Here is a 136,000-nt window from a genome sequence, read left to right as displayed (position 1 = left end):
TGCTCACTTAGATGTGTGTACTGACAGATAACAGAAGGGGAATTTTTTTTTCTCTCCAGAAGGCATCCCATATGGATATTCAGAAAATGGCGCTTTTCCCCTTGCAGTAAGAGAGTGCACATGCACACATGCTTTGTTAAACTTTTCCAAGCCAGCTTTAGAGAGAACATCTTTTCTCCATTTACCCTCGTTAGAACAGACATTTGGTACCCAGCACATCCTAAAAATAATCTTCTATTTATTAAGAAAAGTCATCGGATGCAGTAGCAGGAGTACTTGTCAGGGCTCAGAAACAAAAACTACGCCACTGTTTTGATGAATTTGCTCTGTGCTTCTAAACACAATGTGAAGAAAGTTAATGAATGAGGCCCAGGTAAGCCTGGGGGGTTTCTCTAAATCAGTGCATCAAAAGTCACAGCACATTCCCAGCAGTTTTAAGAGAGGTTGTTGATGGGCATATTTCAAAGCAAACAACACTGCCGCTCTGACAAGCCAATTATATTACCTTACAGTGCCTACAGGCACATAAATTATACACTAACGTATTTTAGACTACTCCTAAGAAAGCGGTGATTCTCTGGCAGTCTTGACAGCATGCCTGCCCCCTGGTGGGCTCTCAGGGAAATACTGTATCCTAGCTGCACCATTCGCAGGGAGCATGGGAAACCCAAACACATGAATTCAGAGCAGCAAAGGAGTGTTTTGAACTCAGAGATGGTCTCCTCACCCTGGAGACCTGGGTTCACCCTACCAACCTCAGAGTCTGTGTGTGTGTGTGTGGTTGTAGGCACCTTTTAAAATTATTTTATTGTTTTATGTCTACAAGTGTTTTGCCTACCTACATGTATATGCACCACAGACCAGCCTAGTGCTCTCAGAGGTCAGAAAAGGATGTTGGATTCTCTGGAACTGGAGTTATGAATGGTTGTGAGCCATTGTGTGGGTGCTAGGAACAAAACCTCCATGCTCTGGGAGAGCAATAAGTGTTCTTAATTGCGGAGCCAACTCTCCAGGCCAAAACAACCAGAATCTCAGGCTTTTACTCCAACTGACGTTAGCCAGAAGTCAGGAAGAGATAGTGAAGTCCCTCATGGCCCTCATTGTGGGTTCTACCAGACCACCTCCAAAAGTGGTAGGCAATTTCAAATCTTATAAAGTGGCCCAAACAAATCCATTGAAGGCTGTCCTCTTTCTATACCCAGCCCCTACTCGCTTGTCAGTTATTAGAAAGAAGCTCTCCAAACAACCCAGCAACTTGGGCCATGAAAGGCCATGAAACATTTGAAACATTGTTAGAGGCTGGGAAGGCAGTTCAACTGGCAAAGTGTTTTCTATGTAAATAAAGGACTTCAGATCAGTGTCCAGAAGCCACATTAAAAAAAGCCAAATGTCTGGGCTGGAGAGATGGCTCAGTGGCTAAGAACATTAGCTGCTCTTTCAGAAGTCTTGAGTTCAATTCCCAGCAACCACATGGTGGCTCGCTAGCATCTATATTGGGATCTCATGCTCTCTTCTGGCATAAGCTCTGTACATGTAGATAGAGCACTCATATACATAAATAAATATAACAAGCAAAACACCAAATATTAACACAAATTACTTTGTTTTTCTTCTTCTTTTGGGGGGAGGGAGGTCACAAGGGGGGGTCAACCTGAAAGGAGGAAGTGAGTGTGATCAGGGTGCATAATGTGAAATTCCCAAATAACCAATAAAAATATTATGTTGGGGGAAAAAAGTCAAATGTAATGGAACACCCTTAGAATCCTAGTGTTGGAGAGGCAGACAGATCCCTGGGGCTCACTGGCTGGCCAGCCTACTTGTCAGGCTCTAGGCTAGTGAGAGAACTTGTCTGAAAAGTAAGGTAGATAGGCCAGGAGGTGGTAACGCACACCTTTAACCCCAGCACTTGGGAAGCAGAGGCAGGCGAATCTCTGTGAGTTCAAGGCCAGCCTGATCTACAGAGTGAGTTCCAGGACAGGCACCAAAACTACACGGAGAAACGCTGTCTCAAAAAAACAAAAATAAATAAATAAATAAATAATAAGGTGGATGGCACCTGAAGAATGACACAGCACTGACCTTTGGCCTTTGGTATACATGAGGTGTGCGCGCACGCACGCACGCACGCACGCACACACACACACACACACACACACACACACACAACTTTTTTTTAAAGATTGTGGAAACAAAGTGTAATCTGATTCCTACTTTCACTGAAAGTCTTCAAACAGAGAACAAAGCCAAGATTGTTCTGCATACCTGACATGTATTCTGTGCACCTGGCATGTATGCATATTCACAAAATACAGCAATTTCCATTTCCCAAACAAGTGGGAAGAAAAGCAAATAATCCAAAGTGCTGTGTCTTCTGTGAGCTTGTTTGGCTGGGTTTGACCTGCATTTTATGGAAGTTGACGGTGAATGCCAGGAAGACTTGGGAAAAACCCAAAGCTCTGTTCTTTCTCATTTGGTCTCTTCTTTTCCAGATAATAGGAATTATTTTGGTGCAAGAATGAAGCCACTTATCACTTTACCTATGGCAATATTATATTAATTATTCACGTGATTTAGGAAATATATCAAACCCACTTACTCTGATTCATTCTGTAATACAAACTAGTATTAGGCTCACCATGACTGTTAGAATTGTAAAATTTGCTCACCATTATACTCTACCTTCCCAAGTAGCAAATGGAATCCCTTTGTACCATTTCCCATCCGCAGAAAACTATGTGTTCTGAGTTCAGATAAATTAGATTCAGGTGGTGGGGAATTCGTGACTCATCCATTGCCAGAGCCAGCTGTCTGAAGCTTCTAAATAGGGTGAACATTCAATTGCTTATGTGGACAGTTTCAGCTTTCCACTGAAGAATTTGGAAGGTTTTAAATCTCTCTGCATGTACGTGAAATACACGCACAAAATGCTGACCATGGACATGGATATGTGTGGCCTTCATAAACTATAATTTTAGAAGTGAGTTTGTTGGATAGGAAACATGTTTCTCTTCCTCACAGGACCTGAAGTTCTTGGAAAAGAGAATACTTCCTCCATGGCTCACCATGGCACAGCATGGAGTAGGTGCCTCTTTTGGCTGTCCAGCAGCTGAACCCCTTTGAAAATTAGAAAACCCCACTTTTTGTGTGAATATATGAATGTCTTGAGGCCATGCCCTGGCTGGTGGGTGTGTTCTACTAACCGTTATGACCATTCAATGTTTTCCATTTTTATTTTTCTATTGTTCACTTATTTAGCATGCAATGTTTGTGTGTGGGTTCTCACGTGACAGCACACCTGCTGGCATGGCGGTCAGAGGCCACCTTTCAGGAACAGATCTCTTCATCCACTTGATGACAAGTGGCCGTACACACCCCACCATCTCACCAGCCCAGCATTACTGTTTCAGTCAGGATCTCTGGGGGTGCTTTATGGCATGTGATTTTTGTTTACAAACATTACTTGAGGACTGAGAAAAGAACATCATAAACTTCAAAATTATGTTTAAAGGGGTAGCAAAGAACAATGTCAGCCTGCTGGAACTTTTCCCTTTTGTTTTAATTTCTTCTTATTTTATGAAAGGTCTTTGTTTCATAAATGTATATAATACATTTCCATCATTTTCATCCACATCATCCCCTCTCACCCCTTCCCTCTCCCAGTGAAAGAATCTTGGGATCTTAGTAGACAAGTGGGTAATTCTTTCTGACATGGACAACATTGTAAAATGTTTGAGTTTCTGCAGCAGGTTGTGCTGTGAGAGCTGCCATTCTTGGGATGGTGACTTCCGCTCCGTAGTGTTTACTAAGACTGGGACTGCCCATACCCAGAAGATTATCAGAATGCAGCCAACCTTTTTTTCACTTAAATCTACAGATTTAATGAACCCGCAACTGTGGGATCTGATTGACATATTCAAGAACACAGTAAACAATCAGTAATTATAGAAGCCATGCCTGGTAAAGTCCTAGATCCATATTGCAATTCCTTCAACAGCTGAAGATGCTATTATTTGCAGACAGCTAGCTCCCATCATCCAGCGAGTCTTTGCATTAAGACAAGAATGCAGATGAAACTATTCTTAAGGCACTCACCACTGCTTTTGGTTTATAAGCTGTTCAGGCAGGAAGGTGCAATGGTTACTCTTAATTGTCAATTGGACTGAATTACCTAAGAGAGGAGCCTTGGGGCACGTCTATGAGGTATTTCCAGGGAGATTTAACTAAGGAGGACCATCCATGGACAAGGGCCCTGAATGGAATAAGAAGGGGGAAAATGATAAAATAAGCCAAGCACAGCCCTCTCTGCTTCCAGACTGGGGGCACAATGTGACTAGCCATCACAATGTGACTAGCCATGCCATGTTCCTCCTCATGTCTTCCCTGCCACGATGGACTGTACTATTTGGTGACATTATTAAGGCCACTCCACCTAGTTAAAAGGAAAGTTTATTAGTGGTGCAACTTACAAATGAAGGGATAGTAGGTCGCAGGGTCTGAGGAAGATGTATCACAGTCCAGCGGTGTTTTCTGGAGCTCTGCTCAGTGGGTCAACCTCCACCATCCAGGGTCCAGGAACAGAGAGCACCGGGCATCCCAATCTTGGGTCTTCAGGGCCCTCCTTGGCCCCACCTTATAGGCATGATAGTTACCAAAGCCTCAATGGGGGTTGGAACTTCCAGACCAAAGCTGGAATGGCTACCCACTACACTGTACTATTTGTCATGACTTTTGCCACAGCAACAAAAAAAGTAACTAATGCAGACCAGAGAATAGGGATGTTGCTGTGATAAACTATTTGGTATAAAGGAGTTTTTGTATTAGCTTGCAAGGGAAAAGGAAAATGTTTGGAGCCCTAAAATGTTGTAAACAGAAAGCTTAATGGGCCATTATGATGGTGTTGTAGAAGACCAGAATGTCAAGAGACATGTGCATAGCGAAATCCTGGCTCAGGATATTTTAGCAGAGAATAAGGACTGTACTGGGAGTTATATTAGAGGCCATTCATTTTACAATCCAGCAGAAAGTCTGGCTGTCTTCTGCATATGTCCTGAGAACTAAATGGACTGAATTAAAAAACAATGGACTGCTTGGCAAGAGGAAACTTGAAGATATCGTGACATTCAGGCTGCAGCATGGTTACTGCTCAGCTCTGTGGTATGGAGAACAGAAACATGCTTGGCAAGGAGAAGAGTGTGAGTTTTTAAGATGAAGCAAATACAGAGAAGGAAGCTGTCATTGTCAATGTGATTAATGCCATTTAAGAGAAACTAACCTAATAGGAAAAGACCCCACCCAATGAAGACTCCAATTTATGAAATGCTACTTCATCTGAGTGAAAAGACCCTGAGCTTAGAATATCAACAAAGTGATGTGCTTAAAAACAAGCACCTGGTGGGGCTGGAAAGATAGCCTCAGCAGTTTAAGAGCACTGACTCCTCTTCCAGAGGACCTGGATTCGATTCCCAGAAACCACATGGCAACTCACAGTTGTCTGTGACTCTAGTTCCAGGAGGCCTGACACCCATGGCAAAACACCAATGCACATAAGATAAAAATAAATAAATAAATAAATACACCTCCAGAATTATTCCCCTGAGCTCAGCACCAACATACACAAAGTCCTTACAGCTGTGGTAAAACTGGCATCGAACTTCACCAAGTCATCCCCATGGAGCTACTTTTTCAGGCATACAAAATACAAATGTTCAGGGCTCATGGAGGCTGCACCAAGGTTCCAGAAAGCTGCTGGGCCAGCATTGTATGGCAGGGCTGGAGTCCTTGCAAGCAGGCCTAAAGAGATCATTACATGAGGCTGGGAAGTGAGGAGATCATTGCATGAGGCTATGAAAGAGATGAGATTATTGCATGAGGCTGTGAAAGTGATGAGATCATTGCATGAGGCTGGGAAGTGAGAGATCATTGCATGAGGCTATGAAAGTGATGAGATCATTGCATGAGGCTGGGAAGTGATGAGATCATTGCATGAGGCTGATGAGATCATTGCATGAGGCTGAAGATCATTGCATTGAGGAGAATCTGGAAGTGAGGAGATCATTGCATGAGGCTATGAAAGTGATGAGAATCATTGCATGAGGCTGGGAAAGTGATGAGATCATTGCATGAGGCTGTGGAAGTGATGAGATCATTGCATGAGGCTATGGAAGTGATGAGATCATTGCCCAAGGCTGGGAAAGTGCTGCTGGCTGCGTTAAGACCCAGGCTGTTTGGGAGTGTTTTCAGAGAGGTTCTATGACACTTTGGTGGCAACATGCTGGGGCTCCAGACAAATTATTGAAAAGTTTAAAAAGAGAAAATGAGTTGAATGCAAGCATCATCTCTCTTCTTCCTCCTGAGTGCAGGTACATTGAGATCAGCAGCCTCCCCCTCCTGGGGCCACGGTGATAGCTGCCTCACTACCACACCCCAGACTATGAGGCAGAATTACCCCTTTCAACTCCTACAGCTGATAAACTCCTTCAGTAAAGTGGCAGGATACAAGATCAACTCAAAAAAATCAGTAGCCCTCCTATACACAAATGATAAAAGGGCTGAGAAAGAAGTCAGAGAAACATCACCCTTTATAATAGCACAAATAATATAAAATACCTTGGGCTAACACTAACTAAACAAGTGAAGGACCTTTTGATAAGAACTTTAAATCTCTAAAGAAAGAAATTGAAGAAGATATCAGAAAATGGAAGGATCTACTGTGCTCATGGATAGGTAGGATTAACATAGTAAAAATGGCAATCTTACCAAAAGCAATCTACAGATTCAATGCAATCCCCATCAAAATCCCAACACAATTCTTCACAGACTTGGAAAGAAAAATACTCAACTTCATATGGAAAAACAAAAGACCCAGGATAGCTAAAAGAATCCTATATGATAAAGCAACCTTTGGAGGCATCACCATCCCTGACCTCAAACTCTGCTATAGAGGTATAGTAATAAAAACAGTTTGGTACTGGTATAAAAATCGACATACGGACCAGTGGAATCGAATTGAAGACCCTGACATTAATCCACGCACATATGAACACCTGGGTTTTGACAAAGGAGCCAAAACTATACAATGGAAAAAAGAAAGTATCTTCAACAAATGGTGCTGGCATAACTGGATGTCAATATGTAAAAGATTACAAATAGATCCATATCTGTCACCATGCACAAAACTCAAGTCCAAGTGGATCAAAGACCTGAACATAAATCCAGTTACACTAAACTTTAATAGAAAAGAAAGTAGGAAGCACTCTTGAACGCATTGCAACGGAGACCATTTCCTAAATAAAAACACCAACAGCACAGACCCTGAGCACAACAATAATAAATGGGACCTCTCGAAATTGAGAAGCTTTTGCAGGGCAAAAGACACAGTCAATAAGACAAAAAGACAGCCAACAGAATGGGAAAAGATCTTCACCAACCCCACATCTGACAGAGGATTGATTTCCACAGTATATAAAGAACTCAAGAAACTAGACATCAAAAATACTGAACAGTCCAATTAAAAATGGGCTAAAGAGCTAAACAGAGAATTCACAAAACAAGAACTACAAATGGCTGAAAGACATTTTAAAAGAAATGCTCAACATCCTTAATCATCAGAGAAATGCAAATCAAACGACTCTGAGATACCACCTTACTCCTGTCAGAATGACTATGATCAAAAACACCAATGACAGCCAATGTTGGAGAGGATGTGGAGCAAAGGGAACACTCCACTTGTTGTGAGAATGTAAACTTGTACAACCACTGTGGAAATCAGTATGGCGGTTTCTCAGAAAATTAGGAATCGAACTACCTCAAGACCCAGCCATCCCACTCTTGGCATATACCCAAGGAATGCTGATTCATACCATAAAGATACATGCTCAGCTATGTTCATAGCAGCATTATTTGTAATAGCCCGAACCTGGAAACAACCTAGATGCCTATCAACAGAAGAATGGATGGAAAAAATGTGGTACATATACACAATGGAGTACTACTCAGCAGAGAAAAACAATGAAAGCGTGAAATTTGCAGGCAAATGGATGGAACTAGAAAAATCATCCTGAGTGAGGTAACCCAAACCCAGAAAGACAGTCATGGTATGTACTCACTCATAAGTGGATTCTAGATATAAAATAAAGAACAATCAGACCACAGCCCATAGAACCATAGAGGCTATATTATATATATAATGGAGGTCCCTAGGACGACTATGGCTTATAATAAATTTCGGTTCTACTCAATTATTGAAAAAAATAGCCAAATGAATGGAAACACATGAACTATGAACCAAAGGCTGAGGGCCCCCAGCTGGATCAGGCCCTCTGAATAGGTGAGACAGTTGAATGGCTTGATCAGTTTGGGAGGCAACTAGGCAGGGGACCAAGTCCTGTGCTCATTGCGTGAGTTGGCTGTTTGAAACCTGGAGCTTATGCAGGGACACTGGCTCATTCTGGGAGGAAGGGGCTGGACCTGCCTGGACTGAGTCTACCAGGTTGATTACAGTCCTCGGGGGAGGATTTGCCCTGGAGGAGGTGGGAATGGGGGTAGGCGGGGTAAGGGGAGGGTGTGGGAGGGGGGAGAATAGGGAACCCATGGCTGATATGTAGAACTGAATGATATTGTAAAATAAAATAAATAAATAAATAAATTACCCCTTCTTCTTCAAGTTTGCTTTCATCAGGAACTTTGCTATAACAAGAGAAAAGTAACAAGTAAAAAAGGACATTGGAGTCCACATGTAGTCAACATATGCCACATAAGGTACACGCGCTGCCATGTATCATAAACAAAGCAGAATATATCATCTCAAAGTATAGGGCTATCTTTTTTTTTTTAGAAAATCAGTTCAGTGATTCAGGAAACCACCTATTGAGCCAACTCAAACTCTATCCATCCATTTTTCCTAAAACTCCTGAACTGAACCATGAATAATTATTGTATAGAGTGAATACAGTTCAATGCTTTGAAGTATCTGAGGTTCTCATGGCTGGCAGGCCCTCACTATTCATTACTTCTCATGGGATGCCTTCTGACGTACTCAGCATTCTTAACCCACAGCCTCCATCAGTTAAGCTAATCCTCCTCTGCTTCTCTTCTCCTCTCTCTTGTGACCTCTGTTAACCCTAACTGGACAACATGGGGACTCCCAGGACTTCCTTCCCTTGTCATTTGTTGTTGTGGGCTTAACCACAAAGCTCCATGCCAACCTGAGGCCTTGTTTCAATGCTTAATGTCAGCAGCACACTCATCCTGGAAGGTAGCACATCTATACCAAGTTACTTACGGTGAGTGTGCTTTGTACATCTACATCTGGCTTAAGTTCCTAGAGGCAGATACATCCTGGGTGGATTATTTGAATACCAAACAAACATGATGAAGGGGATGTTTCTGGGCATCTGCAACTGAAATAGGAAGAGCCATGGGAGCACCTCTGCCATGTTTCTGTGGCACATTTGTACATGAATTATACTCCTACATGGTTGTATGTGACTATTCCCCTATACTCACTCATACATGCAGTTTGTGTGCATTCAGAGGTTATGTATGCTTATTTATGTATGCTCATGCATGTGCACTGTATAGTGTGAATGAATATATATGTGTCTTAGTCACTATTGTATTGCTGTGAAGAGACCACAGCAACTTTGATAAAAGAAAGCATTTAGCTGGGGCTCCCTTACAGTTTCAGAGGTTTAGTGAGTGCATTATCATCATGGCAGGGAGCATGCAGCATGCAAGCAGACATGGTGCTGAAGTAGCTGAGAGTTCTACATCCAGATCACAGGCAACAGGATGAGAGAGACACTGGACCTGGCTTGGACTTTTGAAACCTCAAAGCCCACCCCCAATGACACACTTCCTCCACCAAGGTCACACCTCCTAATCTTTCTCAAGTGGTACCACTCCCTGATGACTAAGCATTCATATAAAAGCCTATGGGGGCCATTCTTATTCAAATCACACAGTCTACCTGCATAGGTTTGCTATGTACCTGTATAGGTATGTTGTGTGGTGGGCACATGTTTCTGTGTGTGTTGTATGTGTGTGTTGTGTGAGAGAGAGAGAGACAGAGAGACAGAGAGACAGAGAGAGAGAGACAGAGAGAGAGAGAGAGAGAGAGAGAGAGAGAGAGAGAGAGAGAGAGAGAGAGAGAGAGAACCAAATGGAACTGAGAACCCAGGGGAGTCAAACAACAGTGGAAAGGGAGCCTGAGGACAAAGCAAAGACAGTTGCCTCCCAGCACCTGGTACCTGGTACCCTCCGAAGCACTGCTCACCAGCTCCAGGCCCAGGCCCAGCCTCCTATGTCACACAGGCTCAGGAGACCAGTCAAAATGTCCCTGCTGTCAGTTAGATTGTAGAGAATACTACCTGTGCCCTTATTTCTCCCTCTTCCACAAAGAAAGGCTGCCAAAGCCCCTCAATCTCACAATACATCAGGGTTGTTTGTTGCAGACAGGACTAATGCGCAGATTAAAACTGGACACTGCTGAGTAAAGCAATTTCCACCCTACGACATTTGAAAACACTGATAACTGCCATAGAAACCCACTCAGTGCACCTCAGCTTCCTTCAGCCGTGATTATGGTGGTCAAGAAAGAGGTTAAGACGGTGTTTGTGCCAATCCAGGCAGAAATGTGGCCAGGACACTTCAAAAGAATTGAATGTTTTTTAAATTAGGTCATATTGATGATATTTATTTACTTACTTGTTGACTTATTTTGGGGGACTAGAAGTTGAACTTTGGGCTTTTGTGCATGCTCAGCATGGGCTCTATCACTAAGCTACATCCCCAGCCCAAGAATGAAAACTACTAATCACAAAGGCTACATGATAGAAATGCAGGTTTTTTCACTGTATAAATCTTTCAATTTCTCTATGATCTTGAAATTTTTGAGGATGAAACTCCATGGAAAAACCTCTCCTGTTATAATATTTGTTATCCAAAACTCAAAAAGCCTCAGGTGCAAGGCCTTACCAGATGTATGCAAACTGATCACATCAAAACACAGCAATGTCATTGGCAAAGTTTGTGCTGGAAAACTGAGCAAGTGAGTTACATCAAAATGACATTTACACAAAAATGTCACAACGTCTTAAGTAAATTTATGATTTTTGTCTTGAGCTGCATTCATCACTATCCTGGCTACATGCAGTGCATGGATGGAAAGGTTGACATTTTTGACAGTGTAGACATTATCACTGGAGAGATCTAGAAAATGATAGGCACCTGTTTCAGAGGGTGGCCATTCACAACCTTTCAAGAGCCAGGTGGTTAATGTTACTGAGTAAAGCAGCATAGAATCGCCCAGGCTACTCTAGATCACAGCTGAGCTGTACAAACAGCACCCCCTGCCCCCACCTTTCAGCTCCAGCTAAATGAAATATGGAAATTCTGGCTCAACTTTGTAAGGTTCTAATACTTTCAAGAAGGGGCAAAAGTCAAACTGTAAGCTTTCCATTGCATAAATAATGGCTACATTTAAGTAGAACTCCCATGGCTCAGCTCTCTCCTCTAACCTCTATGGGTCTTCCTTTATGGGTTCCCACATGAAATGGTACCACTCACTCTCCAGATAGATCATCTCCTGTCAACCAAACATCTCTGGAAATGCCTTCACAGATACAACCAGTGGGATCCTTTACAAAATTTCTAGAAGCTTCTCTATACAGTGAACTTGATAACCAACAACACTATCACAGTAGCCAGGAAAGAATTTGAGCTATCTTAAGAATACTAGGAGCTGCAGAAGCCAGAAATGACAATGTTTGAAGGACACTGACAGCAATGTGTAAGTGACAGGTTGTGGCAGGTTGTCTCATTGCTGTGACACTGTGCCCAAGAAGCAATGTAAGAAGGGAAGGGTCTCTTCTGACTTACAGCTTTCGGCAATAGGGAAGGCATGGCAGCAGAGCAGAAGGCTGCTGGCCACACTACATCACCAACCAGGAGGCAGAGTGCAGAGGCAACGGAGCCAGGCTATAAAATCTCAAGTCTCACCCAGTGATCCACTTCCTCCAGCAGGGCTCCACCCCTTCCACAGTGCCACAACTGGGGACCAAGTGTTCAAACCCACAAGGCTGTCACTGGCCTTTCACATTCAAACCACAACGCAAGTACCTTTAAAACAATTCTGCAATGAGGGACTTAGAGAAGGCTTCTTCCAAAGGACCCAAGTTTTAGTTCATGGTGCTCCTGTGTCTGCTTTTCGAAGTCTCTCCTTATAAGGAACTCTGTTTATGAAAGGCTGTGTGGTTCAAATGTAATTGGCTCCCATAATCTCACAGGGAGTGGCACTATTAGGAGCGTGGCTTTGTTGGAGTAGGTATGGCCTTGGGGGTGGGCTCTGAGGTTTCCTATGCTCAAGATACTGCCAGTGTGTCATGTCAGTCTCCTTTCTGTTGCTGCAAGATGTAAGACTCACAGCTTTTACTCGAGCACCACATCTGCCTGTATACCACCATGCTCCCATCATGATGATAATGGACTGAACCTCCAAAATTGTAATCGAGTCACCCCAATTAAATGTTTCTTTGTAGAGTTGTGGTGGTCATGGTGTCTCTCCACAGCAATTGAAACTCTAACTAAGACAGAAGTTAGTACCAGAAGTGAGGCATTGCTGTGATAGCTAGACCATGTTTTTGTTTGGAGGAATTTGGACTTTGGTACTTTGGGTTATGAAAGCAGTAGAATGCTTTAAGCACTGCTTAATGGGCCATACTAGTGGGAGCATGGAAGCAGAGGTGCTAAGAGTTATTTGAACTGTCAGGACCTCATTCAAGATTTTTCAGAGAAGAATATTACTATGTGGCCTAGAAATCATCCTTGTGATATTTTATTGAAGAAAGTGGCTGCCTTTGCCCTTGTCCAAAGAGTCTGCCTGAGGCTAAAGTGAAGAGTTTTTGGATTAATTCTGTTGGCAGAAGAAATCTCAAAATAGCCCAGTATAGACTCTGTTTGTGGTTACTAGTGTTAACTCTAATGAAGATATATAATGAAAAGGAGAAAGGTGAGCAAGGAAAAATATTTGAGGAGAAAAAGAGCACCAGAAAGTGGAACTAAACTCTGTGTTGAAGGAGATCAAGCAGATTAAGAAATGGAATAAAGGAGTGGTAACCTCCAGGCAAGATTCCACCCAGATAAGTTTCCAACTTGTGAAAATGAACTAAAGAAAGGTTTAGAGCCAGGTGTGGTAGTGAATGCCTTTAATCCCAGCACTGGGAAGGCAGAGGCTGGTGGATCTCTAAGTTCCAGGACAGCCTGGTGTAGAGATCCAGTCTCAGGACAACCAAGCCTAGGCAGTAAAAGGCAGAAAGCTGGTGAATATGTAATTGAATGAGGGGCCATGTTCCAGCCCCAACAATCAGCAGAACTTGGCAGCTTCAGCCACATTGTTTTGGCTTTAGAGTTAAGAACAGAAGAAATGGGTTATGGAATTTGCCTCTGAGCCTAAAGAAAGCTGCTGAAGTCAAACATGTGTCAGGGGTGTCCTGAATGGAGGCCTAGTAGAAGGCCATTTTGTGAAGCTGTGAAGTTGAAGCCTGGATTGCCTTGGAGAACCCAAGATGTTAGAGATGCCAGAGTCATGGGACACCTGCTGAGGAGAGCTGCTAACAGGGAATGGAACTAGCCCAAGAGAAAGAAGTGTGTTGCAGTCAACAAAGATGAATGGAATTTGGAGATCTGAAGAGTGTTTCAACATCATACATGAAGATGCAGAGTTTGGAGTTTGCTCAGCTATTTTTTCAGTCTTGCTTGGGTCCAGTATTTCCTCACTATGCTCCCTCCCCTACATTTTGGAATGGTAATGTATATTCTGTGCTATATGCAATCTGTCCTTCTATACTGATTTTATAGGGGATTGAAGTTAAATCAATCTCAGAAGAGACTCTGAACTTCATTCAGACTTCTAAACATTATTGAGACTGTGATAGACTATGGGGACTTTTGAAGTTGGACAAAATGCATTTTACATTATGATATTGTTACAAGCTCATGAAGGCCAGGGAGTGGAATGTGGTACTTTGAATGTAATTGGCCTCTATAATCTCATAGGGAGTAGCACTATTATGATTGGAGTGGGTATCCTAGAAAGTGTGACACTATGGGGGCAGGCTTTAAGGTTTCCTATATTCAGAATACTGCCCAGCATGTCAGTTGACTTCCTGTTGCCTGCAAGATAGGAATCTCAAACTATTATTCCAGTACCACATCTGCTTGTATGCTGCCATGCTCCCTGTCATGATGATAATGAACTGAACTTCTGAAACTGTAATCAAGCCATGCCAATTAAATGTTTTCTTTATGAGTTGCTATGGTCATGATGTTTCTTCACAGCAACAGGAACCTAAGACAATGGTGCTACTTCCTTGCACGTTTTGCATATCTAGAGATGATTAAATCTGTTGCTGGTAACACTGACATGGGAGCATCATGAAATATCTCCATTGCTGAAGACACTATGTGGCACATGATAGTTGGTATCAGTAGGGAAGAGAAATGTGAATGGGAAATGGGTTTGATAGAGTTTTGCAATAACTATTCTGAAATCCATAGGGGTCCTGTGCCTCCACAGCTACCATTGTGTTCATATGATTGAGCATCATGTTTGCATTCCCTTCTACTGAATCAGCCTGGGTATATTCCAAACACAGGCAGATTTCAGCTCTTTCAGGCTTCAATGTTTTAAATTTCTTTTAAATTGGTTTACATATACATTTTTAAAAATATGCATCCATTCTTCAGAAAGTACCTATTCAATGTTTCATAAAGACAAAAGGTTCAAGAAATATTATTTGGTTTAAGTAAACAGAACTGTAATGACTGCCTTTGTCAACTTAACACAATTTACAATCAACTGGTAAGAGTCTCTCAACCAGGGATTATCTATATTGAGTTGGCCTGTAGGCAAATGTGTAGGAGGTTGTTATAAGTAAATTATTGGTGAAGACCCAGCCCCACTGTGGGCAGCACTATTTCCTAGGCAGAGGGTCTGGAGCTGTGTAAAAGTAGAGACATCCAGCTCAGCTGATCAAGGGAATGCATGTGTTCATTTCTCTCTGCTCTTGACTATGGTTGTAATGACTAGCTGCTTAAAGTTTCTGGAATATAACCTGGAATTGTAACCCTTTCTAAGTTGCTTTCTCATTGCTCTTGGTTGTGGATGTAATATGATTAGCTGTTTGAAGTTCCTGTTATAACCTGGAACTTAGACCCTTTCTAAGTTGCTTCTTACCACAGTTACAAAAATGAAACTCAAACCACTACCCTTGCTTGTATGTGTCTACTTTTATGTTTTTGCTTAAAAAAAAACCAGCAAATAACCCAAATAAAAAGCATCATACAAAAAAAAATACAAAAAAAAAAAGGACTTGGAAAAGTGTAAAAAAAAAAAAAGCATCATACAACATCAGTATTAAAATATTCTCATGAAGATGAAGTTTTGTGATTTGAGTCAAGGTTTCACTATGTAGCCCAGGCTGGCTTCAAATCACAATCTTTCTGTCTTGGCTTTCTGAGTTGCTGATTTTAAAGGTGTGTATCAAACCCTGCACAGTTCAATTAATCTATTACAAATATAAAAACGGTCCAACTACCTTCCAAGAGTAGCTCAAGAGCAGGGAAGGTGAGAGCTGGTGGTTTTTATACATCTGTATGTTTTCTCTTTACTGTCTATAGCAGTTTCTGTAGCATGAACTGTCTAGATCAAAAGAGTCCTTTGCTTGTCCAACTGAGCACTGACCAGTGTGTGCACATGAATAAACAGACAACAAACACCAGAAAAAGTGGAGGAACTTTACTCAAAAATACATGGGGTTAAGACTAATGGTTGTCCCTCCAACTAGACTAATACAATTGCATGCAGAAAGATCTTTCTTCTGTAGTATAATAAACCGTAAAACTAAGCATTATTCTGGTCCTACCTAACACATTTTAAAAACAGGTCCAAAGTAACACCCAAACAATTTAAATAACCATATGACTGGCTTAAGATCAAGAATATTTGTAGAAATATTAAGATATCCATTACATTAAAAGGTAAAATTCACTCTCTAGCATACAATCAAATCTCACCAGATATGTAAGTGATAAAAACAGAATTCAAAATGAAAAAAAGTAACTCATAAAATCTGACCTGGGGTTGCCAGTTGCTAGACTTAGCAGAGAAACACACTAAGCTCTACTGTAATTGTTTTCCATATGCTCCACAAACTAAACTAAGGAGACACTAACTGGAATTCCAGAGGTGACAACTTCAGAACCCAACTCAAAAGACACATGATGGGACTAACGGTAAATACAAGGTTACAAAACCCCAAACCCAAGCATCGGGTTCATTACAGAGATATGCTCAAAAAGACAAAAGGTGACAGTGCTGGGGATGATGCAGGAAAGCACATACTTGCACACTCTTGTGGGGGCCTAATTAGCATAGCCACTATAGAAAGAACTATGGAGATTCTTCCCAAAGTTAAAAATAAAGCCACCAAGTGATCCAGAAATCCTACCACTGGGCACATATCCAAAGGAAGTAACTCCAGCACTGGGAAGACAGATCTACATTCCTGCACTTACAGCAGCACTCTTCCCAATGGCCAGGAGATCAGGTCAATCAGCCTGATGAATATTTAAAGAGAATATGGAGTACACACATACATACACACACACAGAGACACACATGGAAATGCATACAAAAGCACATGCACATGTGTAGAATATTATTTAAGGTGTACTTTTGTTTATGTTGAATTTGTTTAACTCTGTGAAGCTGTGTTACTGAGCCTGTCTAACACACCTGATGGTCTAATAAAGAGCTGAATGGCCAATAGTGGGGGCAGAGAGAGAAATAGGCAGGGCTGGCAAGCACAGAGGATACGTAGGAGAAATCTGGGTAAAATGTAAAAAAAAAAAAATGTATTCAGAGAAGGAGGACAACTCCAGGGGCCAGCCACCCAGCTACACAGCAAGCCACAGAGTAAGAATAAGATTAGAAGTAAGAGAATGGGAAAGCCCCAAGGCAAAAGGTAGATGGATAATTAAAGTTAAGGAAAGCTGGCAAAAACAAGTCAAGCTAAGGCCGAGCATTTATAAGTAATAATAAGCCTTCGTGTTGATTTATTTGGGAGCTGGGTGGCGGCCCCCCAAAAGAGCAAAAACAAACAACATGCACATAACACATAGACACAGACACACATAAACACACATACACTAATAGTGACAGAAACACAGTCACACCCAAATACTTTTCAGCCATTAAAAGGGATGAAATCTTATTATCTGCAGCAACATAAATAGAATCCAGTGAGACTAAGCACAGAAAGACACCCACCACACAATCTCACCTACACATGGAATGTAAAAAAGTTAATCCTGTAGAAGTTGAGAGTAATATGGCAGTGACTAGAAGCTAGGCAAAGAGGGAAGAAAGGGATGAGAAAAATCAGTCAATGGTACTGTTACAATTAAGTTGAGTATGTCAGTTCTGCTGCACAGTGGGGTGACTAGAGGTAATCAAAATCTACTGTATAGTTAAAAACTAGAATTACCAGCAAGAAATTTTACTTGCAGAGATACATTTGCCCAATTTGAATACTATACAATGTATCCATGTATCCAAGCATCACATGGCACTCCATATATGTGTGTCCATTTAAATATATATAATATGTATATTTTTTGTGTTGATTTAAAAATCCAAAATTGGCCCAGTGAGATGGTTCAATGAGTAAAAATGTTTGCTGCAAAGCCCAACAACATAAGTTCAAAGCCCCAGAACCCATACAAGAGAGAACTGACTCTCCTAAGTTGTTCTCTGACCTCCACATACATGCCATGGCATACACCACACACAATAAATAAATAAATAAATAAATAAATAATAAATAATAAATAAAAAATAAATAACTTTTTTGAGATAGAGTCTCGCTGTGTAGCCTTGGCTGTCCTGGAATTTGCCATGTAGACCAGGCTGACCTCAAACACATAGAGACCTCCTGTGGTCCTCCTGCCTCTGCATTCCCAATGCTGGGTAAATATAAACTTCAAAATAATGCAAAATAAAAATATTTCAGAAAGAAAATCATGAAAAATAAAACACAAGGAGAGAAAGGACTAAAAGGAAATATGAACAGCCCATTGTGGAAAAAATTAGGCAACTGGATGGATAGTTAATGGGGCCACTGGAGGAGAACAAGGAACAGGGCCAGATAACATATTTGACAAAATAATAGACAAATGAAATTTTGATGGCACAGGCATGTAATCCTACATGCAACTGATAATCCCAGGATGCAAGATTATGAGCTTGGGCTACACAGCAAGTAAGAGGGAAGGAAGGAGAGAAGAGGAAAATGAAGTTAGAGATGTAGGAGGGTACATGAGTGGGAGAGGAAAGTGAAATGATGGCTAAATATTTATGGTAAAACTCGCCAAGCTCAACACTTCAACTATGTTTAGTGTTATATGTCAACTACAACACAACACAGCTGTTGAAAAAGAGAGGGGGGAGTGAATTTAGCTCCATCTAATGAGGATCAGTTACAGGAGAAGAGTAAGTTTACCAACTGCACAGTTTGTTGTTCTGCAGTGTAGGAATGAAACCCAAGCACTGTACCCCTAAGCTATCACCCAACCCTGCAGGGAGAATATTTTAATATTAGTTATGACAATCAACTTGGGAACCAGAAGACATTTATAAAGCATATGCATGGTAGAAAATGGTTAAATATTGCAGAATATCCCACCTATCCTAATTGCTGTTTCCTCAAATACAAACTGAAAGAATAAATATGTACCCTCTGCTCAATGCAATTCTTGGACTGCCTCCCAGATCTGAAATGATCTTCACTCTCAGTATATGAGCATTATAAGAAAACTACTTTTGTTATTTATGTTCACACCTGGTAAATGAAATCTTTATTATTTCCTACTTGGACACTAGGAGTCATAAAATGTATTTGAAAACAGCCCAATTCTGACACAGTATAGCACACTGCTTTGTACAATTTCCTTAGTGACCATTTTTTCAAGGATACAAAATTGGCTTCACATCCTCCTATGGAATATGTGCAAACCAAATGACTGAGAATGAGATGTTTTAGAATAATAAAACTACCTGTTCATAAGCAAAAGAAAAAACTATCTGAGGTGAATAAAATATGGTTAGACAATAAATTAAGAGGCTGTCAAAAAAGTGTCAACATTCACTTTTTTACACACTACTCTTAATTGTATACTGTTACGATATACTAAAGGAACGTTGTGTTTGTTATGAATTATGAAAGACTGAAATACTGAGTGAACTGGTGCTCCTACCATCCTTATCAAAAATGGGGGCAGCGAGATGGCACAGCAGCTAAAAGCACTTAGTGAGTGAACCTGTTATCCTGAGTTCAATCCAAGAAACTACGTAAGTATGAAGAGCCAGTTCCACAAAGACATCATTTGACCTCCACATGTGCACCATAGCATGTGCATGGATGCACACTTTTTTGTTGTTTTGTTTTGTTTTTTGAGATAGGGTTTCTCCATGTAGTTTTAGTGCCTGTCCTGAATCTCACTCTGTAAACCAGTCTGGCCTCAAACTCAGAGATCTGCCTGACTCTGCCTCCCAAGTGCTGGGATTAAAGACAGGCTCCACTGCCGCCCCCACACACGCACTTTTTAAAACTTGTCTTTACACATTAAACATGGAACTTGACAAGCTTGAGTTTTCCCTATTTGGTCTCTCTCTCTTCCTACCCCAACCACACCAACAGAGAAAACATAAGACTAAATTTTGTGGTTTTGTTCCTGTGGGATGACAGGTAGATATATAACTGAGATTAGAAGGTAGGTAGGTAGACAGGATTTAGTTTTTTCTTGGTTTGTGCCTTACAAAATGGTTTCATATTGCATATTCAATGGGTTACATTTTCATTCACAATAAGGTTCCTAAGAGAATGTGGTTCCTTGGGTTTAACTGATAGTAATACTTCACTGTGTATATCTATCATCACTTATATGCCTGTCCCCATTGAAGTTTTCACCTTGTAACTGCCGTATTATGGAGATAGACATTGTAAGAATCTACTTTCCAAGGCCACTGTAGTATTTTATATCCCAAAAACACTGAAGGGCAACTTCTGCTGTCCACATGTGTACATTCACATACACACATGCATATACACACACACTAAAATAAAAACACCTGGTGATTCCAGGTATTTACTTGTGAAAATGGAAAACAAAATCTTTGATGTTTTTTCCTTTTGTTCAGCTTTGTTCCCTTGTATCTTCTTCTATTTCCCAATGCCATCAGTAACCACTTTTTATTATTCTAATGTGTTATTTTTGTGTGTGTCTGGGGTGCTCAGGGAGGCAAAAGAGGGCACTGGATCCCTTGGCAGGAGTTAGAGTTGACTGTAAGCTGCCCAGTGTGGGTCCTGGAACCAGCCCCAAAAACCAAACTCAAAGAACAGCAAGCACTTCCTGCTGCTGAGCCACACTGTGTTCTGTTCTGTTTTTGTTTTGAAGTGATTCTACTTGAAAATTTACATCTGAAAACTTAAAAATACACTACCACTAACTCAATATCCTATTAAATAAATTTAATAAATCAGTAACATTAGTTATACATAAATATCTGCTGGTGCTTTTGGTCATCATTGAAAAGCATTTCACCCCTAACATTTCACGTTCATTCTTCAAATGTAGTTTTTTGCTGAATATGCAATTCTAACAATTTTTTCTTAGCACTTTGAAACACTGTTATTTTTCACTGGGATTGAAAGCAGGGTCACTAGTGATTCTTGGAGCTTCACAGTTTACTTAAGAGAGAAACTGGCTCAACCAATTCTCAGCCCAAATTTCAAGAGAGGATCCTAATTGGCCATAGAAGATAAAGGACTGCTCCTACTGTGGCCCTGTGGGTGAGGATGGGCACACTGCAAACACTGTGACAGTGCTAAGTGGTGGTGACAGAGTATCTCTCAGTATAGAGGACAAATAAATTTAGCAATCTGTTAATGTCTCACATGATTGAAATGTCCTGATGCATTGTTTTTTAAGGGAAAATCCTTACCAAACAGTCCCTGTAACACTGGAGACGCTGATGAAGGCACAACACAAAGCTAGAGTAGGCAGTTCTTCAAAACTACATTTGGATTGTGGCATAAATAATGCTTCCTTCCTGCCAGAACTACCTGTTCTAGCCAAAATAGACCGCAAACCATCCTCTTGCCATCCTGCATCCTGCCAACAAGGCCTGGCAGCCGCTCCTTTCACCTGGACACCTCCACAGCCTGTCTAGGCTTACTGCATCTCCAGGAAGAAACAACAGATGGGGAACGAAATCCACTTCTTACCAAGGCCTCTAAAGAGAGATGGTACCTGTTCAGCCCAGCCTCATCATCCAGGCATTCACATAGTGCTGCCACACTGTGGTCAGTACCCACCTTTGCGTGTCCAACAAGAAATTCTACAACTTTCTTGCTTCTTATAACCTCTAGGTTTTGGTTAAATGTCACCTTAGCAAAAGGCTTTTGGCTAATGACCTGACAAGAGCTACTGAATAATACTTTCTATCTATGCCCACAAGTCATGAGTCCCCAAAATACTGTTATCATTTCTTTCACACACAATGCTAACATGCTAAAAATTCCCTAACAAAAGCTAGTTTTTAATGAAGTTGAATTTAATTCTTGAAAACTTTCATAACTTCACTTTAGCTTCTTTTCATAACAAGGCCATGTTCTTGGTTTTGAAAAATTTTTAAAACCATCACAGGAAACAAGATTTAAAAGTAAGTTATCAAGGTTTCTGCAGAGAAGTGCTCTTGCAAAGAAATAGATAAAGAATGTAACTGGGTTTAAAGTCTAAGATAAAAAAATTTCAAAGAGGCATTATAAGCAGTTCACTCAATTTCCGGACAACTGATGTTTCTATAACTGTCAACAATGCTTCACAAAGTAATACATGAGGAGTAAAAACACAAGACTCCCAATAACATAAACCTTTGTAATAGTAATTACAGAACACAAATGTTTTAATGAACTTCATATTTCAATGAAGACACTGAACATTTACAAACAATTACATCAATACAGTAAAGATAGCTGATTCCACAGAACACTTATAAATGCACTTTTCCCTCAAAAAAACAAAACAAAACAAAACTTTTTCTTCACAGATTTAAGTAACAAATGAATTACATAGTCTTCAGATTCCCAAATATGTACAGAGCTTTTTGGACTCTACAGAAACTGGGATGCAGCAGTTAAGATGGGGGGTTGGTGATAATTCTGTCCAACAAGAAATCTCTTGGGAAATTTTGTATCAATGCACATTTAATAACCACACATTTCCCCTCCATTATTAAATGAAATTCTGGACACTCTAGCACATAATAGTGTTCCTATTTCCAAACACTATTTCTAATGAGATCACATGTGGCTGATAGCATGACTTACCCTTAGCCACATGCACACAGCCTGCACATACTCGTGAGCACAAGCCCGTGCCAGTCATAAACTCTTAAAGGTAACACTGACCACAGCAGCCATGGGATTCGAACAAATGACACAGCAGTTAATAGTAAGTCCCATCCTGCTCCTCAGCACTCTGGTAGAGCACCATTAGGGTCTTCTGGAAATTGAGTGAAGAGCCTCATTTCTGTGTCAGAGGCTGGTCCCTCCAGTTAGCCAAAGAAAATAAGCAGCTATTGGCAGTGAAGGTCACTAGTCTGCATAGAACTAAATGGTCACCAACAGAAATTTTTTAAAGCTTCAAAACTGTGTCTGGCAGAGATCTGGTTCTTACGTTTGATTTTGCTGTTTGTATTTGCATACTTTTTTTCAATGCTCCTAACTATACCTAGACTTTCAGATTAAGATACAAGGAACGTAAGAACATGGGCTTTTCACCATCATTAACAACTCTGTGAATATAATGGAATGGAGAGGATAAGAAAACCCTGTGGCTTTAAGGTAAAGCAGGCCACTGGGGACATCATCCTACAGTACTCCACCATCAAGCAAAATACATTCAAACAGCCAGAGCTAGGTCTTAAAAATGTAATCAACTACAGTGGCCCGTCTGAACTCAGTTCTCAAACACTCCATGGTGAGATTTGTGATCAGAAAGGGTCAGACTTTAAAATACAATTTTTTTTTTAGTTGAAAAAAAATTACTCAAAAGAATCATTTTAAATGAGTCAGATGTGGAGTTCCTAATATCAGCTCCTTTGGTGCCCAAGTCAAAGGTGCCAATAATCAAGTTCTCAGTCCTGGAAAGTGCCACCAAAGGGCACCCAAATGTTCTATGCACAACAATACACATCTATACCAACTTCCTACCACTTACTAGTTCAGGTGCCCTCCTGTGCCACCCAAAGAAAAAAACAGGGACCTGAGGGAGAGGTATGAGGTGGGTTAACCATAACAGCATACTAACTTTTCTCTTCTCCCCAAGTGGTCAGTCTCCAAAGGGCGGTATGTAAAGGGTTTAAGTACGAGGGGCAGTAACTGAGATGTCTCTTTATCAAAACTGTAACTCTGTAAGAAACACACTTATAAATATCAGATGAACAGTGATTTCTAGAAGGCAAGAAGGAAAGGCTCACTTGTGCAGTAGTAGGATTGGCACTGAAGGTATAGAGACAAATACTTATTGTTGCCTATGAACTGTCTGCCATGGCTATCCTTTTCCAGCCTAACTAGAGAGCCTTTCACCTTCAGGACATGTTTGGTATGATTGTCTTTCTTGCCTTCTACTTGAATTCAATATTCCAGCTTTAAATCCAAGTGCTCTATCTAGGCAACAGTGAGACCCAAAGTTTTCCCAATATTTATTTTGAGGTAGTGCTCATTTATTTGCATTCTTGGCTCTCAAATACCACCAAGGAAGTGAACCCATTTAGAAATACGCAAATCAAAAGGTGTAGAAAATAAATAAGATTCTGTCTTCAGGTAGCAGGGCCTTTGTAAAGGGCAAGTCACATTCAATGGATAAGTCATTGGAAACTTCTAAAATCTGTTTATAAACACAGCTATAAATTAAAGTGCTTTGAATTTTGTTTAATGTCTAAAATCAGTGATTAGAATCATATTTTAAAATTTGCTTGTATGAGACCTCAGGAAACTGAAATCCTTTTGTATAAACGAACAGAAATGTTTTCTTCTCAAAAGAAACTCTGCACAAATGTTGTAAATCCAGGTAACTTTTACATAACTGGAACAAAAGTTAAGAGCTGAAATGGAATTACACAACGACACATGCTCCAACTTCACACAAACCAAGTCTGAAATCTTTATCAGTCCTGCTTCTCCATAGCCAACGCAAATGAGCTCTGCAGTCTTCCCAGGACAAGGTAGATATGGATAGTTACTCCAGACAATGTAACAGACTGGGTATGCTCACAACAGGTACACAGTTCACATTAATTCATATAATGTAATGTAATGCCTACTGCTCGTCTGTCAACGTCAACAACTCAAAGCATTTTGTATGCTACATGGGAGGTGAGCTTCACTTCTACTGTCCAGAGGATGCCAATATACACAAGACAAAAATAAAAAACAGAATCACACATCTCTCTGTACATTTCATGCAAGCTGGGCACGATGTGAAAAGAACATATACAAGGCACCCTTCCCAGGGCCAAACTCTCACTATAATGGCTGATTAATATGCAGAAGAGCCTGCATGAATCAAAGGTCCATGGCAAACTTCAAACTAAGGAACACCAGTGACTTATTTTTCTTGTAACAATGCAGGAATATTGATGTTCCAAACAATAGCTTGCCTATCGAACCCACATGTGAACAGGTTGCATATGGGGTGGTCTTCACTCCACGCTGAGCAGCAAACCATTCGTCTGTGACCTAGGAATATACACACAAACAGAATTAATACATTATTCCTGAAACAAAATGTGACACTTTCACCATGCTAATTACATGACTCAAATGAATAAAGTAAAAGTGAAAACTCAACACAGGAGTAGCTCAAGTGAGCCAAAAACTACCATGCAACACGGCAACAGGCCTGTCAGGAGCAAGCTGGTCGAGCAAGGGTGAAATGTGTGCACTGGAACAGGTGAGTGCATAAGGCACTCACATCAAAAGTCGTGATTATTCAGTCTTTCTTCACGAAATCAGAGAATTACAGTCACACACACACAAATCAATTTCACTTGGAATTGTTTAAATGAATAGATAAAGCTACAAGACATATTTTCAGACACAGTAAACCAAATTCAAAGGCCTCAAATATCGTTCAGTAAATAATAGTTCAGATAATAAAAGAACTAGAAAAATACATACATGAACAAGATGAAACAAAAATAAGAAATGGCCTCTTCAGTTGATTCTAGAATCCTTAGGAATTCAATTAAGTATCACAATGTTGGAGGAAATTACTAACAAATAGTTTACAAAACTTACAATGTTATATACTGTGTCTGTACAGATATTTGAGCGTTTAAAATAACGCCCAACACTTAGAATGTCTGCACATTACACAGCAGGAATTACCCATAAATTAATGTAATAGCTCTAATATGTTGTTGTTATTATACAATAAAGCACAAGGATTGAGTAGACCTGACAGGTATTTATCAAGTAGAAGAAATACTCAGCAAGAGTAAGACTAGATGTTCTTCTGTAGACATTCAATATAAATACTGCTTATACAAATAGGGGACTCATCAGGTTGCAAAACTAACTAGAAAGAAAACCCTAAGTGACAAGTTACGAAGGTGTCTTAACTATGAAAGAATCTTTCATTGATTCTTTGTTGAGAGTGTTGGGTGTTTTTTGTTTGTTTGTTTGTTTGTTTGTTTCAAGGCATCTACGTCCATTAGTTGTCAGTAAACCATGCATTTAGACAGGAACTACTTAAAAGAAAAATGCATGGTATTCTCGAAGAATACTGAAATCGGGTACTGGACAACTAGGTGAGAGAAAATGGCCATCCAGCTAAGAAGAAAGCTGAAAGCCACATGTGTCTAACAAGTGAACACTCACCGAAGATGGAAGGGGAATTTCCACACATTATGTGGTCACAGCATCATCAAGCACCCAGAAAAGGGGGTCATCCACTCAACACACACACAGTGGGGGTACTCCACAGTACTGTGGATAGTCACAACAGGCATTCTTTTATTAAAAGCCCTAGGACTCTGGCCACACAGGATCCCACTTATTTATCTGCTTCCCTGAAACACTTGGGAATACTACTTACACTATCCCCAAAGTAAAATAATTTAAAATCACTTGTCCTTTTCACTGGGCATGGTAGCACACGCACCTGTAAACTAGCTACTTTAGGGGCTCAGGCAAGAAGATCCAAGCTGACACCAGTAAAATTTAAGGGCTGGGGTGTAACTCAGTTATAGAGTGCTTACCTAACAGGAGTGATAGCTCTGGGTTCAAAATCCATTAGTGAAGAAAACAAGCTTCCCATACATCAGCAGTTCTCAAACCCTGGGTCACAACCCCCCAAAAGACCATCGGAAAACACAGATATTTACATTATGATTTATTTTTCCCCTTTGGATTTTTGAGACAGGATTTCTCTGTATATAGCCCTGGCTGTCCTGGAACTCGCTCTGCAGACCAGGCTGGCCTAAAATAACAGTAGCAAATTTACAGTTATGAAGTAGCAATGAAAATAATTGTATGGTTTGGGGTCACAGCATTAGGAAGGTTGAGAACCAGCCATACATGCTCTGTTTTGGGTTTTCTGTTTCTAAAACTAGTCAGCTGAAAGCACCTACAACAGTGAGCAAGTGATGTCCAGCTGTAATGCTATGACACTAAAACTATACTTATTTATCTGAAGAAGAATTACAGGTCTAAAACGAAGTTAAATGTTAGTCAATCTTAAAATAAACCTATTTCACATATTGCAATATAAAAAAAATAAACCCAGACACAAAAATTCTACAATTCCAGCAAAGTTGAATATTTTACAGGTAATTCTATATGGAATTTTCTACATGGAATTAGGACACAAAGTTCTACTTAGAACTCCTTACTTTCTTGAGGGAAAAGAAATCATCAGAATAATAAAGTAGTACACACTGTCATCAGTCCTCTTCACAAACACTTTCTTTACATGTTAATAACAATTTTAGGACACCCATGAGCAGTCTACCACGTGGAAGGCATGACTAAAACTCTGGTGGGCCGTAATTCATGGCCCTGCAGGGTTGTGAAATGATTTCACTCTGATTTTATGGGATTTCCCTACAAGGTACACTCAAAGAAGAAAAAGATAGTAAGTATCCTGGGCGCACATTTTCATGAGTGGCAACCAAGAGTGGCTGAAACCCACTGCTGGAAGAACTCCCATGCTTGAGAAATCAGGTGCCATTTAAAAAGAAAAGGTGACATATTGGTAACTAATTCCTACTTCCCACTACATCTCCAAACTCATCCTTAGTCTCCAGTGTTTACAGGACACAATTGATACAAAGCTGGCTTTATGGCTTGTGAACTGTACTCTGAAGCATTCCATGGTGAGGTGAGCGTCCTATCACAAGAAGGAATTAAAAGAAAAGCAGAGGACAGCAATGGGAGAATTTTGTAAAAGGCACAAGCAATGCTCAAAGGTGTAGGCAAGTGACCTGGAGGGACCAAGGAATGGATCCATTAACAGAATGTACTGACTGACTCATCAGACATCACAGTGACATTCAGGGAGGATCCGAAGAAAACAAAGCAGAATTAGTTTTATGTCAACTTGACACAAGCTAGAGTCATCTGAAAGGAGACGACCAGTTGAGAAATGGTCTCCATAAGATCCAGCTGTAGAGCATTTTCTTAATTAGTGATTGTAGGATGGCCCAGCCCATTGTGGGCAGTGCCATCCTGGGCAGGTGGTCCTGGGTTCTATAAGAAAGCAGGCTGAGCAAGTCATGAGGAACAAGCCAGTAAACAGCACTCCTCCATGGCCTCTGCATCAGCTCCTGCCTCTAGGTTCTTGCCCTGTTTGAGTTCCTGTCCTGACTTCCTTCAATGATGAACAGTGATGTAGAAGTGTAAGCCAAATAAACCCTTTCTTCCAAGTTGCTTTGGTCATGGTGTTTCATCACAGCAACAGTAACCCTAACTAAGACACTATGCTTTGGGAACCTCAGTTAAACACACAGCCTAAAGAAAGGAGTGTTCATTATAACCTCTGCCTCCATTACTTATCAACCCATATACATACTGAGGCCCCAGCTCCTACTTCACAGAGCATCAAAATCTTAAGGGCACAGTGCTAGTTGTTCCCTGAACACATTCTGATTCTGCTTGGCTGAGCTGGAGCCATGAATGAGGGCATTCTCATGTGATCTGAATAAACCACACAGAAGTACCCACCAAACTCCTGTATGTCACATCTGATGGTAACAAGAAGCAATTCCATAATTTATAAGAAAAACAAAACTTCTTTTTCCTGTGACACCCAACCATAAAAAGATGTTTTTTCTGGTTGGAGGTGGAGGTAGGTATCCCATCTCCAGTAGTTCCCACCAATTTATAACTAGCTCATCATCTCATAAAATACATACTGAAGTAGCCAGGTGGTGGTGGTGGTGGTGGTGGTGGTGGTGGTGGTGGTGGTGGTGGCGGTGGTGCAGCACACCTTTTTTTTTTTTTTTGGTTTTTCGAGACAGGGTTTCTCTGTGTAGCTTTGCGCCTTTCCTGGAGCTCACTTGGTAGCCCAGGCTGGCCTCGAACTCACAGAGATCCGCCTGGCTCTGCTCCCGAGTGCTGGGATTAAAGGCATGCGCCACCACCGCCGCCGGCGGTGGTGCACACCTTTAATCTCAGCACTTGGAATACAGACAGAGGGCAGATGGATCTCTGAGTTCAAGGTCAGCCTGGTCTACACACACTGAGTTCAAGGACAGCTAGAGCTTTGCAGAGAAACCCTGTCTCAAAAAAAACATGCTAAAGCTAATTTTTCTCATGCGGAAGTCTCTAGTTTTAATGTGACCTGTTTGTGTTTCTCTAGGGCAGCCCTGATGTAAAACATGGAACTGTAATTTCTCCTTTGTTGTTCATGATGAACACACTGTAACCCATACCTGCCGACTGCTCCGGGGAAGCCGGGCTAGTCGCACTCCTGACATGTCAAACAATCGCACTTGCCGGTTGTCATGGGGGAGGGCTATGATTTTTTGGCCAACACATACATTGATCCTACAAAAAAGATACAAAAACAAGTTTATGTAAAATACTGACAGAGTAGTATTTTGAATTTACAGATAATAATGCAGTAGTAAAGGCCACATTTTTCACCTTTCCAGGCAAACTAAATTAGCAAACCACAGGGACAGTCTGCCTACAACACTGGACAAGAGACTACGGTACACCTACCTGCCAGATAACACGTGGACTCCACACACACACAGACACGCACTGCCCAACAGCAGACAGAGCCTCTCAGTAAGTAAACAAAGCCCTAGAGCATCTGGCCACCAAAGGCCTTTTTTGAATCTTTTAAGTTTTTACTACATCAATGTAATACTGTGCTGAGTAAGGTTAAGTACTTATAGATACTGAATTCACATAAGAGGATCAATAAAATACATTTTCCTAGGAGGCTGAACCCCCTACCACAGGCTGTATCATTAAACAAGACAATAAAATACAATCAATCCTTACCTATTAATGGCAGAGTCTGTACGAATTGTTGCGATTGGAGATCTCATATTTTTCAAATCCCAGACTTTTACTGTGCGGTCATCACTGCCTGAAACAACGTTGTCTCCCACAGTGAACACAGCAGAGGTCACAGTGCTACAGGTAAAGGTCAGACACATCAGCAGTTGGAGTGAGGGTGCACCAACCATCCCCCACAGTGCATGCTACACAGTCTTGCTTCCAGAGGGGCAATAGAGGGCAAGAAGGTTGGAGATGTGCAGGTTTACACTTCTACTCTGCAACCTGTGAATGCTTATTAAACTCTCCTTGTAAATATGTTAAATAAGGAAGGATCCTTGCTTAATTTCCCAACTGGGCAGGAAAATGCAGTCTATGTCTGCTTTGTCCTACCATCCTCAGACAGGGCAGCAAAGAAGTTACTGGAAAAATGTGGATTAAACAGCCTGCCAAAAGTTCTATATATTTAGGTCTGATGAGATGAGTGAAGTAAAAAGCCACTTTAATTGTAACTTCCAATTCAATCAAAACACTGGAGTTAGGGAAAACACTAGGCAACTCACAGCGGCAAGGAAGTTTAATTGACATTTTTTCCAAGTAAAATAAACCTATGAGATAGGTCTATCAATGAAGTGTTTTGCCACAAAAGCATTAAGTCCAAGTTCCATCCTCAGATTCCACATTTAAAAAAAAAAAAAAAAAACCACAGGCATGGCAGAACACTTATAATCCTAGAGCTGAGAGGGTGGAGACTGGAAGACCCCTGGAACTTGCTAGCCAGCCAGTCTTCTGAAATCTGTGAACTCCAGGTTCAGTGAGCTAATTGGTCTCAAAAGTAATGTGAAGAGCAAGATCCTAGATGGTGACCTATGGCCTCAAAGTGCACACACAGAACACCACCAGTCATTGGAAAGTTGTCCCAGTTAGAAGTGACCATGGCCTATTAGTTTTAACTTGTGATACAACCCTTCCTTTCAAACCAAAGTCACCAATCACTTATTCAGAGACAGGACTGAAATGATAAAAATGGCACTTGAAGCAGAAAAGTCTCAACTCAATCACCTCTCTTCACAGGCAAGTTCCGTAAGAAAATGTAATCGAAGCCTACTTCCCATGAACTATGAAGTGAGATACTTACTCATAGTCCATCCTTTAAAATGCAACCCAGCATGTCATGGAAGAATACCTAGACAATGCTACTGTTCTGACTGAATGCAAGTGAGTCTCCATTTTACCATTCACCTCTGTAATGGGACTTTGAAGATACTGCTTCCTGCCTGATGCAGTGTTGGCTGTGCATTTTGGTTAATATGTTAATAACATGCTAATATGTTAATATCCAATCTCTCCAGATTGGTTCACAAAGCAGAACACTGCCTGATTGCAGGCCCAAATCAACAGTTCCAAAGATGCCAATGCAGGAGCCGCTCAAGACTCCACCCTCACCTCTGCAGCTGTCCCCCACCACTACATAACCCAGAGCCATCCATTCCATATGAAGGCTCACTACTCACAAGCTGTTGAAGTTGCCCTACAAGATGACAATCAGGTAAACCTAGATATGCTGTCTTTCTTATGTCCACAAATCATTAATTTACATGAGCAGAAGTTTGGTTTCTACATCTTAAATTTACACATCAACTCCCAATTCTAATTTAAATGCCACTTATCCCTATCCCGAATCTGTACTAAGATGTGATTCCATGCTCTATTCAGACTCTTGATGGGAACCCATTAAGTCACTAGATCCAATTTAATACAAACTCTATTATTTAAACAGGCACAGCTAAGTTCTAATTAAATCTAAGTTGTACTACATTAATCAAGAATTTTAAACTAAAACACCAGTGTAGCTACTAACAACCAAAGGGTTTTCAACAAGACCTGACAATAAACTCTGGCATAATGAGGTCCCAGAACACAATCAGGACTAATACAGGGGCAACACTATTTTCATATAACACATCTTGACTTCTGGAAGACAGTCTTTGCCATCACAACAGGCATCTGCAACACAAATTTGCCCACCCCAATTACTCAACTGAACTGGGCGCTGGGTGGGATTGTTCTCTGATAATTGGGTATCTTGGGCACTGTGTGCCTCCCTATTTAGCTCATGTGACATCAGTGTGGTACTTCGTCTCTAACATGTGACAATCAAAGTGAGTGTCTCCAGAAAGGCAAAACCACCTGGCTTAGAAATTATTGCACGACATCTGGATGAGGCATAAAAGACACATATCACACAGCAATATATGATAAGGGGAGAAATGGATATATGGCACAAACCTTAAAAACATGATTGACTTGTTGGTATTTTTGGTGCAATGACTTATTTTATTTTATATGTTTTCGACAGCTGGCATGTTATGTATCCTCGGTGGTGAGCATCAAATTATTGTCAGATCCCTCGGAGAATGGAGTTGACAAAGACATTGTTTGCTGAGCCGTCATGGCAGGTGCTGGCAACTCCTAGAGAACGGCGCCAAGTGTCTTCTGGCAAGAAATCAGAACATTTGTAGGACTTGGTGTGGATATCGGAGGACATGTATTGTACATCTGTTTTGTCAAAGAACTCCGTCCACGTTATTCTGATATTTTAGGTTTAAGATAATAGATAGTGCTATATGGGCAATGACTATATAAGTAACTGAGAGTGAATGTCGGTAAAGAGTTTTAGGGAACAATATTGGATATGGGAGCTGTCTCCCTACCCCTCTGTTGTCCAGTATATCTTCGATAAAGGCATAGTGGTAGGCTTGAGGACCAGATGCCCATTGACTTCGTCCTGCCAGTGGTTGTTCTAATGGCGAGGTTATGATGTTGTGTAATTTGCCAATTAATACATTTCAGCTACTGTAGTTGATCAACAAATACCTTTGGTTTATCAGCATTTAATGGAAGACGAAAGAACAAGCCACATCCATGACAAAGATGGATTTATGTTTGAGAGCCTTTTTATATAGATATAAATTTCTTGTATATGATAATGTGCTGGATAAGACGATTTAAGGTTCTTTAATAAAATCACAATCCTGACGGGTATTGTAGAACTTTGGAATTTACAAGTTAAAGAGACACATTCTGGGCAAAAACGAGGTAGTTTGAGGCATCGTTCTTAGTGTACACTGTGGGTCCCATAGGGAAGGCGGTAGTGGTGAGCTAAATAAATTGCGCAAACCCTACTCGCTTGGGAAAAGCTTCTAGACTACTGCAAAATGGTCTTCCTTAGCCAAATACTAACATGAGTTATTCTTGGTATGATACGGTGGAAGTGGACAGTACATTTTAGTACAGTCGATAGCATTGTACTGGGATGACTGACGAGGTGTGGATGGTATCATTCTCACCTCACATTTTAAAGATTTGGGAATTGATGCTATGTTACCACTGCTGATCTGAACATTCTGCTCCCTCCGTGGTCTCAATACATGGAAATATTTAACTGATAGAGCTATTAGAAGAAGACAAAACCTTTTCTGCTCCATAGGTAATAGTATGATTTGTGGATACCTCATTAGGAATAAGAACTGAAACAGCTGTCTCGTCAGTCAAACAAGATGAACACAAAACTGTTTCTGGCGCATTAAAATCAATTACCTGGCATTGTTCCGCAAATTTTTCACGCGAGTAAGAATTAAAAAAATGTATCGATACGTGGAAAATGCTGACAACACAATGAAAATATTGGTATAGTAGTCAAGTGTGCTTTGTCGCGGCATTCAAAATGTCAAAATTGACTTGGGGTATGCCACTTGGGTGACTCCTCTCCTGTTTTTGTAGAAATTTAAAGTTCTAGATAAACAATAATGTTGTGAGTTGGCGGTGGTGAAGCAGCAGTTGCAGAGATGCTGTGTGTGTAGTGTGTACTCGAGAGTAAGCATTCCTAAGCATAGGGAAAGACTCCAATGAGTAGCGGGTCATCACGCCTTGGCACATGATCGCTTCTTTTATTAGAGAGCAACAGGCTGCTATGGATCTTGTTGTTCTTGGCCCTGCCACGCAAATTCAGGCAGTAGATTCCATCTTTCTTGCTTTTTGCGACAATGAAAGACATGATTCGTGGATGCTTGATTCGGTTGTCCTTTACTTTTATGGATGACCTATAAGTATGCTATGTACATTTGTTTGCAGATGTGCTCTCAATACAACGTATTTAAATTTATAGCAGACTCATGTTGCAAAGTGAGAAATCACCTATGATGCAAACGTAGCTGTGGTGGTGCGATACACTTAATGAGAGACACACTCTCAGTAGGAAGCCAATTAATTCCTTCATGTTCTGAATTCCTAAGTGACTGCGTTTCTGGAAATCGTTGGTGGTTTCGTAGCATTTACCTACATTGTCACGTATCGAACAGTAGATTGTCTAGGTTATTCTTTCCAATGACAAATGTCAGGGTGGATAACAATGAACTCTTTTAAATATATATAGGTCACAGAAATATGTGTAGGATAGAGAGAAAGGAAGTGGGTAACAATGGGAATGAATCTGGAGGGAGGGAAAGAAGAGAATGATTAATTTATTATCGAACTCTTATATATAAATATAAGTTATAGCTATTTTTCATTTTTTAAAAGAATGTATGTGGTAGAATGTGTATGAGAGGTGCGTTTCGTCAAGCATTCTCTCATTTGATGCAACTGTTGCACTGCGCAGTTGTGACTTGCCGCAGGTTGGATATTCGACATGACCCTAGATAGGTGCGGTTTCATATCGGCATTGCTAGCTACTATGTTCTCAGATGTGAGTTTCCATAACATATTCTTCGTTCCTTCTTGTCTGACGCTGGTATGATGAATCAGGGCTCAGGTCATTTTTGTCACGACAGCACACGACGATAGTTATCATAAATGGGTTGTACATAATATATATGAGGACCAATGTTTGTACGAGCAAAGATGGACTCACCATTGTCATCCCCAAAATCTGTATATCTTTAGAGTTGTTTCCTTGTTCAAACGAACATAGGCTAATTGGTACTCGATTTGGGTGACTGGTCATTTAAGTCTGACCTGTCCAACTGTTCAAGTGTAATTCCTTAGGGCATGGCTACAATATCTCAAGGTGCATATTTCATTCTTAGATTGCACAATAGATTCAAATCCTTTCATATACTCAGTAGCAGTTCGTGGGAACTTCATTTCACGACTCAATATCTCAACATGTTTGCTCTTCCCCAGACCCATACGGTTCCAGCGCAAGACAGAACCCAGAACGAATTCTCGAGAAACTAGCCTGCAGACAGAACAAGCAGTACGAAGCGGGAGGCAACGTGCATGCCCTGAACCCAAAGTCTCTAGACTCTTGGCAGCTTCCTCCTCCTACAAAGGCTGTCTTTCGACAATACTCAGCTCTGTAGTGATTTTAAGAGTGTACTCTCAAACATACCTAGACAGGTACAGATGTGTATTGTTTTCCACACTGCTTTATATTTTATATCTCTATTATTTGAGTAAGACATGCCAGAATTTTGCAAGAGAGTATTACTTGGTTATTTGGATTTGGTGGCTTTATCTCGGGCGCACTACTTATTCTGTAATTTTCAAGAACTTAACTACAAGCCTAGTACTTTTTTGAAGATGGAGGATAGGGCATAATTACAAACCTAATCCAAGTATGATAAAGAAAAAATCACCCTGTAAATGAAACATCTCTTCTTGCAATGAGTTTTTCTTGATGCTAGAACTCCGCCAGGATTTTTAGAAAATTTAGTTATAATAACAAACTATGCGAGAAAAAATAGCATCAAAGTAGTAGTGCATAAATCTCATAAATGTACGTTCGTTTACACCTTTCTTGCTCTCGCAGTATTAATTCGAACTCGTCGATTCTCGCCTTGTGGGAGGCAATAGTTTACTTCTGCCTTAGACTATCCTAATAGCTATACTGATATTAATAGGATACACTCTGCGATGTAGACACCACGACCTTAGGATTAAACCACCGTCGGCTTCCTTTCCTCAGGAGTGACTTATATGCAAATTCCTCGCCAATCTAAAATTCGACTAAAGACTCCTTGCTCATAAATCAGACCCTAGAAGTCTATTAACTAAGCACCTTCTGTGCTGCTAGGAAATTATAAAGGGAATCTCTACTCCCTGTGTTGATGTTGTAAGCAGCAGGGCACTGCTCTTTAATCAAGCAAGAAGTTAGTGCGCAACAACAGCTGTCCATAATATGAGACCTCCATTCTAGAGAAGCTTCTTGTGTGGCGCATTGGCTATCGCTTTTTAATGAACAGACCTCGTCATCTGAGATTGCAGACTGAGTAGAATTGGTGAAGAGCTAAACTGCACACTGGGCCAGAGCAGCCAATGTGGCCATAAGCTGCAAACCATGAACTGGAGATTTTTAGTCCTACGATGAGCCCAAATTGTGTGCGCTTTTACAACAAGAGGTTCCTACTGATTGCCCTTCTTAACATAGTATATACTTAGGAGAGTTTAACTGAAGAGCACTATCCTCTAACGAGAGGTGTGTTTTTGACGGAGAGTAGAAGTGTGAGCCAAGACGTTACAAGATTGCTACAACTGTCAGCCCTTTCACAGACTGACCTTCTTGCGATTTAGCTTCCATGGATTTTCAGACCAGTGATGGCCATTGAACTCAACGCAAGTTTGGATTTGCACCCGTTGCCTCTGGGCGACTGATTGTTAGTGAGGTTGTGCATGCAACACCACACCCAACCTTGGAGGCTAAATTCTTCAAGACTGTTTTAACTATATAGCAGACCTTTATCATAATTTCACAAGATAAAAATTCAGTTTGGAAATGCAAATCGTTGTAAGAAATTAGTATACTAAAAAGTTAAAATAATAAGTTCATACAATAAGTTTATGGCAGTGGGGTGTGTACCATACCTTGTGTGAGATAGCCAGCAACTACAAGAGATAGAGGGACAGGTAGCCAGTTTTCTGCTGAGTTTAAGACTAGCAAGGTCGTTTGAGGAAGTATGAGTTCCAGGACAGACCGCACAGTAAAGTCTGGGATGGAGAAGGGATAAATTAATTGGAGATCTCATCGCACAACTAGAGATCCGTACAGATCCTGGCCCATGTTGTTCTCATAGAAAATCATAAAAGAAAATTATAGGAGAGATTAAAAACAAATATAAGTATTCATAAGTTTTGTTCATTATGTTGCTCAATATACGAAATTGGTCGATCGGGGTGCGGGTTAATAGTTGCTTCTCTTGGAAACTTACTGGTCTTTTCTATATTATTTAAAGGCAACATTTGTAAATTTACATTATATTCGTTTAGTTATATTCTTTCAGGATAATTTTAAAGAATATTGGTTCAACAAACTTCGTCACCTTGTTTAACAGATAATGATTGCCTTGTGAGCACGTGAGCACTTCATCCCTAGAGTGGCCTCTTTTGGTGTGATTACGTATTAACTTCTATGCGATTTTGCTTTACTTCTTACAGGACCAAGGAGCGGCTGCTCGGCTTTCTAGTATATTAATAGTGACGCACATTTCCAATACAGCAGACATTATGTGTAGTTTCATGTTTTGTATAAGTTTACAGGTGTATTTAAAGGTTTGGATGGTTCGTTGGTTGGAACAGGTATAAGATATTACATTTGTTATTAAGCAATTTTGGTTAATTTATTAAATACATTGGGGCGTCATGAGATGGATCGAGGAGACAGATGGTGGTTAAATGACGCTCAGCTTAATTTGGCCACCTCATGAGACACTCCGACAAGCCGTGAATAGGTGAAATATTGTTGCCCCAATTCTAACACATGACTGTGAGAGGAGAGATATGACTTTTAATTAGGCTATTGAACTTATCTAGTCTGCGATGACAGTATTCTCTAAGTGCCCATTTGTTACATTTATCTCATATATATCGACATTGCATTATTATATCATGCCTATATATAAATTGAATATCCTTAATATTTATTGTTGCAGATCAGAGGTTTTAACACTGAATTTTCAATGTTAGATTTGATTTATGTAGTAAGGACGCACAGCTACTAGACTTATGATTATACTCATACATTTTCACTCTAACCCACCTAAATTTAACAGACATCTTGGCAACAGATTAGTCGGTACTAAGGGTTTTTGGTCAGAAAAGATTAAGTACTGCACTGTGCGTACAATAAGCCCCGCGAAAAAAAACATTGACTGCTAAGGTGGGCAGCCTGAAGGCATTGAGTCAGGAGGTAATCGAAGGTCGAGTTGGGTTCTAATCCCCCCTTGCTGCACCAAGTCTAATAAGGGGTGCAATGCTGTAGCAGAGTGTTTCATGCTCATGGTGCACTAGAGAAAACATCTTCAATGTCCCATAGAGCGAGGCATAGGCTCGTGACTAACCAAAAAATCGACATAACAGGGTACTACCTCAACAATATGAAAATGAGCCACTACTCTACCGATGAGACTAACACGGACTGTGTTCGCCTTTCGCAGGAGCACGCTAGCATTACAGCTTGAGGAGACACTCAAGGAAGAAAACTAGTGTCCAACACATACGATGAGGCACTTATATGTGCCTCTCAAGAATAGGTTGTGTTTGTGTGGAGACAATGGGTTCTCTTTGCAAAGAACATGTGTACATCCATATGTATGGCACACTTCACTATATGGTTAGCTGATCCATAACATCTCCTACTGAATCCCACACCGTACAGCAACAAGCTCGTTGGCCAAGTAGAGATCTAGGTGGAGGCAGCTGGACGACACACTTTTTTCATTAAGGCAAAGAACTAACAGACATAGAGCAATAGGCTAGGGGAAATATAAGATGTTATGTTCAGGATTACGTGGGCAGCCCTTAGTAATGGCTCTCATGGATTATTGGAGCATGAAGCTTGTTATAGGCGCACAGACTGAAATAAAAAATGTAAACGTAATTCAACGGCTTCAGATGGGAGAACCAGGCATGACAGTTTCATACGGCGGGCTCCGGATATTGGCAGCCTTTCCAGTTTTTAATTTCCCCCAAAAAGCTGCATGCGCCACGCAGGAGCGCAGAATTGCGCCGAACGAGAGTTTGATGGTGATAGCCTTGTGATACTGGTAATGAGGGTGCAGATGCCTTTGTAGGGCGTAGCGCAAAACTAGTTGAGCAAGTGTAGCACGGCCTGTTTCCAAAGAGAGAAAAGGCCAGCCAGAAAAGAGTCTTCACAGCAAATGATTATTATTATTACATGAGAAAACTGACAACTTCTTCGAGAGCAAAAAACCAAGAAAAAAAAAAAAGAGAGGTTGCCCTTGTAAAGACGCAGTGCAGAACAACAGCGCTCACACTGCTTCAGCTAACATCGTGACAGAAATCATCACCACAACCACCTGTCTACTATTCTGAGAGAGTCACTGGCAGAACTGACATTTGAACCGGGCAACCATTATACAGACCATCAAAAACCCCTCTATCCATTACCACAACCGGCTGTAAGACTTCGAGTATGGTGTAAACGCTCCGAGTGTGACAGTATTGTAATTTTATGAGATGATGAGCTAGACGCATGTTATAACAAATTGGCGGTTAAGTAGCGGCAGAAACACTTCCACGTACTAGGAGATCTGGGACAATACTTGATACTTCCTACTACACAGCTCCGCAGAGGCCACGAAGAATATAACCACTTCTTCATGTTGTTTGAGGAGGTGTCCCAGGGATAACGGCTAACAAGAGATGTTATCATAGTTTTCTCTCACTGACACATTAGTTAAATATGGACATAGGGTGCAACTCACTTAGAGATGCGCAATTCCCTTGCCGCTGCCATCTTTAGACATTATCATAAGCTTTCAAGGAGCAGCGACATGACTGAGACTGGTAGGGGTATGGCAGTCCATGGTACCACAACTGTTATTCTTCCTTCTTGAGAAAGTTTCGCAGAAGCCGCAGCCTACATTCTGGTGAGACGTACCTCAAAGTCAGTTGCTATGGACGTTCTATAATCTTCATAATTACAACCTTTAAAAAATTCCTCAATCGCCTCTAGGCTTTTCCCCTTGGTTTGACTCTTCACATTTGTCGATCTACTAGGGAAACCACAACCAAATCCAGCAACTACAAACTGCACTCAGTTGCATCTATCGCCATAGGATGTGCATATTCGAGAATATATCATGACTACATAATGACCTACCAGCTTCGAGTCCATGACAGCATGACTACACCACACTGCAGGATGGTTTACAGGGAACAAATGCTTTACGCACTGTGCCTCTAAGATTTCTCGAATTGGGCTCTGTGAAGTCCATCAGAACCCTAGCTTCGTGCGAGAAGACTGTGCCAGGCAACTATTTTCCAGGAAACTTCCCAAAGCCGATCAGATGTATCACATTCACCCACCATGAAGGTGCTGTTAGAAAATATAATGGAGGCATGAGGTTGACCTTGGAGACAAGAGAACATGCGACCATCATCGCAAGTCTCTTTTAGGGCTGTGGTGTCCCAATTCGCTTAGTGCTCACCGAAGTAGGTTCTCATGGCTTCTACAAGTATCCTCCCATAGGCTCTTTAAGCCTTTTGGTTACTGTCCTCAGCCTCGAATACAAAGCGTGTAATCGCAACGATTCCTCTACCACAAGCCCATACTGCACTCAAGGAAACAGCCGTGCACTCTGCCCTAGGAAGAGAGAGACAGAGCAGGAAGTATAACTTGGCCCCTGATAAGCCTCGTGATCGACGTAGTACTCACATTGAGCATTCAGCCCGAGTTGCTATTGCTAGCATGACTCTAGGAGGACCCGTAGGGCGGACGCTAATCAGAAACCACGGGCTAAAGAACCTCTAGGACGCCAGGTGCTCTGGCAATTGCATCGGAGTTAGCGCAGCGGACTGTGCACGTTACAGCACTTGCTGTTCTGAATGTTTATAAACTGTGGAATTTTGTCCTCATTCGTTTTTCTTTTCAAAATTGGAACAATTTGACTTTCGCATTCAGCTCCGTACAATATTCAAGTGCTCTTTATAGAGAGGATAAGATGTTTTAAATTGTCAGAGAACTCTTTTCAAATAGGCCTGATGGTAACAGACTAGCTGGGCGCCGCGACATAGTGGCTTGGCTTTACTCACTCATCAGCAATCTACCCCTAATTTCATTGAAGGAAAATGACGATACACTCTCAGAGACCAGACTGAGATGAATACGTTATAACGAGCACATTTTCTTTTACTGGGTCGGTCTCTCAGCATTTTTTGGTATTGATAACTCTGTATCTTCCATACGTATTATTGCTTTGGTTTATATTTTCGGCTGAAAAACGTGTTACTGGAGTGAGTCAGATAGACTGTAGGACTGCAGTTAAATACGACCTTCTGTTAGGAAATCTATACCATTCTTGGTTCGCCTACACCTCGAGGGCATGTTCACTTCCCTTTAAATGACCCTTATATTATGAACCAAATGAAGCCCATTTCTGAAACTGTTATTACTTACTACTCTGAATGGCTACAACGAGGTTTCACCTTGGAGCCTCACCGCTGCAAACACAATGACAATCCTTTGGAGTTATAATTAAGCAGAAGAAAAGCGATCATCTCGGTCATCTTACCACAGAAAGCAGAATCACTGTGGAAATGCCAAACCACAGTGCCAGACTGAAGACAGCACTCCACTCGGTGCTCTCTGGACTAAGTAACAGTACTCCACTCAGTGCTCTCTGGACTAAGCAACAGTACTCCACTTGGTGCTCTCTAGACTAAGCAACAGTTCTCACCTCTGTGCTCTCTAGACTAACAACAGTACTCACCTTTGTGCCCTCTACACTAAGAAACAGTACTCACCTTGGTGCCCTCTAGACTAAGCAACAGTACTCACCTCGGTGCTCTCTTGACTAATCAATGGCACTCAGCTAAGCTCTGATTTATCTGTTCATGTACTAGTCCTCATTCCCAGAAGACAAAGGCTGTGAAGAGAATAAGCCATTCCTTACAACTACCTGCATGCACAGGGGCCTAAATGCACATAATTCAAAAATGTATGCTCCTGTCTTATTTTATACTACAGTCCTTCAGAATACAGAAGGGAATTCCTAGCCTCCACGCTCACGTTTGCTTTCTAGGAGAATGTGCTTTAAGCTATTACTCTGAGTTGACATACACTGATATGCCACCTTAGGAGCAGCTAGGAATACGGCTCAGTGGCAGAATGCTTGCCTACCCTATGAGGGTCAGGGTTTGATCTTCAATACCATCACTTTTCCCTAGTAGATACACACACACACACACACACAACACACACACACACACACACACTCACTCACTCACTCATTCACTCACTCACATAGAAGGAACAATAAATGGAGGAAGTGAGGACTGATAGATTGGACATTGTCTTAGTCACTGTTCACTGCTGTGAAGAGACACCATGATCATGACAACTCTTCTAAAGGAAAACATTTCATTGAGGCTGGCTTACAGCATGGTAGCACACAATCAAGACATGGTGCTGGAGAAGGAGCTAAGAGTTCTACAACCAGATCCACAGGCAGCAGGAAGAGTGAGACACTGGGCCTGGTTTGAGCATTTGAAACCTCAAAAAGCCCACCCCAAGTGACACTCTTCTCCAACAAGGCCACATCTCCTAATCCTTCTCAAATAGTGCCACTCCCTAATGACTAAAATGTTCGAATATATGAGGCTATGGGGGCCATCTTATTCAAACCACCATAGATAGTAACACAAAAACCACAACTGACTTCAGAAAACAAAGCAGACGCACAAAACTCAAAGTGCACCAGCCCACTCAGTGTGGGAACAAACTAATACACACAGGATTTCAGATTTCCTTCACACAAACATGACTTAGAAGAGTGAGTTATTTTCAAAATTTTCACTAAGAGATTACTAGAGCCAGATGGTGGTGGCTCACGCCTTTAATCCCAGCACTCGGGAGGCAGAGGCAGGCAGATCTCTGAGTTCAAGACCAGCCTGGGCTACAGAGTGAGTTCCAGGAAAGGCACAAAGCTACACAGAGAAACCCTGAGAGAGAGAGAGAGACAGAGAGACAGAGAGAGAGATGAGAGAGAGAGAGAGAGAGAGAGAGAGAGAGAGGAGAGAGAGAGAGAGAGAGAGAGAGATTACTGTAGAAATCATTTATGTGGAAGAGCTGGCTCCCCGAAGATGGCAGTTAAATGGCATGTTATTCTGATCTACTACACTGCCAGAACCCTGTAGCCCTGGTGCAAAGCAGAAAATCTGGGCAGTAGATGACTGAAAAGATGACTGAAAAGGAAGTGGCAGCAGTTGCAGGTCTGATCAGGTGACCGTCTCACCTGGGCTAAGTTTGGACAGGATGTCCACCAGTATTGGCTGGGCCAGGAAAGCATGCTTTAATGCCATTATCATTACCATCTTTTCCTCCAGAAGCTGGAGCTTTTGGCAGTTCCTCTCACTCCTACTCTGCAGATTCTACACAACACAAAGTGGTTTCTACCTAGACTGGGGCCAGGCATGGTGGCACAAGCCTTTAATCCCAGTACTCAGGAAGCAGAAGCAGACAGATCTCTGTGAGTTCAAGGCCAGCCAGGGCTGTTATAAACTCTGTCTCAAAAAAAAAATAAACAACAAACAAACAAACAATTCTACCTGTACTTGACCTGTCTCAGTGAATCAGAACATTTATAGTCTGTAGTGAAACAAAACTATCAATTCATCCACTTAAAAGTACTCATTCCTTCAATACTTGTTTTTATCAGTTTCTGAATAGCCCATTTCTTTGGTTGGTTGGAGACAGGCTCTCAATGTAGCCAAAGCTGGCCTCAAACTCATCATCCTCCTGCTGTAGTTTCCCAAGTACTAGGATTACAGCATGAGGGCTTTAAAGACAGCAAAATATATAAATAAATCTTTTGCTTTGAAAACTATATCCTGAATAAGAAGCAACTTTAAAATGTATCACTTGTATTGACATAGTACCATACTACCTATTCAAACTACAACAGAGTAAGCCCAAGTAAGGAGCTCCTACAGTTGCTGGCCCAGACAAGCTGACCTACCCATTAAGCCCAAGATACCAGGAGAATGGTATCCACCAGACTCCATGACAGTTGCGATCCACAGTGCCTACCACATGTTTATACAGCAGCTATGTGTCTAATATATTGGTCATTTCTGTGCTCATAGTCATTTATTCATAGTTAATACATTTACACACACACACACACACACACACACACACACACACACACACACACACACACACAAACCAGCCATTCACACTTGAGCACAAACCAGTACAGCCACATGCTACCTCTGCCCACTGCCCACTATGTTTCCCTGTGAGATTGTACAACACAATTAAGCTAATAATTAAACTGAGAAAATGGACTTAGAATGTAGTTCAATTGGAAGAGTGCTTGCTACTAGCATATACAAAGCCCTGGAGTCCATCCTCAGTAACACATAAAGCTGAGCATAGTGGCAAACACACCTATGATTCTAGTACTCAGGTGGAGACAACAGGAACTTCTGATTTAGGCCAACCCCTAAGGGGAATTTTTTTTTTTTTAAATCAAGGAAAACCTAAAATTGGAGTTCATACCATACCACTAGCCTTAGCTATTTTCAGCCTTGATTTATTCATTTATTTATTTTTTATTGAAATATATACCCAAATTTCATACATATACAGAATGTTTTTTAATCAAGTCTACCTCCCTTCCCTCTCCTCCAATTCCTCCCTTAACCCCCATCACTATTTCCTCCCAATTCCATGTGTTTCATTTTAACCCACTGAGTCTACTCAGGGCTACCAGTATGTGCATGACTGTAGGGCCATCTACTGGCACATGAGTAGCCTCTCAAGGGCTAAATCCCTAAAGAAAACTCAGGTGTGGCTTTGATTTATTTTCTCAAATAGTCATTTCTACCTGTGAACACACTTCTGGAGCTATACTCCTGTCTCTAGAAAGCACTACTCACTGGTATCTTTGGTTCCAGGTTACTTCCTCCTCACACAGGAGAGTGTAAAAGCAGTCACCAGTAGCAAAGCAGACTTGAAAACTAGTATAAACTGGCTAGAGTGATGCTCGTCTGTAATCCAGCACCTGGGAGGTCCAAGCAGAGAACCAAAAGTCCGGGCTTACTCTCAGCTATACATTGAGTTCAACGCTAGCCTGCACTAAAATAAAGAAGATTTTATCATAGATTTAAGTGAGGTTATTAAAGGAGAGAGTGGCTCCATGAAACCTTATATCAAAAAAAAAAATTAATTTAAACAAATTAATTAATTAAAATAAAAAACAAGTATAGTCCTCCAAAATCTCCATCACAAAGCAGCTTGACAGCAGAAAGCCACCCACTTCTCCCTAGCCTATACCCAAGTGAGTCCCACATGATGACTTACTTTGACAAAGAACAAAATGTAGTTCTAATTAAACCCAACTGTCATCCAGATAAAAATGTCATTTTCCAAACATTTCTTTTTAAAAGCATAAAGAAACTGTTTATATTGCAAAGCTCTTCTACCTTGGTGAGTCTACTTAGAATTTAGTACTTAGCAGTAACTACCTCCCACCAGACACTTGGCAATAAAGGCATAGGAAAATGTCATAACTTCAAAATAATCATTACAATTTTAACATGGTTTTTTTTTGTTGTTGTTAGATGCATTTCAGTTTCTTTTGAAGAAATCACCAAATCTCACATTGAGAATAAAGTTACAACTATGTATAAAAAAAGCCAGAAAGAAACAAAAACCTTCCATTCTCAAATTTCTTCCATGCTGAGCTAATTTCAGACTGTTTTCAATGCCAAAGTTTATTCACACTTGTAAATAAATACTGTCAGTGGTATATAAACTAGTCATTGGCCACCCATGGAGGAAGTTTAATGACCAGTGACTGCCTCAACTGTCAGTTCCTTTTTTATAGTAATGGAAACAAAACAAAGGGGGGGGGGTGTCCAGGACCTGAAGAAAGGAGATAGTGAAGAGGAAAAGGATAAATGTCAAGTTCTTAGACAAGGCAACGGTACCAAGAGGAATTAATCTCAGGAGTGGAGCTGGGAGCCTTTGGTTATTTATAGGCCATCAAATAGGCATCTATCTATTTCCTCTCAAAGAGCAGTAAGTGGATTTAACCTAACAACTTTCATAATAGTAAGAGCTCCTTGCACATACACGTATCATCCATCCAATCCATTTAGTTCGAGATCTGTGTGGAGTCCAGTTCAACAGAAGGGAGCTAGAGGATTCTTGAGCTACTAAATTACACTACCAAAGAAAAGCCACATTATTATAAAGAAGAGTTAGTCATTTCAGAAGAAAAGCACTGAATTTTAGTTCCAGCTGTTGATAATTAAGATAGAAATTCATGGGGAAACATCATTTCAGCTCAGCAGAAATTCCTATGTCAAAATTTTCAAAGTAACCACTTATTTTTCTAAGATCAAGGTACACAATTTTGCATTCTTGCTACTAGTTAAACAATACTATATAGTTTCTAAAATTATTCTTCAGACAAACTGGTAAACACAAAGCTACTAAAGACTGAGCCAGTAACAGATACACCACTACATTCAACAAATACTAATATAGTAGAATTCCTATTATAATGAAGAGATGTCATAATACAGGGTGAAAATCCATTCAACACATCAAAAATGAAAAAGGCTTATTAGTCCTTTCTAAAACATGTGATAAAAGTAAAAGCCTTAAGCACAGCTGACATCAAGGAGCTCTGTCTGCTTCCAGCAAATATAATGACAGCACAAATTTCAAGGGACCATTTGGCTATATTTTTTTTAATCTTACAGTGAAGCATTATATCTCAAACCTTAGTTTTGCAAAAAGGCACCAAAACCATGTAAAAGTACATGGATAACAGAAAGAGAAAATGAGAAGGGGGGAAAAAATCTCTCAACTCATTGAGAAACTGCATCACAAGACTGAGCTAATAATCTTGATGCTTATATAACTATACCTTGCCTTAAGAAAACTCAAGATACAGAAATTCAGATTTAACTAGAAATAAGTTCTTAACTGTTCACATTAAAGACATTGATTCTTTAAAGAATTTATGTAGAGCCTTGAACATGGTAGCAAATGCCCAACACTCAGGAAGGCAGAGGCAGGCGGATATCTGTGAGTTCAAGGCCAGCCTGGTGTACAGAGTTCCAGACAGCCAAAGCTACAAAAAGACACCCTGTCTGGAGAAAAAAAAAAAAAAAAAAAAGATTTATGCTGAGTTCTCATAAATGAAAACATGAACTAAAATACAACTTTTTTTTTCCTCCCTTTAATTTTTCAAGACGAAATTTCTCGGTATATCCCTGGCTGTCCTGGAACTAACTCTGTAGACCAGGCTGGCCTTGAACTCACAGAGATTCACCTACCCTCTGCCTCCCAGTGATGGGATTAAAGGTATGTGCTAAATACAATTTTCAAAGAGAGTTGTGTATCGTGTTATATGAAATATGCAAGAAAGGCTTCTGTAGAAATACTGTCTTTCTCTAAGCAAAGATTTCGTTAAACAATCTTCTCATATTCAACTTTTTAGATACACCAGTAAAAACAGTAAACATAAAAGCTGAGACTTTGAACTTTTTTTGTAGCATTCAGGAAAATAACTTACTGAATACTCCAGAAAATTATATTTGCTAGATAGTGCTGTAGTCTCCATGAGCTTCTAAAAGCCCCTTCCCATGTACTCATTCAGAGGATGCTAGGTATGAGGCATGCAGACTTCTAGGTGATAGAATGTTACAGTCCACTGCAGATGATGCCTGCAGAGCTCTGTGAAGCCACCAGAATGTTAAAGGTGGAGAACCATGGCTTATTTCTTAAGTCAGATTCAGAAGAGAACACACACTGCAGACATGACTATTATTTCTGCTCTTAATGAGGAATTAAATCAAGTTTGCTTTTAATAAAAGCATGCCCTTTATGGATCACAGATGTACATCTATATGTATTTACTACCTGCTATTTGGTCGTATGGGCTCAAATTCTCAGAAGCCAGGACAAAGGTAAAAGGCAACAGTCACTATGAAGATTCCTTAGACGAAACCATATGAAATGTCTCATTTCCTGTTTTTCTAAATGTGAAGTGTTTCTAAAGGCTTACTGCTGATCATTACCAGAAGTGGTTTTGTGTTCAATACAGATATCTACAGCTCCATCTGCTGACCAAGTCCTAACCTACATGAGAAAGGCCAGAAGGTACTTTTTAAGCTCAGCCACTCTTTTTTTTAAAGAATTCTTTTTCTTTCCATTTTAATTTTATTTTATGTGTATGGGTGTTTTTCTTCCATATGTGTCTGTGTATCACTTGTGTGCCTGGTACCTGAGGAGGCCAGAAAAGAGCTTAGGATTCTCCCAGAACCAGAATTACAGACTATTGTGAGCTACTATATGGGTGCTAGAAATCAAACCTAGGTTCTGTGTAAAGCAGTCAATGATCTTGACCACTGAGCCAACTACACAAAATTTAGAAGCAGAAGAATCCAGTTGACTCCTGCCAATTTAGAAAGACCTTAATAAATTAAAATTTATCCTTCTTGACAGAGCAAGAAAATTAGTATCAAAGAAAAAACATTTCAACCCTTTTTAGATATATACACATCAATGCAATATGCTAGTCCATGACTAATCAATTAAGAAAAGAGAAAACATAAATAATCTGGGTAAGAGCAAGCCTGACTCATATATTTCACTCTCATTAAAACTTTCATTCACCCTGTAGTTAAAGGCAATTCAACAACTATCTTACATCTTAGAAAAGCTGGGTGAGAGAAAGGGCTCATGTGAATTACGTGCATTTAATATAAGCCTACTCTTGTCCCTATTTTAAAAAACAAAAAATACTTGGCAAAAGCTGGCAAATCTTTGAATTTGAATGCAGTCTGGTCTACACACCGAGGTCCAGGACAGCCAGAGCTATGTAGAGAGACCCTGTCTCAAAAGGAGAAGGGATTGGGGAGGTGGGGGCAGGAGATCAACCAACCTTCTAAATATTCCTCAGTCTATATTAAAAATAAGGGCTCCTTAGGCCAGATGTAGTAGAACATGCCTTTAACCTCAGAACTTCAGAGGCAGAGGCAAATGTAGGTGGATCTCTAAGTTCAAGGCTAGCCTAGTCTACATAGTGAGTTCTAAGGGAAACACAGTTATATAGTAAGACCTTGCTTCAAAAAGGGTGAGGGGTCACAACCAGTCATGTTCCTCAAAACAACTGTTGTTTCATGCAATAGCCAGCTGCAAAAAAAAAAATGTATCACTAATTATATATTTCAAACATCACATTAGCATTCACTATACTTTACAGCTAGAGGGATACAAATTAGCAACAACCTACCATTGAAACATCCTTAAAAGCTGTAACACGCACCTCTATCAGCTACCAGTAATGCAAATACATTCTCCTCTCAAAGCGTGAAACATCAATAAAAATTTTTTCAAATAACCAGGGTGCCAATTTTAAGTCTTTAAATGCCACCACAAGGCAAGCTGGAGACACCAGGAGAGGCTATACTTGAGCTAAACTCCACTGAAGCCAGGCTGCCTCCTGGCTTGCTCATGGCTCACTTTCTCTGGAATGGAGATGATGCCTGCCAATCTGGGAACATCAAGTCCAAACTATTATTATGACTACACCTGGCCAGGCACACCAAGGATTTAAAAAACTCTGGCCACCTGAACCTTTATCTGGACACAATGCTCTAGCCTTCACCAGTTCTCCACAAATTCCATTCTGTCCTTGCAAACATGGTAAGGAGAAGCTGGCTGGTCTCCCTGTGACTCCATCTGCTCTACCTTATCACAAGGACAGCTGCTTGCTATCTGAAAACAAAACTTTCTTCTTGGTCCAACTCAAATCTGATAGGTTTTGTTTGCTCCAGTACAGGTTAACAGAACCAACTGGGAGAGATGTCAGTGCTGTTTTCTAGCCTAGTACATCATCCTACTGTAGAAAAATGATAGCAATGTCTAAAGACCAGAGGACAACTGGAAGGTTCAATGGCCTACAAGTGGCACCAAGAGCCAAAATTAAAATGACAATAAAGGACAATGACTATCAAAATGACAAGCATAACCAGAAATCTGTGTTTATTCTCAAAAGGGCTAGCTAGTGAGTGTGAAAAGAATAACAGAATTAGAAACCTGACCCTTTTGCAACATTCTTATACTGCCTAAATTGTCAGGGATCATCAGTGATGAAAGGATGCTGGGGAATAAGATAGTCACATATCTCAAAGTGTCACTTTAGTAACTCCAAACTGGAAAACATAACTTTCCAGGAAGAGACATGACAGACACTACCTTAATCTATATCATGAAGAAGCTGTGGTGATATTTTATTTGTATGTTAATAAATAAAGTTTGCCTAGAGAGCAGAGGACATAGCCAGCCATTTTTAGGTAAACACAGAAGTCAGGCAGTGGCAGCACTCGCCCTTAATCCGGTCACTGGCAAGCAGGGTCTCTGTGTGCTAAAGGACATACTAGGGAACAGCCAAGCATGGTGACACACGCCTTTAATCCCAGTACCAACCATAGAGACATGGAGGTCTGTATAGACAGGCAGTAACAAGGAAGTGAGGTAGCTGAGCTAAGAGCCAATGAGAGAGCAGAACAGCAAGACAAAAAACAGCCTGGGTAAAACAAGAAGTAGTTCTCTTGGGAAACTATATCGGTGTGGTGAGTTAAGGCTAGCTGGTGTCTCTCACTATTTCCCTCATCTCTAAGGCTTTCATTCCTATATTGGTTCTGTGTTTCTTATTTAATAAGACCGTTTAGAAATTCGTCTACAGGAAGTAAATAGACAATCTCCTTGCTTATTGAAAAGATTAAAAAAGTACATTTATAGAAGAACTCTGTCAAGATAGTCTCATGCTGAATTTGTCTGATAGAACTTCAAGCAGAGAGGAACATATATATACTAGACTGATGATATGTGTGTGTATATACACATGCAGAAAAAAAAAAAAAAACCTCCTCCCAGTATATGCCCTGAAAATACATGTAATAACAACAACTTTAAAAGATACAACACGGTGTGTTTCTATGTGTTAGAACGTCACAAAAATAGGAAGGAGCCATGAGAGGGCTGGGAAGTCAATCATAAAGGAAATGGAAAAATAGAGAGACTAGTGGAATATGTGTAAAAGGAGTGCATAAAAAGAGTGTGGTGTTTGGATAGATATGGCCCCATAGAAGAATGTGTTTGAATGCTTGGCCCATAGGGAATGGCACTATTAGTACTTGAGGCCTTGTTGGAGGAAGTGTGTCACTGTGGAGGTGGGCTTTGGGGTCTCACATATGTTCAAGTCATGCCCAGTGTAACAGGTCTCTTCTGCGCCTTCAGGGTGTAGACAGAGAACTCTCAGCTCCTTCTCTAGCACCACATCTGCCTACATACCACCTTGCTTCCCACCATGACAATAATGAACTAAACCTCTGAACTGTAAGCCAGCCCAATTAAATGTTTTCCTTTATAAAAGTTGCCGTGGTCATTGTGCGTCTTCACAGCAATAGAAGCCTAACTAAGACAGAGAGCAAACTGGGAGAAGAAAGGGAACCAAATAATTTTAAAAAGACATGTTACAGTAATTAGTAGTTGCAGACAGCTTAGATAGGGCCTTTTTTTCTTTTTTTTTTTTTTTTTTTTGGTTTTTCAAGACAGGGTTTCTCTATGTAGCTTTGTGCCTTTCCTGGATCTCGCTCTGTAGCCAGGCTGGCCTCGAAATCACAAAGATCTGCCTGCCTCTGCCTCCCGAGTGCTGAGATTAAAAGTGTGCGCCACCACCGCCAGGCTTAGATAGGGTTTCTTGATGGATAATATGACTATGCTCCCACTACTCATGCCTAGGGTGCTTCTTAACTCTTCTTTACTGAGCTACCCACTCCCAGCCCCTGCCAGATTCTATCCCATTCAATTTCTTGACATCAGAGCCTTCTTAGTCTTCTACAACTTTTGAAAGACATACCAAAATGTTTAGAGAAAGAGCCATCATTATGAAAAAGAGCTAAGTTTCAAACAGTAGAAATTTAGACTTAAATTTCAATGGTAACCTACAACACTTTTTTCATAGATAAGATCTCTAAACAACTGCAACTCACTCCGTGTGTCCTTGGAAAACATTCACGGAGTGGATGGAAGGGTCCCTGAAATCCCAAAGACGGAAAGTTGTGTCACACGGAAGAGGTCACCACGAGCCGCTGGGTGGGTGAGTGCAACAGTGTGTTAACTCCTGGTCATGCCCTACAACCAAATACAACAAAAATACAAGGTCATCCACCTGCAGACACACAATTAGAGTGAAGCTTTTTTAAAAACACAAGAATCAAAAATATCCATCATCTTTACAGATACCACTAATAGCTGATGGAAAAGTAAACCTTAAGGAATTACTTAGTGGTATGGAAGGCTGTCCTTCAGATGCCTGAAGTCATGTCAGCTATCCACATAAAAAAATGAGTAGGGAACTACATACATCATAACTCAATTTCTGGTCTTAACAGTTAGAAGGTCAGACAAATCACTTTAACAGGCTGAATGCAACAAAAATAACTTCTAATGGTATAATTTGTGGGCCCTTAGTACATCTTGTCTTGCATTTGGGCAGAACCTATAAATACAACTTTCTATAAATGGCGTATACAACAGACCAAGAGAATTCCACATATGTAATTAAGGTCCCTAAATCATTCATCTTTGTGTTAAAGAAAAGCTGTCCTCAGTGGCCTAGTCTAAATAGCTAGAACCATTCAAAGGGCCAAGGTCCTCCCAGGAGTTAGAGAATCCAGGGCAACAGAGGCATGTTCCTGCTGGCCTAGAAGCCAGCAACCTGCTATGTGGGAAGATGCCTTTGGTGGGAGCCCTGGATGCTCAGGACAGACCCTAACTGACCACTAGTAAGAAAGTACAACCCCAGTCACATAGCTACAAGACACTGGATGAATTTTTCCAGCAACCAGTGAGCACAGAAGACTACAAGTTCCAGAGGTCCTGCCCAAGCCGCACCTTCACTCAACCAAACAGACCCTTAAAAGCTGAGGAGCAGCTACCTTGGACATAGAAGCTTGACAAGGAAACCATCAAGGTAATAGATCCCTGCTATTTAAGAGTGTTTTAAAAAAAAAGAAGAAGAAGAAAGAAACTATCAAAGAGAAAGAGAAAACCAATATAGCAATCATATTTCAAATACTGAAATATTGCATGCTACCGTTAATCTCCTGAAGGTAAAACAAATTTAGCTATGAAGAGTTCTATTAATCAGAAAGGATCTCCAAAAATGACAACCACATAGCCAATAGCACTAAAGAGAATCCTGGCCTAGAAGTAATTTGTAAGCTCAGACATAAAAACAGCCCAACTAGAAAGAATTTCAGATGTTCATAGCAAGATACCTGTCAGAGAATGAACAAGTTCAGATGTCTCCACATCATATAGGTTGGCAGTTCTGTCCCATGAGGCTGTCACCACTTGCTTCCCACCAACCAGCCAGTCAGCAGCAATAACCACACCCTGATGGCTTTTGAGAGATGTCAGCGGGACTCGGACAGTAGGACAGTCACTGGACACGTCTCCATCAATGTCAGGCTCATCTTTATCAGAGCACTCTATTTCATCTTCACCAGAAATTTGTTGCTAAGGATAAAAATCAGAAAAGAAAAACTTTGTAGGAATCTTGAGTTTTTTCTGACATGGCTATACCATTTATCTTCTAGATTTAGTACCATTAGGGCCAATGCAATTACAGTTTCTGATATGGTGTTCAAGGAATGCTTTCTCAATGTTAAGGCCGGCTATAAAAGGAAGGCCAAATATCCTGGAAAATATTAAAGCCACTATGGCATCAAAAGAACTAAAATTCATTTTTATAATCAATAAAATGGCAAATAAAGCAATTTTCAACATTTGTTTTTATCACTTATTAGAAATACAATATGAAATTAAATAAATACATAAAAGTCAATAATATGTCACAATACAAAAAGCATTTTAATTCTTAGAAGCCTGTTTAAAATACTTTAAAAATTTTAAATTATAATAACTTAGAATTCCATTGTTCTAACAATGAGAGATGACTTGATTTTCCTGTATCAATGAAATCTTTTATTAAAAGCCAGATAATGTAAAAGTGTAACAAGGCAGTCTATATGCCAGCTCTTCAAGAAAATGTTTATTCATTCGATAAACGTTGATAAACAAACTGCTGTTTATACAGCAGAGAAGGAGACAGAGGCTATCTGTCATATGTAAGATGACACTTACTCTAAATGATAAGAATTCTAACATAAACACAATTGGCAAAGTTCCTGTCCTTACAGGAAAGACTACACACACTCACAAAACTCACATATGGACTAGTGTGAGAATAAATGTCATGTGTATGTACATACTAGGATGAGAACATGACACATGAACAAAATACACAAGAAAGTATGTCATCTGTGCCATCTGCATTCACATGGCATGGAATGCATAGCATATACAATCAGGTAGCAGTGAGTTCTGTGAAGAAAATAAGATAGGGGTAGAAGAGATAGACAGCTGAAGGGCTGCTGTCTTACACAGAATTACTGAGGAAAGACTAACAACTCAGACCAATTGCAGAGAACAAAGAAGGGTATGCAGATACTGAAGGAAACAGTATTCCAGGCAGAAGGAACAAGTATAAAACAAGCCCTTTCTCTGCTACGTAAGTGGGCTTGCTCGTATATGGAGGAACACAGACACAGAGGTGGTACTGTGAAAAACCTGATAGACCATGGAAAGGACTCTGTGCTCTATTCTGCATGTGGTAGAAATCATCACTCCTAAGCAGAGACATGTTATGACCTAAATCAACTGCTAAACACAGGAAAATGAATGGAGGCTGAAATGCACTAGACTGTATCATCTACAAACTCATATGCTAAAGCCTAACTCCAGGACCTCAGAATGTGAACCTAGTGGGGGAAAGGTCCATAAGAAGCAATTACATTCAAATCAGGCTGGGTGTAGGACCTAGTCCACCATGACTTACATACTGCAATACAAAATTACAACAGAGACACATACAAGAGAAAGATCATGCGAGGGCACAGTGAAAGGGCAACCATCTGCTAGCCAAGGACAGAGGCCTTAGAATAAACTAATCCTTCTGCTTGCTACCTTGCTCTTAGACTTCTAGTCTACAGACTATGATAATATAAATTTGATGCCGAAGCCACCTGTCCCAGGCAGCACCAAGGAAAAAATAACTACAGGAAAGAGAAATCTAGGTGTGGGTGGTGGTAATGAAGGTGAGGAGAAAGGCTGATTAATATATCCTCTCGGGAAAGTTTCAAAATTTGCCAAAAGATATCCACATGAATTACACACACACACACACACACACACACACACACACAATTTGAAGACAATTTAAAGGTATATGGCCCAAACTACTAAGTGAATGACAACAGTACAAAGTGAGATGAACAATAGGATAAAGTAGCATATTAGAAAGAATGTCCAGAACCCAGTAGCAAATACAGGACACGCAAGGAAGATACTAAATGAGATGACAAGTGAAGTCTGGAGTTAAGAGGAAAGTCGGTATGCAAATTTTGAGACCCACAGTAACAGCTGGTCCTTAAAGCCATAGATGGTGAGTAAGACCAACCAGGAATAGTATAAGAGAACAACAGATGAGATGACTCACACTTACACCAGTGGGTAGAGCATCAGAGAGGCACCCAACAAGATTTAAGGGAAGGAAGAAAGAGGAGGAAAGGGCACCTGTTAGAATCCCAAAAAGTAGCCCTGGAGTCTGTTGATGAGCAACCATGAGGGCAATGATGAGGAACTGATGACTCAAGAAGGAAAAGAGTGAATTCACATGACACTTCTGAAGATGCTGGTGTGGGAAGGAAAGTCAGTGGGGTAGGAGTTCTGGATGGGCTCTGGGATAAATGTTTGGTGCTGATGCTAAGAACCATTCTAAGGACAGAAAGAAGCACTGCAGAAACATCATTAGGAAGAGAGGAAGTAGAACTCTAATGATGACAACAAGGAATTATCAGACTATGCTAACATCTGCTACAAGTGCAGAATGCATCAAAGTACACAGGGTAGTGTAACTCTTCAACAATGCCACATGTGAGTGACATGTGAAGGGAAGGGAGCTTGGGGACAACAGGTGTAGCCTGGGAAAGAAAAGAATGTGATAACCATAAAGAGCTAAGCATAGCTGTTTTCAGTATGGGCTGGAGTACAGAAGGAATATAAGAACTAAGCTTAGAAAGGTTTGCAAAGAGAAACCAGAACAGACCCTGTAGTCTAGGAATGTAATAGCTCATACCTATAATCCCTGCACTGTGAAGGCTAAGGGAAGGCTACCATAAAATCAAGGCCAGCCAGAGTTAAACAATAAGGGCCTGTTTCAAAAGCAAATAACAGGAGAAGATTAGGGGCATCCCTACAAAGAAAGAACTTCATCTCAAAGGCAAAGGGGGAGTTATCTAATTAGCATGTCCATTATTCTAGAAAGATGACTACTGATGTACTATGGAAGAGGAGCTATGGTGGGCAGCCACTAGATTAGACTCAACTGGTTCAAGAAATTGGGAGCCTGGAAATCTGTGGAAAGGTAAGAGGTCAGCAAAACCTTTTCCCTTCTGCATGAGAGCTTTGTTCCCAGGATATGCTATTCAATAGAAGAATGACTCCTGGTAGATACACATACCAAGAGAGGAAGGACTGCTACAATCACAGGAAATGCCTGATGGGAATACTGCAGCACTGTGTAGCTCTGAGCTCAGTGTCTAGATGCCTTTTGTCTCTGCTGTTACTTAAACTGTTCAGAAGGCCTTGGTTCCATGTCACAAGGCTTCCCAGCTCCCACATCTGCACCTACAGAATCTTACACTCCTGTACCCGTGCTGCTATACAGTTCTGAAGACTGCTCTGCTAGACCGACACCAGGATCTCTTTGACTACAAAGCATGACTGAAACCATGGCTCACAGTAGGAAGAATAGTTGACATGTAGGACAACTCTGACAGCGCGTCGGATTGATCTCTGCTCATTGTACCACTACATAACAAGCTTTCCTAAGGACACAGAAAGACCCCCTTGACCAACAACCAATAAATTACTTAATGAATTTTGTGCCCGGCAGTAGCTTACAGGAACAGGGCAAGGTAGCGCAGAGACTCAAAGAGCACCACTATACACAAAAATTCATAAAACATTTATTATCCAATGTGTGATCTATAAAAACTGCTGGACTCCTGACCAAAATACCAACACCTAAGTGAACAACAATAGAGCCTTCTTACTTAAAAAAACAAAGAAAAAAAACAACAAGAGTAAGTAAAATACAAAACAACCTATGATGTAGACTGGACGCCACCGCCTCTCAGCAAGCCAACACAGAAAGAAAGAATTCGAGTTCAAAAGTCACCATCATTCCTGATATTGAGTATTGGGGCCATGTGTAATCTCTATCAAAGCACTATGTTCCAAATAGAAGAGTACCATCCACCCAATGCAACAATCTACCACAAGGTTTCCAAACACGGAGCCACTGAATACACTCACTAGTATTCAACATAGAAGGGTCGACAATTGACTATATCGTCTACATTTCTGGAGTAAGGGCACGAAGCAGACTCCATCGCCATCGACACACACAGCAGGTACAACAAAACCAGTTATACGTATCTGAGATGAAGGAGCATATCCTTTCATCGAGCCCTGACTGGCACAGAACCAGCACCTGCCATTTCTGCTGTACATGGTATACTGAACGCACAACCACCAAGCACCTACCTCGTCTTCCTCCACCGATCTACAACGGTCGCAAAAGAAAAAGCCCCAGGTCCCCTCTGCGCTTATTAAGCGGACACTAAATCACACATTATATCCAGATCCCAGCGTCCTTCATAACCCTAGTGTAGACATACCATTAACACTTTAAAACCAGACACACACTCACTTATCCTAAAAGATCTAATTACCTCCCAATTCACATCCTCAAGCTTCAGCACAATGACCCAATTTAGGGCCACAGTGCCACATACATCACCACAAAGCACCACCAATAACCACTTTCAATAAACCACCACTAGAGGCAATAACCGCACCAGTTACACGAGCCACCCTATTACCACTTGAACACAATACACATTCTACCTCATAAACACACATCCAATCATCTCCCAACATTACACCATTTAAGTCGTAAAGAGTAACAGCTAGCTTACACAAACATATCCAACAATCCTAAGGCCAGACGTCTGCCATGAAATCAAGGAACTACAACTAATTTATATACCAAGGCCAAACTGATGCCTAAACCTAGCATGACACAACAGAAACACAAGCAAAATTATATCTTATTCAACAATACAATATACTGCCCAGCAAAATACAAACCACAGCCCAACATTCTATTCCCAAACAGTGCGGAGACAAGAAAAAGCGCCTGCATTGTGAAAGAAAAACAGGTTTCAAAAAACCACCACTCCCTAGAAATCGCGCCTCTCCATTAGAATACTTCAAATAAAAGTAAAACATCAGCTACACCCTCAACCATTAATCCCCATCTAGATCACAGTGCTACTACCTAAACCATTTAACACCACATCTATTAGAAAGACATATGCCTCAAAACCAATCGCCAGACTTAGCTAGGCAAGCCCTCCTCTCCTGCATACTGAAACGAGGCAACATAAGTGGCCTCGCCTCGCGACAATTCTGACCCACCCCTACATCAGCCACCCCAACTTGCCCCAAAACGCAAAGAGACCCCAGGCCACACCCTCTAACCTCAGGCACCAGTTGACTTTAATCCAAAGCTCTAAGGAGAACTCAACAACAAAGGCCGAGCTACAACACACAAGAAACCAATTCCCAAGCCAGGTTGACACGTTACGCCCCACGACTGTTACAAGTTGAAAAAATCAATCGGTCTCGTCAAAAAAGACAATAAAACAAGCAAAGACGCACCGAAGCCAGACCAGCAAAGGTAACTACCGCCCTAACGCCACGGTGCGAGCACATCACGCAATTTAAATACCCCACAGCACCTCGGACGCCAGAGCCACAGGACCGCCCTGTAATCTCGGATAGCAGTTCCCACGAGGGCCAGCACTGGCCCGCTACACACAGTAGCAAGCCTCCACGGTGCAACACAGGCGGCCAAAGCTACCGACCGAGAAACCCTGCTCGCCAAAACACACCAAACCGACAAAAACGAAAATAACACCAAAAAAAAAACAACAAAAAAAGAAAAAACAAAGGACAGCTCCCAGCACGGGAAGCAGCAAGCTCAGAAAGCCAAACGAGGCCACAGGCTGGAGACAATGCGCAAACACCCCAACCCATCAACCCCCCAACACCTCCAACCAACAAGAACAACATTATCTCCCCATTGAACCCCCTTTCGCAAAATAGAGGCACAAAGACAACCCTCACAGCCCACCACGTCTGTCGCAGTAACCCGAACCTGAAGGAACGCGTGCGACACCACCTTCGCGCAATTTAACCAAAAAGATTACACTTTAACAGACCCCTTGTGTATCTCGTTGACTCCACAGGAAAAATGGTGCAATGAATAACCACATCAACTCTCCTAAGCGACCCAGCAGCCGTACTCCCTTTTCTGGTGGCACTTAAGAACGAACACCCCAGCAGCCCAACAATTCTACGCACCTAAGAGGCCATTCCCTCCCACTCCTCACCAATCCTTATGTCCTAGGTCTACCTTCATCACACACACCGCCCAAGCCGCCCACGACAGCCATCAAAAAACTCATCTCACCAGACAAGCTTAACACCCTCTTCCTCGCCAACCAAATCACACACTCCCACATATCATCCTCCGCCATAGACCCATCTAAGCCCGAGAGGTAGGTCAACCCCTGATCTAAACCTCACTCTCACCCACCCAAACACTACTACACTAATCCTATATACAAAAACATGTCCCCATAAGAGTCGATTCAAGCTGATTAAAAACCAACAAAGGTCCCCAACCATCACAACCCGAATACAGCCTATCCCTGCATACATTACTCTAACACACTATATGCCACACAACTACTCCGGTAGACTAAACACTCACAGTGAGACACCAGACACATAACCAGCACAATCGTACCAGAGTAAGCTGAACTACGCTCAGAACCTTACACTAGCGCTACGCAGCACACAGCACGATCTTCGAAAACAGAAGCGTCACTCCGCGCACCAAAAACCTCAACCACCAAACTGTGGAAGCATTGTACCACGTATCTCCCAAAACTCATGAGCAGGTCCTGATCCTCCAGAAGCTGAAGGAGAAAGCAATATGGCGGCAAGATTATCCCTCTCTGGGCAAACAAACTGCTCCATAAAAATCGGGTCCTTTCACCCCTACACTCGCTGAGCCAAACAACAATCGCAATCCAATACTTTTTTTCTACACATTAGTGTATCATTTAGTTAAAATGGACATACCACTCTCATCTTAAATTCGTATTCGCAGAGACACATGAGATAACAAGCTCATAAGATTAAGACACCCTTGTCTACAAATTAGTGCGCTCGCACACTTCCACTACAAGCGAACAACTATTTCCACCCTTTTACATTCTTAGAAAACTTCTAATGAGAATAAGAAAAACAAATAGAGAGTTTTCATTTCTTAACTATGTACATAAATATCTTTCCATTGTATTACACCTTTGTGAACTTATAAATAAGTTGAGAATGTAATTCAAGCGAAAATGGCAATTCACTCCACAACAAACTCTACGTTCTCCAACCTCCAGTCATTATTAAGATAGCGACTTTCACAACCCTGTGAGCACACATCAACCCAGAAGATCTACGTACCCTCTGACTATGTTACACGGCCACACCACAAAACCTCACATTAAGCAACCATTAACCCTACTAATACTCACGCATCTGTTCGACTTTACCACTGCTCCCTCTTCTTCTCAGCAGCAAAGTGCTATGTAAAGAAAAATTGCTCAGATTAGGAATAGCCTCTTACACTCAACAGTGGATCTATTCTAACAGCCCACCTCGCCCAACATGGTCCAACAGCAATATGCTTAAATACATCTTTCCTCCCCATCGGCCTGCCAATAGCACCTCTACCTAAAAGAACGTCACCATGCAACTGATAGTGGAATTGTGAATGGTCCGACACACATTCAACCAACATGTATCGGTCCACTGACTTACCCAGTTTCTCTTCAAAATCAACACCTATATAAAAATTGCAGTTGCAGAATCTTTCCTTTTCTCCTGGTATCCTGTCTCAAAGTAATGGTATTAGTTCATTCTATCAGGATGGATCGACTGTGCTTTCCACAGCTCCTTTCTAAGCCTTTGGCTCTCCTACATTAATAAGACACTATCCACACTGCCACATAGTTAGATGTCTATTCGCGATTAACCAAGCATACAACTAAAACCTTCCGTGCTCTCTTCGCACCCACCTAACTGTAACCTTCTTCAAGAACGGCTACACTTACTCGCCTGCTTATAATCATCAGGAACTACCGAAATGACTTTAGAAGCTCAACATTTCACTTCCATATCCCCCATGCTCAGCTGTGAAAAGTCCCTACCACACCCTCGAGCAACACAAATAGTAGATCACTATAACACCACGATTAGAAGATACTCCACTAAACTGGAGCCTCCCTTACCTACAAATCTTCAGACCCTTTTGCAGGACACCCCCCTTGTTCAGTACTACAGTGAATACTCTCTACCTGGCTACAAGCACGCATCTGCACCAGTGCCCTGCGAGGAAACAAATGCAACCCCGCGCCGCAACTCTCACACCCACTCAACCCCCCGCACACACCCACCAACCACCCTTCTTTGGCTAAAATGCACACTAGTCCATGACTCTCTCTCTACCTGGCTATCAACAAAGCAGGACAGAGCATCAGGGATAGTGTCACTTCTCAGTCCTGTCTAAAGACAAAATATACCTACTAACGGTCTTTTTCAGAAGCTTGGGAACCTCTGGCCCATCAAAGCCAACACATGCAGATTATCACCTGTGTATCTCAAAACATTTGACTCCACAGCTATGTAACAATTTTGTAGAAATACAATCCTCAGTACAAAAGGCTACCTTCCAAAAGCAACAAATGAAGCTATGTTTTTAAAGCCAGTCTAAAAATGTGATATACACAAGCTACTACAAGCTAGGTAAATCACCTAGAAAGGAATGAAAATAATTCATAAAATTTCTACTAAATATTGTCTAACATTCTTACGTGCTATGGATACCTTACGTAGTACTACAAAGAATATAAAAATTTATAGCTGTTTAAGATTATTAATAATTTCACTCAAGAAAGAAAAAAAAAATCAACATACAGTAAGAGCCAACTGCTCTGAGGGATGAAATTTTATAGAATTTACTGCAAAATAAAATTTTACAAAAACAGGTTTAAGATAATAAAACCATGTTTTTAATATTTATTAGCTATTATATATACAAAAGTTAAATTGTAAATTTAAAAAACTATGATAGTTCATTAGCTCCTCTATTCAATTAAACTATGAATATATGAATATATTGAATAATATGAACAAAGGTATACATAAAAAAAACTAAAGTAATGAACCACCTTGCTAAATGGCAAGACATACAAGAAAGAATATTAACAATCCATTTTTATAAACAGGCAGTAATTTAGAGTTAAAATAAACAAACAAGAGAAAATGAGCGGTTATGACAAGAAGCAGAAGCAAACTGTAGTGTGGAGACACTGCCCACTAGCCTCATCCTGCCCCTGTCCAGCTTACAAAAACCCTGATCTAGCCCATGACAAATGAGACCCCAGGAATGAATTCCAACAGACTCAAAACAATGACGATTATAAGTTTACTATCCTTCCCATTTTTCTTATCCACATTACAGGACTTACCTCAAAGTATTTCATTGGCTTAAATAAAGACACATAAGCAAAAGGTACACTACTCCCGCTCCCAAAAAGCCTGACCCGCACGTTACCTCTCCCTCCTTTGCCCTTCACTTCACCCTTCGTAACCCCGTTCCAAGATAGAACTACTAACTTAAATGGGTAACCAGCACAACACCGCTCAAAACACACACTCTGGTTAGTACATAGTAAACCTCGATAGCCCGCCAGGCCCAACAATGGCACCCATCACCTCAGGTCAGAAAGAGCACCCCATACAACACAACAAGATATTCTCACAGAGGCACCCATCCTCCCTTTTATATACGACCGACCCACCCAGTTTCCTAACAGGCTCAAACCCCTTAAGGTATTTAGAACTGGACTAAGAACACCTCCGATTAGTCTGGGACCCAGGCAGCCAACCAGCGGAAGTCTAGTAAACCTCCAACCTCCCATACCTACAAGAAGCAATCAATCTTTAATCGTCCTATTGCATAATCCCCTTGACAAGAATGTTGTCGCGACAATCTGAGTGCCCCAAACGTTCACAAAAAAATTATCCACATTCAGTTAAAATGTACCTTTAGGCTAACTTGCTAATTATACTCCCCTATTCCTAAGCATAAAGTATGATTAAAAAGAGGCAATACAGTCTCTATTTAACTTATACCCAATACTCAATACATCAATTTACCATATAGAATAGACACTACGATCGAAAAACTCCACGCTCATTCAATACAACCGTACATAAACACTACTATACGCTACAATCGCTCAAACTAAGCACAACCAATTAATCATCTCACGCACCACACTCTAAAACTCAATCATAGGCGAGTAAGACGGCGCGCTGCGTTACGAGATAGGCTTTTAATGGGTCTAGAGAAGCTCCTTACTGTTCTTATACGCAGAACTCAGGTACAGTCTCCCAAGCATCTAAATGCATGCTATTTACAACCTGCTATAACTCTAGTTCCAAGAGATCCAAACACCCTCTTTCTAAGACCTTTTGGCACCAGGCACACATATGGTGCATATAGATTTTTCAGGCAAAAATAATACACATAAAATAAAATATATCTTTTTAAAAAAGACATGGAGAATGTAACACATGTTCAACAAAATTTTATATTTTTGAGTCCCTAGTAATATATTCTGGACACTGTATTTATAAACCTAAGAAAAGCCTAGTAAAAAGGGACAAAAGAAGAGCAGCCAACAAGAACCACGCTAGCTATTGTATTACAAAGTTGGAATAATTGTAAAGTGAGAGAAGAGTGCCTAAGAAAGAGAAGACGGTGGGGGGTCTACATCTCAGAGCCCTAGCCTTTGAGGAGATCACCAAGATGTCAGGAAAGGTGCTGAGTTAAATGAGGATTCCACTCATGGGTGTAGCTTTGTTTGCCACAAGCTAAAGGGTGACACTGAGTCTATAAATGTGAGCCTAAGCCGAACTCCAACGTGAGTGGAGATGTTCTCATGAGTAATGCGCTGTGTCCTCTCTTTGCCTACCAAACTATCACCTTTTCTCCACTGGAAGAATGACTGTGTTTAACAGACATGCAGGAGTCCATCTGAAGCGGCCTCCAAAAAAAAAGAGGCTTCCACTCTATATAAATACCAAAGGAATGAATCTAGGGATAAAAAACTCAGGACTGGAATGAGTGGGGATCTTACATACTGGGGGAAAAAAAAGAAAAGAAAAGAAAAAAAAGTCTCTTTCAAAAGTGAGGATCTTTTTAAACCCCATTTTCTTTAGGTGAGACTTAGCCCCCCCAAAAAAAAGTTTCTGTAAGAAATGGAGGAACAGGGAGCCCAAGTCCTTCCCTAGGAGACTGTCTTATCATTAAAATACACATTATGTTCTTAGCCTTTGTCCTGTTGATTCTCTATGACTTGTTAATATGGGCACGGCACAATGAGAGAAGAAAAACCGCACGCACGCACGCACACATGTGCTCATGACCTAAGTGCCCAATAACAAGGCTATCCATCAAAACTAAGGGAAACAGTGACAGCTAGCAGATGAGAGGAATGAACAGGTTGGGCAGTCTTGCACAGAGACTGGATGAAGACATACTAGGTGAAAGAAATTTCTAAATGTTTGGGAGGAAAATACAAAATGAACTTTGATCAAAACAGTGTTAATACCCAGGTATAAACTGAAGAGACAGAGAGAGTTACTATAAAATATAAACTACAGACCCAAACACACAGTCAGTGGGAACATCCTTTATTTGCCTGACCGAAGTATTAAACATTAATCTTCTAACACATGGTTTATAATAAATAATTACAGTTACACAACGTAGACTGTAATACGTAGCACTACTTAAGTATTAAACTTTTAACTTTATTACTCGTATAAGGTAAAGGACAGTTTATCTAGTCTGACTATATTACATGTCTCCCAACCACCAAAATATTAAAATTTATATCAAGTATAAAACTTTTAACCACATATAGTTGCTATTATGAAAAATTTTAAAAAGGAACCAGAGAAACACAGCTTCTGATTATTGTGCTCATTTAGGTAATGCTTACCTGAGCCTACATGGCCAGCATATTTGACAAGACATTTGCCAGTCTCTATGCTCCACAACAAAGCCGTGTGATCTACAAGATGAAGAAGTCATAATTTAGACATCACTATTTCTTTATAAAATAAAATAATATTCTAAAAATGGTAAGTCACACATAACCTTAACAGGTACTTTTAATTTAGTTGTTTATTTTATGTGTATGCATTTTTGCCTCCATGGATATCAATGTATGCAGTACCCCATAGAAGGACAGAAGAGGGTACTTGGATCCATTGGGACTATAGTTAAAATACAGTAGTGAGCCACATGTGGATGCTAAAAATCAAAATTCAAACTTGGGTCCTCTGGAAGAACAGCCAGTGCTCTTAACCCCTGAGTCATCTCTCCAGTCCTCCAAACAGTTCTTGCAAACTTTGATTCTATTCTGTACAGTTCATTTACCCTAAGAAAAGGCTGTGACTTGTCTGAAGCCACAGAACTAGACAAGGACAACTGGACTTGATATCCTAGTGGACCATTTCACCGAGGCCATCATGTGTGAAACTGGCATACAGAAATCATTTTATCATAGATATATTATTTTATCCTAATATTAGAGCTTTACAGAACATCTTTTAATCTCAAATTCCAAATTACCTCCAAATCCACTTAAATTATATGAAATGATGGCTGTTCCTTTGGACCTTTTTCTCTCACAAGCATTAAGGGGGGAAAGGGAAAATTAAAAAAATTTCTAAGAAGAAATAGTAGCTAATTATCCAAAGGAAATTTCAGAAATATCAGAAGCCACCCCTCTTCTTTTTAACTAATACCTTTCAAAGCATCCAAGATGTTTAAGAATGAGCACAACTACAAACAGGAAAGAAACTCTCAACACTCTAACTAGGGTTTTTGGGTCTCTTTTACTTTAAAATCAGAATCCAGGCCAGGTGGTGGTGGTGCACTCCTTTAATCCCCAGAGCCTTGGGGCAGCAGAGGCAGGCAGATCTTCTGCTGAGTCAGGCCAGCCAATGGTCCTCACACGACGCTTTCAAGTTCCAGGAAAACCCCCTTTTCAACTATTACAAAAACAAAGAACAGATCTCTTTAAGAAGACGTATCTTGCTTTCTAAAGAAAAGTACATTTTCACATCCCATCACTGCATTTCATATAACTGAAGATTCAGCGTAGTATGTTTTAGACTAATTCTGAGATATCTTCATAAATTACGTGATAGGGATGGGAACTACCTCGTGACCACGAAGTAGCAGACCCACCCAAGCTCATCCCCCCTCTGCCCCAGAAGCCAGCCTCCCCTGTCACGAACGATCAACATCTTAAGAGTACATACGCCATTTTTCATTGCCTATAGCCCACAACCCTTCCACATTTACTGCTGGGGAATCAAGCAAAGAATTTAGACAACCTACCCAAGTCAGAAGCACACCTGGCCTGACCAGGAACAAAGCCAATAAAACCACCTAGCGTTTAAAGAACTCTCCACCTATGCTGCTTCTACCATTCAAATACCAGACATGCTCACATAACTTAGTTGAAGCCAGGGATCTACTGCCTCAAAAACAGGAGTCCAGCTTTGGGCTGTGACATCTACCCATGGGACTACTACAAAGGACTACACGTCTCAGGAGAATTGTCCATGGGGTGCTCCATGCCAAGGCAAGCCTTTCCTGTTCTCCTTCCTTCTTTTCCTCCATTTCATTTTTGTTTGAGAGACAATACGACAGGAATTTATATCACAGCCCATGCTGGCCTGGAACGTGAGGTCCTCCCACTCCAGCTCAAGTGCTGGGCCTTTGGCATAACCCACCACACCTGGATCCAAAAGCTTTGGTTTCATAACTCTTCACCACACTTCATGAGTTTCAGTCAAAGCCACATCTTAACAAGCCAGCTGCAACAGTGTCTGGCTCAACCGGCAGACGCATCACCAAGAACCACAGGCTGGGTCTTTGCAACACTGACATCCAGATACCATCCCTGTGGCCAATATTACTCCTTCACAAGCTGGCAGATGGCCCTTGATGTGGTAGTCTTAAAGCTGGAGGACAATCTAAAGAGAGAAAAGAAGCACTTTTAAACATTTACTGAATTAAATTCTCTAAGTTAAAAAAGGCAAAACAGCACAAAGATGTCTTGAAAATGTGTAAGTAATTTAACAGGGTATTGTAAACACTAACGGAATATAATACAAGCATGATAGAACTGAGATGCCTCACAAGAAGGCTGCCCTCACTCAGCTCATGCTCAGAAGCTTCAGAAAATTCTCCCCACTCCACTAGTGCACAGGAGTCAGTCAGGTAATGTCTCACTGCAAAAAAAAGGCACACCCAGGGCCTCTCAAGTCACTCTTCCCCAAATCTCCATCACCAAACAAGTTCTCAATCTTTAAAACACATATACACACACCAAGAAAGAGACAGGGAGAGAAAGACAGACAGAGAGAAAGAGAGAGACAGACAGACAGACAGAGAAACAGATAAGAAAAGGTTGAGGAAAAAAATACCCCAAAAACTACTAACACTAAAGTGTGTGTTCCAGAACTCATTTTTCCCTGAATTTGATCATTTTACACAACCACATATCAGAACAAAAAAAGCCCATGCTTTAAGAGGAATCAAATGACCACACTTGTAGCAGATGAAGAGGTTTGTTAAGACTGTTTATTGAGCACTTGCTTGAAGCCACGTGCCATGCTAGATGGAGACAGAGCTGAGAGATACAAACGTCCTTTTAGAAGCTCATATTCTAATGGTAAACAGACTCATGAGATGATACAGACAATGAGGAACACACAGTAAGGTACTTGGTCCATATAATGACACATGTAACAATTCTCATTTCCCTCATAATGAAGACTATAAAGTGAGGAAAAAACTAAATGCAAATATTTCTTTAACTTTGATCATGAAGCTGCTCTTAGATAAATGAAAACATTTCAACTTTTAAGTAAATCAGAAAAAAATATAAATAAATAATGGATCTATAAATCTATGTAAAAACATGAAAACAAAATTAATGGATTCAAACAGCTTGCCTTCAACAATGATTCCGCAAAGCCTAGGACATGTATACAAATTTACTCTTTATATAAACATATGTAGACACAATCTGTTACATTAATTATTTATGTGCTTTCAGCTTCTCCCCAACACAGTAAAGACAAAAACAAAATGATTAGTTAAGAGACTGAAATTTCACAAATGATACAAGCCAATTCTTTTTAAATTGGTTTAAATTTACAGAAAATAGAAAATAACTTGTTCAAATCTCAAACCCATTATTGTCATTCTAATTGCTAGTCTCCCTCTTAAAATCAACAAGAGTAATCCCTCTCCATATGTGCTTGTGCTTACAGAAAACACCACTGAGATGCCAAATAGTACTACATTTTAGAGAGAGAGAAGTTATAGGCCACATAAAACTTACCACCATCCTAAGTTGTGGTAAATTTCATTTTCCAAATCTCTTAACATTTCTAGTATAAGAAACTGAGTCACATTTCTTACCTACCCCATTCAAGGATAGAGTGGAAGAGGCATACCATGAGAATACAACCATATACTTCAGAAACAGAATAATATACTTAACATTGAATACCATGGCATACAATCTCACATGCCACTTCCATAATGTTCATTATGCTTAAAAAACAAAATAAAACACTGACTTAAGCTAGTCATAGTGGTGCATGCCTTTAATCCAACATTCAGGAGACAGAGGCAGGAGAGAAGCAGGAAAATCTCTGTTAAGTTCTAGGCCAGCCTCATCCACATAGTGAGAGTTCCAGGACAGGCAAGACAACAGAGAGACCCTGTCTCAATTTAAAAAAAAGCACTGACTTGGTCAAGATTATAAGAGATCCAACAAACAACTGAATTACTTTAGAAGGAACATTCGGGCAGAACAACAGCAGAATAAAGCAATGGCATCATGTTTTCTCGACATTCTAAATCAGTTTAACTACAACACAAACAACCTAAAGCACTTTAAAAAGCAAATCAGAAAGGCCCTTTTCCACTATAAAAATAATTTCTAAAGAAATATGCACACATCTCCACCAGTTTCTTTAAAGTAGTTTTCAGGGTAGACTGCCTTCCCCCACAACCCGCCATAAGCATTAGCAATCAGTCATGAGCAGCCCAGGGGAGGAAAACCTCTCGGGTTTTCTTCATACACTTCTGTGCTCCCACTGTCTCACCAAACTGCTACTTGCCTTTCATGGCTCTGAGTCACAAGGAGGGCAAGTAATGAATCTAGACTGTAGCATGTTCTTGTTGCATTCGTGCTTAGCTTTAATACCAAGAATCCATGCTGTGGTACAAATCAGAATATATCGTTACCAATTAGCTCTTCAAGTTTCAGGTGTCTTGTGTTTCATTACTTTTTAAGATGAGTACATACAGTGTACACAAATGCTGAGAAGTCCATTAGGAATATGCTTCTGACATTATTCTAATCCTAAAATGACTGCTGTTAAATAGTTCTAATATATTTTGAAAGCAAAATACTATTGTGCATGCCCTTACCTTTGTCCAAACCTTTTTTTTAATTGCTCATGGTAAAAGACTGCTATATATAAGCATATCTTCCTCTACTTCAGAAATAACCAGAAAGTTTTGAATCCTAAGACCACACATTATATACACAAATTGTAAGCATCAGAACAATCTATTTAATTCAAGATAATGTAACAAGAAATGAAGAACATAATTTTAGACTTCATTTTGAACACTGAAATTAATCACAAATTTCAAAACTAGGGTGAACTAGACATTACAACAAACAAAAATCCAATGAAACAGCAATTTCATTCCAGATGCTATCAAAGTACACAATAGAAAATGTCAACAATACCCATGGTTCTCTTCTAAATAATGATTACCAAGAATTTTAAATAAGAGAAGGTAGAAAGGCTAGACTTCCCCTTTTAACTACAGTTAAGCTCATTGTTCCTGCCAAATAAATGACTGTCAGCCAAGACAATGATTGTAAAAATAAAAAGAGGTAATATTTATGTAATCATAGTACAAATTTCATTTTCCCCTCGCATTCAACCCAATGAGTGTACATTCATCAAAATTAGGTAATTAATTTATCTTTTATATATTCAAAAATACTCCAAATTAGAGATATATACTATTACCTCAAAATACTGACAATTATATAGTAACTTTCCAAACAATTAAATCCTTGCCACTTCAAGTCTGTACTAGGCACTTAAAAGGAAAACCCTTGACTGTCCCTCCATGTCTCAGAAGCACACCCTCACTTTCTTCTTGTACTTAAAATATTGAAAAATAATAATGAAAATGTAACTTTAGCCCACACAGAATTTCACTCCATATAGTTAGCTATTATCTATCTCTGAATCCATATACTTTTTAACAAGCCAATTAACAATACAAAATACATTGTTTTTCTAAAGACAAAAATTACTAATGCATAATACATTGATCTCACTGAAGTTAGTATCTAAGTTAGTATCTAAGCATCTACATTCTGTAGCCATTTAGCAATGGTTGTTTCTAGAAACCAGACATTTTTCTATTACACATTTCTAACTGGAAAATATGCAAGTTAAAGTACACATCTGCACACCGTAAGCACCACATGACTGGTTCGAGAGCCAGTGCCTTGCATACCTTGCTGGTTGAAGCCTTGTAGGTGGTCTTTAGCTTCTGAGAAAGCTGACTGGTGCTGTGACTCGCTGTGGAGACAGAGAATTGACAATCAGCTCAAGAACCACAGCATTGCAAAGTACAGCTATGCTGTAGAAAGGGAAACTTAGATCTGTGCACCCACCAAGTCATAAGGACCACAGCAGAGCTGGAAGAGGGACCCAAGCTCTTTCCCATCTGACCTGTATCTGAATTATGTATTCCAAGTTCGGCTGATAGTAAAGAGCAAATGAGTCGGTGTCCTTCATTAAATCTCAGTTCCCTTGAGTAGTAATCTATGTACAATACTTTACAAGCATTTGTTTTACCTTTTGTTTTGAGCTGGCCCTTACTCAATTCCGCCCCATCAATCGTTTGTCCTTCACCAGCTAAGCGTTCATTAAGAGTATCAATTTCTCTGCGCACTGGAAATAAAAACATTTTTTAATGTAAAATTTGGTCTTAAGTTCAAACGTACTCATCACTTCTAAAACTTACATAAGAATGTTGTGAGTTAGGACTGTCAAAAAATGTTATGAAAACAATCCTAAAAAGCAAGATGATAATAGTTTCCAAACACGCAAACCAGGTATCATTCCGAGAACGAAGTCAGTGCTGGGGATGAAGCTCAGTTATGGAGTGCTCACCCAGCACGCACAAGGAGGACCTGGGTTTCATCCTTGATATATATACTGGGTGTGAATGCCTACAATCTCAGCACTTAGAAGGTGGAGAAAAGAGAATCAGAAGTTCAGAGTTATTCTCAGCTACATTTCAAGTTCAGGCCAGTCTGGACTATATGAGATCCAATCTTTAAAAATAAATAAATGAAAGCTCACTCCTGTGACCCTGTGAAGATGTTACTACTGGGGTCTCAAGCAGACACCTGCATATTCAAATTCTTATTCAGCACAGCTTCCTTTTTGCTGGTTTCATGCAATTAAAAACAATCTGACACTGTCTGAAATTCAGTGAAATAATTATAGTTTACTTGTGGATACTGAACTGAGAAAAAATATAGTAAATATAACTATGGTATATGACACTAGAAAATTCTCCACATGAGGATTATGTATAACAAAGATTTTAAAATTCCAAAATGAAAAATTAATAGGAAATGCAAGACTAGGAGTGTCAGGAAGAGAAACATAAAAATGGACCATTACAAAGAACACAGTAACTAAAGATACAGAAAACTATGATTCTCCTGGCTATCAAAAAGGACCTTAGGAGAGGCCTCAGGCATCTACACTGTGAAACAGAGAAGACAGAGACTTGCCCAGGGAAGTAACTGTTTTAAAAGCACCAAGTACTAAGCTGGGACCTGACTTGCACACAGGTCCACCCAGCTCTAGGGCCTACATGCTTCTCAGGATACCATGAAGCTTCCTGGGACTGTAGGATACTTGTCTGACCAAAGTTTAAAACAAGTCAAGGTCATGAATAGGCTGAGGCCAAAGGCTCTATACAGCACCCAGGCAAAGAAACTGGGACTTTATCTTATGGGTACCAAGGAGCCACCAAAACTTCTAAGTGCTAGACAACATAAAGTTAAAGTACCTTCCAATTTAGTAATTTTTAAAGTTTATTTTTAACTGGAGGAGGAGGTGCTTTGTGATGTGGATATCTTAAATCACAATAAAAACACCCAAAATATTTCAGTTGCTAAAACTCTGATACTTTAAAAAAAAAATCCTTAAAATCAGCACATAGTACTGATACATAGTACCTAACATTTTATTTATTTTGGGTTTTGTTTTTTTTTTTTTTTTTTTTTTTCCTGAGACAGGACTTTTCTGTGTAGTCTTGGCTGTCCTGGAACTCACTCTGTAGACCAGTTCTTATTTACATACATACATACATACATACATACACACACACACACACACACACACACACACACACACACACACACATCAACATGTTTTTGGAAATTTTCAAGAGATGATAAAGTTTATATAATTTATGGTATACTTGGTATATGAAAAATGAAATGCATTTTTTTGTATAAAATTGCAATTTTGATTGGTCATTCTGGTAACCCCTCAAAGATTCTCAGGGTTTAGCACTATAACCTGTTAACAATGTTAGCCTACAAGTTCAGGGGTGCAAGTAGGGAGGTCATCCTGGAATAACCAGGGGCTCAATCAAGTCACACCTTCTTAGAACTGAAACAGACAGAAAGGCTCAGAGAGAGGACCTAAGAAAAACCATCACATCACTAAAGGAGATGGGCACATAAGCCAAGGACAGTGATAAAGGGGCCTGTCCTAAAAGTACAAAGAACTGCATCCTGTCACCAATACAAACAGGCAGCAAATGTTTGTCCCTACAGGCTCCAGAAAGGAAGACAACTCTGCCAGGATTGACTTCATCCTGCAAGAATCATGCTAGACCCACAGAACTGTAGAGAATCTTTTCTACGTGTATGGTTATTTTGCCTGCATGATTGTAGTGCCCTTGGAGGTCAGAAGAGGGCATCAGAGCTCCTGAAACTGGAATTACAAACAGCTGTGAGCAGTCATGCAGGTGCTGAGAATCAAACCCAGGACTTCTGGAAGAGCAGCCAGTGCCTTTAACTGCTGAACCATCTTTCCAGTCCCAATAATATGTTTAAGTCAGCATGTTTAACAACAGAATAGAAAATAAAAGAATGATGAATCTCAACCCACAAATATTATTCTCAAAGAGTTCTATGGAGAGGTAATCATTTTTAAATACACTGATAGGAGATACTCACATTCTAAGTTTTCAATGTAAAAGATTTCAAATTCTTTCTATCTGACCAAACAGTTCCAGCAATGTACTGCGAACTGAAGAAGGCAGTTTGGAATCCTGTACAAAACAAATATTTTTGTTTAAAATAAGTGAATGAATCACTTTAATACCAAGCAACAATATTTTTTTCAAAGTAAATTATCATTTATCTTAAACTCTTACTTTATAACATCATATATTTTATTTATTGCTTATACATATATGAAGGTTTAAAGAATTTAAAATTTAGCTAGGGCAGTAGCTCAGTGAGAGCATGTACTTAAGCATGCACTTTGGGTTCAATCCCCAATACTCAATTTTTTTTTTTTTAAGATTCAAGTTTCTACAAAGGAAACAATAATCAAAATGTATTCCTAGATTCTTAAATACAAGATTTAAGAGCAAACATTTTACAAAATAAACATAACTTTCCTTTTACACGTGTGAATACAATTCTCCTGAAGCAGCCATATAGGTGCTAAAGATATTAAAGACTGACTGACAAACCAGAACATCTTGATTGTGGATCTCTAATGTTTTAGACTAAGAACCCAAACCATCTGGAACAGCCATTTATTATCAACCTCTGTAGCCGACCTAACATCAGCTAGGTAAACCTTTTAGAATGCACTGGGCACACCGCAAGCATCCAGCAACCTTAAAGCTAAGAATGTCAGAACACCTGAAACCCACAGCAAAGACTCCCCTTCTCTGCTGTAGCCTGCCTGCCAGATGTCCCAACAATATATTTGACCAATGCACCGATACATGTCATTCTTCTGTTATGTGACTCAAAAGATCTTGTACCCTCTTCACACACTAGAGCAAGTTATTCAGGTGAACATAATCTGTGTTCTTAGGCCTTGGTCACAAATATTTGACTCAGAGTAAACTTTTTCCTTTGGAGGAAAAGCTTAGTTTTGCATTGACACAGAGGGAACATGAGCTTACTTTATTCAAAAATTTCCAAATTCATAGAGAAGCAAAGCCATTTCCAAAAGTGAGCTATGTTACAAATAGCCTACCACACGCTATTTAAAAACAACAAAAAAACACTTTTTCAATGGGCAATGGGCTATACACTGAGATCTGCCTCATCACCTAATTAGATCCACTGTGCTTCAAACCAAAACTAACTAGTGACTTCCTAAAACTCTATAACTAAGACTATTATGAAGAGAAAAGAAAATCTTGCCTACAAGAAAAAACTGTCTAGTAGTAGAGTCACATCCTTCATACCTTTGCAATTTCCCCTCTCACTTCCAGTTTCTATCTAAAAGGCAGAGTGAGAAAGCAGGAAGCACACATCTACAACATAATTTCAAGTTAACACATTTGAACACTTCCAAGTCATTAAATAAGTTCACAAAATAATTTACTTTTCCTGAACATTATTAATAAATAGACTATTTGATATTTTCTATTCTAATCTTCACAAGGATTCTATCTACAAATTAGCTTGTGTGCCCCACCTTTCCCAGCACAAAAAGTATTTTTTCAAAAATAATATTCTCAAATACTTCTATATTAGTTTCCCAATATTCAAATAACAATCGATATAATCTTCAAGTGACTTTCAAGTTTATATTCAACACCAATTGTTGAATTGAGACCTGGTAAGCTGCAAAATTTTAAATATTCATACCACAATATTTATTAAATTACAACTCAGGTTAACTTCTTAGGACTATATAATTTCAAAAAACAGTGAACATTTCCACAATTTGAGTTTTTCAATAATCACATGTTCTCCCATAAATTTTGTAACTATTTAAATATATACATGCTAGCTTAAAAAACTGAATCTGAATGGCAGAACTGGTAATCTTAACGTCTCTCCAAAGAACTTTACACTTACAAATTAAGATATAGAACATTAACCTAATATAGTATCATGGCAATTAACCTTCACTTTTTTTGATATTATTCATAATAACCAAAGAACATGCAAAAACACTGTATCTAAAGTGATCACTCCTGTAAATCCAGACTACCGACAGTCAGAGCACATCTCTGTTTCCCACAGGAGTCACCACTATACCTACCATTGCAGCTGCAGTAATCAACTTACACTTTCTTCCCTCCTGTAAAAGGGAAGGTCAGCGTGGCCACTCACATCTCATGCTGGTTAGTTCCACTCCAAATAACTTCAGTTATCAAACTGTCTAGCTAACAAGGGAAACTCAGAGAGCCAGGAGGAGTAGTACACAGGTAGGTTGCTCAGGTGAAAGAACTGCGAATTTACCTTTTGAAATGCCTACTGTGAGATACAACCACACATTATCACTAATCACAATGGAAGAACACACTAAGAAACAAATTCCACCTCATGTGGGAAGTAGCTCTAGAATATGCAAAAAGTAGAATTTTTCACTGCTAGAATGTGAGTAAATCCAAAAAACTTTTAAGAACCACTTTAGATTGTTTACCTATACTGTCCAATTAGTAGCCACCAGCTACATATGACTATTTAAATGTCAATGTAATTATGTTCTTGTTTAAGCTACATTTTAAATACTAAAGACATTACTAATCATGTTTAATGCCTACATGTTACAATAACTTTGGGGCACCTTATCAAGGTGATAACACTTCCATCAAGGAAATCTACCACACAGTTTAGTTTTACTCTCTCAATGGAAGAATTATGTCTCAAACCTGAATACCCCTGAATGTGTGCCTATAGTAAGAGTCAAATCTTTATTGAAGGGACCATTAAAATGCAGTTAATGGTGATCTTAATTAATTATAACCAGTGGCCTACAACAATAGTTAAGAGAAACATGCAAAGAGGAAGATAATGTTGGATGCATAAAGGTAGCAATCACCTACAGCTACAAGTAAGGCCTTAGGAGGTGTATTTTAAAAACTTCAGGAAGGTGACACACCATGTAACAGGGCCTATGTGAGGTTTCTTGAGGGAAGGGATAAGAAGGGAGCAGAGAAGCGGGTAGAGACTGGTCCCTGGATGAGAGCAAAGGAAGAAAATGAGATGAGAGGTGTACAAGGCCCGCCTTTTATAAGGAAATGTATCGAATGCACACAGGGAGTTTCTTAGTGGCTGCAGCTGAGGTATATCCTGCCAGAACCCTAAGAGCAGGCCAATACAGATGCCTAAATGCTAAGAGGAAACCCTTCCATACCTTAATCTTGGATTTCATCCTCCAGAATTATGGAAAAATTAATTTATGTTTTTCTTTTTTTAAAGATTTATTTATTTATTATGTATACAGAAGAGGGCGCCAGATCTCATTACAGATGGTTGTGAGCCACCATGTGGTTGCTGGGAATTGAACTCAGACCTCTGAAGAGCAGGGTGCTCTTAACCTCTGAGCCATCTCCAGCCATAATTTATGTTGTTTAAGCGACATAGTTTATGGTACTTTGTTACAATCACCTAGCAAAGTAAATACTGTCAAAGCTCTTTTTATGATTTTTATATCCCTCACTAGACTAAAATGTAACTTTTTATAGAAAGTAGACAAGGGCAGACAGAGTTGACCCTCTATCGTCACAAGATTTACACCTGTAGAGTCAACCAACTGTAGAGCAGAAGCATTTAGGCAAAAGCTAGCTAAGATGCAGCATGCCTTGTAATCCCAGTACATGAGGAGCTGTGACAGAAGGATTCCAAATCCAAGGTCAGACTGGCCTATATACAGCAAGACCCTCTCAAAACAATAAAGGAAAAATATGCATTGCAGCCAAAAAAAAAAAAAAAAAGCCTGTAAAAAACAACTTGTACTAACCAGGGTGACCCTTTCAGCATCATTTCTTAAATACAGTGAAATAATTGTTTTCCCAATCAACTGGATATCTACTCTGTGGCAAGCCATAACCCTGTGGGTTTCTAGGTGAACACCTACTGCCCCTATAGAATTTATATACTAGAAGTCCCTTGCAAGAAGTTGCTTACACAGTTCTAATAAGGTCCAGCATTCATGAAGGCCAATTTCTCAGATACAAGCCTTTTTATCCTACAGCACTATGGCTGATACAGTCTAATTGTGGAAAAAAAAAAAAAAAAAAAAAGTTACAAAAGTTGTTTTGACTAAATCTCCATTGTTCGATTTACCAAACAAAGACTCAGGAGCCAGATGGTAGGGTAAAAGTCTGCTAGCACAGAAAGGCAAAGAAAGCACCCAGCTGACCTTCCTCCTCCACCAATGTCCCAGAAAGTTCTCTTCTTTCTCTTATGCTTCCTCAAACAAAACTCTCAAACTCAATGTCCCTCCCTTCTCCTTCCTAAGCATTTCCCTATCTGTCCTCCTGACTTCCTCTTACCCGCCATGGTTTTTCTTAATAATCCTATGTTCACTTCCTGTCAACTATTTGCGTACTCTGCCTCTTGACCTATGGTTGACTTTATTTGAACCTGTTTACAATATTCAAGCAGAAAGCTCTTGGATTAAAGGTGTATGCTAGGGCAGAGCCACACCACAACTAGAAAGAGGTTTTTCCAATAAATAAACACAATCTCAGGGTTCACAGTATGATCAAATATCACAAAACGTATATGTACATACTTATATAGGTATATATACTTCATGATTATTTTAATAAAACACTTTATCTAGACTTCACAGTAATACTTTTCAAAAATCCTAACATTTTGACATCTACAAAGGCACTAGAAAAATACAAGCAAAACTTGTTATCAGTCATGTATTAGTACATTCATCAAAGGACCACATATACTCACTATAGCAGAGACAAAGACAAAGGCAGGTTAAGTCACTCCAGAGAGTAGAAAAGGCATCAAAATTTTAATTCTCCCCTTTTCTTGAGACTATTAGAAACAAAAATCCTGTCTCAGAAATCTAGGACTAAACCTAGAGATACTACAAAAAATAAAATGAGTCATATTGTCATACCTGTATCTCTTTGTTACTATTATAAATATATTATTAACATTAGCTAGGCGTGGTGGCACATGCCTTTAATTCCAGCGCTAGGGAGGAAGAGGCATGTGGATCTCCATGAGTTCAAGACCAGCATGGTCTACATAATGAGTTCCAGGATGGCAAGGACTACACAGAGACTTCTCAAAAACCAAAATATACGCGGGCGTTGGTGGCGCACGCCTTTAGTCCCAGCACTCGGGAGGCAGAGCCAGGCGGATCTCTGTGAGTTCGAGGCCAGCCTGGGCTACCAAGTGAGCTCCAGGAAAGGCGCAAAACTACACAGAGAAACCCTGTCTCGAAAAAAAAAAAACCAAAAAAAGAAAAAAAAAAAAAAAAAAGGAAAAACCAAAATATAATAATAATAATAATAATAATTAAAAAACAAAGAAATCTAATTCTATCTCTGTGTAGGCTGCTGAATTTACTGTGTTCTTTTAAAGGTTTGGTAGTGTAAGCCTTTCTTCTGCTTTAAAACCCACATGCATTAACTATTTCAATTATATTACAAGCATGACAACCATCTTTAAAATGGGCACTGACCAATGCTGACTTACTTGTCCTTCTAACATCTTCTTGGTAGTCCAGTCCTCTCTTGTTCTGAGCTGTTAGTTCTTCTTATAGAAAGGCTATGAGATTTGCGCTTTTGTTTGCTTGGCGAGCAGTCGAACAACTTCCGCTTTCTGTGGGCATTACTTCTAGAAGGTAGTATCCTGGTCACTCCTGCAATAAGCTAAAGAACAGCAGGGAAAACATGTACTTCATTTCTGATACAGCAAGTTGAAACAACCAGCAGACAAGGTAAATATGAGGGCATAGACTTTTGTTGCCTTAACAGTGTTTAATTATACTGATTATTTTCAAATACAGATCAATACTAACATCCACAGAAACTTATTTTTCTATTTTTTGTCTCTACTTTCTTGTCAATTACCTAACATGCTTAGAATTTTACACTGGGGGCAGGAAAATGGCTTGGCAGGTAAAATCACTAACTGTGTAAGCCTGACAACTTAATCCCTTAAATCCACATTTAAAACACACAGAGACACAACACAAAACAGGATGCTGTGGCCCAAATCGTAATATACATCCAAAAGCCATATAGCTGGACCATACAATACTTATGTTTGTAGTGTTTTAAGGAAGCTCCCCACTGATTTAGATAGTGAATGAACTTGTTTATATTTCCACCAACAGTGTACAGAATTCCCCCTTTCCCTATATCCTCAACAACATTTGGGTTTTTGTTTGTCTTGTTTTGTTTTTCTTGATGATAGGTATACTACTGGTTGACACAACTTGACACAAATCTAGACATATCTGGGAAGAAGGACCCCTAACTGAGAAAATGCCTGCATAGATTGGGCCTATAGGCAAGTCTATGGGGGGTATTGTCTTGATTAATGACTGATGTAGGAGGGCCCAGCCCACTGTGAGTACCACCTTGTATGAAAGCAGCTAACCAATCCATGGGAAGTAAGTTAGTAAACTGCACTCCTCCATGATCTCTGCTTCAGCTCCGGCCTCCAGGTTCTTACCTTGAGTTCCTGCTTTGGAACAGACTAGAGGCTGTAAAATCAAATATACCCTTTTTTCCCTGAGTTGCTTTGGATCATGATGTTTATCACAGCAACAGAAAGCCAACTAAGACAATAGGCATTCTGACTGTGTGAGACAAAAATCTCAATTCAATTTGATTTGCAGTTCTCTGATGGATAAAGATGCTGAACATTAGCCATTTATATTCTTCATTTGAAAAGTATTTGTTCAATTTATTTCCCTACTTATTGACTGGATTATTTGGGTTTTTTTTTTTGGTATTTTTTTTTTTTTTTTTTTTTTGTTTTTTTTTTTTTTTTTTTTTGGTTTTCGAGACAGGGTTTCTCTGTGTAGCTTTGCGCCTTTCCTGGAGCTCACTTGGTAGCCCAGGCTGGCCTCGAACTCACAGAGATCCGCCTGGCTCTGCCTCCGAGTGCTGGGATTAAAGGCGTGCGCCACCAACGCCCGGCCTTTTTGGTATTTTTTAAAATTCTATATAATATTAATCCTTTGTTAGATGACTAGGTAGCCAAAAAGAAGAAGAAGAAGGAGAAGGAGAGAAGAAGAAGAAGAAGAAGAAGAAGAAGAAGAAGAAGAAGAGAAGAAGAAGAAGAAGAAAAATCCTCCTGTTCTAGAGAGTATCTTCTTCACTCTGCTGTTTCTTTTGCTGGAAACAGCTTTTTTAATTACTGCAACCCTATCCATCAATTCTTGATATTAATTGTTTCCTAAGTCACTGAAGTCCTGATCAGAAAGCTCTTGACTATGCCTGTATCTTGAAATATTTCCCTCTGGCAGTTTCAAATTTCCCATTTTCCATGAAGATCTATGATCCATTTTGATTCAATTTTGTATAGAGTAAATGGTTTTAATTTCAATCTTCTACATGTGGATACAGTTTTCTCAGCACAAGTATGTTTTCGACACTTGTCAAAAATCAAGATGCCTGTAGTTGCATGATTTCTGTATCTTAAAACAGTTTTATGATAATGAATTTAAAAACTTTGTCAAATAATTCTAATATCAGTGTCATATCTGTGCCAGCACTGACTGTTTTTAATCTCTCTCTCTCCACCCCCCCTTCCTCCTCTCTCACTGAGTTGAGATTTTCCTAGTCTTCATATGCCAACTGATTTTTAATTGAAACCTTGACCTTTTGGACATGATACTATCAGTCTTGGGATTTGTTATAGCATGCCTTTCCTAAAACTGCTCTGGCAAACAGTACTGCTTAGCTACTGCCAGGTGAATAAGGAAGGCAGAGATTCAGTTAAGGCTCCCTACTCACATGCCATCACATAAGGAAGATTCCAAGTTACTGCTGAGGGGTAGCACCCAATAGTTTCAGCCTCCTCTTGAGCCCCACTCAGATCATGGCTGAAAAATCAGGGGTGTTCATTACTATTCCCCAGTTTCCTGCCACTACAGAGGGTAGCATTTTGATTTCATGCTTATGGGTGTTTTGCCTGCATGTATGTCTGTGTGCCACATGCATACCTGGTGCCCACAGAGGCCATAAGAGGGCATCAAATGCCCTGGAACTGGAGTTACAGGTGGTTGTGAGCCACAATGTGGCTGATAGAAATCAAACCATAGTCCTCTGGAAGAGCAACATGAGCTCTTAACTGCTGAGCCATCCTTCCAGTCTGCCTCTTCTTGAATCTCTGTTAGGTCTTCTCTGATGCCCCCTAACTAAGTAGGAAAAAAGTAACCACACAAGCATACCCCAGCTCTTCACTCAGCCTTCTCTGATGCCAAGTCTACAGAGAAAGACATCTCATTACCATTTGTCATAGACAGAGCTCTAGTTTCTTTCTTTTCTTTTTCTGTTCTGTTTTTCACTTGAGCCCTTTGCTGTTTCTTGGTTGCAGACTTCTACAGCATCAAGTTAGGAATATATAATGGAAAAAGTGAACTAAATTCTATGTAACTTTTCAGATCCCAAAAGACCTAACCAGTCTATTTACCTTTTTCCATCTTTCAGTCTTATTCTGTTTTATGTATAATGTCTAGTGTTCCTAACTGTACTTCATTTTAAAAATAATTTCCCCAAAAGCAGTGTTTTTTATTTCTGGAGTTCTAGCCTTATCAGTGGTGGGAAAGTAGGAAAGATCCTTTTATCATTCCAGGGGCCTCCATAATGTTAGAATATTATTAGCAAACACATAGGCATGTGACATCCTGAATTTGGTAAACCAATGACAATATTTAGTCTCTCTCTGCTAGAACAACAAGGTGTCAACCAACCTTTGCTTCTATAAGAATCCTGGATTTAGAATTTGCACCTATAACTCCCATTTGTGAAATTTAGAAATAACTGACAGAAACAGAAATGAAGTTGCAGTTTCCCATGTAGTCAAATATCCAATTAAAGTTCTTCACTTATTTTTCAAGAAAACTGGTTGACTCACTTTAGCTGCTGCTGCAGTAGCTAAGTCCACAGTCAGAATTTGCAAACTCACACTTGTATATCCGAGAACCTTATTCTTCACCTATCCAATTACAGGACACAATAGAGTAGTCTCATTTTAGCATTCTGTATGCAGCTTTTTGACACAGTATGTACAGCTTATTTCCAATTTCCGCCTCATATTTTCTGTAACTGGGGTATGTTGTTAGCTGTCATTCCAGGTATCACAGCAATGGTTTTAGTTCTCTTGGTCAAATGAGTCACTGCTAGAATCCAATAATTTGCCAGGTACTTTTTTCCAGATGGCATTTCCTAGTGTCTTTCCTCTAACAGCCACTGATATAAGGTTCACAGTCTGAGAAGCAGACTGTACTTACTAAACCTAGCCCCCAGGTTAAACAAAATGGTACTGTGGAGGCCAAAACCAGCTCTGGATCCACCGGACATGTCTACACAACCACATCTTTAAACTCGGTCTCGTAGCTGTAGCTCCTACACCACGAGTACTACCAGCCCTCAGAAGCTGTAGTCTGTTGTGAGTCTCATGACACCTTCCTTCATGTTTATTTTTGCCTCTATAGTATATCCTTTACCTTTCCCCACCAATCCATAGCCCTGTGCCTGGTGACTTAACTGGATAAGAAATACTCAAGACATTAAGGAGAGACATTTGAGTATATGAGAGAGTAGAGAGGAGGACACATATCTTAGCTCTGTACACCGCCACCTCAGGGCTGGGGTCCGGGACTGAACGCAAGGGGAGAGAAAGCTAGCAGAGCACCAGCTTTTTCTGTGCTGCCTGACAGGTGCCATGGACCGAAGCACTCCAGACAACATGCCTCGATGGGCTGTATTCCTCTCAACTGTAAACCAAAATACGCACTTCCCTGCTTAAACCGCTTTGTGCTAGAAATTTGGCCTCAATGACAAGAAACTAATGTGGGTCCTATTATCATGTCTTTTCATTCATACCACATCTATACATGGAAGGAACCGAAGGCTACAGGCACTCTCTTCATTCCAAACTATGGGCTGGGATTAACAAGAAAGTAACTGCAGAGGTAGAGGCAAGGGGACCAAAGTTCAAAGCTGGTCTTGGCTGAATAATGAGTTCAAGGCCACCCTGGGCTACATGAAATCCTGTCTCAAAAAAAAAGATGATTCAGAGGTTAAGGGCCCTTGCTACTCTTCCAGAGGACCCAAGTTCAGTGCAGGAACAGTCAGACTACTCCAGCTCTAGACTTCTAGAGTCTAGAGGATCTGATTCCCTCTTTTGGCTTCTGTGGCCACTGCATTCACATGCCATGCACTCATGCAGATACAATTAATTAAATGTTTGAGTTACTAAAAAAATTCAGAGGTTTGGGGTTTGGTATCCTGGCAAGAAGGACAATGAGGCTGCAGCACTCATAAAAGAAACATTGAAATGGTATATGCAGAACCCAAGCTAGACAAGTGAAAACAGAAAGAATAGCAAGTAAATGGGAGAAAGTCAATGGTGGGCAGATCTGAGGTTGAAAAACTACCACAAAGGGTTTCTTATGAAACTTAAATGGATCGATAAATACAGAGGCACTGATCCTCCTCACACAAATCACTGTGAGGTAGAATTTTCAAATTCAGTAAGTAGTCCAACAATATTTTACAAACTAAACAGTATATTAATCAGACAACTGAAAAGAGAAAGAAAACTGTTTCACTCTGAAAATAAGATAAGATGCGTAGGGGCATGCCTTTAATCCCAGCACTTCTGGGAAGAAGGGGTTGGGTAGAAACAGGTGGATCTGAGTTCAAGGCCATTCTGATCTACATATAGTGTCCCAGGACAGCCAGAGCTACATAGAGAAGGACTGTCTCAAAAGGGAGAAAAAAGGGTCCGGGACAGGATGTACTTCAATGGAAAGGAGATTGCTAAGCATGGTTGATACCATGGGTTTCATCACCAGCACCACACCAAAATTTAAAAAAAAATTATTTTAAAAAGTTACTTTTACTATGTACTACTTCACCTATATACATTTTTTTTAAAGAAAGAAATTTGAAGCTCCAAAATGTAATTATTTTCTTTCAAAACTCACACTCAACAGGACAAATCAGCACATTAAATGGAAAGCTACAATATAGTTTCCTCCTGCACTCTTAACTGATTTATGGTCCATCAAATACATTTCATCTTTATTACATGCTGTCACAGGCATATTCTCTTCTCTTGCTATTTGTAAGCAAGACAGAACTATACATGTCCAATTTTAGTGCCGCATATTTAACAAATGAATAAAATCTCTACACACACTGATAATGTACGAATTCACAACCTTGGTAAATGGTATAACATTAAACAACATCAATAGACACTTAGCTCTTTCTCTCTTTTCAAAAGGTTCTTTTTAGTATGTATGTTCAATATTAAATTGTTACGACCTACATCATCAGATTTTTATTAAGTACATAGAACCAAACCAGGAGCTTGCTAAAGTAGTTTTAAAAGCAGTATAACAAACTCTTTTTTTTTTTTTTTTTTTTTTTTTTTGGTTTTTCAAGACAGGGTTTCTCTGTGTAGCTTTGCGCCTTTCCTTTGTAGCCCAGGCTGGCCTCGAACTCACAGAGATCCACCTGGCTCTGCCTCCCGAGTGCTGGGATTAAAGGCATGCGCCACCACCGCCCGGCCAAACTCTTAATTTATACTTTTACTTTAAATAATATAAAACATTACTCTCCATTTCACACCTTGCAAGAAGGACTTTATTTTTCTTCCAAGAAAAAAGATACTTGCCTTATTCCAAAATAAATAGTTGGTTTATTTCAAAAGTGATAATTATATGAAAAGAATTGTTATACAATTTGCAGGTGGTAGTATAAAATGTCACTGAAGTTCCAGAAGTTCAATAAATTAATATTATTAATATTTTATTGTAATAATACTTTAAGATTAACTCTTAGAGCGCTGAAACACTAATATATCTAACTGGTATCAGAGGAGAGAATGGTCTCTACAAGCAACCTTGGAAATTTGTCACCAGCATTAAGTTGCTTATAATGTTCTGTCACTGGTGAGATAAAAGCACAGGATGCATACTTATTGATTCTAAGGATGACACTTGGCTGACAGGCATCATTAATTAAATAAGCTACCACCCAGATTTTTTTTTAATCTTCATAACCGAAAAAAGAAATTCAAATCTAGAATGAAATTTAATAGAAATAATTTTTTTTCCTCAGAGATATCTGGACAGGATAACTGACAAACTCTTAGGAAGAATAAGAATAAATTGCTGAGGGAAATACCCAATCCCAAGGATTTAACTAAAGTCAAGGGCAAAGTAAGTTAAAAGACCAACAACATACCTATACAAAAAGAAGTATCAACACTGGGTAAGAGAACAGGAAGGAAACATACTTAGTAAGGTCTTGTATCCAGAACTTTTTGCAAGAAGTCTTGAAATACACAACCTTCCAAGAGCAAAAATGTGGGTGACATAAACACTAAGGTCATGGTGTTACTATACGTGGCCCCTGGCCACTGCCCTACTGGACAAACATTAATAGAAGGCCTCTATTCCACTTAGATTAGATTATATTTATATACTATGCTCAAGTATGGGGACTAGATGTCAAAAGGAATTTAAAACGCTCGAATTTGATCAGCAAAGTAACCAAACAGCAAGGAAGGTAGCATAACTGAATATTTCTTAGAAAAGGGAAAAGTGTCGTGGAGGCATATTATCTTAAGCTGTGTTACTTATTTAGAGGTAAACAGTTTCAGTTATGCTTTGAAGGCAAATTTGTAGGCCAGAATAATCAATTTAAAGAAAACCCATCTGAACTTCAAAGAAACTACCCAGCAATCTACATTCGTGCAAGACAGTGGAGTAGAGCTAACGGACCTAGTCTTCAAGCACAAGGAACGTCATAGAGTTCAAGTTGGATGATAAACCTCTAAGAACCTGATCGATCGTTCGGTTATGTCGGCTCATAAATTGGGATCGCCTATCTATGCAACTTTTTGGTAAAATGGGCCTGTTAAGATGTCTTAAAACTAATGTCTATCTTCGGAGGTGGAAGTGTACAGGGGAAAGAAAAGGAGAAGTCTTCAGAAAGGGAAACAAAGGCGTGGCGGGGGTTTACCACTTCAGCATCTGCTCACCCCTCACTCTCCGCCCCCACCCTTCCTCCTTCCCAGAGGCCATACCCCCCGGATTTGCGGGATCGAAGGTCACCATCTTCCAAGGGCTTTCCCCCAGGGCACAGGCAACCAGGCAGACACCACTTGGAGACACAGAGAAGCCAGAGGGAGCGCGCAGGGTTAGGACCGCATCCCTCATCCACCTCGAAGCCTTGACCAGCTCGTCCCCACCGCCACCCCGACACCTCACCTCCTCCGGGCACCGGGGAAGGACGCCAAGCCAGACAGCTGGGAAGATGGCGTCACCTGTCACAGCAGCAGCACTCGCCTCCTCCTGGAGCCAGCCGGTGCTGCACTCAACTCGTTGGTCCCCAAGCAGCTCCCAGGACCGACCCAGAGCAGCGTAAAAAACCGGCCTATTCCCGTACTGACACGACCGGGCGACCCGAACTGGCGCGCCCGCACTTCCGGTAAGCGCGGAAGTCCCGCCCCCAGATACACTCCACAACCCACAGACCGGAAGCCCGCCCCACGCCCAACGGCTGCGGAAGTCCTTTCCCGGTTTCCTTCGTACTGTCCCACGGGCCTGTGGCGCGCGGCTAGTCTCCTGTTTCGGCTTGCGGCTTTTGCATGGGTTCCTGGCGGCCTCCACTGTGGCCTAAGTAGGCCGAGCCAAGACCCAGCGAGTGACTGCAGGAGAACGAACATGACGCCCTCTGGTGGCGTAAGCCGACCCAGCACTTCCCCTGTCAGGAACTTCCCCAGTCACCGGCACTGCTAGACCCCAAATCCTACACCCTACAAACACAGTACAAACGATCCTTGCAGGAATGGCTCCCCGTAACCCCGGAGCGTCGGTGACATGGGAAAAGCACGCGCAGCCTCCGGGGCCGTGGGTACTCACCACTGCAGGTGTTCCGGTGAGGGGTCCACGGTCAGGCAGGTTTTAAGTCCATCTGTCCTAAAACTTGCGCAAGCCCAAGAACTAGAAAGGAAAATAATCTATTAAAATGCAAGGTCAAGTGTACTCCAACTTTAACTGGTTTCAGAATCTCTCAAATCCAACCCGCTTTACAAGCTGACTTGCTGGGAACCACTTCTCCGGCAGGGCTCTGTGGGAGTCCTGCTATCTGGCTGCAGGAGAGCCTGATGGAGATAGAACTATTAATATTTCAGCTTATCTGCAGAAGATGACTCACCCAGTTTCCTTCTGAAATATCTGATCACCATTGGCTAAGAAGAGAAAACAGAATCAGCTGTTCACTGCAAAAGGTGGGACTTGAGCTGCCTTTTTTTTTTTTTTTTTTTTTTTTTTTTTTTTTCTTTAATCTAGGTTGGGAAGACCTACATAACAGACTGGAACCATTACATAAACAGCCTCCTTGTCTTTGTGGCAACTTTAACAGGGTGCTTAAAACTCACCTCAGGTAAAAGCATGAAGGCATTTTCCTTCTACATGGGTCAACAAATCTTCCTCTTCCTATAAAATAAAACTAAAGGCTAGGATTCAAGAAGCAGTAATAACAATGTTTGCTGGAGACGAAACAAATTTATATATTTGGAGACTCAAATAACCAAAGCATTCTGTACAAGAAAATGGGAGAGTGTTTGTGTATTCAGTATAATAACCAAAGCTTACCACTAGAAACAATTCTATAAAATGAACTGAGAAAGAAATTTGACTTCTCAGGGAAATTATTGTCAAGCTTGGAGGCTATGATTTTTTTAATAGTATTTTATTTTATAATCAACTTAATTTCACATATCAGCCACGGATTCCCCCGTCCTCCCTCCTCCCATTCCCTAGCCCTCCCCCCCCCAATCTACCCCGACTCCCACCTCCTCCAAGGCAAGGTCTCCCCTGGGGAGTCAGCCCAGCTTGTCAGACTCAGTCAGGCAGGTCCAGTCCCCTCCTCCTCCACCAAAGCTAAGCAAAGTGTCCCAGCATAGGCCCCAGGCTCCAAAAAGCCAGCCCATGCACCAAGGACAGGTCCTGGCTCCACTGCCTGGGGGCCTCCCAAACAGTTCAAGCCAATCAATTGTCTCACTTATCCAGAGGGCTGGGTCCAGTACCATGGGGGCTCCTCAGCTGTTGGTTCACAGTTCATGTGTTTCCACTAGTTTGGCTAGTTGTCCCTGTGCTTCCTCCAACCATTGTCTCAACATCTCTCATTCATACAATCCTCTCTCTCGCTGATTGAACTCCCAGAGCTCCACCTGGGGCTTGGCCATGGATCTCTGCATCTGCTTCCATCAGACACTAGATGAAAGTTCTATCATGATAGCCAGGGTGTTCGGCCATCCGATCACCAGAGCAGGTCAGCTCAGGCACTCTCTCAACCATTGCCAGTAGTCTACAGTGGAGGTATCTTTGTGGATTTCTGGGGACCTCTCTCTAGCAATCTGCTTCTTTCTATTCCCCTGGGGTCTTCATTCATCATGGTATCTCCCTCTCCGTTCTCCCATTCTGCTCCTGATCCAGCTGGGACCTCCCTCTCCCCTAAGCTCTCTTTCCCCTGACCCTTGCCCTCCATTACCCTCCCACCCCTAGTTTGCTCATGTAGATCTCATCATGAAGGCTGTGATATTTAAGTAAAATTTTATTTAGTAACAATGAATATATAAGATTCTGCTGTTAGTGGTAGCCAGCAGAAAGCACTGTCAACCACAATCCCATACCCAAGTAACATTCCACTAGGTGACTTTTTTTGCAACAAAGCAGCCATGTTTGGATGGCACTTAAGATACTGTTAATGGAAGTACATTTTATCTTTGATATATTTAGGGTTCCATAAAAAAACAGAAAATAGGAGTTGGTTTGTTGGATGCTCATTCAGAGGACCCAGGTTCAATTCCCAGCACCCACATGATGGCTCACAACTGTCTATAATTCCAGTTCCAGGTATCCAATGCCTTCTGGCCTCCTCGAGTATGAGGCACACAAATGATGTACATACGTACATATAGACAAAACACTCATACACATAAAATAAAAGTTTAAAGAAAAAAACAGCCTAAAATTACAGAAGAAGAAGCAGAAGTGAAACTCTTCTCTGTGCATATTAGCCATTTAGAAATAGCTGTATGAACCTGAGCTGCATAAGGGAGTCTATGAGTGTAAACTGCACTATTGTGCATTCAGAATCCTACATTTCACCATCTCAAGATTATACACAAAGATGTCATTGTGGAGATGTCGCACACCCCCAACCTCATGGCAACACCTGAATAACCCAGTCTTCACAAATTACAGTGTTGAGATGCAAATATTGTGATATTTGGTTAGCTTTATTATGCTGTGATCAAGATGCCCAATAAGAAAAGGAAGGGATGATTTCTTAAGGTATGTGGTTTCAGGGGAATTAGTCCATAGTCACTTGTGCAGGATATCGTGGTGGTCAGAACATCTGGCAGAAGAATTCTTCACCTAATGTCAGACAAGAAGCAGAGAACAGGGCGAGAGAGGCCAGGAATAGTAAACTCCTAAAGGTTCATCTCCAGCCTTAGGCCGCACCTATAGTTTCCTGACTCTTCCAAAGTAGCATCCCCATCTAGGGAACATGCGCTCAAAATGGGAACCTGTAGAGAATATTTCATATCCAAACTAGAACATTCTGTCCTTGACCCCAAAGACTCATGGTCATCTCATAATGCTAAGTGTGTTTAGTGTACTCCCAAGAGTCCCCAAACTCTAACAATCCCAAAGTATGCTTTAAATTCAAGATTTATTATTTTTTAATTATGCCGATGTGTATGTGCATGTGTGAGTCTGGACACATGAATACAGGTATCTGGGGAGTCCCAAAGATAGTGTGGACCTCCTGGAGTAATAGGCCATTATAAGCATCTGGACATAGTTCTAAGAATCAAACTTAGGTTCTCAAGAGCAGTTCTCACTGTTAAGAGCTGAGCTATCTCTCCAGCCACCTCAAAGACTTCAAGTTTCTTCTGAAACCCAAAACAAGCTTAGCTATGAACCTATATAAAAACAAGTTACATCTTTCAACATTCAAAGCACAAAATAAATATTGCTGTTACACAGGGAATGAATTGCTGTGGATATCGTTTTATAAAATAAAACACTGATGGCCAGTGACCAGACAGGAAGTATAGGCGGGACAAGGAGAGAGGAGAATTGGGGAAACAGGAAGAAGGAAGGGGAGAGACACTACAGCCACTGCCAGGACAAGCAGCATGTAAAGACGCCAGTAAAACCACCCATGTGGCAAGGTATAGATTTATAAAAATGGTTAATTTAAGATATAAGAACAGTTAGCAAGAAGCCTGCCATGCCATACAGTTTGTATGCAATATAAGTCTCTGTGTTTACTTGGTTGGGTCTGAGCAGCTGTGGGACTGGCGGTGACAAAGATTTGTCCTAACTGTGGCCAAGGCAGGAAAACTCTAGCAACAATGAATAGGAGAAGGATTCCAAAGTATAATTCCCAAGTCTCATCTCTTTGTATACTAACCATGTAGATAGAGCTGCATGACTCTGAATTGTATACACAGACCTGTATATACATAAGAAGACTTTTGTTATACATTCAGAATCATGCATTTGGACTGGACCAAAGCAAGACCAAAATTCAGCAAGGAAAGCATTAAAGCTTATAGCTTCATATCCATCTGGGTTACATAGTAGGGCTTGGACAGCCTTTTGTAATCTACATGCTTCTCTTGGGCTTGTTCCTGTCACTGTGGCTTTCTTTAGCAAATATTCCACATTTCTAGTATCTCTAGCACTCTGGGTCTTCATTGCAGCAAGAGGTTCACATTCCTCTATTACCAGCATCCTCTATTACCTCTCAGATAAACACTGCCTGTGTTCTGAGACCTTCCTTTGAAAATCTTAGTGGAATCCTCCATGACCCCACATTGCTCTTACATTCTATGGGCCTGCAAAACTAGCATCATATATGGACACAATGCTGAGTTCATTCTGCCCAGATCCAGACCCTTTGGGTCAGACCCTTTGGGCCATCATTTGGCCTCAGTTTCTGGGTAACTGGACTTCAGAAAGTGTTTCTTCAAGGTGGGCCCTATTCCTTGTAGCTTCGCAGTGATCTCAGGGGACAGTCAAAATGGGTTTACAGTTTTAACCTGAGTCCATGATGGGTAGAGTTATCCACAATTACTGAAATCTCCTGAAGCATCTTTCACCCCCAGTGCAAACTGCAATCTCTATTTCATTTTGTTTATGTTTTGTTTTTGTTTGAGATGGTCTCACCAGCAATGGCTGCACATACCTTTAATCTCCAGCACTTAGGAGGCAAAGGCAAGTAAATCTCTGAGTTCAAGGCCCCAACTTGGTTACACAAGCCAAGGATAGCCAGGACCATACCTGTTCTGGAAAAACAGAGACAGAGGGGCGAAGGGGGAGGGGAAAGAGAGAGAGAAGAGAGGAGGGAGGGAAGAGGAAGAGGAGGGGAGGGCATGCCGAGCCAGCTAGTGTGTCCATATGTGGCAAGTTTTTTTTTTTTTTTTTTTTTTTTTTTTTTTTTTTTGGTTTTTTGAAACAGGGTTTCTCTGTGTAGCTTTGCGTCTTTCCTGGATCTCGCTCTGTAGACCAGCTGCCTGGGGACTCAAAGATCCCTGCTCTGCTCTCCGAGTGCTGCGATTGTCTGGGATTAATAATGCGTGCGCCGCCCTCCGGTTAGTGCCGGTTAGGACAAAGTATTTTGAGAACCTTTTTCAAAAAAAAACAAGTTACAATGCATGGCTGAATTTTTTACAAATGTATCACCACAAACCAGTTTTCTTTTTCTAAGAAGTAACATTTGCCTACAAAGTAATGGTTTTTATTGTGCCATCTTCACACATTATATATTACAATAATTTATTCTTATTAATATCCCTTTCTTGCCTCCTGTGCTCCTCCTATCCCGTCAATTGGTCTCCTTCCTCTCCCAGATAGTCCCTCTTGCTTTCAATTTATGAATATTCTTTATTGTTTACTCCATCATTTAAACTCTTCCTTTAAAAGCTCTCTCCCAATCATAGTCCCTCTTCTACTTGTATGCCCTTCAAACATGGAGTCCACATATGATAGAAAGTATGCGTACTTTTGTCTTTCTGAGTTTGGCTCATTTGCTTAACATAAATATCTGTGGATACAAATCTCCTTAACAACCATACCTTCTATTGCCACAGACATTAATACTTGCTGCTCTTCTAGCCAAACGGCCTGCTTCTCAAATCTTCTCCTCTGCTTTTGGCGCCCAGTTTCTCACTGTAAATATTTCTAAAAAGCCTCAGTCCAAGATAGCAACGACCTGAAACACTAAGCTGTCTTGAATTTTCCCTCACCTCTACTTTAAACTTCAACTCCTTTAGAAACTTAGCACCTTAAAGTCTCTGGGCAGTCAATACAGACAAATTCTTAGCTAGAATGTAACATGAGTAGCCTCCAATGTGATACCTAATGTAGTAGTTGACATTCCTGTAAACACCAGCGGCCTCCAGAGCAGTGCTTCCTGTCTGCATTTCTACAGCACTCTGTCTTCAGCGTTTCACACCCGAATAACATAACGCTCTAGGCTTTTCCTAGACTGCTTCTCCAAACACTTCAAATTTCTCCTGCAAAAAACAATAGCAAAGATTTAAGAACCCTGTTATTGGTATGGTGACTCAAACTATAATTCCAGACTTTGGAAGCTGAAACAGGGTGATCACCAGGAGATTTAGGCAAGCCTAGGCTATACATAGTTCCAGGCCAACCTGAACTACAAATGCCCCCCCCCTAAAAAAAAAAAAAAAAAAAAAAAAAAACCTGCCAATGTTGTCAATAGTCACTGCATGATTATGCTTCCTCTACTTACTAGTGTTACATCTCCATCACCAAATATCTGACAGACATAACTTTAACATGGAAGGGTTTGTTTTGGCTAAGTCTTAAAGCTCTGTCCCCATGTTTTCTTGGCTCCTGAGCTGTGTCAAAAGCATGTAGAAGGAAGAGTCAGGGTTAATATAGCCTCAAGGATATGCCTTCAATGACCCACCTCCTCCAGCAGGTCACCTTCCTACCTTTCACCACTTCCTAATATTCCAGTAAATACCATTGTTATCTAAATCTATCATTACATTAGGCCACAGGCCAATCTTAGATGGCAACCTCAGATGGCATTTTTCAGCACTGTCCACAATTCACTAGAGAAAAAGGTCTCTCTTGGCGAATATCATCAGATAAATAGATCTGGTGCGCCAGAGAGCCCAGGATTTTTAATCTTGTCTCTGCTCTCCCCAACTCTGGGTTTATCAGCGTACCCACCAGGCCAAATTGTTTGTTGATTGTTTTTGAGACTAGTTTCGCTATGTAGCTAGTAGCTGGCCTACCACTCACTCCTAACTGAAACTCATAGAAAAATCCATTTGTCTCACTCTGCCACCTGAGTGCTAGGTATTAAAGGTGTGTGCCACACCACACCTGGCTCCAAACCATCTTTTTTTAATGGTGTTCTGGGAATCGAACTCAATCCTCATGTCTGGTGAAATTTTTTTGTGCTGAAATGAAATGGTGATACTGTGTCCCTTCAGTGTTGTGGTTTAAACTTAAATCTGGGCGGGAGACAAAACAGCCAACATAGATAGACACATAGAGCCAGAAAATGGTGTGCCACACACACACCTATAATCCTAGCATTAACTGGAGCAGGATCCATCCTCAGATCTCATTGAGTTAAAAAGCCAATTGGGAAACAGCCAGCATTGGGACACACAGCAATCCTCATGAATCCAGAGTGAGATGCAGAAAAACAAAGGTAAATATAAATGATGTGAAAAACCAGGAACAGAAGTTCCTGTTAGCTTTTAGGCTTTTGAGCAACAGTTTCAGCTGAGATCCATTCTGGATGGGACCACAGAGGCTTCCAGTTGAGGAAACAGGATCAGCTGAGGAACTGGCGAAGTGAGTTAGTTGTGGCTGGTTTGTTTCTCTGATCTTTCAGCATTCACTCCAATACCTGGCTCCGGGTTGTTTTTATTAAATAAGACCTTTTAAGATTCATGTTACACTTCATGCTTGACTTCAAATCTAAGCAATCTCCCTCAAATACTGTGTTTTCAAGAATATTCTCATCCAACCTAATCACACACGTTATGTGGTTTTTCTTCTCCTAAAGAAGATTCCAAAATATTCAAAAGAATATGAAGTGAGTCCTAAGGCCTATAGGCAATAGAAGAATCCAGCCTGTGGCTTGGGTCTGTAAGCCACAGACTACTCAGGAACTTGAACAGGAGGATCCAAGTTCAAGCATGTCTGCGGAATAGAGTGGTTTGAAGCAAAGTCTGAGGTAACTTAGTGAGAAAACCTATCTCCCAAGTTATATAAAAGTGGAAAGAGAGGGCTGGTATATAGATCCAGGATATATTCCTCACCTAACACACATAAGGTCTCAGGCAGATCTTCAACAATGCGTATTGAACCCCTCGCCAGCTCCTCTGACTTTACTGTAACACTCACTGAAATATTTCTCAAACTCAGATGTGTTAATTAGCTTCCCATTGCTGTGATCAAAATAAATACTGTAAATAAGAGGAAATATTAATTTTAGTTTCATTTCAGAAAAGTTTCAGTCCATGGTCACTAGGCTGTATTTGACTTTGAGCCTGTGGACAGGGAAGGTGATCAGCATGATAGAGAGGGCATGATTGAGCAAACTGATCACCACCTTACAAAAGGAACGGCATGGGCATGAAAGAAGATATAATCTTCAAGAATGTTCCTTTGAACTGACCATCCAACTGGTTCCTCCTGTGTCCCAATTATTTCATTATTTCTTCAGTTCAGTTGCCAGGCGTAAGGCACCATGATAATACCATTGAATGCATTATGATGATCATCGACCCCAGGCTCAAGCTCTAACTCCTGCTGTGTTCCTGCATTGAGGACCAAGCCTTCAACACATGACCTTTGAAGCTTATTTCCTGTCCAACACCAGTCAATGAGCAGATGAGGAAAGAGAATTCCTTTTATATATATCTTTAAGATTTTAAAAACTCAGTTCTATTGCTATTGATGGATATTCTACCACTTTGTTTCTTTTCTCATTCACCCATACATACATAAAATACAAAAAACTTGATTGCAAAAACTACTACATGTAATGTAGATTTGTTGGAGAAACCTCTGAATCATGCAAAAGGTTTCACATGTTACAGTGTGCCAATCTTAGTAATTAAAATAAAAAAAGCAATTATTTATTTTCTAAATTCCTTATTTGTTCATCTGTACTTATCTTTTGAACCTTATACTCAAATTCTTTGGTACTGTTGTTGGACCAGAATAAGATTCTGATACAAAAGCAGATATATAAATCTAAATCAAGCAATCCATAGCAAAAGGCCAATTCAAAAAGAGTGCAGGACTTTCCAAATTAGTCCTCTAGAAAGTTCAATTAAAATAGAGGGCATCTACCAATTGGGACTAAGGTTGAAAGGATCTGAAAAGCTGAAGAATCCCCAGAAAGGAAACTATTACCATGAAGTACTGAACAACTCAAAGGCTAGTAATCCAGTTAGAAGTTATAGACTACTGCTGAGTTTCTCTGAAATATTAGTCTAGAACTATCTTCCTTCCAACTTTCAAAGATAACACACAGCTAAAGATCTGTTTATGAGCTACTAAGTTTTATTTCCCTTCTAGCTCTACAACCCTTGTCCTTTTTTCTAGCGTTGTTTTGATAAAATAAAAACAAACATGTACATTAAAATATTTCAAACTAGGCATGTTAGTGCATGCCTGAAATCATAGCACGTAGGAAGCCCAGGCAAAAGGTAAGTTCAAGATCAGCCTAGTGCTACATCACATCTCAGACACTTTCCTCAGCAATGGAGAAATACTACTAGTCCAAAGCCAGCATGAGGCTACATCATATCTCAAAACACTGTCCTTACCATAGAGGAAAGACCATTAGTACAAGGCTAATCTGGATTACTTATATCTTTTCAGTTTAGCCTGTGGTGGATAGCAAGACCTTGTCTTCAAAATCTCCAGTCACAGGTCTTGAGAAAATGCTCCTACTTTTTTTTTTAAAGATTTTAAATTGTTGTGTGAATAAGTGTTTGCCTGCATTTATATATCTGTATCCCATGTGTGCCTGGTTGTTAGTGGCAGCCGGAAAGTGTCAGATCCCAGAACTGGAGTTACAGATGCTTGTGATCTGCCATGTGGATACTAGGAACTGAATCCAGGTTCTCTACAAGAGCAGCCAGTTCTTCATGGCTAAGCCATTTCTCCAGTGTGCCTCCCTCCTCATCTTGATGGGAAAAGCTACAGGGTCATTTAGTTTACAGAGGCTTCTGATGGAAAAATAATCTGCTGTAAACCATTTCAAACAGTTGTATCTGGAATAACACCTGCAGAGCCATCCTGCAGGAGTAATAATTGAGCAATACACAGCTGTCATTGTTGCGTAGCTTCATGATGTCCATCCAGTATTCAGAGTGGCTGGCTGCTTGCTGGTTGGTTGGTAGTCTTTTGCTTAAGGAATTCTATGCACCAGAGAGGGGTATCTGTTAATTAGGCAATCAACCCTCACTTCCCATTTCAGATCATTTAAAGGAAAAAATAACATAGAGGGATATTTACAATAAAAGCTTATTATTACCATTATCAATGACTTACTAGTATTCAACAGTGTTTTCACAAGGCTTCATTCCTGACCTAGACCCACAGGGAAAGTTGCCTAATGTGTTTCAAGATTATTGATAATATTAATGTGATTGCATGGTAGTAAATAATGAAATGCGTCATCTACATTTGAAAGACTTGCTTAATTCAGTAACTCATTATTTCCCAAACAACCAATGCATATTACAAAACCATTCATAGGAAATGTGTATTTAGGTTTACAACTAAAACCAGTGAAGTATTAGTATGAAATTTCTTTTAAATTTCAAATTCCTGAGCCATGTGTAGTGGTGAATGTCTTTAATCCCACCACTAGGAAGGCGAACTCAATGAGTTTGAGGCCAGCCTGGTCTACAGAGTTCCAGGACGGCCTGAGCTACAGTGAGATACTGCTTCAAAAAAAAAAAAGAAAAGAAAAAGTTCCAGAAAATGGGAAATCACTATTACAAAACAGAAAAAGACAGCCCATGTGCTTGTTTATCAAAAACTAACCAGAGCTGGGGAAATGGCTCAGTCGGTAGGTAAAGTGCTTGCATGCAAGGATAAGGATCTCAGTTTGAATCCCAGAATCCACATAAAAACTGGCCTTGGGGGGTGGGAGGAGGGAGGACAGGGAATCTGTGGTTGGTATCTAAAATGAATAGAAAATCTCTTTATAAAAAAAATAAAATAAAAAGTTTGAGACAATTAAAATGAAAAAAAAAAAAAAAAAAAAAAAAAAAACAACTGGGCCTGGAAGTGTACCTGTGATCCCATTGCTGGGGAGGCTAAGATTGACAGAACTCTGGACCTTGCTAGCTAGCCAGTCTAACCAATAATCCAGCTCCAGGCTCAGTGAGAGACACTATCTCAAAAAATAAGGACAGAGCCTTATTTTATCTTATCATTTTATTTTTTTGAGGAAGACCTGTCATCAACTGACCTCCACATATAAATGCACACACACACACACACACACACACACACACACATATGCACACAAATGACTGTGATCACCTGGAAGCTACTGAAAATACTTGTTTGCCTACTAATTTGTCACATAAAACGTTCTTCATACATTTTTACCTAATACAACACACACAGCTGTGTCCAGAGTGTCTAAGAGACCAACAAGTTTGAGAACTGGTGCACCGCACTGCTTAGCTGACAACTTCAGATATTGAATTCCACAGGCATTGGACTGGAAAGAGGGTTGGGTAAAGTGTGAAAGCATAAAGAACTGAGCTCAGCCGGGCGTGGTGGCGCACGCCTTTAATCCCAGCACTCGGAGGCGAGCCAGGCGGATCTCTGTGAGTTCGAGGCCAGCCGGCTACCAAGTGAGCTCCAGGAAAGGCGCAAAGCTACACAGAGAAACCCTGTCTCGAAAAAAACAAACAAAAACAAAAAAAAAAAAAAAAGAACTGAGCTCAAATTCCTAGCACCCATGTATAAAAGTCAGGCATACCAATGGTATCTATGATCCCAAACTGGGGAGCAGAGGCATGAGGTTTGTTGGCTATTCAATCTCAGCTAAATCAGTAAGCTCAAAATCAATGAGATACCCTCTCTCAAAAAATAAGATGGAGGGCTAGCGAGATGGCTTAATGGGTAAAGGCACCTGCCCCAAGCCTGAAGACCTGGACGTGTTACTCAGAACCCACGTGGTGGAAGGAGAGATAGGACTCTCTTAACTGTCCTCCACCAGAGCACTGTGGTATGCCCATTCACACGCAAAATAAATAAACCTGTAATTTTTAAAATGTTAACTAAAAAAAGTGAGAGGAAGACATCATGTACCTGAACACACACATGCATATAATGCATATACTACACATACACATCACAAAAAATAAACGAATTGATGTAATAGATAAACTTTCGACCAATTTCATCACATCTCATTTACACAAACCTCATATATCCTGTTGTGAAAGACTTCTAACGTATAACCTTGCTTCACTAAAATTTATTAAGAATGGATTGTCACATGATGGTTTGATGACTATCAAATTAATCCAGTCCAAACGTTGGTTCCCCAACCTGCCTCAACTTCATTTAACTTTGCTGAACAATTTATTCCACATTGCAAAGCACCTTGGAATTAGCGCCGCTGCAAATTACAGAATTTTCTTACTGGAATAACATGTTGGGGAAGCAGGGTTAAATCTTCTAAACCAATAATACATTAACAATGATTTCTTGATTTTTCTTAACTTTCATCAATTCATCCAACTGGAGTTTCATTCCGCCCTCTAGGACTGATCGGGCAGTGGTCTCTGGGAAGAAAAGCAGAGGCATCCCTGTTAAAACACTGCACTTGCTAGAGCTCCCGTCTCAAGGCGTCTGACGTCATCACGCACACACACCCATGTCAGGTCAGGGGCCCGCCCTGGCCTTGCGCCAGCTGATTGGCGAGCCCGGGCATGGTCGAAGGTGCCATTGGCTGGTGGCCGATTGGGCCGCACCATCTTCAAGGCACCTTCCCAGTAGAGAAGCTTCCCTTCCACGAGGCAGCTAGGCGTGCCGACCGTCCCAGCTGTGCACCGGGAGTCGCCAACACCCTCGTTCGCGGTCCAGTTCCTCAGCCGTTTCTTGAAACCTCCAGAGACTTTTCCAGAGCCACGCGCCAGGGAGGTGGCACCACCCGCGCCTGCCTGGCGCGGTCGTGACGTCAGGCTTACGCTAGTGGCGATTGGCTGAGGAAATGTGGCGCGACGGGCGCTGGCGCGAGTGATTGGACATGCCGTTAGGGGCGGTGTCTGAAGGCGGGGCTTGCTGCGAAGAGCGTTGAAATACGGCGCACCTCCGCACTTCAAGGCGCTTCTAGCCGGAGTCTCTGGTAAGAGTCACTCTGTTGAGGGATGGGCGGGGGACCAGGAGGTGCTGGGTGGCAGGATGAGGCTGAGGTGACGCGGTTTCCCACCTTGGCTCTCCATGTGTGGCATTGACGTTCGGTCCGCCTGGGACTGTTGCTCCCCTTGGGCTGGGTACTGGTTCTGGGCGGGTTGGGTGATGGGCTGCATCCCAGTGGCAGAGCTTTCGGATCCCAACGGGCTGTCTGTCGGTGGAGACTGGAGACGCCCTGAGAAGCGGTCCAGTAGTCCGAGAAATGCTGCGGTCATAGACTTGGGGAGCTGAGTTATAAAAAAGGAACTGACTTGACTTAAGAAAATCTAGTCTTTGCTCCATTATGGAGCACCTCACTTGTCTTCTTCGAATAATGAATAAATAGGTCGATGGCTGCTTGCTTCTAGTTTTAGAGAGGATTTGCAGGTATTGTGGTTGTTAAATGTCCCGGTGAATTTTATAAAGAAATGGAGACGCCTCTCCTATGTGTTCCTGGATCTTTTTCTTGAGTTAGGTGATGTGTATTTTCCACACCTTATCTTAAAATGGGTAAGAAAATGAAGTTGATTTTTAATATCCTGGCATTATGAGTTAAAGACTTTTTTTTTTCAAAAAGTTTAGTAATTCCAGAATGAAATCAACCTTAGAATTTTAAATTAGCCTATGAATGTCGAAAATATACCTGTCAGTTGAAGTACATTTTCACTTCTTACAATGCTTGTCCTTTCCTGTAATCATTAAGCTCATTGCTTTTTTTGAGGTTGTTGTTGTGGTGGTGGTGTGGGTTTTTTTGAGGGGGGCGGGTTTTTTGTATTCAGTATTTTAGCCTTATTGTCATCAGTGATATTCCCCTGTCTCCCGACTAGTTCATTCTGTACTCTATTTAGTTTTAGAAAGTTGTATTAGCCGTTCAAAGGTATGTTTTAACTCCAGTAATCTGTATATTTGAAAGTAGATCACATAGAATCTTCAAAATAAATTGTGGGAAAACTTATTTTAAAAAACCGAGAGGATATGTAAGGACTCTTACAAAGATTAGAAAAGTTAGAAATTGCTGGATAGAGATGTGCAAAAGATGTTACAATACAGAAAGTGGTCTAAATTTACACTTAAGTTGAGAAAATTAGGTGTCTGCACTAAGGTCGGATGTATGAAGTATAACCTAAAATTGATTGTAAGAAAAAAAAATCATTTTGTGACATGGGGATTAAGTGAAATTCAGATTTTAGTGTCCATAAATAAAAGACTGACTGGAAACAGCTGCACCTAGTCCACATTGTCTAGTTTAGGCATTGTCTAATTCTTGGACTTATAAAAGCAGAATTGAAGTATAATAATTCACTATTCAGAAAAAAAAATTCCAGGAACTGCTCTAAAGCATCTACTTGAATATAGTGAATAAAGTTTTTGCCTCTTCATCAAAAATATTATCTATATATTGCCCTTAGGGAATTGACAGAATTGTTGCATAAATCTTTTCTAACTAGGAGCCCAGGTTAAAAATTGGATAAAATCTTATGGACATTGTTTAAATGTTTGTGAATTGAACTTTGAAACCTAGATTTCAATTAACATTGGTGTGTGGCATTCTTTACCAATCATGCTGAGGATGCAAATGGCAAAAACACTTGGAATGATTTTAGGAACATGTAATAAAGAATTGAGAAACTGTTGTGGAAAATAGGATGAAAAATTAGGTTGGAGCCAGATCACGAATAAAAAAATATATAAAGAAAATACACACAAAAGGAGGAGTGATTTCCCAATGCTACAAGAGGTGTCAGCTCAGTAATTTGAATAGAACATTGAGTTTGGCACTTTAGAGCAACTGTTATAAAAGGCTAGGTACGATTGTCATAGGAGAAATGATGGGCCAAGTAGGGTTGCGTATTTGATTTGGCCAGTGGCATCCTTGGAGAAACCCACGGGGTTAGAGTGGTGAGGCTGCAGATGGGAACAATAAGCATAATTATTATAAGCTTAATGGCTGAATTAGCTCCTCAGCTCAAATCTAGATATACTTCTCTATATGTATATGCCATTTAGAAAACTATAATATGATGACCTTTTTCAATATTAGTGTTCTAGGTCAGATCAGACATTCTGTCATAATGCCAGAAATAAATACCAGCCATCTCGATGAAAAACAAGTTCAACTTCTAGCAGAGATGTGTATTCTTATTGATGAAAATGACAATAAAATTGGGGCTGACACCAAGAAAAACTGTCACCTGAATGAAAACATTGACAAAGGTACTGTTTTAAAATATTTTTTACAAAGTGATCTGTGTAGACATTTCCAGTTAGCTGACAAAAATATTGGGATAAAAGGAATGCTTTTTTCTTTGGGGTAAAGAGAGTCTTACTGTGTAGCTTGGCTACTATTCCTGAAAGAGCATTTGGCCTGCATCAAAACTGCCAACACTGCCAAGTGAAAAGGAGTTTCACTTGGTGACTAGTCTTGCTGGTTTGCTGGAACTATTCTCCATAATAGTCATGCAGAAATTCCTGTTAGAAGACTGGAAAATAGCAGAACTGTCAACAGGTTGTTAGTCATTCTCAACTGCAAGAGGGGAAATTGGACAAATAACTGGCATTTTCTGACCAATCATACTTATTTTGCTTTTAGGATTATTACATCGAGCTTTTAGTGTCTTCTTATTTAATAGTGAAAATAAGCTCCTGTTACAGCAGAGATCAGATGCTAAAATTACCTTTCCAGGTTAGTATACTTAACGCACAAGGTAGATTCTACTGGGAACTATATTAATCTGATTGAACTTCTTGGGGCCAAGGTCCAAAAGGAATAGCTTGGTAAATGGCTTACATTTTACATTTTAACTTAAATCCTTATCAAATAATATAACTACTATCTGAATTATCTCTGTGTTTTTATCTTCTTGGTTTAAGACAGCATTAAGATTATCCATAACTATCTTCAGAAAATACTGGGAGCCCATTGTAACTGACTTAAAACTCTGTTATCTGATTACTTATAAAACTTTCCCTTGATCTTGCAAACCTGATTTGAAGAACAGTTCGTCTATTACTATATTACTATTTTCCAGGTTGTTTCACCAATAGTTGCTGTAGTCATCCATTAAGTAATCCAGGTGAGCTGAAGAAAACAACGCCATTGGTGTAAAACGAGCTGCACAGAGGCGCTTAAAAGCTGAATTGGGAATTCCCTTAGAAGAGGTAATCAGTCTTCTTAGAGAGCCTACAATCGAAACCTTAATCAGTATGTTAAGATGTTGACTAATAACCAAAAAGCAATTTTCAGCAGTGCTTTGAGTGAACCCAGAGTTTTGTACATTCCTGGCAAGTACTTTTCCACTAACTTTCAGTTCCAGACCAAGAATTTGTTTTCAGACAGTTTCACTCTGTAATCCAAGCTGGCCTTAAATTCTTGATCCTCCTGCCTCAGCCTCCCAATTGCTGTGATTACAGTGGTACATAGTCTGTGCTTTATAACTTCCTGATTTATAGAACTAGCCCTTCAATAAGGAATATTGTGTACATTTTATTGTTTTTTTTTTGAAACAGTGTCTTGCTGTATAGCTCCTACTGGTTTCCAACAAATAATATACTTGTTTTGTCTCTTAAGTGCTGGGTTTATTGGCATGTATTCCAAACCAGCCAAATTTTTTGCTTCTCTTTCTTAAAAATAACTTTTTATTTTATGGTTTGCCTACATTGATGTTGTGCACCACATATATGTCTGGTGCCCAAGGAGACCAGAAAGAGGGTGTTAGATCCCCAGGAACTAGAGTAGCAAATAGCTGAACCACCAGCTGAAAGAGTAAGTGGTGCTCTTAACTGCTGAGCCATCTCTCCAGCCTCTTTAAAAAAAATATGTGATACCTATTTTTGTTTTATGTTTGTGCTTTTTCCTAATGTATGTCTTGTGTGCCATTGTGCATGCACTGCAAGAGGAGACTGAAAGAGGGAGTGGAGTCCCTTGGAACTAGAGTTAAGGCTGTTGTTAGCTGCAGTGTTGGTGCTAGGAACCTCAAATCTGAGTCCTGGGGAAGAACAAGACAGTACTCTTACTGGCTGAGCTATCTCTCCAGCCTCCTTTCTGAGATGTGATGGATCTCATGTAGCTGAAAATGCCCTTGATGATCCACCTGCCTTCATTTTCCTGTGCTGAGAGTATAAGTATGCACCATCATGCCTAGTTTATTGTGGTAGTGAGGATGGAACCCAGTTCTTCACCCATTGGCTTGGCAGGCCCTCACTGAGCTAAATCCCAGTACTTGGGAGGCAGAGGTAGATGGTTCTCTGAGTTTCAGGCCAGACTTATCTACATAATGAGTTCCAAGCTAGCCAGGGCTACTTGGAAAGACCTTGCCTCAAAAATGAGTATTTTTTTAACGGGAACAATTCCAAGGAAGGAAAAGGTTATTTCAGTTCACTCAGAATTGTGGTTCATGTTCCTAAAGGATGTCCACAAGGCAGGCATTCATCTCTGATTTTATCAATTAAAAAAGCCATCATATAGACTGGTATATCAATATTGAGCAAAACTAGGACCATGATTTTAAGAAACCAAAATTTAGGCTAGATAACCTGGAGCTCACTGTGTAGACCAGGCTAGCCTTAAACTTATAGAGATCTGCCTGTGTCAGTTTTTCAGCCAGCATGCTGGTACTAAAGATGTGCACCACTATGCCTTACTGTCCTCTTTGAACAGTGTGACAAAGTGTCTCACATCTAGTTGAAATAGTAAATGTTTTTCGTAATAGCAACTTTAAAATATGAATGCATTCTATTTTGAATAACCTATATTGAGTAACGTTCTAGTTGAGTAACTGTTTTTTAATATTTTTAAAAAAATTAACTTATGTTCAAGTCTCGAGAATAAAAAATTGAGACACTCAAACAGTAATAATTTTTCCATATATCATCAATAGGAGAATAATATTTTAAAAACTCTGATTGTAGCCAGGCTTGGTGGCACACACCTTTAATCCCAGCACTCAGGAGCAGAGCGGGCTGATCTCTGTGAGTTTGAGGCCAGCCTGGTCTACAGAGTGAGTTCCAGGATAGATTTCAAAGCTACACAGAGAAATTCTGTCTAGAAAAACAAACAAACAAAAAACCCTCTGATCGTAAAACTACTCTGCTGCCATTCAAGATATTGTTAAAGGCTAGAGGATGGCTCAGCAGTTAAAAGCACTGACTGCTCTTCCAGAGAACCCATGTTTAATACTCAACACCAACATATAATGGCAGCTTATTATCCCTCTATTTCCAGTTCTGGGGAGATCAGTTGCCCTCTTCTGTCTCCCAGGGCACTGGGCACACAAGTGGTTCACAGGCATATATGCCAGGTAAAACACTCATACACAAAAAGTAAATTTAAAAAACAAGATATTTCTTGAAATGTGTTGATTTTAGGTTATCTTTTTGTCGTTAGTCAGTTTTTTCTTTAATTTTTTGAAAACAGTGTCTCACTGCACATTCCTGATTAGCTTGGTACTTACTATGTAGATGAGACTGGCCTCAAACTCAGAGAGCCATCTCCCTCTGCCTGCTGAGTACTGAGATTAAAAACAGGTACACGATGTCCGACTTGGTGGATGGTATTAATTGAGTTTTCTTTTTATGTTGGTAGGTTGATCCAAATGAGATGCATTATCTAACACGAATTTACTACAAGGCCCAGTCTGATGGTATCTGGGGTGAACATGAAATTGATTATATTTTGTTCTGAAAAAAGAATGTAACCTTGAATCCAGATCCCAATGAGATTAAAAGCTATCTCTATGTATCAAAGGAAGAACTCAAAGAAATTATGAAGAAAGCAGCCAGTGGTGAAATTAAGTTAACTCATGGTTTAAAATTATTGTAGACACTTTTCTCTTTAAATGGTGGGATAACTTAAACCATTTGAGTCAGTTTGTTGATCATAACAAAATACATAGAATGTGAATGTGTAACTGAATTGAAAATTTTTTCTACCTAGTAAGATAGGTTGGTTTTTTTTTTTTTTTTTTTTTTTGTTTTTGTTTTCTTTTGTTTTGAACTGGGCTCCCTTTTATGATACATGGGTATTTACAACCAGAAATTTGTTTGAGAAAAAAGCCCACTGACTTACAGTTTTGTATTATCTATCCCATGTGTATGCAAAGATGTTTATAGAAGACATTTATGAGAGGTTATTGCAAAATTATGCCATAAATAAAACTTAATTTAGCCTGTCCAAATATATGACTGACACGATTGAAGAAATAAGTAGAACTCTCATTTTTTTACATTTTGACAAACATTTTCAGAACACTTTGCTATTTGCCAAGTGTTATCATTGTAGACGAATTTCTAAGTGGTCTTATTAAATAAAGACAGAAAAATGAGCAAAAGAGACTACTTAGCTGCTTCAAAACAGCACTTATATATTTAACTGGTTAAGGCCAGGGATACAGCTCAGTGGTACCATGATTGCTTTGCAGGCATGAGGTCACGGGTTGTTGAGTCCCTAATCCTTAAAATAAATTATAACAATAATAACAGGCAGAGCAGGTTCAAGGGAGAGTAAATGGTATCCAATCACCCTCATAATTTCAGGACCCCCTTCATAATCAAATCTCTGGATGCTCAAGTCTTATACAAGATGACATTGTATTTGACTTATGCACATCTTTAACTCTTCACCTCATCTCTGGGTTGGTTGTAGCACTGAATACAATGTAAATGCTAACAAATGATTGTTTTACTATGCTTTGTGATAAATAAAAGTCTACATGTCTGCATATTCAATACAGATCAAATAATATATGATTGGTTTGAAACCTTGGTGGTTGGCCCACAGATTGGAAAGGCCAGTTCAGTATGCTAATTTTTTGTCACTTTTGGTTGATATTGTGCTTTAACCATTCTGAAATTATTTTACTACTTAAAGTTAACTATTACTTTTAGTGGTAATGGTAACTGCTTAACTTTTAAATAGTTACTTACCATTTAGCAACATCTGTTCATCATTATAGTGGAAGAGATATTAGTCATAAGGTGGGAGTGAGTTCTTTACAAGAGTTGAGAAAACTCTTACCACTACCAGCACTGGGCCTGGTTAATCTTGTTGTAGGTGTCTGACCTATGTTGGATGTTAGTAGCATCTCTGCACCCTGTACACTCAATATCATTTAGCATTCCTTGCTAAGACAACACCTCCCCAAAAAATGGGGGTGGGGTGGGTTTTCAGGCAGGGTTATTCTGTGTATCCCTGGCTGTTCTAGAGCTTACTCTATAGACCAGAATAGCCTCGGAATTCAGGATCTTCCTGCCTCTTGTCTCCAAAGTGCATGAACCACCATGCCCAGCAACAACCAAAATTTTAATGGATAGTACCAAGTGCTGCATAGGACAGAGACACCTCTAATAGAAAACCACTCACTGTTCTGTAGTAAGGCTTACTTTAGAGGTAGAAGCAGGAGGGAGTAGCAGTGAGGAAGTCAATGATCAATAGACTGATGTTATAGAATAGGCATATATTGAGATTGTGTCTTGATTGATGTACTTTTTAAAACTTGCCACAGGTGTGTCAAATTTGTGCTCTTAGACTTAAATGCTGTATAATGAATAATTTTTTTCTTATAAAAATTTTATAGTTTAATTTCTCGATAATTCAGAATAGTTGATTTATCTTTGAAGATACAGTGATGTAGCAAGTATTTATTGAAAATTTAAAAAAATAAATTATTTTAATATTATCTGGTTTGTTACTATCTGGATATAATAGGTTAGTCTGCATATTGTATTTTAAACATGATAAATCCTATATACCTTAAACTTATTTAAAATATTTCTAGTTTTATTTTCTACAAATTGGGACTAACTACCTATAATTAGTTTCTCAGTAGCTTTATAGCTAATGGCTGTCATGCTGAAGAGTGCAACCTAGGACTCTGTAAAGTCAAGTAAGTGTTAGATATTACTGTGTTGCTAGAATGTTGCTTAGGGTATGATGTGTATAAATATCTCGACCCAATAAACTCCTTGGCACCAACATCTTTTTAAAATAATGAATTGTGTCCCTCTCCTAAAATATAGCTACCTCTGACCCTTAAGGACTATAACTTAGACATGTTAATTCTGAAGTTTTAGTTGTTTAATGTGTTATGATGCTACCGGATGGGGTACAGTGACTTTCTGAATGGAAGAGACAACATTAGCAGGACATGCCTAGAATGAGTCTTAGTGAAAGTTGTCTTTAATCCTTTGGAGATGCTGGTGCAATGAGATTCCCTAAGTTGGATCAGTCCCATGTGTTGGACCCTTACCAGGAGCAAGAAATAGATCCCTTATGGAATGAGGTATTTTGAATATCTTACAAAGATAAACTTTTTTTTTTAAGATTTATATTTTTAATCTTAAAGATTACGTTTTACAGAGTGAATTTGAGCATGTTTTACTTGTATATGCTTCCTGCCTTTACAGTTTTAATATGCATGTATGTGGTGTGTATGCATGTGAAGACTAGAACGAGGGTGGTGGAGGGCTTTCCCAGTTCACCTCAGGTTTTTGAGGCAGGTTTTCTCACTGAACCTAAAGATAGACTGGCTGCTAGTGAGCTCCTGCAATCCACCTATTCTTGTCCCTGGATGCTGGGTTATTGGGACAAGTGATGTCCTTTCTAAACTTTAAATTGTTCCCCAAGATTTTCTACCTCAAAGACATTAGCAAAAAAAACATCTTAACCTAAATTTACTAGCAGTCTACATGTCAAAAATCTTTGTAAGGGTGGTGGTTGAATCATTAATCTGCTCAGTAGCAATGCTTGGGAAAAGTCAATCACTATTATTGTAATTACCAGTAACACTGCCCAGTGAGGGACTGACTAGAGGCCCTTTAGAGTTTCCATTCAACCCATAGATTATGAGGGACATGTTGACCATGAGGACAATAAGCAAGGCTATGCTCAATAACACCATTAGGTCCTCAGAGCACGTAGTCAAGTGTGGTTTTGCTGTCCATCCAGCCATGTTCCATGAGTTCCAAAGCTGTTTACTGGGTCCCCAACACCCTCCTCCCCCAAAATAAAAATATTAATTAAAAAAAGAAAGCAAAAAAAAACCCCACTTTACTCCATTTTTTTCTCCATCCTGCCTCTCTATCACCTCTTCATTCATCTTAGTAGCATTGGGAACTATGGGGTGTGTCACAATATATCCTTTTGTCCAAATAGCTTTATTTGCAAATGTTTTACTGTAATGAGTTTTGTTGGTCTGGTTCGAGGCCTCTGGCTTCTGGTACACAATCAATGACTGGGCCCTCACCAAAACTCCTCTCAGATATCTTGTGTTGTCCTGAGTCATGGAGGTCCTGTGCTGTGCTATAATGCTCTTGTATACTATAAAGATTTGTCACTTGAATTGGTTTAATAAAATGTTGATTAGCCAGTAGCCAGGCAGGAAGTATAGGCTGGGCAAGCAGACAGGAGAATTCTGGGAAGATGAAGGGCAGAATCAGGAGTCACCAGCCAGATGTAGAGGAAGCAAGATGATAATGTTGGACTGAGAAAGGTACCAAGCCACGTGGCTAAACATAGATAAGAATTATGGGTTAATTTAAGTGTAAGAGCTAGTTAGTAATAAGCCTATGTTACCAGTCGAGCATTTATAAATAATATTAAGCCTCCAAGTCAATTATCTGGGAAGTGACTGCTGGGTATTTGAGAGTTGCTGACCAGACACAGGAATTGTCTACAGTCCTATGGCTATGGTTCCACAGGACCAGCCTCTTCACATGCTCCAGCAGGTCATAGGTAGGGTAGATGTTGGGGTATGCTAACTTAAAGCCCTAATAACTGAGTTGGTCAGTCTGGGCCTCCCCTGGGACCACCCCCCCTCACCGCCAGCTCTCCTGTCCCACGCCATTGGGGTCAGCTCTCCTGTTGCAGTGGCTAGCAAGGGGCAGGGCCAGATCTCACAGATTCAGTGAAGGGCGGGGCCAACTCAGCATGGCCTCAGATTTCAACATGAGTAGTCTGAATGGCCTCTGGTGGTAACACAGGTCATGGACATCAACACAGACCCTGGCTGCAGTAGGGCCATGGACCCACACATGGCCCTCAATAGCAGCTTTGGCCCAGATGTCACATAGACCCATGTGGTAGCACAGGCCCCCTAGATCCGCATGGCCCCAGTGGCTGAATGGTCCTAGGACACCAAACATGGCCACAGGGGGTCACAGTAACAAGACATGGCCCTTGGCAGCAGCTCAAGGACATGGATGTCACCATGACTTTTTTTTCAATGTAGTCCTGGCTGTTCTAGAACTCACTGTGTAGACCAGGCTGGCCTCCAATTCACAAAGATCCTCCTTCCTCTGCCTCCTAAGGGCTGGAATCACATACCCAGCAATCACTATCTTTAATTAGGTAAGGTATTGTGAGTCTGTGAGTGTGTGTGTGTATGTGTGTACCTACCTGTGTGTAGAAGTCAGAGGTTGATGTCAGGTATCTCTCACCTATCACGAGCCACCTTATTTGTTGAAACAAGGTTTCTCACTGAATCTAGAGCTTACCAGTTGGCTAGACTGGCTGGCCAGTAAGCTCTGCTTGTCTCCACACCCACACTCATACCCCTAGTGCTAGGGTTACAGTTGTGCACCACCACTCCTGGCTTTACCTGGGTGCTGGCTATCCAAAGTCAGGTCCTTGTGTTTACATAACAGGCACTTTACCAACTGAGCCGTCTCCTGGTCCCTTCTGCCTTTCATGGAGCTCTTACTAGCCTAGATATATCCCAGCTTAACTGCTACAATGAGTAAATCCTTCTTGATGTTCCATGTGATATATTGCTGTCATGAAATGAAAAGAACAAATGTGGTAAACACAACAATGTGACAGACCACTCTAGAGTAGAAGCCAGACACAAAAAGTATATTATCATGAGTCTAATGACATGAAGTTGAAGTTTAATGACAGGCACAGCCAATTGAAGATGGAGGCCAGAATAGGTGAATGTATATGTCAGAATAATTGAAGTATAAGATTTGTTCACTGTGTGTGATGACTCAATAAAAGAACTTAGAATCAATCCCAAGCTGGTCAATGGTAGCCAATCGCCAGCAGATTTCTGAGCCTCTCTGCCACTGGTCAGTTGATGGAGCAACACTTCACTAATGTGAAAAAGACAGCAACTGTGGGTATCACTGCCTATAGCCAGTGAGACTTGCCTAGCAACTGACCAGGATGTTAGCCTGTACGCATCTCTCTCATGTAAAATAACACCTCCCATCCTTGTAAGATACAGTCACTTCATTTGGCAGGTAATGTATGATATATATACACATAGTCCTAGTGTGTTCTATTTATGAAGAACAAAGGAGTACACAGTCTGAAGCAGAAAGAGGTGTGTCCACTTAAGGTAACAGGTACAGTACTGGAGGGACTCTTTACCTCTTGGTTTCAAGGTTAAACATTTGTATCTAGAATATGCATTTTCACACATGTGGAATATGCATTCTCTTAGTCTGCACCTGGTTGAATTTGACTTAAGACATAAATTCTTAGCCAATGTCGTCGCGAGCAATCCATCTGGACTGACAAATTGAAATTATCAAAGCAACGTGAGTGGCTGTCTCCATAAAGTAGAATTCAGTGTGACTGTTGATCAATGAATAAATGAATGAATGAATGAATGAAAATTGAGTGACTACCTGAAGGTTCTTGTGGCCTCACTTCTGTATACAGCAACCATAAGCATACAGGCTGTTTGTGCATCACTTAGGTAATAATATGCCAAGAGTTCTAAAGTGATTCTATGGTTGTGATAAAGCAACTCTGACTGAAAGGAAAGGGTTTATTTGATCTTAGAGATCACAGTCTGTCATTGAGGAAGCCAAGACAGGAGCTTGAAGCAGAAACCATGGAGAATCTGCTTACTGACTGTTCCCTAGTCATGTTTAGCTGTTTTGTAAAACTCAGGTCCACATGCATAAGAGATGGTACTGCCCACAGTGGCTGAACCTCCTGTACCAGGCAACAAGATATAATCCCTCTGGCCTAGAATATACTTCAGATATTGAATAGCTCTAAAAACCATTGGACCAAATTCCAGAGATAACACCTAGGCTGACTTTTTCCTAATTAAAGGAAAGAACAGGGAGACTGAGAAATGGAATTTGCTTTTTGAAAGATAAGAATAGGGAAGTAAAGACCAATGAGTCCTGTTGAGAGTGCTGGCTTGTGTTGAAATCCCAGTCTTAGATTCTAGAGTAACAAGAATATGCTGATTCTCATTGGAAAAGAGGTCCAGCCTGGAACTGTCTCAAAAAAAAAAAAAAAAAAAAAAAAAAAGAGAAAGAAAGAAAGAAAAAAGAACAACATACCACAGACTCCAAGTTACCTCAAGTTCTTTTCTCATACATGATGTTTGGCTGAGACTTCCAGCTCTTGCAAAAGCCCCCACTTCTCTTTCTCGCTCCAAAACCTCACCCTCAGAGAAATACCAACAAAGAAAAGCCGCCTAAAGCCCAGCTGTGCCTGGCAGCTCCTCCCTGAATCTGCTAGCTGCGGCTGACTCATCACCATGCATTGGCTACAGGTATAAGCATCTCCTTTAGGCAGGCCATGTGATTTTTCTCCTGCCTCCTTCCCCTGCCAGGATCTCTGGGGCTGGAGGGTCACCCAAGAGTACTTTGCCCAAATAAACCTGGTCTTTTACTTTTTAATTTTGGGTTGATCTGGCTTACTGTGTTGACAGAGAAACCTATTATCAGGACAGAAAACGTATCACATTGTGTCCATTGCTAAAACCAATGCTCATTAGAAATAATCAGAGAGATAGGATGACAAGCTAATATGGCTGATACCAAGTAAATAAAAGCCCATTAGTAAATCCTCAGAGGTCTTAATTTCCCACACATCAAAACATAAATCTGAATATTATCAAGGACATAAAAGACCTGATGGAAGTTTTTGAAAGAAACTGAACATGGTTAAGAAGATCCTAGCAGCCAGATTCCAGGATATGACCGAAGACATGAGTCCAGGCAGAAATCACTATGGTGGTTCTCAAACGGATTGTTTTTTATTACAGATTTTTCCAAACTGTGCCCAGAACCAGTTCATAATAAGAGCTCAAAAACTGTTAGTGGGAGGAAAGAAGGGAGGGAAGCATGAAGTCTTGTGTATAAACGGCTTACTAAGGAGGTAGAGCAGGACCTGAGACGTGGACAGAGCATCACCTTTCTTGCTTTGGGCTCTTATTGAGCGAAGATGTTTCTCTTTTTGTTTTCACGGATGTACTGGCTGGTTGTTTACAAGCTAGAGTCATCAGAGAGGAAGGAACCTCAGTTGAGGAAATACTTCCATGAGATACAACTGTAAGGCATTTTCTCATTTAATGTTCAGTGGGGAGGACCCATCCCATGGTGGTGCTGCCATCCCTAGACTGGTAGTCCTGGTTTCTATAAGAAGCAGTCTGGGCTGGCAGTGTGGCACACGCCTTTAATCCCAGCACTCGGGAGGCAGAACCAGGCGGATCTCTGTGAGTTCGAGGCCAGCCTGGACTACCAAGTGAGTTCCAGGAAAGGCACAAAGCTACACAGAGAAACCCTGTCTCGAAAAAACCAAAAAGAAAAAAGAAAAAAAGAAAGCAGTCTGAGCAAGGCATGAGGAGCAAGCCAGTAGGCAGCATTCCTCCATGGCTTCTGCCTCAGCTCCTGACTCAAGGATCCTGCCCTGCTTGAGTTCCTGTCCTGATTTCCTTCAGTGATGAACAGCAATGTGAAGTGTAAACCAAATAAACCCTTTCCTCCCCAACTTGCTTTTGGTCCTAGTGTTTCACCGAAGCAGTAGAAACCCCAACTAAGACGATGGATAACAACACTTTGTTGTTTCTGCACAGCCCATAAAGTTACCTTCAGAAGCAAGAAGAAGACAATTTACAGGCCTATCTCATGAAGCCTGAAAGCTGCTTTTATTTAAAATCCTGGGATCTTTTTGTTTTGTTTTGTTTTTGTTTTTCGAGACAGAGTTTCTCTGTGTAGTTTTGGTGCCTGTCCTGGGTCTCACTCTGTAAACCAGGCTGCTCGAACTCACAAAGATCCACCTGCCTCTGCCTCCCGAGTGCTGGGATTATAGGCGTGTGCCACCACTGTCTGGCAAATCTTGGGATTTTTTATGCTCCTGGATAACAGCTGGTGTCCTTGGGTTTATGGCATTTAAAACATGACCATGGCATAAAGAACATCCTAAGGTTTACACATGTCTTTGGAGATAGTTCATGAGGAACTTCAGTGAAATTGATAATACCCAGGGTTTGGGGTAGTCATGTCCAAGCCAGCAAGTCCCTGGAATCTACTTCCGAATCCTGACTTTTGACCTTGACCACCCAAGAGCTGTGGATCCAATTTTTTTTATTTATTTAGTTAGTTTGTGTATATGTGTGTGTGTGCATGTGTTTGTTATAGCACTTGTGAAGTAGAGGACAACTTTGGGGGTATGGTTTCTTCTATCATTCAGGTTCTGAGGACCAACTCAGGTCATCAGGCTTGTGGCAAGTGCTTTTATGGGTAAAGAGTCTTACCAGGTTAGTGTCTCTAATTCTAAGGAATGACTTTGTCATGGGAGTTTGGCCAGTTATACTGACATCCAGGTATTTACTAAGCTAGCCATTGCTACTTACGGTAAAACAAAACAGGAACAACTCTATAAATCTATAAAGATGAGTACATATATGCACTAAAATCAATTAAAATTATTTACATGTTTAATTATTCAGTCTCCTAAGATATCGATAGGCATGGTGAGTTTTGTGTGTGTGGGCGGGTTTGTTAGGATCCTGACTTCACTCCAGCACATGCATAGCTCGGGGTCTTGCATCTTACACCATCAGGGGTGCTGGCAACTACATATGTGCCTTAAAAGCTGGATGCAGACCCCCACCCTCTCTCTCTGCTGTCTGCTCCCTCCCACCAAACCTGGCTCCCCTCTCCCCCACCCTTCCCTCCTAATAAAGCTCTTTGTAACTCTGGTAGTTGTGGCCATGACTCATGACTTTTCTGCTGGTAATCAGCGCTGCCACCAGCACCGTTCATCCTTTGGGGTGGGGGGTGGGGTGTTTGTTGTTTGGCTTTTAGACAGTCTTATATATCCCTGACTGACCCCAGGATAGCTGGGGATTGTAAGAAACAGAATGTGATGGTCCATTTTCAGTATGAGGTATGCTTAAGAGTTTATCATAGTTATGGATAAGCAGGAAGCACTAGGCTGCTCTCTCCTCCCGCTGTGGCTGGTGCTGCTTCTCTCAAAACTCTGAGACTTGGAAAGTTCCAGGGCATCTGCTGTGTAATTGAGCCCACAATCAGTAAAGGGGACAATCTCAAGGCTCATATTAACTAGGTAAGCCTTTGTATCCTAAATTAATGAAATGGGAAATTTGGGAAGGGGCAAGTCCTGGCCTGTGGTCAAAAATGACAAGACTCTTGAGATAAGGGATTTATAAACCAGTGTCTTGCACCAAATCATCACACCAGTCATTTTGCCTTTTCTCTGCTGGCATCCCTTTCTGTAGAATTGTATATGTGCTGCCGAAGCGAGCACCCCTTTCTGTAGAATTGTACATTAAAAATTGTACTAAGAGCTGCTAGTAGCAAAAGTCCATGGAGTATACAGCAGTGACAACTAGAGTTCAGAAGGTCAACCAATCAGATCTATGGGTTCTGTTAGAGGAAACCATCACCCAAGGCGTTATGGAATTCCTGCCTTTTGAATGAATTGGCTGTCTCTTGTTGTAAACTTCTTGTGCAATAACAGCTATGATTCTCCCCATTTACCATGCATTTCCATGTTATATGTACATGTAATCTCACGATTGCATCTCAATCTTTGTACAACTTTCCCTGTACATTTGGGGTGGTTGGATAATTGTCCCAGGCTGTGTTTATTTTTTCATTAACATAAACCTGGCCAGAGCCATTCTCCTGACAAAAGTATTTCAGCTAAGATACCTTTTTATCCAAGGACAAATGCAGATAAACATTAGCTCATCTAACTTACGGATAAGAGAAAATAACTACTAACAATTAAATCTTAACTCCTTACCTTCAGCCTGGGTTATTTACACAAGACCCTAATTTAAGAGATTTACTGCTCACATTCCTGGGATGATGTTTTAGCCACTTGCTAGTTACTGAGTTAAGGCAGTTACTTCCCACTGACCCAAGGAGATTGCCTCCAGGCCAGGCAGGCAATAGGTGCCAAGCTTCTTTCTTGTGCAAATTAAGTTTTAATTCCTCCTCAACCAGTGCTATTCCTAGATTCTCTCCTCAGCAATTACTCCAAATGAAGGTGCTTTTACTAACCAAATGCTACCTGCTCTGACATAGGTTGTTTAGCCACCGAGCATATGTCCCCCTCCCTACCAGGCAGCAGCTGCAGCTGATATGAGTGGGGGCAGGGGAGGAAACGGTGCCAAAGACAGTTTGCTTTCTAGTGACTTATTGACCCCCAACATTCTACCTAGCCATTTCTAGATTATAGTTTGAGCACATCAATTCCCTAATTGATCTTAGCCTTTAGTTGACCCTACCAGAGAACTCCCCTTTAGTCACCCCCCTTTTGGGTTGTAATTGGAAGCTGACAATTATTGCTTTGTGTGTGGATCCTTATCATCTCTTCCTGCGACCCTGAAAACTTCAAGCCTCCCATTGCATTGCCAAAGAATTACTGCTTGTGTATGTGTACTGGTTCCCTCACAGCAGAAGGAGAATTGATTGAGAAGAACAAGATAAGGACGAAGATGGAAAGAACTAGATAGACATGAGAGAACAGCAGAAGGGACTGAGAGCAGGAAAGACTAAGAGGACCTAAAGTATGAGAACAGAAAAGAAGCTGTATAAATAGAATGGCTTTAGAAGAATAAAGTGAATGTACTAAAGAACTCAGTGTGCTTAGATTCATTTGATAGCCCTCAGATTAGAATCTCTAGCCACTTGTAGCCTGGTAGAAATCTCAAGGCAGGCACTTGGGGGGAATTTGTTAAAACTGTTCTATTTTCACTATCTTGAGTTCGTTATGATCTTTTTTCCAATAGGAATGACCTTGTTTTGTTTGTTTTTTTTTTCCTGAAATATCATTATTTTCTTGTAAAAGTGAGAGGTGGATTTGTTAGTGCAGGCTCCACCAAGGCAGCCTTCCATGAAGGTCCGTGGCTCGCTCTTTTGTTAGCTCACATGACTGGAACTCTCACTGCACACAAAGGAAGGCTAATGCATACTGCAAGCACAAGATGGGGTGAAGGGAAAGGTGTCCCCTTTCACACAGGACCATAGATGGGGCTAAGAGCAGCATGCAGAGACAGCTTAAAAGACGGTGGCTTCGGTCCTTCCCTTGACAACCTGTGTAATCCTTGAGAAGCGGGGATGGTCAGGAGTGAGCTCTTGGCTCTTCTGTCTTAAGATCGGCTGGGGAACCTGGCAGCAGAGGTCACACTTCAGTAAACATTTGAGACAGTGACTGCACTGTGGGTAGGAGGGGACAGGGCTCTTGGGGAGCAGAAAGGGTGTGGGTTCAGACATAGTGATGGAAAGAGAGGGAGTTTGTGGGAGGAGGGGTAGTTTAGAGGGCAGGAATGACTTTGAATTTCCGATCCTCTTGCCTACCTCCCCAGTGGCTAAGATGACAAGTGTCGACCACCACACCCAGGTAAACCTTGTTTACTTTTTGCCAGACTTTAGCAGCCGTTCAACCTTTACAACATTTTGATGTCTACAAAGTTCACACTGGAGAACTAATAATCAAATTACCATAAAAGCAGGAGTAAGGCTGCAAAAGGATCTCAAAGTTTTAACTAAGTTTGTGATTTTATGTTGGCTGCATTCATAGCAATCCTGGGATGCAGGTGGCCCAGTGGCCACAGGTTGGCCATGCCTGCCTAGAGCTTCTGGTTTGGGCTTGTGTCTGAGTCTGAAGGTATTTACATAATAGACAGCTTAAAGAACAGAGGACCGAATAACACAAATAACTGAGAAGTGTTGAAAGGAAAAAAAATGGAAGCAAAGCCTGAAATTGCCCCATCAACACTGATATGGCCTAAGTGACAGGCTCGGGATGCACGGTAACCTCAACTTAGAGAATTCAGATACTGGAGCACAGCAAGTCTGGTATCCAAAGTAAAATGGAATCCAGTGTGGAATTCACACCCTTTGAAATAGAAGCCTCAGCAGGAAGATTGAAGGATGAATGCTGCTACTGTTTTCCCAGCAGGATGAGAAACCTTGAGTGCTTGAGTGCGGAGGGATTATTTCCCATTGACGAAAGGCTGTATATTAATGGAACTGTACCATTGGGTACAACTGAAACCCTCTTAGAATTTTTATATCCAGTAATCTGTGTGACAAACACAATGTCAGTGATAGACATGTGTCTTGGTTGGGGTTACTTTTGCTGCGATAAAACATCATGACCAAAGAAACTTGGGAAGGAAAGGGTTTATTTGACTCATGCTTCCACAACACAGTTCATCATCAAAGGAAGTCAGGACATGAACTCAAGCAGGCAAGGACCAGAAGGCAGGAGCTGATGCACAAGTCATAGAGGAGTGCAGCTCACTGGCCTTCTTCTCATGGCTTGCTCAGTCTGCTTTCCTATAGAACCCAGATCACCACCCACCATGGGCTGCGCCTTTCTTCCATCAATCACTAATTAAGAAAAATGCCCTACAGGCTTACCTACAGTCAGATCTTGTGAGGCATTTTCTCAATTGAGGCTCCCTCCTCTCCCCTGACCCTAGCAAGTGTCAAGTTGACACAAAACATGATTGAATTAAGGGGCACGGGTTGAAAAACAGCTCCTTCAGAAAACCCAAGAGAACTAGCTGACACGGAGCCACCATTCCATCATTCAACAAGTGCTTAATGTACTATTTAACAAAGCCTTCCTTTAATTCCATCTGAAAGTCACTGAGCACTTGTTCTGGGTCCTAATGACTACATTTCTTCTTCCTTTGTTTCGTCCACTGAAATACTATTTCTGTCAAGTAAATCCTGGCTTTGTGTGCATTGTTGAGTGTGATTTGTACAATACTAGTTCTCTTAGTTCCTCCCTCCCATGTTTGAACAACTTTACCTACTCAATAATTATCTTTATCAGGATTTCTATAGGGATAAAATTCTCCGATCATAGCTACTTAGCAGAAAGTTATCCTTTGGTCACTGAGAGTAGAATCACCTGGAAGGAAACATTAGGGTAAGTGTGCCTCAGGGTGATGCACATGTAGAAATTTTTTAATAATTAATTTCAAGGAAAAACTTGACCCAGAATTTTTATAGAAAGTCATAGGAACAAAGAAGAATGATCTTGAATCCACGGGACATTCTCAACAGTTCACACTAGCTTGGCTTTCTCCTGAGGTGAGGAAATCCCAAAGCTCATTGACTTGGTTAGGCAGGCAGCCAATGGGCTCCAGGACACCCTCTTGAACCCTACCCACCTCCCAGCACTGTCCCTGGGGTTACAGGTGCTCACTGCTGCACTTGGCTTTTTACCTTATGCTGTGGATCTAGGTCCTCATGCTTATAGGACAGACACTTGGCTAACTGAACCATCTCCTCAGCCCCTAAACTGTCACTTCTCTAAATACGCATTCCAGCTCCTTTTTCATGTAGCAGGATGCCATTTTAAAATTCTGGGTTTTTTCCCAAATGTTTTTCCAAATCTATAAGACACTCAGAGGCTAGAAAGATGCTACCCATGTAATGAAACCTTTGTATTTCTTCACAGAAGAAGGGCAGGATCTCTGAAGACCCATGACTGTCCATCTGAAACAAGTACTAGGAATCAGCAGTGAAAGGAATACTGAAGCAAAACTTTTGCAAGATCCAAGACGGCATGAACAGATTCTATCACTTGCTTCCTCAAAAGAGCAATGTGGAGTACAGTGGAAGGGTGGGAGGCACGGCTTTATTTAGATTGCCATCATCCACAGAGGTTCTCCATGGTCAGGCTCACCTCCTCATCCTGTGGTGTTGCTATGGACCTTTTGAACATCTTCCCATCTCCATGGAACTAGGAGGGGCTGATCTAATCAAATATTGGCATATTTGCCATCACATGACCTGAATGGGTCCTTTTACTTTTTGGACCCTACCCCACAAACACACACACAGAGGAGCCTCCTATTTGTTGACGATTGTAGAGGTGGAATGACTGAACTTCATGACTGTAGAGAGATAAAATGTGGTAGACTAGAGCCAGATTGCTATTTGCAGTTTCTTTGAAAGCTATTCATTGCCAACTTCTTTGTTACTATCCAACTCTAATACATATTCTTAGAAAAACACTAGTCTTTAGCAATTTGAAAGTCTAAAAATGTCACTAGAAAAACATCCGAGTTATTTAACAGAGATTTCCCATTTTCCTAGCGTAATGGACCTATCCATTGTGCTTCACCAACCTATTTGGTAAATGTCTTGATTTTTTGCTTTATTTGCTCTATAACTAATAAAATCTCATGCGATTGCACTTCCACAGTGGAACATGGAATTTGAGATAACCTGCATCTGTGTTCCCAGGCTATGAGCACTCATATTTTAATCCATAATAATCTCTTGTTACCTTTTAGGGTGAGAGTTGTGCTTTTGTGTTGACAGTTTGGTGTTGACAAATCTGAGCCCCCAAAGACAATCTACTTTCACCAAAGCAGTCACCCAGATAGGCACCAGATACCCTTGTGCCCAGCCATCTGGCATTACCTGTTCAGGTGGATTGGATTGTTAGGGAGCTCTTTCTGGACTGGAACCTCCCTTGGTTTTGTTGATGGTCATTGGTCTATTCTGAGCTTTTTTCAGATTGATTTGGTACCATTTTTGTTTGCTTTCAGTATGTGGTTTAAGACATCCATTTTGTTTGTGTGCTTATTTTGTCTTTTTCTTCTGTCATTTCTCTTTGTCTAATTTGAAAAAAAGGGAAAGGGCTGGAAGGGAAACTGCTGTTTGGTACTTTAACTGCTTCTGTGTTTTATAATTATGTTAATTCAACTCATAAGTATTTGAGAAAAAATGGGAAAGCTAACTAAAAATAGCTTGGCTTTACTCTTCCCTCAGTGGGGGAACATTGGAGCCTGTATTATTGGGATTTCTTTTTCTCACTATACTGAAAGTTTTAGCCAGTATAGTTGAAGATCATAAATGAACAGGCTGCTTTTAATTACAATTTAAAAATTTATCAAGAAAAAATCATTAAAGGAGATGTTAAAAATGAATGGGAAATTAAGAAAAACTTAGAGGTTATGTTAAAGCTAAAGAAAAAACTCTGAAAAAATCTGTTGTTGACCGTCTACTTTCTCTGACCTTGCCTATCTATTCTTTCTCTCTAATCAAGACAGAATTCTACATCAAAGAAAAAGACAGTTTATGGCCTGGTTCAGGATCAAAGCTATCGGGGAGAAGATCCCATAAAATATTAAAAATTCTAATTTTTAGCCAGAAAGTGGTAGTGCATACCTTTAATCTCAGAACTCAGGAGGCAGATCTCTGAGTTCAGAGCCAACCTGGTCTACAGAGTGAGGTTCCAGGACAGCCAGGGCTACCCAGAGGAAACTCTGTCTCAAAAAACTAAAAAATAAATAAAGTGTTGAACATTATATCATCACAACGCTGCAACTGAGGACAGCAGAGATACTTGTACCATCCATTAGAATGGTCACGCCCAAGACTTCAAAAGGATGTTTACAACAGGGGTGTGCATTCTATCTGTGTGAAACAAAACGTCATCTTCTTTTTTCTTTTCATGTGTATGTGTGTGAGTCGTACATGCCTGTGGGTATGTGTGTTTCATTTGTGTATGGGAACATGTGCATGCATGTGGTTGTCTGAGGTTTATATGAAGAATCTTCCTTGATTGTGCTTCCACCTTATTTTACCTTTTTAAAAAGGAATCGGTGAATATTTCATTTATTATTGGCTAGGAAAACCCTACAGTGAGGACGTTAAAAACCACCTTATTCTTTAAGGTGGGGAGGGTCTCTCAGCTAAACCCAGAGTTCATTGATAGAGCCAGTCTTGCTAGCAAGCTTGTTGGGAGATCCCATGTCTCCACCTTTTGAGGCTGGAATTACAGGCAGACCCCATTGCTTACCTGGCATTTTCATGGATTCTGAACAATCTGGACTCTAGTCTTCTTGTTGGTGCAGCTCTAAAACTAACCATATTCTTACCAAACCTCCCAACACCTTTGTGCTTAGGTGTCTATTCTAATGAGTTGAAAACATCCACACAAATGCCTGCACATAGATATTAATAAGCAGTTCCATTCATAATTGCCAAAACCTGGAAGCAATGAGCGAATCCTCCAGGAAGTTAATGAATAATCCAATGTGTTATATGCAGTGAGTGGAATACTAGTCAATGCTATCAGGAAAGAAAACCATCAAACTACAAGAAGACATGAATTTAGCTTAAAGTGAAAAGAAGTCAATCAGAAAGAATACGTAGCATATGATCCCAACTACAGGACATTCTGGAAAGGAGGGCGGTTCAGTGAGCTATAAAAAATAAGAAAGGACATGGAAGTTTGGAGGAGAACTTGCAGGAGGAATCCATGAGGAGCTGGTGGTGGGTGGGGTGGGTGGTGTGAGCATGATAGAAATACATTGTATGCAAGTATGAGATTAATCAAATAACAAATTTAAAATATTAAAAAGAAAGTTAAGAGGCTGGGAGAGAAGGGTCAGCAGTTAAGAGCACTTGTTGCTCTTACAGAAGAACTGGTTCCTAGCACTCACTTGGCAGCTCATGGGCATCTATATCTCCAGTTTCAGGGGATCTGACACCCTCTCCTGGCCTTTGGGGCATTAGGCATGCATGTGGTATACATACAAAATGCAGGAAAGACACCCATACACATAAGATAAAATAAACGTAATTTTTTAGATGGAGACAGTTAAAAGATCAGAAGTGACAGAAGTAGAAATAAGGGAAGGTGTCAGAGCATAGAGAATGAATTTGATGTTGAAATCCTCTGGAGGGCTATTCAGTGAAACTCTGATTCATTAATCAGGTTCATCTCTGATCAACAGTGAAACTCCTGTGTGTGGTACTACAATGGAGATTATGTGTCATTATAAATCTGTCTAAACTCTGAGTGTACACCAAGAATTAACCTTGTTGCAAACTGCTGATCTTATATGTCAGTAGGAGGCCACTGTAGGGTCACTGATAGTAATAAAATGTACCTTACTAAAGCAAGGCCTTAATAACAGGAAGGGAGTGGTATGCATATGTGGAGAGTATATGAAAATGTGCTTTCTTCTCATTTTACTATAAACGAAAAACTCCTCTAAAAGTAATCTATTAGCTTAAAAGAAAAATACCAAACAGCAAACATAAGGGAAAAAATCTGTACTACCCTCAAATTGATAAATCATATCTTTAAAAATAACAATGAAATTAATAAATCATGAATTGATTGATACAAATAGAGAGAGAGCATAAATTACTAAACTTGAGAGTGATGTGACTCCATCCCTGTGTCTATAAGGGATGTTTGACTATTTGATTCTTAAGAGGTGTGCTTTTAAAATCTTCCTATAAAAGGGGATACAACTGGGATGGCCTCACTAGTGAGTTCTGCCAAACATTTGAAAAGAAAATAGGATGAATGGTAGTTCACAGACGGAGCACATGCTTGGCAAATGCAAAGCCCCGGGTTTCATCTCCATCACAGCATGATGGCATAAACAAATAATAGAAATAATATCAGTTCTTCATAGGGTCTTCCAAGAAGTAGAGATAGAAAGTTCCAAGACTGCCAGGGCTACATTGAGAGACCCTGTCTCAAAAAAAAAAAAAAATCATTGAATTTAGATGGACAAGGGCTGGGCATGTGGTTCAGTGGGTAAAGCACTTTCTTCCCTGGCAGTCCTGGAACTCACTATGTAGACCAGGCTGGCTTGAATTCACAAAGATCCACCTGTCTCAGCCTCCTAAGTGCTAGGATTTAAAAGTGTGTACCACCATACCTAGCAAGTCCAGCCTGGGCTACCGTTTTTCAAAGATACTATGCTGGCTAGTCTTATGTCAACTTGATACATAAATTAAAGTTATCTAAAAGGAGGGAACTTTAATTGAAAAAAATGCCTCCATAACATCTGGCTGTAAGGTATTATCTTAATTACTGATTAACGGGGGTGGGGGCATTGTGGGTGGTGCCATCCCTAGGTTCTATAAGAAAGCAGGCTGAGCAAGCCATAGGGAGCAAGTCAGTAAGCAGCACCCCTCCATGGCCTCTGCATCAGCCCCTGCCTCCAGTTCCTTGCCCTGTTTGAGTTCCTGTCCTGACTTCCTTTGATGATGAACAGCAATGTGGAAGTGTAAGCAAAATAAATCCTTTCCTCTCCAACTTACTTTTGGTCATGGTGTTTCATTGCAGCAATAGAAACTCTAAACTAAGAAGTTCAAATGCAAGTTTTTTGTTTTGTTCTGGTGTGTGTGTGTGTGTGTGTGTGTGTGTGTGTGTGTGTGTGTGTGTGTCCTTCATATATGCACCTCTTTGTCTAATCCTTTTAACTCAAATCTATTTACATTTCTTATTACTTGCTTTCAATTTTTATTGTCATTTTATATCAGTTAGTATTTTCCTACATGTATGCCTATGTACCACATGCCTCCAGTGCCTGTAGAGGCCAGAAAAGGGCATCATATCCCCTGGAACTAGAGTTACATACAGTTTGTAGTCACAATATGGGGCCTGGAATCAAACCTAAGATCTTCAAAAGAACAGTCAGTGCTCTTAAGCATCATTCTACCCCTAATTACTTGCTTTTCTTGATCTTGTATCCATGTTTGCTCTATATCCCATTGATAGCTCATGTCCTTTCTGTTGCTTCTTGTTCGTCTCCATATAATATAATATAATATAATATAATATAAATATAATAAATAACTATAATTATATATAATATAATCATCTTTTCCCAGTAATCTCTTGGGTTTTTCTCATCCCCCTTTCCTGGCAGCTTCTATGGCATTGTCATGGTTATTGACTGCCACTCTGAAAACTGGATTGCTGGGTCTTGCTCAGTGATAAAGCCCTAGCAAGGCGTTGAGTTCCGCTGTCTGCACTGAAAAACAATATTATATTACAGTCATGCAATCTCTTTTAAGAAAATTCTTTGAGGGCTGGAGAGATGGTCAGAGGTTAAGAACACTGACTGCTTTTCCAGAGGTCCTGAGTTCAAATCCCAGCAACCACATGGTGGCTCACAACCATCTGTAATGAGATCTGGTGCCCTCTTCTGGCCTGCAGTCATACATGCTGTATACATAATAAATAAATAATAAATCTTAAAAAAAAAAAAGAAAAAGGAAATTCTTTGAGTTATTCAATCACAATCTCTCTTTTTCTTCTTCCTTCTATATCTTCTATGTCTTCTGACTTCTTTCCTTTCATTCTTTCTCTTTCATGATATGTGTTTTTGTGTTCTATATATCAGATCCTGAATTCTCAGAGAACCCAGTGACAACCTTCCCCCTACTAGACCCTGGAACACATTATAAAGGGATGCAGAATACTGATTGAATTTGCCTATAGTGCTTTCTGTGCTTAATTTGCAGAGTTGGTACTAGAGATTGTGAGCCACCATGTGGTGCTGGGACCTGAACCTGGGTCTTCTCCAAAAGCAATAAGCTCTCTTGACAACTAAGCAATCTCTCCAGCCCCTATGCAACATTTTAAAATGTTTTTTTTATTGTTCATTGTTTTAAATGTAGGCAATATAGCCTGCCAATAAATTTATCAATGTGCCATTTATGGATATTAGTTTCTTTGTCTTGTCCTTTTAAAAAAGATTTATTTATTTTTATTTTATGTGTATCTGTAAGTGCCTAGGTGTCTGAATGTGTACCATATGCATGCAGTGTCCATAGAGGCTAGAAGGGAGCATCAAGTGTCCTGAACTGGATTTACAGATGGTTGTGAGAAGCCCACAAGGGTGCTAAGAACTGAACTTGGGTCCTCTGCAAAAGCAACAAGTGCATCCATCTCTCCAGCACCCTGTTTTGTCTTGTTTTTGGCAGCCTCACTATGTGGCTAGGTTGGTCTTGAACTTCTGATCTTCCTGCTTCATCTTTTGGAGTAATTGGAGCCACAGGTATATACCACCACACGAGGCCTGTCAGTGATGAGAATGCTGAATGAATCACACGTGCTATAATATGAATCTTTCTGTCATCACTTACTAAATTATCTCACAGTATAGTTTCCTTACTGTTTTGAAGTATAGACATATGTTATTAATATTTAATGTTGTTTATGGATAATATGAAAACATTATCTATAGTTTCAATTTTGTCACTGTTTGAGTCTATTATATGGACCCAAATACAGATACTTCATGAACTCTTGAAAATACTTCTTTTCGTAGGATATTGAGTTTTATCTACAAATATTTCTAACTTCCGTTCTGCTCTCTTCATTGTTTTTGTTGTATGTTTTACTTTAAGTTGGGCATTCTTTTAGAAACTGTCGAGTGATAAAGGCCCCTCATCAGCTAGAGAATCATGAGTATGTTACTTTTGTTGTTGTTGTTTTTCAAGACAGGATTTCTTTGTGCAGCCTTGGCTGTCCTAGAGCTCTCTCTGTAGACCAGGTTGGCCTCAAATTCACAGAGATCTGCTGCCTCTGCCTCCTGAGTGCTGGATTAAAGGGTGTGCCACCTCCGGCCGGCTGAGTATGCTACTTTTAAGTGCTGAGTATGTTACTTTTAAGTGAGGGTTAACTTTATGTGGGAACTTAATTGCACTATGCTCAGATGCAAATCAAATATTATTTCTTTGTGTGTCTGGGTAATGGTTAATCTTCATTGGCAACTTCAAAGAAATAAATAAATACATTTTTAATAAATTCATAATCACCTATGAGACACACTTCTGGACAGCTCCTGGGCTGGAGTTCCAGACCGAATAAAAAGCGGAGGGGTGTGCATGTGTGAGAAAGATACCTGAATACTAGCATTCATCTTTGTCTCTTTGTTATCTACAGTGATGTAACTAGCCACCTCACTCTCCATGCACACAGTTAAGGCCTTTCCTGCCATCATAGGCGGACTCCTCAAACTGTCAGCTAAAATAAACATTCTTTCCATAATTTGCTTTTGTTGGGTGTTTTCTCATAGAAACAAGAGAAGTAATTACCACAATTGTGAGGGAGTTTCCAGAAGAGATTAGCACTGAATTTATAGATTAAATAGGAGAGAATAGCCTGCCAATGGGCTGGACATCATCTGTTCTTCAGAAAGCTTGAACAGAATAAAAGGGCAGAAGGGAGAATCCTGTGTCTCCACTGTACTGAGACTTTGGTCTCCTGCCCTCTGACTGGAGAACTATTCATATAGTAGGTTCCTTTATATTTAAATTATATATTTATGCTTTTCTATGATTTTCTACTATATCTATACATTTTTATTCTAAAATAAGAATGTTTGATAACTTGGTGATATTAGGTCTGTCATATATTAGGAAGATAAAGTGTTGTATTTTGGTTTTCTCTTTTTCTTTGTTCATGGTTTTCCTGACTTGCAGAAAGGTGGTTTAACTTACTTATTAACCATTTAGTTGTGTCTTGAAATTTCTGCTATTATTGTTGTATCTAAAAAAGGCTTTTCCTAACAAAATATCGCATACCCTGCTCATGCATGTATTTTTCTAGTTCTTTTATGCATTCACTTTTATAATTCAACTTTAAATTCATTAGGATATATTTAATAGAGCATCAGAGGCAAGAATATAACTTTGTTACTTTCAAAAATGTATCAGTTATATCATCAAATCTCAAATAATTAATCTTTCCCTATCTATTTGGGATGCTATCTAATCCTACACTATAAATGTTAAGCCTAAATTGTTAACCCCCTTTTAAGGGTAAATTTGTGTTTTAAAAAAAAGGTATTTGTGTTAAATAATTTTCTACGATCATCTATTTCACAAAGCAAATCATCTAGTAATAGAAAATGGTTTGTTATGTCCCACAGCACTATGGTGTGATCTGCCCAGTTGTGAAAGTGAGTAATGCCTAGAACATTCTTTTAGGAGTTAAATAATAAACTTGAAAGAAAATAGATAGCTGAACAAGCAGGGCATAGTGAAAAAGACAAGACACAGAGAGTTTGGGTGTGTTTATTTTTATAAAAAAACACTAGGAACTGCAGACATCCTAACTGTTGTCCTTGCACACTTAAAGGTATGAGTGGTTCATAGTTGAGCTGGAGCATCACTACACATTTTCCAATATCCAGGAGTGGTTAGTGTGTGTCCTTTCTCTCTAGGAACTCTCTCACTGATCAAGTCATGTATGTATTTGTTAAATTTTTCTTCTGTTTTTTCCCTACCCCATATTCAGAAATCCAGTTAAGCAGCTTCTTTGCTGAGACAGTGAGACAATAAGCAATGCAAAATAATGAGCGCATGAAGATAAGTGGCAGAAATGAGAAAATGTCTCTAATTTCACTGTTCATTTCTTATTAACCTATTAGCTGTATATGATGATGGGTGTGGTGATACAGTGTGTGTCCCCCAATCTATTGTGCACCCTAATAAAGCTTATCTGAGCATCAGAGGAAAAGCCAACCACTATATTAAACGTAGAAGTCAGGCAATGGTAGCACACACCTTTTATCTTAGCATTCAGGAGGCAGAAATCCATCCGGATTTCTGTGAGTTCAAGGCCACACTGGGGAACAGAGCCAGCATGGTGACACACGCCTTTAATCCCAGCACTAACCATAGAGGTCTGGAGGTCTGTATAGACAGACAAGAAATGATGTAGGTGGCGGAGAGAAGTGAGATGCAGAACCAAAGGCATATAGGCATGGGTAGACAGGAAGTAGTTCTCTTTGGCTGAGGATTTCCAAGTAGTGAGAACATGGCTGGCTTCTTTCTGCTTTCTTTTATTTTTTTTTTCTTTCTGCTTTTCTGATCTCTCAGTTCTTACCCTAATGTCTGGTTCTGAATTTTTTTTATTAATAAGACTGTTTAGCAATGTCTTACAAATGGGTCTCATTATGACATTTTCATACATAAGGAATTGACCATATTTATCTCCCTCTTCACATTTCTTTAAAGAGAGTGAAGGCCAGGCATAAGGACCCATGCCAGTCATATCAGTACTTATAATGCTTTTGCTGAAAGATAGTGAGTTTAACTGAGCCTAACCTGGGCTAACTAGCAAAATTGTCTTGAACACACAAACAAGAGGAAAAGGATGATGGAAAGATTTGGTGAAAATAAATGTTACTGACAATATGTTCTTAGAGAATCCATTTGACACTAAGCAGGATGCACCAGCCTTTCTGTGGGTGAACACAACTTTCTAGAAAGGCTATAGAATGTCCCCACGTCTGTTCAAACCTTCAGACCATTGTTTAAAAATGTCACAAGCAGCATTACCTGTACTTTTCGTCAGCATTTATTCCTTTTGTGGGGGTTTACTTTTGAATCTTCTTTGAAAAGACTCTAGGGAGCATGAGGGCTATGTTCTCACTCAGAAATCATCAAGACCTTCTGTCCAAGAGATACAATTGGAAGCACATTATGCCCCTGTTGTAGCTAACGAAGGTGCTGCATCAGTGTATAGTATTTTTGTCACTGAGAGATGAAGGCATGTAATGATCTTTGAGGTGTTTGGTAACAAACAGCAAGAAATGAGATGATGATATTCTTCACGCAAAGATGAAAACTGTATGTGTCCATTTCATGTCAGATCACAGACATGTCTGATGCCACTGTTGACTGGATTGATGGACACCAGCTACAGCGTTTAGATCAAATGCTGATTGTTGTTGATGAAAATGACAAGGTCATTGGTGCAGACACCAAAGAGGAATTGTCATCAGAATGAAAACATCGAGAAAGGTAGCACCATAGTTTTGCTTTGTCTACTGTGCAATAATCATTCATTCATTCATTTATTCATTCTTTTTCTCTCTCTTCCTCTCTCTCTCCCTTCTTCCCTCCTTATTTGATAAAGAAACAGAAGAGAAAAATGTAGGTTTTCCCATAAAAGAGTACACAGACTTCAGGAGTGGATTCTGAGAAACTCACTTAGACAGGATTATCTGTTTAACAACCACTGTCAGAATCCGAACCTTGCAACCCTGTGGCAGCTATGCATTTCCCTCTGAAATCCCATGGGACAGGAATCCCGAGAGGTTCAAAAGGAGTTCCCCATCCTGATGTTCAATCAGATCCCTTAAGCCCCATCATCCCTCGGGAGGTGTTGGATTATTTAGGTGTTTTTGTCTATCTATCTGTCTGTTTGTTAAGACAGTCTTATTGTGTGGCCCTGCTGGTCTGGAACTTGCTAGAAAAATCAGGCTGATCTCAAACTCAGAGATCTGCTCCAGAGTGCTGGGAACAATGATATGCATCACCAAGGCCAGCTCAACCTGCCAATCTCATCCAGCTCTCCTCATCTCTCTGATTTCTTCTCACTAGACATTTCCACTCACCTACCCCTATTCTGCCACTAGGCTATAAGTGCCCACTTGTCCATTTTATATTCAGAGTTGATCCCAAATCTATACTGAGGTCTCTTTTCTCTCTATTACAATAGTCCTGAATAAAATCTTTTTGTCCTGATTTTGCCTCACTACCATCTAGACCTGATTTCCCTAACAAGTTTAAAATATTTGTCTCGAGTTTTGTCAAATAAGTTTAATAAGCTACAGGCTATAAAACATCACTTTTGGTAACCATGGTCCTGTGAAGCATACAACTGCTATAAGCATCCATTTTTCTTTTACAACACAGACTGAAGACAGTGCAGGCAATCATCCTGTGGCTGTGCTGCGTGCTCACACTCAGACCTTTGCATTTGCAACTATACTGCGTGCTCACACTCAGACCTTTTGCATTTGCAACCACCCTGTGGCTGTGCTGGGTGCTCACACTCAGACCTTTGCATTTGCAACCATCCTGTGGCTTTGCTGGGTGCTCACACTCAGACCTTTGCATTTGCAACCATTCTGTGGCTGCTGGGGTGCTCACACTCGGACCTTTGCATTTCAGGGCTGCTCCACCGAGCCTTCAGTGTTGTTCTGTTTAACTCAGAGAAGAAGGTTCTGATTTCAGCGCCGAGCAGACACGAAACTTACTTTCCCGGGTGAGTTCATCATAACTCAAAGAGAACAGGTCCATGTGATGTGATCGGAGAAATACGTGACACAAGTTACCCGGCTATACACGACAGCTTTCTGGAGGAACTAGTCAGACACATGCTTGTCAGCCTGTGTTGCTCCAAGGTGCTGGGTTAGCATGTCTTGTTTGATCTGCTTCTTTAACTGGGATCCGTAAGAGTGTCTGGCTTGTTTGTTTCCCCCTGTTTACCTGTTGTTTTGTGTGAAATGAAAGGCCTATTTACTTATTTAGTCCTAGGGGTTAACCCAGGGGCAAGCACACTACCATTTTGCCCACATTCTGGGCCCTTCGTTTTCACTTTTATTTTGAGACAGGTAATTGCCCTTGAATTTGTAATCCTTCCATCTCAACTTCCTGAATAGCTGAATGCTCTCTTCCCACACCAGGTCCAGCAGCAACGCTGTTTAAATGCAGAAGAATTTTACTGGTCTAAGAATCTGAAGGACTATGATAAGCAACATTTAGCATAAAGATTAGGAGATAAAAATAAAACAATACCTGGACTGAGGGATATCTTTTCACAGACCTGCCATTTCTGATTGTCACACAATCCAGGAGTTAGTAATCCATCACACAGATCCCCTGGACCTGGAGTGTAGAGACCCACAGAAGTTTCCTAGTAGGAACTTACTCAGGTCTGAGATCTGAGCTTGCTTTTACCCAGCAGGGCTGCATAAGGGGATGATTTGACCATGGGCATGTTTACCACATGTTTGGAAGGGTCTACATTTGGCTGTGTGGTGTGCTTTGATCTAGCAAGGGGAGGTCTTTTGCCCTGCCCTGGGCATTATTATAAAAAGCCTTTTGAATAAACGGGAAGGCCATTGGGTATTGACCGAGGTCCTCGCAAAGCTGTCCTATGTTTCTGTCTTTCTCCTCTTTGCTAATCTATCTAATATTTTCTGATCCTACTCTTCCTCCTCATAGGAACCCTTGAAACGGTAGGAGCTGACCGTCCACACTAGAGTTACAGCATTTGTGAACTGCCTCATGTGGGTGCTGGGAACTGAACTCAGATCCTCTGTAAGAGCAATAAGTGCTCTTAACCACTGAGCTATCTCTCTAGCTAATAGCTCAACACTATCAAGTGAGGCCTCTGCTTCCTCGCACCACCTCGAAACCAATCCAGGCTGTCCATAGCGCTTAGCTCTTCCTGCTGTCAGTGTGCATTTCTGGGTCTTTGCACAAACCTATACGAGAACCGCTCCCTGTCCTGAGGCTCACTTAGTGCAACAAGTGTGTGGGCAAGCTTTGCTTTTGCAGGAGGGGCAGGGAGCAGTCAGAGCTGTTGGTTCTTAGGAGTACATCTCACAGCCCTGGGAGCAGGACTCAGCCCTGTCTGCCTTTCTCATCTGCCATGTCTTGATGGGCTTCCCTGTGAGAGCTGCAGGTCTGTTTCATCTATTCTATCTCCAGGAATAAATAAGAGGATTGTTCCTCGTGTGTGTTCTTTCTAGGGCACTTTACTGACTCCTTTTCCAGCCATCCACTAAGTAATCCTGAAGAATTGGAAGAGGAAAGATGCCTTGGGTGTGAGGAGGGCAGCCCTGAGACGTCTGCAGGCTGAGCTGGGCATCCCCGAGGACCAGGTACCAATGTCTGCCCAATAACAGTTGTGGCAGCAGAAATCCAAGAACTTGCTTCATTTCTATGTATATTCTGTATTTTACACCAATTTTGTTTACATTGCATCAATTTCTGCCACAGGTTTCTCTAGAGGACATCGTGTTTATGACAAGATATCATTATAAGGCGAAATCAGATGTGGTCTGGGGAGAACATGAAGTCTGTTACCTTCTGCTTATCAGGAAGGATGTCACTATCAGCGCAGATCCAGTGAAATCAGCAGCTTTGACTACCTGACCCGGGAGGAACTGGAAGGGCTCCTGGAGAGAGGGGCCCGGAGCGAAGTGAAAGTCACTCCCTGGCTGAGAATCATTGCGGAGAAGTTCCTGTACGGGTGGTGGCCTTACTTGGATGAAGTGACCCAGTTTGTAGAACTTGATAAGATACACAGAGTGTGAGAAGCAGAAAATCAAGCACTGGCCGTGAGGGTGCCCCAGGCAGGAGCTGCACTCAGAGGCACACCCAGGGCGCCATTGTGTTCTTGAGTTCCATAAATCCATAAATCCTTCTTTAACTCTCAATCTTTGTTGTTTCTTTCTTGACACAGTGTCCTAGGCAGGCCTCAAATGTGTAGCTAAGGATGACTTTGAATTTCTGATCCTCCTGCCTCCACCTCCCTTTGGTCCTTGGATTACAGGCCTACAGCACTATACAAGCACTCTGTGTGGCTGGAGACTGAACCCAAGGTTCTATGTGTGCGAGGCAAACACTTTCCAATAACTACATCCCCATCCCATGTCTTCTTACTCTTTCTCCAGGTGCTTCATTTCTTTATTTGTTTTTTATCTGCCTTGGTACAAGGAAGAAATATATTGTTTTCCCCAAACGTAATTTCTAATTTTTGAAAGTTATTTTGGAAATAGGAGAACTAAATGAGAGACAGTCCCCCACACATAGAGATGATGTCGTCACTATAGTAACTACAGTTGCACAAACACCAGAGGCAGCCCATGGGTGGGGTGCCAGTCTTCTCAATGGCCCCAGGCTGTGTGTGGAGAAAACCACAAGGACACTAATCCAACAAAATCTGTTAAGCACCAGAATTTGAAAGACTGATTACCTGGATTATACTTCCCTGTCCTGCTCTGGCTTGCACAGCTGGAAACCTGTCCCCTGGGAGCCCCTGTCCTCGCTGCTGTGCTCAGTAGCTGTACTGTGCAGAGAGGCACGCACGCAAACTCGGTTGGGTAGATGGGTGAGCAATCATTTAAACACATGCGATTTTAAAGTAGTTTATGTCACAAGCCGTACTTTGATTTACTCAAAAGAACACTTCAAACTCTAATTTCTAGCTAGCTGGGTTTCGTTTTGTTTCTTATGGAGGAGGAGAGAGCGCCATTCTTGAAAAAAAAAATGGATACTTCACATCTTCTTAAATTAAATCCCATATTAGAAAAGCAATTTGGTTTTGGTTTGGTTTGGTTTAGCCTGTTTGTTGTTTGTTTGAAATAGGGTCTCACTGTGTAGCCCAGGTTGGCCCAGAACTCAAAAACCCTCCTTCCTCAACCTCTCAGTCTTTCAACCTACCATGCTTGGCCACCATGGTATATATTTTTAAGTCCGTCCCTCAGCACACACAGGCCATTGGTCCACCCTGTATATACACTAAACCTCTTGTACATCATTGTCACCCAACAGTGAAACACTTGTGGGAAGACAGCTGTTCAGTTCATGATTTCAGAGGGTCACCGTCGGTTACGGAGAGGAAGGTAAAGCAGTGAGGACATGAAGCTTGCTCACATGACACAGATGAAGTAGAGAAAAGAGGGTCAGAACCAGAGGGCAAGGCTCAAGCCAATGCTGAGGCCATGCCCTCATATGCCGGAATGAAGTGGTCAAAAGAGCGGACAGCTGAGGGAGAGGTGGAACGGGTGCTTGAGCCTGGGAAGCATGGAGTTCAACAGAATCCAACATGACATTTACCGTGGGACTTCGTTCTCACAAAGATGTCACTCTTCACCCTGGAGCCACAAGAGTAGGCTAGAGTAGTGCGTGTGCTGGATCCCAGACTTGTTGCCAACCCGAACCCTCCAAGGACCAAAATGCTTTAAATTTTCTGCTCTGCTACCCAATTTTTTTTTCTCCATTCATTCTTTCTATTACAAGGAGGTGAAATTGGGTGTGTTAGTTGGCATTCCCATTCCACCTTAAAAACATTAAATTTATTACATTTAGAGAGAGAGAGAGAGAGAGAGAGAGAGAGAGAGAGAGAGAGAGAGAGAGAGAGTTGCACATGTGTCACGGTGCAGATATGGAGATCAGAGAATAACCTGCCAGAGTAGGTGTTCTCCTTCTACCCTGTGTGGTACTGGGAATCAAACCCAGGTCATCACTCTTGGTGATAAGTATCTTCACCACTGAGCCATCTTGCTTGCCCCAGATTCTACTTTTTACCTTAGAATATATAGACGCCATGACATTTTCAACTGAGTATCCATATGGCACAAACATCTGTGATTAGAGATTCTGTAGGCGCAGCAGCCTGGAGGATACCTGAAATAGGAACGGATTCCAAGACTGGGTAGCACGACCCTGAGAATAACACAGCTCGTGGCAGACAGCATTGAGTAAGCACTGTGTTATGACCTCCAGCATTCTAGGCTCCCTCACCAATTGTTACACACCGTTCATCCTTTAGATCAGAACAAAGAGAAATACAACATACCTAGACATAAAGGCTCAGAAGAGTAAATGTTATTGTTCTCCACTAAAACATTTTTTCCCCTCAATATAAAGCAACCGCAGTCAAACTTGCAGCACGCTTTTTATATTTGCAGCTTGGAGGCATTACCCTGAGATTTACTTAGAAAAAAAAAAAAAACAGCATGGAAGTACAGCTAATAGGTTCAAGGAAAGCAGAAGAAATAAGAGACTTAGCTGTCCAGGCATTTATGGATACTTCAAGGCTCCATTCATTAAATCAATGCAGTATTCATCTCAGGCTGGATAACCAGAATATTGAAACAAAACAACAATTCGGGCCACTGATCGGTTGACATTATAAAGGTAAGGAGTGATCACTAGATGTGGTTGGTTGGTTTTGCCATGCTGGAGATCAAACCCAGAGCTTCACACAAGCACAACAAACACTCTGCGCACTTCTTTATACCCCATGCCTGTGTCGTCCAATTACAACACTTTTTCACTGCATTTCTTACAGTTGAGACCAGGCTATTTTTACTCTAAATTGCTCCATATTGTGCAAAACAATGGTTTTCAGACAATGCCTTCAGACAGAGACTCCATTTTACAAGCAGCCTTCGTCTCCATTTTGAAGATGGAAGATGATGGCACTTGGGTGAGTAAGTGAATGGTGCCACCTGTTCAACACCACCCATGTGCCCAGACACGCTGAAATGACCTATTCCTGGGAGCGGAC

At 40.5% G+C, this 136,000-nt stretch overlaps 1 protein-coding gene, 1 long non-coding RNA gene and 3 pseudogenes across 2 annotated transcripts; 2 read left to right on the top strand and 3 right to left on the bottom strand.

The window, feature by feature from the left end:
* Positions 1 to 29,019: 29,019 nt before the first annotated feature.
* LOC119087264 lies at positions 29,020 to 60,605 on the bottom strand (annotated as a pseudogene).
* Positions 60,606 to 61,907: 1,302 nt separating this feature from the next.
* On the bottom strand, positions 61,908 to 66,932 carry LOC114707952. Its single transcript, XR_003736725.1, has 3 exons — positions 66,923 to 66,932; positions 65,010 to 65,081; positions 61,908 to 61,955 (listed from the first exon to the last, which is right to left on the bottom strand). It is a non-coding gene; the product is annotated as an uncharacterized LOC114707952 (long non-coding RNA).
* A 3,510-nt stretch (positions 66,933 to 70,442) lies between these two features.
* LOC114707946 (WD repeat-containing protein 37-like) lies at positions 70,443 to 76,584 on the bottom strand. Its single transcript, XM_037201985.1, has 4 exons — positions 76,567 to 76,584; positions 73,407 to 73,443; positions 70,996 to 71,091; positions 70,443 to 70,716 (listed from the first exon to the last, which is right to left on the bottom strand). Exons 1-4 carry the CDS (start codon positions 76,582 to 76,584, stop codon positions 70,535 to 70,537), a joined length of 333 nt encoding a protein of 110 aa, XP_037057880.1. The 3' UTR covers positions 70,443 to 70,534.
* A 23,179-nt stretch (positions 76,585 to 99,763) lies between these two features.
* On the top strand, positions 99,764 to 105,825 carry LOC114707938 (annotated as a pseudogene).
* A 21,219-nt stretch (positions 105,826 to 127,044) lies between these two features.
* Positions 127,045 to 133,143, top strand: LOC114708705 (annotated as a pseudogene).
* Positions 133,144 to 136,000: the final 2,857 nt, after the last annotated feature.

The sequence above is a fragment of the Peromyscus leucopus genome, unplaced genomic scaffold (genome assembly GCF_004664715.2).
Source record: "Peromyscus leucopus breed LL Stock unplaced genomic scaffold, UCI_PerLeu_2.1 scaffold_70, whole genome shotgun sequence".
Classification (NCBI taxonomy): Eukaryota; Metazoa; Chordata; class Mammalia; order Rodentia; family Cricetidae; genus Peromyscus; species Peromyscus leucopus.
The sequence above is the reverse complement of the archived record's forward strand: the minus strand, read 5'-3'. Positions and strand labels throughout refer to the sequence as shown.

What these genes read in the sequence shown, in the direction of transcription:
- LOC114707946 (XM_037201985.1), bottom strand. An exon ending in TTACATTGAAAACTTAGAAT is followed by an intron (nt 71,092 to 73,406) that starts GTGAGTATCTCC and finishes TTTTATTTCCAG; the next exon opens with TGCGCAGAGAAATTGATACT. An exon ending in GGGCCAGCTCAAAACAAAAG is followed by an intron (nt 70,717 to 70,995) that starts GTAAAACAAATG and finishes CTGTCTCCACAG; the next exon opens with CGAGTCACAGCACCAGTCAG.